Source organism: Phasianus colchicus, chromosome Z (assembly GCF_987193195.1).
Source record: "Phasianus colchicus chromosome Z, bPhaCol1.hap1.1, whole genome shotgun sequence".
NCBI classification, from domain to species: domain Eukaryota; kingdom Metazoa; phylum Chordata; class Aves; order Galliformes; family Phasianidae; genus Phasianus; species Phasianus colchicus.
In genome coordinates, this window is record NC_143476.1 from 75188136 (window position 1) to 75292360 (window position 104225).

General features: G+C 41.6%; 7 protein-coding genes and 1 long non-coding RNA gene across 10 annotated transcripts; 6 read left to right on the plus strand and 2 right to left on the minus strand.

The window, feature by feature from the left end:
* The first annotated feature begins 853 nt into the window (after positions 1-853).
* On the plus strand, positions 854-2097 carry CCNO (cyclin O). The gene is made up of 3 exons (XM_090131273.1): positions 854-1144; positions 1222-1407; positions 1485-2097. The coding sequence occupies exons 1-3, from the start codon at positions 905-907 to the stop codon at positions 1968-1970; spliced, it is 912 nt and encodes a 303-aa protein (XP_089987399.1). The 5' UTR covers positions 854-904; the 3' UTR covers positions 1971-2097.
* A 442-nt stretch (positions 2098-2539) lies between these two features.
* On the plus strand, positions 2540-5142 carry MCIDAS (multiciliate differentiation and DNA synthesis associated cell cycle protein). The gene is made up of 5 exons (XM_090131894.1): positions 2540-3301; positions 3388-3460; positions 3733-3917; positions 4024-4134; positions 4253-5142. The coding sequence occupies exons 1-5, from the start codon at positions 2540-2542 to the stop codon at positions 4637-4639; spliced, it is 1518 nt and encodes a 505-aa protein (XP_089988020.1). The 3' UTR covers positions 4640-5142.
* A 19930-nt stretch (positions 5143-25072) lies between these two features.
* LOC149913093 (uncharacterized) lies at positions 25073-26226 on the plus strand. 2 transcript variants are annotated; one of them, XR_016462281.1, is made up of 4 exons: positions 25073-25180; positions 25457-25527; positions 25689-25775; positions 25973-26226. It is a non-coding gene; the product is annotated as an uncharacterized LOC149913093 (long non-coding RNA). The 2 variants fall into 2 exon arrangements; XR_016462280.1 differs by having other exon boundaries at positions 25689-26226.
* Positions 26227-31242: 5016 nt separating this feature from the next.
* GPX8 (glutathione peroxidase 8 (putative)) lies at positions 31243-35653 on the minus strand. Of its 2 annotated transcripts, XM_031609447.2 has the most exons (3): positions 35395-35652; positions 34543-34804; positions 31243-31995 (listed from the first exon to the last, which is right to left on the minus strand). In XM_031609447.2, exons 1-3 carry the CDS (start codon positions 35599-35601, stop codon positions 31832-31834), a joined length of 633 nt encoding a protein of 210 aa, XP_031465307.2. In that variant the 5' UTR covers positions 35602-35652; the 3' UTR covers positions 31243-31831. The 2 variants fall into 2 exon arrangements, with proteins under 2 accessions (XP_031465307.2, XP_031465308.2); XM_031609448.2 differs by lacking the exon at positions 34543-34804 and having other exon boundaries at positions 31843-31995; positions 35395-35653.
* A 2490-nt stretch (positions 35654-38143) lies between these two features.
* CDC20B (cell division cycle 20B) lies at positions 38144-60243 on the plus strand (the record flags this gene model as incomplete). The annotated part of the gene is made up of 10 exons (XM_090132003.1): positions 38144-38384; positions 39945-40066; positions 42832-42928; positions 46402-46512; positions 48184-48380; positions 49115-49209; positions 54640-54868; positions 55948-56073; positions 56785-56902; positions 59490-60243. Coding segments are annotated over 10 exons (1464 nt in total), but the record flags the coding sequence as incomplete, so codon positions are not given.
* A 4218-nt stretch (positions 60244-64461) lies between these two features.
* Positions 64462-68643, minus strand: GZMA (granzyme A). The gene is made up of 5 exons (XM_090131046.1): positions 68536-68643; positions 67681-67819; positions 66304-66442; positions 65317-65589; positions 64462-64918 (listed from the first exon to the last, which is right to left on the minus strand). Exons 1-5 carry the CDS (start codon positions 68594-68596, stop codon positions 64745-64747), a joined length of 786 nt encoding a protein of 261 aa, XP_089987172.1. The 5' UTR covers positions 68597-68643; the 3' UTR covers positions 64462-64744.
* A 6819-nt stretch (positions 68644-75462) lies between these two features.
* On the plus strand, positions 75463-81662 carry LOC116239167 (granzyme K-like). The gene is made up of 5 exons (XM_031609206.2): positions 75463-75549; positions 75641-75782; positions 78269-78422; positions 80265-80540; positions 80850-81662. The coding sequence occupies exons 1-5, from the start codon at positions 75492-75494 to the stop codon at positions 81009-81011; spliced, it is 792 nt and encodes a 263-aa protein (XP_031465066.2). The 5' UTR covers positions 75463-75491; the 3' UTR covers positions 81012-81662.
* Positions 81663-94938: 13276 nt separating this feature from the next.
* ESM1 (endothelial cell specific molecule 1) lies at positions 94939-103568 on the plus strand. The gene is made up of 3 exons (XM_031609207.2): positions 94939-95596; positions 99199-99354; positions 101518-103568. The coding sequence occupies exons 1-3, from the start codon at positions 95296-95298 to the stop codon at positions 101616-101618; spliced, it is 558 nt and encodes a 185-aa protein (XP_031465067.1). The 5' UTR covers positions 94939-95295; the 3' UTR covers positions 101619-103568.
* The last annotated feature ends 657 nt before the right edge of the window (positions 103569-104225 follow it).

The window sequence follows — 104225 nt, forward strand, 5'->3', positions numbered from 1 at the left end:
TTATTTTAAAGACAGCTGTGATTTATTTTAAAGATACATCTTCCCCTTTGAGGGTATTTCCCTCCAACTCAGGCTGCAGAGTTCCTATCTCCTCTGCTGCTGTTGGACTGGGGGCTGCTTGAATCTCCATTGCATTTACACATTTCCATTTCCTGTAGCCATCTTTCCCACCCTTTGACCCAGGTGAGCATCTTTTCCTAACCAACCCATCATAAAAGTAAATGATATCTGATTAAAATTGCCATGTTTGGCCTCAGTTCTGCTTCTTTAAGCCAAGAGTTGTAGTATAAGAACATCCTAATGTCCCTCCGTTTGTGTGAAACAGTGTTCTGCCATAGAAACAGCCAGCCGATGGAAGGATGGAGACTTCGCAGGAGCCCTGCAGCATTCCGAATACCTCCCGATACCTCCCTTTTCCAGTTCGTGCTGCGCTTCCTGGCAACATCAAATGAAAAATATTTCCGTCGTGATCTGTAGCTGTCAAAGCGCTCTGGGTTCTCAGTGAAAACTCTGGGACTCAGAAAGTCGTTTATTTCAGTAGCGGCAAAAAGGAGAACGCAGCAGTTTCAGGGGGCAAGGAGCGGGCTACGGCGTGAGTGGGTGTCCGGTACCCGCGTCCGGTGTTCTCTGTCCTTCTAGCGTTCGTCGGAGCGCCGAGCCCTCGCAGCAGTGCGACCGCGGTCCCCTCGCCCAACCCCTCTCAGCCGCATCCCGGTCGCTTGGAAGTGGTGCGAAGATGTGAGGAGCTGCGGCGGCCCGGCTCCTCCTCACCTGCGTTCTGGATTTTGTTTTGGAGACTGATTTCCTGCCGCTGCCCGCCCCCCGCCTCCCGGCGCTCAAATACCGGCGGCGCAGCGCTGCCGCTCCGACACCGTCGGTGCGGGCGGCTAGCGGCGTGCAGCACATGGTGGCGGCGGCGGACGGACGGCGGCGGGTCACCCCGCAGCGGCTGGAGAGCGGCCCCGGGCCAGCGTACTGCCCGGCGCTCCCGAAGCGGCGGCGGCGGCTGGAGGAGGCGGCGACGAGCGCGGAGAGCCGCCTGGAGCTGCAAACCTTCCGCGAGTATGGGGAGAGCTGGTACCGCTCCCGCAAGGCGCTGGAGAGCCGCTTCCAGCCGCGGGAGCCGCTCGCCCGGCAGCCGCAGGTGGGGACTTCGGGGAGAGCGGGGCCCGGCCCGGCACGGCCCGGCCCGGCCCGCTCATCCCGCTTCTACCGGCGCAGGTGACGGCGGAGGCGCGCTGCCGGCTGATCAGCTGGCTCATCCCCGTGCGCCGCGAGCTGGGGTACTCCTTCGAGGCGCTCTGCCTGACCGTCAACATCCTCGACCGTTTCCTCGACACCACTCCGGTGGCCGCCGACTGCTTCCAGCTGCTCGGGGCCACGGCGCTGTTCCTCGCCTGCAAACAGGTACGACCGAGCGGGTGAGAGCCGGCCGCCCTCGCGCCCCAGCAGCCCCTCTCCTCGTTTCGTCCCTCCCCCCGCAGGTGGAGGTGCACCCCCCCAGAGTCAAGCAGGTCCTCGCCCTCTGCTGCGACGCCTTCAGCGGACAGCAGCTCTGCAACCTGGAGTGCATCGTCCTGCACAAGCTGGGCTTCAGCCTGGGCGCGCCCACCGTCTGCTTCTTCCTGGAGCATTTCAGCCGGGTGCGGCTGGAGGCGCCGGGCGCCGACTCCGGCGAAGCGGCGGACGCGGGGAGCCTGGCGCGGGGCATAGCGGAGATCAGCCTGGCCGACTACGCTTTCACCAAGTACCCGCCGTCGCTGCTGGCCGCGGCCAGCCTGGGGCTGGCGGACCAGCTGCTGCGGCACCGCAGCCCGCTCGACCTGCAGATCAGCGGATACCGGCAGCGGCAGCTGCGGGACTGCATGGACGAGCTGAGGCTGCTCGTGTCGCTCAACGCCGCGGTGCTGCCGCTCGTGCTGCCCGCGGAGGTGGTACGGAAGTGCCCGTGGCTGCGGGAGGGCGACTGACGGCGGGGCTGCGGGAGCCCCGCGGGTCGGGCGGTGACCGCGTGTGGGACCGCGGGGGATATGCGCGTGGTCGCGAACTTGTCTTGTGTTTCTGCATTCAGCGTGTAAATAATACACGCATCCCCGGGCGCCGGTTATTTATTCGGGTGGCTATCCGTAACGGCACCCGAGCGGGAGGAGAGCCCGAGGGAAGCGAAATAAATTCTTTTCCTGCACATGGCCTGGGCGTGTTCATTACTTGGGGCGGACGGGGCATGGAGGAAGGTGCGCGGGCACAGCAGGGATTACATCGACAATCGAGTCCCAGCAGTTAATTAACAATTAAGCCGTCAGTGTGATCTCCCATTTCACACCAACGGAACGGTACAAAAAAAAGCACGGGACTGTTAACCTTCCTGGCCAGTCCGCGACCCCGGGCGAACTCTCAGCCAAGTGGCCATGTGCCACCGGGAAAAAATAAACTAAATTAAAAAAAAAAAAAAAAAAGTAGAGTAAGTTTAAAAAATCAATGGGAGAGACGTAACACAACAGCGACCTTTATTTATTTCGTTGCCCGTCCGCACACAAAGATGCATAGCAGAGGACCGCACCCACACCGCGTGCAAGGTGCCACGGGTCGGGTTGTCTTCCCCCGTCGTACGCCGTTCTGCGGAAAGCCCCGACACGGCGCGGAGCCTCGGCGCGCAGCCCTACGCCCGCCCGCCTCCCTCCGCCGTGACCTGCGGAGGCGGTCCGGGCCGTGGGCCGGCACGCGGCTATGCGGGGCTCGGGGCGGGGGCTCTGAGCGGCTGTTTCGCCCCGCCCCTACAGCCTCTGGCAGCGGCACCGCGGGCGCGGGCTCCGCGGGCGCGGGCGCGGGGTTGGCGGGACGGTTCCACGCTCCGGCGGAGGGGGGGAAGCGGGCGGGCATCCCGCGAGCTGGCTTTCGGCCCTGGCCCCGGCTCCGTGCGCCCCCGCTGCGCGCCGAGCGGGGAGCGGAGCAGAGGTGCCGGCCGGGCCGGGGGCGACACGACGACATGGAACAGGGCGGCCGCCGGGCTTTCGGCAGCATCTGCCCCAACCGGACGCTGGGCCCGCCCGCCCGCGGAGCCAAGAAGCCGGCGCGGTCCAGCGGGGCGGCGGCGGGGACACCTCCGACGGGGCTGAACCCCCGCGGCCCCGCGCCCCGGCCCCGCCGCGGCCCCGCCGGCCCGGCCCCAGCCCTCTCTCATGGCCGTCTCTCGCCGCCCGCGGCGCACACTGTCCGCGACTGGCAGGAGCTGGCAGCCCGCGGCCCCGTCCTCCCATCCGCCCCGGTCGGCCTCGCCGCCCCGCCGCAGGTAACCCCGCAGGTAACTCTGCACGTCTCCTGCGGTGCGAGAGCTTCGCGGTTGTCGGGGCCAACTCCGCCTCTTCACCGGGCTTCGTTCCTCCCCAGGGCCCGTGCCTGCAGGATGAGCCGGAGTTCGATTTCCAGGATCTCAGAGATGCTGTCGATGATTTTATATCTGGCAAGTAGATGCCCGTCTTCTCCTGGCCAGATGTGGAGTAACGCAGTGTCTGCGTGCTGCGTTCGGTCTCCCTCTGTTTTTACTTTCTCGGGTGTTTGGATGCTTGTGACAGCCGACACGGCAGCGCGTCCCCTTGGGGGTAGAACTGAAACCCAGGTGGGGTCAGCGCGCACAGCAGGGACACGGCCCCCGGGGGGTGCTCAGAACAGGGACGATGAGTCAGGGTCTTCATCCCCAGCCCTGTGCCATCACCCTCGGGGTTTTCTCTCCAGATGCCTCCACGTGGGTGCCTCCGCCGCCGGACTGCGCTGACTTCGACTTCTCCCTCGGCGAGGACGTGGCCTTTGGCACCTGTGAGGTGTGCCCGCAGCCACCGGACTCACTGCAGCTGTGCTGGCGGGACGCGGCCGAGAGACGAGGGCAGGCACTCGGAGATGCTCTGGAGGAAAACAGCCAGGTAGGGCCCGGGGCGGGCTGTCATCCCGCTGGGGACGCTGGCACGTCCCCGTGTTCCTCGGGCGCCAGAGCAGTCCCTAGCGCCCAGTGTCCGCTCGTGCCCGCAGCTGCAGGTGGCTCTGGCGCAGAAGCAGGAGGAGCTGGCGACGCTACGGGAGAGCAACGTGCAGCTGAAGGAGCTGGCGAACCAGGCCCGGCAGCTGGCCGCGGTGCTCGACGTGAGTGCTGCCCCCCGGCAGTGCGGGGCGCGGGGCGGCCGGGCCGCACAGAGGGTGCCGGAGCGAGGCGCTGCGGGACTACGGGGCGGCGCGCTGAAGTCTCTCTCCCCTCCGGCAGAAGCTGATGCTCCCGCAGCGTCCCGACGGCGCGGCTCTTCCTCCTCCCGCTCCTCCTCCTTCCTCCGGGAGCTGCGGGCGCGCGGAGGCGGCGGGCGTGGGCGGCATGCTGCGGGCGGTGTCGGCGCAGTGCCGCGCGGCTCTGCGCAGCCTGGCGGGCAGTCCCGCCGCCAAGCGCCCGCGCCTCCACGGCGCCTTCCGCGGGCTGCGCACCGCGCGCGCGGACGTCCCGCCGAGCCCCGGCGACGCGGAGCTGCAAGGCGGCGGCAGCCTGCGGGTGGCCTTCGGTGAGCAGGGCGGCATCCGCACGTTGGCCTTCCCGCAAGGCAACGCATTCACCCTGCGCACCGCCGACGGAGGGTACCGCTTCCGATGGGTGCCGCGCTGAGAGCCCGCGGGGTGCCCGCCCGGCAGCGCTGCTCTCTAGGGCGAGAACGGGCAACTTTTCGGATGCCCGAGGACTTTACGCTGCGGGGGGGCGGGAAGAGAGAGCGCTGTGCACGCGCTTAGCCGAGCAGCCTGGCGGCTTCCTGTCCTCGGGAGGTGCTGCGGAGCGGGGATTTGGGGAGAGCTGCATTGGCCCGGCTGATAACGCCGTCAGTATGCGGGCCAATGGATGCAGAGCCATCATATGGCGAAAATCTGCTCGGCTTACGCAATGGAACACAGAACCATCTCTGGAAAACGGCAGCTGAAAACTACAGCTGCAACAAGAGCAGCGGCTGCAGACGGCCTGTGCCACAGCGAGCGTGCCCTCCAGTGTATTTAGATGTGGCTGTCCTCCACATCGCGATGTTTTAAATCCACAGTGTTTACAAACTGCAGTTTGTCATTCATGTCTGCTACTGTCCATGTGTGTTTGCTCTCAGTGTGATGATTAAACAATGCCTAAAATTGCCTTTGGTTTGCACTTATTTAATACTGCAGCATTTTGCATTACATGTGCATATTTGCTTTCATCAGAGCAAGTCCAACAGCAAGCTGTGCTTCCACATGGAGCTCCTTTGCTCCCTGTGCCCAAGCAGAAAACTTCAGGGTGGAACACACTGCTGCTATTGCTCAGCACTGTTGCCTGAAGCAAGGAGAGGTGCCACTGAGTGGATGTGTGTCACTTGTCCCATGGCTGGAGAGCTGAAACACCAACACTGGACAAAATGACCCCCCACACCTTTCCTGGGACACATGAGTGAGTGAAGGCACCGTTCTTTGCCCAGGATGGAGATTTGATACCTGTGAAATGATTGTTTTTTCCACTTCTCTATGCTTGGATGTCCCAGTATGCCATGCAAGCTAGCAGCAAACCAGCAGCACCGTGCTGTACCACTGTGGTGGCAGCAGTGTTCTGTGATCTCAGTGGAACATTTCTTAGGGCAGTTGTAGCTCTGCCCTCAGTGTTGTGCATGTGGTTCCTTGGAGACAGTAGAGGTCAGAGGGTCTGAGGCCCCTCAGTGTCTGTGGTCCTCCAGTATCTGTGCACCTTCAGCATCCATGTCCCCCAGTACTGCAGTCATTCAGCAGCTATGAACCTGCTCTCTGGCAGTGACATTGCAGCAAGACTGGCATTGAAACACTGGTTGGGATGCTGAGGGCTTGTCCCTGGGACAAGTACAAAGTCATTCAGTTCTTAGAGAAAGACCTTTGTTACTGTGGCAGAAATACTGTGTGAGAGGGCAGGAGAGAAAACCTGTGCTGTGCTGCACTCAGGGAGTAAACTGGTAACACAAAAGAAGCTTGAACAGATATTTCCTCTGTATACAGATATAGATATATGCAGTGTATATATATATATATGTATATATATGTATATATATATATATATGGATGTAGTTCATAATTCTCATAGACATTCCTAGTGACATGTAAGAAATGCAGAATTCTGGAGGTTGCAACAACAAAGTGATCACTCTATGACTGTTGCTAGCACTGTTTTTACTGCTGCTTTGTCTTTTCAGAGCCAAAGGTACATGCTCATTCACTTAATCTTGCAGTTTACTACACTACACTTGATCTTAGTCAAAAGGCTGAGAAGCAATAAAAAGGTAAAGGGTGATTAAGGTAAGGGGTTCAGGAGCACCTTGGGTTCTGGAGCTCCACCTTGGGAGCTGGAGGCCACTGTGTGGTCAGAAAACTATGATATAGTGGCCATCACAGAAATGTGATGGAATGACTTGCACAGCTGGAGTGCTGTGATGGATGGCTACCGACTTGTTTGTCGAAGAGACAGGCTAGGCAGGAAGGGTGGTGGTGTAGCCCTCTGTATTAACAAAGAATGTGAATGTGTGGAAATTAATGATGGTGATGATAGGGTTCAGATCTTATGGGTCAGAATAAAAGCAAAGGCCAATAAGACTAATATTACAGTGGGATGCTACAGGCCACCCAACCGAGATGAAGAGGTGGACAAGATGCTTTATAAACAGTTGGGTGAGGTCTCAAGTCACTCCCCCTTGTTCTTGTGGGGGACTTCAACTTCCCAGACATCTGCTGTATTTATAATACAGCTGATAGGGAACAGTACTGGATGTTCCTGGAGTGTGTGGGAGATAACTTCCTGACATAGCTAGTGCAATGTCAGGAGACAATGAGGGGAAACAAAATCCTGGGCCCGCTGTTTGTTAACAGAGAAGGTCTTGTGGGGAATGTAAAGGTTGCAGGCCTTGCTAGATTTCTTTGTTGAACCACAGAGGGGAGTCAGCAGAACTGCCACGTTGGACTTCTGGAGGGCAGACTTTAACCTCACTAGGACCATGGATGAGAAGGTCCCTTGGGAGGTAGTTTTGGAGAGCGTGGGAGACCAGGAAGGCTGGGAATTCTTTAGGGAAGTTATTTTAAAGATGCTGACCATCCCCAAGTCACGGAAGACGAGCCGACAGGCAAGGAGGCCAGACTGGCTGAACAGAAACCTTTGGCTGGAACTCAAGAGCAAAAGAAAATTTTATGGTCTCTGGAAGAGTGGGTGAGCTACTTATGATGATTACAGGTACGTAGTGAAGCTGTGCAGGGAGAAAATTAGAAAAGCCAAATCCCATCTAGAACTGAAATTGTCCACTAAGGTAAAGGAAAACAATAAATATTTTTATAAATGCATCAACAGCAAGAAGAGGGCTAAGGAGAATCTCCATCCCTTGTTGGATGCCGAGGGCAACTTGGTGACTGAGGATCAGGATAAGGCTGAAGTACTTACTGCCTTCTTTGCCTCAGTCTTTAATAGTAAGACTTGTTACTCCCTGGGAACACAGCCCTCTGCGCTGGTAGAAGGGGATAGGGAACAGAATAAGCCCTACATGACCCATGACAAGATGGTTTTGGACCTGCTCCAAAAGCTGGATGCTTTGGAGCATGGGGCTGGACGGATTGCACCCTAGAGTGCCGAGGGAGTTGGCAGACTCTCCATCATCCTTTGGCAGTCCTGGCTAACCGAGGATGTCCCGGCAGACTGGAGACTGGCAAATGTGACTCCCATCTTCAAAAAGGTGGAAAGGTGATCCTGGTAGCTACAGACCTATCAGTCTCACCTCGGTGCCCAGGAAGGTTATGGAACGGATAATCTCAGGAGCCATCATGGACCAGTTAAAGGTCAACAGGGGATCAGGCCCAGTCAGCATGGATTTATGAATGGTAGATCCTATTTGACAAACCTGATTTTGTTCTATGACAAGGTGACCTGCTTAGTGGATGAGGATAAGGCTGTCGATGTGGTCTGCCTGGACTTCAGTAAAGCCTTCAACACAGTCCCCCAAAACGTTCTCGTGGAGAAGCTGGCTGCCCATGGTTTGGATGGGCGTATGCTCTGTTGGGTGAAACACGGGCTGGATGGCCAGGCCCAAAGAGCTGTGGTCAGTGGAGTTGGCAGCCGGTTATAAGCAGTGTCCCCCAGGGCTCGGTACTGGGGCTGCTTCTATTTAACATCTTTATTAATGATCTTGATGAGGGGATTGAGTGCACCCTCAGTAAGTTTGCAGACGACACCCAGTTGGGAAGCAGTGTTGATCTGCCTGAGGGGAGAAAGGCACTACAGGGCACTACAGACTTGGGTAGACTGGATCGATGGGCCAAGGTTAACTGTATGTATTTCAGTAGGGCCAAGTGTCAAGTCCTGCATTTTGGTTACAACAACCCAGGCAATCCTACAGATGTGGGGAAGAGTGGCTGGAAAGCTGCCTGATGGAAAGGGACCTTGGTGTACTGATGGACAGTCAGCTGAATATGAACCAGCAGTGTGCCCAGGTGGCCAAGAAGGCCAATGGCATCCTGGCTTGAATCAGGAATGGTGCGGTGAGTAGGACTAGGGAAGTCATCCTGCCCCTGTACTCGGCACTGGTGAGGCCTCACCTCGAGTACTGTGTTCAGTTTTGGGCACCTCAGTACAGAAAGAACATTGAGGTGCTGGAACAGGTCCAAAGAAGGGCAACAAGGCTTGTGAAAGGCTTGGAGCACATGCCCTGCAAGGAGAGGCTGAAGGAACTGGGGCTGTTTAGTCTGGGGAAAAGGAGGCTGAGGGGAGACCTTATTGCTCTTTTTCAGTACCTGAAAGGTGATTGCAGTGAGAGCAGGGCTCATCTCTTCTCACAGGTGACAGGTAACAGGATGAGGGGAAATGGCCTCAGGTTGTGCCAGGGGAGGTTTAGTTTGGATATCAGGAAAACTTCTTTACAGGAAGGGTTGTTAAGGACTGGAATAGGCTCCCCAGGGAGGTGGTTGAGTCACCATCCCTGCATGTGTTTAAAAAACATTTGGATGTGGTGCTCAGGCACTTGATTGTGGAGGGTTTCTAGAGTTAGGGTAGTATGGTTAGGTCATGGTTGGACTTGATGATTGTGAAGGTCTTTTCCAACCTTAGCGATTTTATGATTCTGTGATTCTATGATTAACCTGCTCAAAAGTCTCTTGTGATTGCTTTCACTCATAGCACCCTGTGTTAGAGGTGTCCCAGTGTGACGATCTAAAAGTAACATAGAATGGCCACAGATGCTGTTTGATTGTTGTTTTTGTTTTCATTCCCATTAGCTGCACTGTTAATTGGCTAATGAGACTGAATCACCTTCCCACTGCCACTCTGAGGAGCATCATCAGACACAGACACCTCTGGCATGTAACACTACAGGGTTATAATGATAAACCATAAACATAGTTACATCGTTACAGAGTTACCCTTTAAACTTACCCTTAAAATGTAAAGGTGTTATTTTAAAGTATCAATTCACTGCCAGGCATGAATTCCATTAAAAGATGCCAAACATCCGGCACAGTAAAATGCAGCTGCAGGACTGCTTTCCTCAGCTCTGCCATGGAAGGACTGCTGTGCTTTGTCTTTCACAGGCAGCAGTGCATGAGATAAAAGGGGATGGAGCTCGGACCCATCTGCACGCTCCCATTGTGCAGCCATTCCATCAGGTCCTGAGAAAGGTGTGTCTCCACCACCAGCAGCATAGTTTTGCACATGCCTGGAAACCCCACAACCCAGCAGATCTGACTCTGTGCTTTGTGTGGGGCAGGGTGTGTGCCCCAAAGCACGGGGCAAAGCTATTTAAGGTCTTCTATTGAATGTAAGTCCAGAATTCCATACAAGCCTTGTGCTGGGCACCTGGGTTTTTCATTGGATGAATCTAGAGGTGTGCATAAAAGAAATAAGAGTGGAACTTGGACACAACTTGATTGAAAAGAAATAACAGAGAGGGAAACTTTCCTTTAGTAAATAGGTGCATAATAAGTCAGAAATGTTTGGTGTTTTTAGGACAGCAAAAGAAAGAGAGATCTTCAGGCATAATCTTTACTTGTGAAAGCTCTTTTTATTGGCAGTGTTGCCTATTTCCTGGTCTAGAGGTGATACCAGAGGCTGGGTTTCATCATGGCATTGTCCTTGGGAGTTGCTAAGGCTGTTCAGTATGTCATGTCCATGAGGCTTAGCTACTCTCCACAGGAATAAAAATGCACTTTGTTTGGTGTGAACTTGTACATAAGCACAAGCTTTACTCAGAGGATAGTGAGGTTGACCAGAGAAGCTGTGAGTGTCCGAACCCTGATCTGATGGATGGTAACCTGCCAATATACTTGGTCTTCAAGACCCCTTCCAAACCAAACCACTTGGTATTTGTTTGACCAGACTGGCTGGCTGCCACTGTCAAAGCACATGGTTTCCTACAGTTGTCACTCACATGGAGGTAGCTCCCACAGAATCATCCCCACTGCCCCCACGGGTTTCCCTGGACTGTGGCAGGGCCATGGGTGCTTTGTTGCTGTAATGCAGTCTCAGTGCTATGGGAGAAGGAGCAAACCTCTGCTGAAGGTCTCAGCTCTTCTATGTGGTGATTGCAGAGAAGTGGAATTTTGCTGACTTTTCTAACCTTGTTTCCTGGATATTTTTTTTATGAATAAAATTGCACTTACATCTAACTTGAGGGAGAAGACAAACACTTTGCAGCGAGGCTCACGTGACAGCATCAGCGCCCTTTATTTTTCCCAGACAGTGACTTACTCCTGGCAAAATGTTCACATTTTGCTCTGTGCAGTCCTAACAATTAGAGCTGTGAGGTCAGAAGAGGCTGCAGTTTGCTCTGGCACAATGGCTTTGTAGGTGTATTAGAAACAGCCTCAAAGTCTGCCTTGCATCTAACACCTGTTCAAACTTCGACTATTTATTTTCAATATTTAATTTATACTCTTCAATGAAATACTATTAAAAAAAAATCAAAAATAACTAATGTCTTCAAGTTTATTGATGTGTGGCAGTCACCACTGGTAAAGTTTCAAATCTCTTGTGTAGACTGTGCAGCTATAATTAGAACTCTCTTGTTAAAATAGAGCAGCTGGAAATTCAGAGTCTCATTTCAGGCATTTAATTGTAACTGAATGCTGGTAGGAAGCAGCAGCACAGTGATGTAGCATGATTAGGAATTGGCCACTGTATCCATCTGGGGCAAGGTAGGAGACACAATCCCAACCTCCCTGCTCAGGTCTTCATAACCAGAAATTGCCTCTTCTGCTCATGGAAGGTTCCAGCTAGCCTATAGAGAGCTGGAGATAAGGATGGGAGCATGAGGAAAAGGAGGAGGAGGGGAAGAATGTGGCAATACAAATTGGAGGTTTTGTAGCAAGTAGTTTTGGTGAAAAAAAAATTGGAAGTTGATCAGAATCTGCATGCTAAAATGTTTTTTAAATCACTGAATTCTCCCAGATAAAGACATTTATGTTCACAGGTGTGTTCATTTATCTCATTAAAAATAAAGGTATTTATAAAAAGTATCTAATAGTTTTATAGTTTTATATTCTAAATATTATGCTTTTGGGTTCACAGCACTTTTAAAGAGAAAATGAGGGACTTTCAGTGCCCATGTTTTGTAAAGGGGATATTTTCTTATGTTTTATGTTGTGCAGTAGGATCTCCGGCCCACTCTAAATATTATTGATAGAATGTCTGGACTATCTAATTTTGTTTCTTCAGCAGTAATACTGAATAAATGCTAGGAAGATGGTTAATTATCCAACTTGAAGTAGTTTTGGATGGCTTTATGGAAAATGTGACTTCCTGGAGAAGTCCATCCAAATTTGGTTTACAAGTGAAGAAGTACCCTTGATTGTCACTGTGTCAGGAGAAGAGAGGATGCAGAAGAGGCCACAAGGGCAGAAGAGCTGGGAATCTCCTGTTGGGCTCCACAGGCTTTTCAGTTTTGCTTTGCCAGAGGTTCATGAATCAAATCATGGATCAAAAAGCAGGAGGAGCACGAGAAGACTTTATGAAGAAGTTATTTCAAAGTACAGGTTGTGTCAGCCCCCATATTCCATCCTTTCACATCTTCCCCTTTGCCTTTTTTTTTTTTCCCCTTTTTTGATTTTTTTTTTTTTTTTTTTTTTCTTCCTTGAGAAGCATAAGATGATGTGGGAGAGAAGCAGTATCCATGAGTAAGGGCAGAGGAACAAGCTAGCAGGCACTTGAACCTGAATAGAATCTGCTCTTTCAAGGATACATGTTTTTAAGGAAGTTTGCATTTTATGTAGAAATAAACAACCTGCAGAAGAATGGCAAAGCTGACTGAAAAGCTGTCATCACATCTTTTGGACTATATCATGAGTTGCCCCAGAGCAGTTGTGTGCAGGTAGGAGGAAATGTATGGGAAGAAGGCCAAACCCTAAAAGCAACAAGTTAATGCCCCAAATCATTTCTGAATTATAGGGCTTTGAGGAGGAATGTGCTGAGTTAGACCATGGCCTTGCACTCTCCCTACTCTGCTTTCAGCAGGGGTTGTTGAGGTCACATGCCCACCTTGCATCCCAAGGCACACTGCCAGCAGAGACTGAACCCAACCACATTTTCAAACATGGACCCCACTGTCAACCTTCACACAAGCTGGTGTTTTTCCTTCCCACTTCTCTATGAAATACCCTCATAGTGAAAATGTGGGCACTGCGGAGTGGATTAGCCACAGTCAAAGCAGAAAACATTAAAACTGGGGTGGGAATGCACTTGCACTGAGCTGGGGAACAGACATGGCTGATATAGGAACAGAGGCCTCCACCAAAGACTGGTAATACTGAGTAGGCTGCAATACAAGTGCACAGGGTCAGAGCCAAACCATGGAAATCATTTTCTGAATGAAGGATACCAGGCAAGTAATATGGTCTAATAGAGGCAGGACGAGGGGGAATGCCTTTAAACTAAAAAAGGGGAGATTTAGATTAAATGTTAGGAGGAAATTATTTACTCAGAAGGTGGTGAGGCACTGATATGCCTAGAGAGGCCGTGTGTGCCCCAACCCAGCAAGGGTTCAAGGCCAGGTTGCTGGTGGGCAGCAGTCTGGTCCATGGAAGCCCGTCCCATCCTCGGCCATTCTCTGACACTATGACTTTATTTCTAGGCTTTGTCCCACTGAGTGAACAGCTGATCTCAGACAGCTCTGCCTTTTTGGCTGTTCCACCTTGCAATATTCTTCCAGAATACTGTGTGTCAGCATTGTAACTCTGTGCTCATCACCTGCCTTTCCTACCACATCCTGCAGTCCTAGTGTGGTGGAGGGGTCAGCTGCTGGAAGTAATGAAGTGAAAGAGGGGAACAAAACATGGGTGCAATAGCTGCAACCTGTAAAGCTTTCTGGCATTTTTGGTGTGTACATCATTAAAACAGAGGCAGTGGACAATTAAAATGTGACTTTTAGCCCCTAAAATGTAGTGCTAAACCTCTTGTAAAGATTAAATAGAACAGTGCATCCATTTCTTCACGTCACAGAAAAATCCTTTTTAAATTTGAAGAAATCTCAGAGCAGATAGAATCAAGGTCTGCTATTATGTATTTGCATACATTATTTATAAGTAGATTCAACATCTTCAAAATTATATAAATACATTTGTCTCACTTTGGGATTTTGGGTTAATGCCAAACACCTGCCAGAGGAGCTATGAATCTGCAGAAAGCACTTATAAACGGTGTATTTTTACTTTTCTATGAACTTTTACACAACCTTGACTTAAAAAAAAAGGTTGAGCTTATGACTGTGTCATCAGAAGACTGCTAGCCTAAATAGTTTGTTTATCTTTTTAAGTGCCCAGAAGTGGAAGGGTTATTACAATTTATACTTCTTTGTGTAGCAGGTGCAAGGAAATAATGTAGCCACTGTATGTCTGATTCCTTACCATTGGATGTTTCCCAACAATTCACCTCTGAATCTTGGCTACTTTAGGATCCCTTCCTTCCTTCCTTCCTTCCTTCCTTCCTTCCTTCCTTCCTTCCTTCCTTCCTTCCTTCCTTCCTTCCTTCCTTCCACCCACCCACCCACCCACCCACCCACCCTGGAAGGATATGGCAAAACCATCAGTGCAAGGAGCACTGACCCTGACCAACCTCTCACAGAAGAAGAATTAGAGACGTGGATATTTAAAAAGGCTTTTCCTGGTTTCCCAAAAAGCAGATGAATATTTTAAAAAAAGCATGAATATTAAAAACAAACAAACAAACAAAAAAAAACCCCACCCAATGTCTCTTCTTTTGTTTTGTTATTAGGTACTAGAATATCAATTTGGAAACTCCCATGTTCCTGCTCAATGTCTTTGAAAGTTCTCCACTATTTTTCCTGGGCTGTTCATATTTCCACAGCCCTCTTGAAGAAATAAATGAGATTGTTGGCCTGCTCTGTGGTCTCTGAGCCAGGCTTATGCAGGGTAGGAAGGCATGAAATTCATAGATACATTTCCAGTTATGCTGATGAAACAACTTTTTTTGAGCTGGAAGCAATCATAATGGGCTTTTTTCACTTGTCATTTTGCATACATCCAATTGCTAGTACAGAAGTGGAGATTTGGCTGTAAAAATGATAAACTCTGTTGGTGCCTGTGGAACTGTGTTCTTTTAGATCACTGAGCAAGGTTTTCTGTGTAGGATTCTTCTTCCAAGTCTTAAGCAGCACATAGAAAGGGTTAGTGAACAAAATGAATATTAGGGGCATCAGATGCTTTTGAAAACTGTCCCACAAGATAACCAGGTCACTTTGCTTTAATAAAACACTTCCAAGCACATTCTATTGCAAAGCAAACATACTTGTTTAATCAAAGAGGCACTTTATTAGCATTAGGTACAATGCAAATTAGAAAGTGGGTTATAAATTCAAGAGAATTAATGTTTGTTCCTTATGTTTACATTACAAGAAGTACATATGGTCTGGGTTTAGAAGTGATTGTGACTACAAGCAGAAGTTCCTCAGTAAAAATCAAGTCAGAAACTAAACAACTTGTGAATAACAGTACTGACAAATTTGCACTACTTTTTAATGCTTATATTCAACATTTTCACATTTTCAATAAGAAAAAACTGGAATCACAGAACAAAGAATAAGTAGCAAAGAGAGATGACACACAATAAACAAGAAACATAGTGGTACTTATAGTCAAGGCAAAAAAAGGTGAAGACAAACATCAGGGTCAAGTAAGAAGACATCAAGCACTTAAGTACTGTATTTTCATTATTATAAATAGAGGCAGTAACTGCATTTGCTGTTTTAGAAGACTACTACACACCACATACTCTTATAGGACTTCCTAAGAGCTTGTAATTAGACGTGATACTCTCTGCTCATCATAGGTAGACAATACAAGTGATAAAGACGTGACCTCAGCACTATGTTGACTTCTTTTCTTTGGGGAACTGACTGTATGTTTTTCTTTAACCTCCCCCGATTCTGTGCAGCTGTTTGCTAGGCCAGGTGCTTCAAAGTTGTGTAACACAAACTAAATCAAGCCCAGTATGGAAGAGTTGCCATAGAATTGATCACCATCTGTGCACACATGTGCAGCTGGCAGATACTTCTGCTGTTGTTACTGCTGCTGAAACTTCAGTGGAATAAATATGAGAAGTCCTTCACAAGGATTTGTGAAGCAGCATAGTGAGTTAGGGATCACCCTCAGGGAAACAGCCCTGAGCTGTTGGAGGTTCCTCATGGAGTAATTCACAACTTTGAATCAGGTTGAAGAGGATTAGCAGCTGAGGATGATCACTGTACAGCAATGGTGATATATGGGATATCTCTTTATTTGTACAAACACAAAGGAGAAACATAGCTGCAGTGACAACTTGCAAAGCAGCAGCACTGGTATTTCTGGCATGAAAAGGGTGCATGCACGGCCACCAGACTGTTTATTTCTGTTTATTATAATCTGTTCCAGCAGCTTTTGATACCAACAGAAATATCTAAGGATCTAATTTGTTAGTATCTCATTATCTAAGAGCTGTATTTCAATGCTATTGTTGCTATCTTAGCCAGAAGGCCTCATTCAAGATAACCATAAAACATCCTGGATTTGTGTAGTGTTACTGCAGAAAGCAAGATTCACAGCAGTAAATAGATCTTGTTTCAATTCACAACAAATATTGTGATTATGCTGGCATATTACAAATAAACAGTCTATATTGCATTTACCAAATGTCTTAATTGTCTTAAACAATTTACATATTGGACTGTGTAATTTCACTCATGTGAATTTGTAGACAGCTGTTACAGGGCTGCAGATAGGTTCTGTGGTGCTGGGGCAGCTCCTCAGTGCCTAAAACTTCCTCAGGCAGCTCAGAATGGGGGTTTCCTTGTTTTGTGTCTGCCTCCCGCCTCCCCTGGCTCTGTGTAGGGGTCCAAATGTTTAGCATTTGGTGTACCCAGCAGGGAGCAGAAGGCTAACTGATCACCTGTGCTCTGGTCTACCAGGGTTCTGGTGTGTTAGCAGGGGGTTGTTTGGTGCTAGCCCACCTTCCTGCAGCACCTTAGGTCACATGAGGGAAAGGGTGCTGCTCCAGGCTTGGGCAGGAGAGTGGATGACTGCTGGTCAGGGGACAGTGCAGAGAGACACCTCTTCATATGTCTCCATTTATATGTATTTACCTATACACATTCATATAAATATATTCATATATATTCACACGTATATAAGCAGGGAAGCTTAGGATTTTTTTTAATGTTGTTTTTAAAAAGTTTCTAGACATCATAGTTCTATCATTTTTAATTTTATTACTTTATTGTTGTCTGTCATGAATGATGTAGCAAAAAAAATTACACCATTTACAGAAAAATATCCCTCTGGTTTGAGATCAGTTCTCTGCTTGATGAATGCATCATGCTTCTAACTTTAAACGAATCCTCAGAAGAGTTTGTAGAACTATCTAGAAATAAAGAGCAATGCTGAATGTCTGAAAACATTACTTAACTTGACATATGAGGCAGGTCTGTATTATTGTGCTTTAAGGGACATTCACTGTACCACAACAAAGAAGTAGTTTTTATTATTGTCTAACTCAGATCTCATGTGGAAATAAACAGATGAAGAAGGTTTCCTAGCACATTTCGATTTCAAATATGTCCTTGGGCATTTTGCATTCTTTTAAAATAGATCAACCTCTTGCAGTGGGTTGCTTGTATGAAAGGTGTAACTGATGCAATTTCAGATATATTTATTGATAAATGTTTTCTATCATTTTATTCTTGTTTTATCTGATAGCCAGCCCCCAACACAGCTCAATTTATATGTACATTAGTACTGTGCTCCTCTCTTTTCTCATGTTATGCAATTATTTTCCTGGTGAAATTCACACAGCAATTCCCTTACCTCACTGGTCTTTGAGTGGATTGAGGAATACAGCATTGCAGAACTGAAGAAAAAACATTCCTCTGAGACAAGCTGGAATGCATTCATATCTGCAGTGAGGGGAGAGCATTTCAGACATTGTGGGTAGACACACGTGACTGTATTTGTACAGTGACCATCAAGAAAAGGTTTCAGGAGCTCAGAAGGATGAGAGAGCTGAAATATATGAACATCTACAATGAAGTCAGCATCTTGATAGTGGGTTACATTATCTGTGATTGTAGCTACTGACATGATCGAAAAACTATAGTACTCAAATGAAAAGACAAATAGCTTAAAATACAGTCCAACTCAATACCCCTAATACTGTTTTCTTGAACTGAAATTGGAGATGGTCTCCATGGTATGCAGATGCCATAGAATTTCAGGAACAATTTTGTAAACAAATTCAAATTGATTTTGGATGGAGAACTGCTGCAATTAAATCGTCTGACCTTTGTGGAATTGTTTTCTTCACAGTCCAGTTGTACTTCACAGGCAATTTTTAGTCCATGTTCCAATCTGATGAATTTTCAGACAGTTCTTCAGAGAGTACAGCTGCCCAGCACTGCTCTCCACTCCTTTTCACAGTGGTGGTAGTATAGCCCTCAATGAAGCTGAAGTTGTACCCTAAACTGTAAGTACCTTTTCAAAACAAAGCTCCCATGTGGTAATTCTTTTTTTGTCGGTGTATCATGATGATGAGAATAATGTGCATTTTTTTCTCAATGCTTTCCTCAAGTATTCTGCACTAGAAAATGCAGAGAAGTAATGATATGAACTGTTATGCACTTTACACAGTTACGCTTCCCGAGTGCTATAATGGAGTTTCCATATCTTACTGGAAGTTACGTGAGTACATGTGAATAAACTAGTGGTAATCACTGAATCACATAACAGCAGGGACTGGAATGGACCTCAAAAGATCATTCAATCCAATCCCCCTGCTGGAGCAGGGTCACCCAGGATAATGTGCAGGTGGGTTTTTTTGTTTTTTTGTTTTTTACCATTTTTACCAGTACCAAGTACTGTGCTACCAATAGAAGTGGCTAGAAATGCTTTGGAAAGAAATGGATATTGGTGGCATTTTGGCAGTTGGTTAATCCAGAATCTTTGGATTCCTGGTTGAAATATTATTTAGTCACACATCTGGCAACAAACCTAGGTGTTCTGTTGTTGGGATGGAATTCAGCCAAGCTAAACAAACTGTAGTATGCTGTGTGCAGCCCTCAAAGCAAGCACAGGATTCTGTTCTGGGAGCTTTAACTAAGACAGTCTTTGCAGCAGCGTCTCATCCTGTTGGTTTCTTAATGTTACAGAAAAAAAAAAAAAACCCAGCAGTATACACTGAAGGGAGAAACTCAGCAGAAAGGCCTGGAAAAGTATGACCTAGAAGGATAGCTCTTCATCTGCCAGATGAACAGAGACAAGTGGTGATTACTATAATGTAATGCTGAAGAAATTGATTGTGAATTGTATTGTTTTAGGAAAGCTGAAAGCACTGTTAAAACCAGCAATCCTGAAAGTCAAGAGTATTTTGCATTAAAGGCCAAACACTTTACTAAAATGCACCCCTCCAAGCATTATCACTTGATAAATGGTGAACCATGAAAACAGCTTTTTCTATATTGTGACAACAACCTCATGCATAACTTGAACAGATATAAGCTGAAGGACGGAGGCTTGCATAAATGTAAGCTCAAGAAGAGAGCGCAAAGGAGGCTGCAGAGCTTGTTGTCAAATGAAGATAAGAAAGTAGAATAGATGTCCCGCTGTTGAAGATAAAGTGGCAAAACAGATGCCTCGGCTCAATGTAACATCAGTGGGAACTGTTTGTAGATAGTTTGGTCTACCCTTCTTAAAAGGTTGGAAATTTACAGCAAGCATGACCTTGTCCTTCATCCCATGACCACCAGAAATGTTATTGCTGCCCACATCCTTGGAATGAAATGAATATATATTCATTCACTATACCTTTAAATATGTAGTCACTGCTTCTCTCGGTGTGGATGTTTGGTGGGAGCAATCCCCCATGCACCCAGTGCCGTACTAAAGGGAATACCTGCTTGACAAAACTCGTTGGTGTGTCCAATTACTTTGTCAGCTTTCTCAGCTTCACTGTTTTTGTTTTTTTTTTTCCTTTTTTCTTATTTTATCTCCTGTTTTCAGAACAATTAAAAACCTTGTACAAGCCACAGACTGACAGCTGACACAAATTCCTACTTGAACTAAAGAGATCTTCATCTGCAGTGTCTGCTGCACGGACTCAGATGTGAATGATCCAAATTGTTTATTACAAGTTCTCACATCATTTATATACATTCACAAGATTCCTTTTTTAGCTTTCCCATTTGCTCTTACGACTTTCCCATCCACCTTTACATGTCAGCAGAGTATTCTAGAATCACTCCTTAACTGTGCATGTGGGAACTTACCCAATCAGAGCCATGAGCTGTTCCTTTTGCTTTCTCTCTTCTTATAGAGGTGTCATTGGTTCTCATGCTGTTCATCTTGCTTCACAGCTGCTGCTCTGAATAGTTCTTGTATTCCCACATTCATCTACTTACACAGCTTGTGAACTAAGATAGTATTCACTGTTAAATATAACATTGAAAATAACAGAAGTTTAAGTCACTGTGTGGCACAAGTGCACAAAGAACAGAAGAATGTAAAGGTGGTACACCATCGTTCACAGGTATGTTTTTCTAGAAAATGCAGCATACTTGCAGTGACAGAATGCAGCACACAAGGGATAGCTTCAGAATCAGTTTTTTTGTTTTCTTTCTTGCCTGTGTAGGGGATGAACTTTTCCTTAATTCCTGAACTGTTGTGGTTCAATTGAGGAGAAAGAACAGAAAATCATTTCTAGACCTCACTCTCCATTTGTTCACAAACAGTTTCACTGTGTTGGCAAAGATCAGTGAGAGAAAAGCTGTCTAATGAGCAGACTGTGTAACTGAGATGTGAAATACATGGCTAATGGAAAACCCCAGCAAAGAAACCAGAACTATGGTTCACATCATATTTTGAAGGAAATAATAATTGCCCAGGCTTTGTTCAGCTAAACGAAAGCTGTGGCTTCACTGCCAGAATATTCCAGTTTATGGTCAATAATATTTCATCCTGGAATCGAAACAATGACTGCTTATGACAGTGTGAAGAGAACAGCCATATGAATTGCAGCAAGTCCTTTCCCTTTCCTGATTCCTTCCTTACCCAACCTTTCTCTGCCTACCATGACTCAGAAACATTTGAGAATCAAACCTGCCCTTTGCAAAAGCAGATATCTAAGTCTATTGTCAGACTTCAGAGTTTGCTCTGTACCACGCTAAGAACTATTCCTCTAATTTACTCACGGCACTGACGTGTCTGAGCAGACAAGATTGGGATTTTTCTGGAATAGTGGCTGAAAACTAGGGATAACCAGAAATGAATACAGGCAGAAAAATCTTTCAATTCAAGACCACTGTGAGATTCTAACAAAACAGATACTTCCATCTCAAGCTGTTAGGAAGCCACACTTTCCAGAAACTTCTCATCACTTTGCAACTGCTGATGGGAATAAAATTTTCATTGAAATGGGTTAAACAATTTTTCCCTACATATTTCAAAGAGCAACAGAAAATTTTTATGAATCATATTCAGATATATCTCTTCAATTTCCAAAAAAATCACTTCCTTTCTTTCTAGCACAATTGGCTACATCTCTTTTAGTTTCTCCAGTTGGGTATCACAGACAGTGACTGCATTCTCTCTGGAAAACCATTTGTATTGCTTTAGACCAGGGCACACTTTATGTTCACTGTTCTCCTTAGTCAGGCAGGTTTCTCTAGCCTTTGGAAATCCTGTTTTTATTTCTCTTTCGCTGAAATGGAGACAATCTCTGACCTATTACTTTAAGACAGTTTTCAGTGATGAGATCTTGTGCCCTTTTTACTTGTTAGAAGTAAGTATAGGCTCTGTCAGTAAGAGTCAGTAAGTTATTATTACATTCTGAGACACCAGGGCTCCTGTTTCTTCTTGTTCAGTGGTTTGCATGTGATAAACTCAGCTTTTTCTGGAGGTGGTGCCTTTGCCATGGCTTAATTGTCTGGTGACTTTGTGAAGCTTGCTGTTCATGTTCACATCTTACTTTCAAACAAAAAAAATGATATTTTATCTCAGAGTCTGCTGAAGCTGGTAGCATCATAGAACCATTTGAGTTGAAAGGGATTCTTAATCCAGTGCAACTCCCCTGCCATGAGAATAGACACCTACAGCAAGGTCAGGTTGTTCAAAGCATTATCCAGCCTGGCCTTGAAAGTCTCCAGGGACAGGGCACCCACTAGCTTTCTGGGCAACAATCTTTATTGCCCCACCACCCTTATCGTAACAAACTTTTTTTCTTATATTTGATCTAAATCTCTCCTCTTTTAGTCTGAAATCATTTCCTCTTATCCTATCACTGCAGACAATGCTAATGAGCCTGTTGTGCTATTGCATCTTTAGGTATTGAAACTTAGATACTGAAAGATCACTCTCAGGTCTTCTTGGAGCCTTTTCTTCTCCAGGCTGAATAGTTCCAGCTCTCTTAGCTATCCTCATAGGAGAGATGTTTTATCACTTGGATCATTTTTGTTGCACTCCTCTGGACGTGCTCCAACAGATACACGTCTTTCCTGTACTGAGGACTCCACATTTGGATGCAGTACTCAAGCGAAGTTTCAGCAGCACAGAGTAGAGGGGCAGGATGACCTGCATCACCCTGATGGCCCTGCTTCTTTTGATGCAGCCCAGAAAATGGTTGGATTTCTGGGCTGGCACTTTACTGACTCATGTCCAGCTTCCCATCCACTGGCACCACCAGGTCCTTTTTAGCAAGGCTGTGCTCCATCCGCTCCATCCCTTTATCCCCAACTTGTACTGATAGTGGGGGGTTGTCACAATCCGGGTGCAAGACTTTGAACTTGGCTTTGGTGAACCAAAACATATTAGCACCATCTGCTGCCAAAAAGACAAATTGCATGGTTTTTACATTCCGATTTTAAGGGAATGTGCTTAACAGTGAGCTAGAAACTGAACACTGCAAACCCACAATTCCTGTATATAAGTGAAATAATGGAGCAATTGGCTGCATGTGTTCCATAATGTGGAGCTTAAAAGGAGAAAAAATGAGAGAAAAATCAAGACATTTAATCATTTAATTTCATTTTGAAGAAATTTTAGTGAGGTGCTGGTAGCATTTCAGAAGTTACATGCTCAGCTGTGGGCAGCTTTTCTAAAACCAAGTTGCACTGTTTATAGTTCATTCCCAGTTTGTAAGTGGCAACAGAGCACTCACTTATCACATAATTCCCAAAATATTAGGCACTTCAGGTGAAGAAGTCAGCTTTAATGAATGTGGAATTGCTTACACTCTGTAAATGTATCTTGTAAGTGTCAGAAAATGAGAATAACTATCATATTCCACAGGAGACTTCTGGCAGTGTTTGTAATTGGTTTCTTAAAAAGATTTACACAGTTACAGATCAATTATAGCTCTCTTTCTCCCTCTCTCCCCCCCCCCCCCCCCCCTTTTTTTTTATAAAATTGGGAACGTCTGACTTGACTCTGACAACTGAACAACAGTTTCATAATAATTATTCTAGAGCAAGGGTGTTTCAAGTTTTTTTTAAACATTTTCTGCACTGAAGTTTGATTAATTCTAACTCTGGTTTACTCAAAAAAATGCTCACTGACTCTAAAGACTTCAGGTTTTTATTGCATTTTGCAGCCATGAATCTCTCAGATGGTAAACCCTTTAGAGCATTGCACTGTGAGGCAAATTATTTTCACTTAAAATTGCACTGTTACTGATTTGTTCATCTGAGAGATACTTTTCAGTAAGTTCTAGGAAGCTAAAACTTTGTTAGAGGCCGGGGAAGTGGTCTGGTAAGTAACTGTTGGATACACTTTGCTTGAGTTTTGCTGATGGATGACCTGTTACCATGAGCTGGTTCTGCAGCACTTGCCAGTGCTGCCTCCAGGCAGTGACTGTGCAGAGAAGCACCGGCTGGCAATGCTTGTTTGAGTATTACTCCGGTAAGAAGAGTTCATCTTCAGTTAAACGAACGCCTTGCAAACAAGTCTTTGTGGCAGAACTCCTGCGGTGCTCTCCTTATTGTTTGTTTTACACCGAGTGTTACAGTGATTTTGAGCGACTCAGCCACTTGGTAACTTGCGTGTACTTTGCTGTCTCCTTACCAATAGCAGTGAGATGACAAAACAGCACCTCTGACACAGTTTTACACTGATTTAGCATAACAGCTCTACAACCTGCTATTTAAGTTTTGTTGAGAACGGAAGTATTAATAAATATATTCTCCTCTCTTGCCTTGCTTGTATGATCTTCTCATCCAGACATCGCATAGGCTGCTATAGAATTGACAAGGAAAGCAGGACATGACATGAGGAGATTTTTCAGGGAAAATTTTCCTCTTGTCACCTATCACTTTTCCAATTGGAAAGTTTCTTCTTCTGGGGGAAAGAAAAGTGAAAACATAAATAAGGAAAATTTGAGTCCATTTCATATGTGGCACTATATTCTTAGTACCAGAGAATAACATTTTAATGGAGATATGGAGACTTGGACCTGTTGAAGTGTGTCCAGAGAAGGGTCATAAAAATGATCCAAGGGATGGAACCCTTCCATATGAGGACAGGTGGAGAGAACTGGGGGTCTTCAGCCTGGAGAAGAGACTCTGGGGACACCTGAGACTGGCCTTTCAGTGTCTAAAGGGGAGCTACAGGAAAGAAGGGGACAGACTTGCAGGGTCTGAGGTGATGGGACAAGGGGAAATGGTTTCATACAAAAAGAGGGGAGATGAAGATTGGGTATAAGAGAGTTTTTTATAATCATGATGTTGAGGCACTGGAACAGGTTGTGTGCAGAGGTGGTGGATGTCCCATCCCTGAAGACATTCGAGGCCAGGCTGGGCCAGGCTCTGAACAACCTGGTGTAGCTGTGTGTCCTCCTTCATTGCATGGCAGTTGGACTGGATGACCTTTAAAGGTCCCTTCCAATTCAAACGGTTCAATGATTCTATGATTCTAATGTTAATTCCGAAACTTAGAAGTTAGAATGAGGAAAAATGGGTTCTCTGACATGCTGTGTGTCCCTCAGCTCTTGTTGGTTGAAAACTCAAGTGGTGTAACTGCACCACCCTGAGCCTGCGACAAAAGGTAACAAAGTGCCGCTCAGAACTTATTTTGAACAAAATGCAGAAGAAAGCGCGCTGGTAACTGCTCTTCTCTCCTGCAATCTCTTGGCCCAAGCTGCCAGCCCTGAGAAGCAGCCCTGCGCGCTGCCTTTCACGCACCGAGCCCCCCGTCCCGCCGGCACCGCCAGAACGGGACAGGTGCGGGCCTCGCGTCGCCCCCGCCCGGCGTCGGAGTCCTACATCGCCTGCCTGCCCCGGGCGCGGAACAGATCCCGCCCGCCTCGCTACCCGCGGCCGCGGGGGTTCCGCCACGCCGCGCCGCGCTCCTTTGCCGCCGCCGCCGCTCCTTGGCGCCGCCGCGCAGCCCGGGCGCGCCGCGTCCCGCCGGCGGGCAGCGCCGGGCCGGGCCGGGCCGGGCCAGCAGTGGGTTCCCGCCTCGCCGGCCGCGCCCGCGGACACTTAAAGAACGCCGGCGGCCGGCGGAGAGTGCGAGGAGGCCGCCTGCCTACAAGAGCCGTGCCTGGAGGCGGCTTCTCTCACACCTGCCCGCCGTCCGGGCTGTGCCGCTGCGGGAGCCCCGGGGTCAGGTCGCTCAAACGGAGGGCTCGGCCAGGTCCGCAGGGGTGGACTGGGAAGGAGGAAAGTCTGCCGGGGGGCAGGTGAGAGCGGAGGAGTACCGGCTATGAATAACGGCGCCTGGGGTCCCAGAGCCCTGTGAGGATGCGGGGTTGCCGGCCCGAGGACTGCACCTGTCCGGGGATGGAGGCATGGAGGGATGGAAGGATGGAGGCATGGAGGGATGGAGGGATGGAGGCATGGAGGGATGGAAGGATGGAGGCATGGAGGGATGGAGGGATGGAAGGATGGAGGGGGAGGAGCTGCCGCCCCTTTGGGAACCCGGCATCCACTGAGTGCTGTGCCTCTTTTCTTTCAAGGAAGAGTTATGAGTGTGCTTGGAAAAGACCTTGAGTGGATCAGGGAGCAAAACCTACAGAAAGCGGCTGAGGTAAGGGCAGAACAGATGTTTGCTCTTGGCTCTTGTGCTGAAGTGCTCCCTTTCTGTATTTCTGGGGGAGAGAAAGAAGGAGGCTCGAGAATGTGATTCTGAGAAACAGGGATTACAGGCTTTTTACTTTCTTGTTAATACTTACACCTTCTTAATCGCAGGATCTGAAATGCTAAAAAACACACTGTGGTAAAGCTGTTGAGGTGAGGATTCAGAACCATCACCAAAGTGCAGGATGCAAAGCACAGGTATCTTGTGTGTGAAGGCACCAGTAACAAAACCTGGTGAGACTACGTGGTGGAGTGGCTGGCACTGTAACAAACAATGACCACACTGAAAGTGCTGAAGTGAGAGATGAGCAGTGTGCGCATAGGTATGGGCATGGTACAGAAGCATTGCCATCAGCATGCTGAGGATATCACTCCAAAATAAATCCTGTACTTAGGTGACACCACGGGAAAAGCTGAGTTGTGGAAGCAAGCAGAGATGGGGCTCCAGGAGAAGAGGCTGGAGGCAGCTGGTGGCTGAGATGGAGAGGAACGCTGCAGCCTGGCAGTGCGTGTTAGCTGGCTGTTGTCCCAAGGTCCCAACAGCTGCTCACGGCGCTCCAGACTGCCTCGCTCAAGAGCATCGTGGAAAGGCAGAGATGCCTCTGGAACCAGGACAAGTCTGTTAAACCAGCGCTGTTCTTCAGCTGCTGACAGCAGCATTCAGGCAAGTGAATGTTCTGGTGTATTGTACTGAGAATTCAGAGCTGGTGCTATTTAATTTGAGTGATCTAGGAGCTGTTTTTAAAGAAGCAAGGGAAAAGTTTCACATTTGTTATTCACTCAATTTGATATAAAACATCTAACTCAGTGGTTGTCTTCAGCATTGTTCCAAAGGACTTTCTGTCAACATAAGTGCTGGGGGTAAAGTGTTACCTCCACCCATCCTGTATCCCTAAACTTGACTCTTGGGGTCTTCAGGCTTTCCTCATAGCTGTAAATGGAGGCACAGTGTACCTCAACACCTGAAGTTAATTTGTACTATGAAGTAATCTGTGATAATTGTTATTTCAGAATAAGAAAATATACTCTAGTGAATTAGACTTCAGGCTCATTTAGTGTCAAGCCTGGGATCCTGCAATGACTGATGTGGTTGCCCATGAACAAAAAGGACAGAAACAAGTGTGTGTAATACAAAGTGAAGATAACATACTGGCACATGTGAGAATCTGTTCACAACAATTTTCTGTTCCTTTTTCTGACAGTCTGGGATCTGATTCTTGTCACGCTCTACATGGGGTTTGTGTTACTACTGTAATTCAAGTCTTATCGAATCAGAAACTTATCTGTGCCATGAAGGCATTTATTGCTTTAATATATATATGTATGTATACATACTTTAGAGCACGAATCTCAAAAGAGGAAACAGTGCTGAATTTAGGTAAGCAATAAGATATGTCTTCTAGGCACATGCATCTCATGAGAAATCTCGCTCTGCATGGACTCTGTGGCGGGAAGGCAGTGTGCTGTTAGCGGCTGCTGTGCTGAATGGAGCAGTCACTAACGCACTGCCACCTGCTGCCGGGACATACTACCGGCACTTTGGTCGGAAGTAGGGATCTGATTTCCAGCAGTGCAGGTGGGATGCCTCTGTGTGCGGTAGGGTGGCAGTGTATGTTAGCTGGTTGAAACTCTTAACATCAGCTAACATGCAGTTGCTACCCTGCTCCACATACCTTTAGCATCAAACTGGAGAGCTGCTATTTTTATGTGTGGAATCTTTTGCATCATCTTGATTGATTCTTACTGGCTTTTTTTTTTTTTTTTTAATTTTGTGTATATTGCTTGGCTCACTTCTGGAATAATACTTGTATTTTGTATTCCCGTTATCCAGAGAACTGAAAGAATTTTTGACTGATTCAGTCTCTGATTTTCATCTCCACATATATACCAACGCAGTAGGAAGTTTAGAAACACTTGAAACAGATAGGGAATTAGTTCAGTAGCTATTTATTAGTTCAGTTATTTATAAGTTCAGTAGTAATTTCGAACAACTTTAAACTCTCTGGAAGTTTCTTAAAGCTGAAGAATCATAACTAAAAACTACATGATTTTTAAAAAAATGGTTAAATTCTGTTTAATGATATTTGGCAAATGCAATCTGTTGTTTTAGTTTTATTTTTAATGAATAATTTGAAATTTTCACTACCTGAAGGCTGTACCTGAAAAAGTAGTTACCTTTCCATTCTATAGAAAAAAAGAGAAGTCCATTTTAGAGTTTTTCTTCTCCACTTGCTTCACAAAATAACTTAATTTGTGACCATGGATGTCCTAAAAATCTGCATGTAGTCTCACCAGGAAGCACAATTTGAATAGGGCATAGTATTATTCCTCAGCAGGATGTGTGCTGAGAGCAAGTTGGTCCTTTTGATTCATGTTACACTGCAGACTTCTATCACACATACTGCCACAGGCAACAAAATATTAAGTTTATCCTCATCTTGGCATTTCACAGAATGCAAAAGAATCTGTTTATTATAGGAGCACACAAACGAAGCAAGTAATATGCCTTGCAAATCTTCTAGATGAAGATCTGTGAAAAGAAATAGGAGCAATGTTTGTGAAGCTCTGCAGAGTTAGTGACCACCTAGCGCTGTGTGTGGTGATTAGGCAGTGTATTGTTAGTTAGCTGCACTTCATACATCAGCAACTAACTACACTGCCACATTAGCACATCACTGCATCACTATTGAGACAGGAATGTAAAGACTGTTATTACAAATACCTCATCAGATCCTTAGCTGGTGTGGAGCCCTGTGCCAGATGAAAGTAGGTGTGTTAGGTTATGCAAACTGATGGAATTATAAAAATATGTTTAACTGTGTTTTACACAATTATGTGGCTAAGTAAACTGATTTCTAGCAATTCTGCTAATTTAAGTCAGTAACTTTAGTACTTCAGGTTTGGGTCCCAGGTGGATGTTTTCTTATGCCTGTTAGTCTTTGGAACATTCATCAAAATGAGGACAGTAGAACCACAGATGTGGTTTGGGCACTCTGCTTTTTCTTCACTGCTGTAGGTCCTACTTCAGGGGAAGAGGTGTGTGGTTCCAGCTCACTTAAGTGAAACTCACTTAAATGGGAACTGGCAGAAACACAGTGGTTCTAGTTCATTGAAATTTACTTCCTTTGATGAAAAAAAAGATTGAAAATGAGCAAAAGTGTGTGGGGAAAGAAATATCTGATGAACTGTAGGCTCTTAGATGTTAGTGAATTCCATGCTAACTTTCAGGTTACACTTAGGTGTAAATAAAATAATCTTAAAATCATCTAGTGCACTGAAGTAGGTGACATACTGTAGTATGGCCTCAATTCCTAGAGTCTGTGGCTCTGAAAGCAGTCCTGCTTGTTCTGAGGGAACATTGTTTGGTCTGAGGACTAGGACAAAAAGAGACAAAGAATAAGCAGAGAAGAATCATAGAATCAGAGTGGTTTGGGTTGGAAGGGACCTTTAAGATCATTTAATTCCAACCCCTTGCTATAGGCAGGGACATCGGGGGTTGGAGATTCATGATCCTTGAGGTCCCTTCCAACCCTGGCAATTCTGTGATTCTGTGACACCTTCCTCTAGACTAGGTTGCTCACAACCCCATCCAGCCTGGACTTGAACGCTTCTGGGGAGTCCCCTACTTCTCCTCCTTCACTATGTAAAGAAACTTAAGCTCACATTCAAAGGATATTCATTGTAGGGGTAAATTTAAAAGTTTTCAACTACAAGTGGCAGTTTATTCTATATGTGTATTTTATTAATAAATGGAAGGGAGGAGCTTAATTTCTAAGGTTTTTTTTTTCTTTCTTTCCCCATTAATCCAAGCATCACAAAAACAGCACTAACATGTTCAGGACTAAAATGTCCAGGCCATCTGTTAATCATGGTCAAGAGGCAAAATGTAGGAACCAGGTAAAAAACAAGAGCAAAAATCACATAACTAGAGAATTGAGATGATTAAAGGCCAAAACCAGGACATAAATCCAGTTGGCAGTAGAAACAGGAGACAGCCAAAGCAGGGAAATAAAATAGTTCTGGTTTGATGAGGAACCTGACTGAAGTAAGAAAAACTGTATATTGCTTTGTAAATTGGAAGGTCATGTTGATAGGAATGCTGATGATGCACGGAGGCTGTTCAGACTGGCAGAACAATATCCAGCTAAATAAGCTGTCCAGGGCCAGAGTTCAAAATTTGTCTGCACAATTCTTTGCACGCTTGTCATTTTTTTGGTTTTACCATGACAGAGACAGGTAAGGTGATATCATGGGCCATAGTCTGTTCCCTGCAGGAAGTGCAAGTAATGCCTTTGTCTTTGGTTGGAGGAGCGAGCATGAGAAAAGGAGTTCTGGTCTTACTGACTAAAAAAACTTTCATTTGGGAAGTCATGCTACAATTTCCTATATTATGTGAATTAATAGGCAATTGTTGGGGTGGATTTAGAATATATATACCCCAAGGTAAACTTTATTGGAAATATGAGCTGTCAGCTAAATGATGAACAATGGAAGTAAAGAGTATATGTCAGATCTAAGGAGTGAGGGAGGCATAGAATAGGATATTGTAGATGGAATTTAATAAACCTTAACACTCATGGACTAGGCTCTGTTAATCTTCTAAGGGCAGTTTTAGCTGAAGTTGGTGGGATTATTTGAAAATCCAACAGACAGTTTTTAATCTGTTTATAGTGCTTGTAATGTAGTATACAGTTTTATAAGCAATATCCTATATAAACTAAGTGGATATTTATGCAAACATGCTTTCAGGTAATTGTGCTGAATTTTGAACATTATCTATAAATTTGTGCTTGTCTAACAGTGTTATAACTTGCTTCCTATTTATTTGCCTTTTCAAATCTGTGTAAATCTTACAGATAAGGATGCTTTATTTTTACCAAGGAGTAGCTTGGTTTTAAGAATGAATCATAGTATTGTTTGAATTGGAAGGGACCTTTAAAGGTTGTTTATTCCCACTCCCCTGCAGTGAACAGGGACTTCTGCAGCTAGGTCAGGCTGACCAGAGCCTGGACCTTGAATGTCTCCAAAGATGGGGTTTCCATCACCTCTCTGGGCATCCTGTTCTAGTACCTCACCAACATTGTTGTAAAAAAATTCTTAGTATGAGATGCTGGTTTCTCTCATTTCTATTCTCTCAACTCTCCTTAAAGACTTAGACAGCTGGAATAGGGTTCTTTTCCTATTTACGGTGTCCCTCAATTAATTTACTTCAATTTACTCTTTCAGTCAAAACATTTGGCAATTTGAACTAGAACATTGGAACAGAACAGGAAATGGTTTTGTAGTTACATGCTGGAGTGGGGAAATTGCAAGAAGATAAGGCATAAATCTTTGTCTCCCTTTTCAGCTTCTGTTTGGAGGCTTATTCTAGTAGGTGGCTGGGGAGCATTGTATTGGACAGCTTCAGAAAGCTGTGCTAGCTGATGTCTTTTAGGATGCTGCGCTGTTGATTTTTGCTGCCCCTTTGAATCCTACTGTAAGCACTGATATGTATATATGCACAAAGGCCCTACTTACATCCTGGTCAGAAAACTGGAAATCCAGCAAATGAGCTGGTAGCCAAGACCCTATACTACAGTGCAAACGTATGGAGAAGGCTAAAGAAGATAAAGGTATTGCTGAAAAGGTGAAATGAATTAAAATACACAGAAAGCAGGCAAAGGAATATTTTTGCATCTTTTCTTTTACTTCTAATAATCTTATTTTCTATGTACAGTTTATTACAACTAAGTTGACAGCTTCACAATTCAGACATTTTCATTTGTCAATATTATAAAGCTGGTATGATCAGCTGCATTTGTGTGTATAAATCCTGATATGATGGCTCTCAGTCCCACATCTTTCAGTCGAAACGGTTATGTATAAATGGAATATCAAAACTTATTTTCACTGGCAGATGGAAAATGATTTTTTTTTGGTACAAATACTGAGTAATTCATCACCAACCCTCTTCCTTTTAGCTATTTGCCTACTGATAACAAATATAATTAGCTCTTGTTAGCAATTTAAAGAACTGTATGAAGGCTGAAGGTCTGTTCCTGCAATGTTCTGCCTTGCCATTTTCAGTAATCTCAGTGGTTCTCAAGGCTGTTGCAGAAGTCATCCCAATATTAATTCACATAGCGTAGCTGAAAATACTGACATCAAAAAGAAAAAAATATCCCCTGATTGTTTATCTTCTAGCAGCATTTCCCAGGAATGTAGTAAGGCTGTTCATCTGTGCCACTGAATGGATTCACAGAGTGAACGGTTTTTCAGAGGTCTTCTCTTTTTTTCATTATGATCTGTCTAATTAACGATGCTATTTCTGGCTTGATACTTTCTATTGGTTCCTCAGGTCTCCAGAATTTTACAACTTTACCCTCAGGGCTGACAAGGTATTTCCAGAAATTCCAGCGAGGTTCTTTCTTTGAAGAATCTGTAAGAACGGCATGAGATAATTTTAGTGACTCCCTTTCTCTTGTAATTGTTTCATTATCCTGCAGTGATTCTTCATATATTCATTTTGAAGTAATCCCACCTTGTTCTTTGCTAGAACTTTCAACATGTTTTTATTCATTAATTTTAATGAAGTGAAAAGTAGGAAGTGAATTATACTCTCCCCTTCAGGTGAAACTGTTCAGAAGAGTCTACTTTTACTATGCTTTTTTTTACAGGGAAAAGGATTTTGGATTGCACAATCATTGGGGAATCTCCAGTTTTATGTGGGTGTAGGAAAAGTGAAATGGGAGCAGGAAGCCATAATGCTGATGGTGAATTAATTCACTCCTTCCATCCCATGAAATTAAACCTTACTGGTAATGATGCTGCCATGAATATCTAATAAAGATCATTTCTGAATGATCAGAAATCAGAACTGTATGACTCCTAGACGACTCAGAAGTAGTATGCTGAATCCGGCTTTGTCTTTGAGAGTCTCAAAGTTTTAAGGTAAGTCTGCTTTTGAGAGAATAGGAGAAAACTAGGAGATTTTGAAGAGGGAACAGGGAATAGTGATGAATTTGGCCCTTGGACAATATTAGTAATGTTATGACTGTAAGAGGACTCAATGATAATCAGTAGGTATGGTGGAGATTCTGACCCAGCTAGTAACCGTATCTTTGAAGACTTGTTTTATCAAGAATCAGTCTTTAGGTGACAGAATCTCAATTCTAAATACTCTTTCAGTGATTATTAATGTATATGAATATCTTGAGTAAAAATGCACAGGGGATGGATTGATGATGCTACAGATGTTTCACTGGTCCAGCAAAAGGTCTTGCTGCTGCTATGAAAGTAACAAGAAGTAGTTGTGTGAAGGCTCTGACACTATGTTCTACTGCCAGTGAATTCTTTTTTGCGTTGAGCTGTCAGTGCTCGAAAAATGCGAGCTAGAAATCACAATCAGGAGATGTAGCATGAAGATGTTCAGCCTTCTGAATGTCAAAACAAGCAAATGAAGGACAGTTTCCTCTTTAACTGAAGATGCACAGTAATTTAATATGAACCACTATAATTCAGAAAGGAGAAAGATGTTATTTCAAAATGTGTGAGCATCAAAGTATCTTTCTCCCTGTACATTAGAGTACTGAACGTGTGAATATAGCAGACTTAGTTCTGTGTTAATATCTGACACTGGGAGTTAATATCTGGGTCCAGTGCCTGGTTTCATCTCTCCTAACTCTAGTACGTACTTGCCCTTGTCTTCTCTGTAATCAGAAGAGAGACACCTCCAGAGTGCATTCAGTAATTTCCACTAGATGATGGGGCAATTCGTAACAATGAGGGTTTGCCTGATATGTTTAGTGACATGCCTAAGAGGAGATAGGAAGAAATGCAATTCAGATGACAACAGCAACTACTTATGAGTCTCCTAAATGAGGAGGAGCATGATAGTAATTTTCAGGAATGTATACAGAGAGTATGGGAAAAAGAAATGGGCTTAAGTGGTTTAAGTCCTTTCATTTAAATGTTGATACAAGAGGACAAGAGGAGCTGCGAAGAACTGGAATAGAGAGAGAGGTACCTGCATCTCTCATAGGACTAATGTGATTATCTGGAGAAACACCTGTAGCTTGGTAGCTACAGATATTGGCTTGGTATTAGCTTAGGTAGCTGTGATCCCATTTGTGAGCAGGAAGATGCAATACATGTTTGGGTCTCCTCCTTCCTCATTTTCTAGATAAAAAGATGTTTTAGAGAACAGTTATGTTCTAAATATCCTTCTTTCCATAGTATCTGTTTTTAGTATTGGTCAAAGATTTGTCCAAAACTCAGGAGAATTCAGAGAGACTTTTAAACTGGCTTTGTTTGTTTTTTTGGACAACTGAGCAAAATTTCATTTTGCTTGTGAGAGTGTGAGAACCTAAGTCAGCAAGTGCTTTCTGCAATAAATAGTACTGCATAGTGTTTGTGCAAGTGGGATTTACAGGTTCGGTCCTGAAGCTCACAAGATAAATCAATGCATTAGTGGTTTATATCCTACAGTATGTACCTGAGCTACAATACTTACAAGCAAGACATATGAGTCTATGCTAAAGGAGGATTTTCTCATCTGCATGTTTTAATGTTAAATTTTCCAATTTTTTTTTTAAGGCATCCTTAGTTTATATTTTTCCCTGTGAAAAAATAAAATGCTTTCTAACAAAAGTCATGTAATCTGAAATAGGATTTTGTAGATGGTTCAGAGCTTTGAACCATCTACATCCATCACTGTATGTTTCTATCCGGGCTGGTCACAGTAAGATGTTTTTATTGTCAGTGAGGAGGAACAGATGCTTTCAGGGTACAGCTCTTTTTACTCTTTTTTTTTTTTTTCTAATATCCACATTAAAATGAGATAAGCTGTGTGTGCAAAGGATGCCTTTTTTTCTCCATAGGCTATGAAGACAAATAATGTATGCTCAGACTAGGCCTGCTAAACTCTGACTGGAGTTGAAGAATACCATGCTTATAGGTAGCTCAGTGTAGGAAATAAAATAGTTACCTATTAAAAATTTAAAGGCAGGCTCTGCTTCTGATCCCAGGATCTTGATTTTGTGGAAAACTGGGAAGGTTACTCCGTAGTTCCCTTTGGCAAAAGCCTCTATTTCCTGGCTTGAGCCAGGCTCTGATTCTCCGAACTGATTGCAGGGGAAGGCCAGCACAGTGAAGTGGGAGGGACCAAACTCCCTGTGTAGATCCTGCAGAGCGATGTAATTTTTGTCTGTGTGTTGGCAGTAACTCGCCACGTTTACAATCAAAGTTGCCTTTGGAGAAATAAAGTGAGAACACTGAGAAAGAAGCCAGAGATGGCATAGAGATTTCATTAAGTCTTAACACGAGATATCCCCTTACCAGTGTTGTTCCTGCCTGAGAGCTAGACATAATTTCTCTGATTATTTCATTAAGCTGATAAGAATGATAGCAGCTGAAGCATTTACTGTGAGATATCCTGCTTTAAACATTCAGTAAATGCACAAACTTAAAGCGTACAGTTTTAAGCATGTAAAAATACTGTGTATTTAGAACAGACATTAAAGCCATATTCTCAGATACACCTTTAATATTCGACAGAACACGCTACCATTCTTAACTAAGATCAAATGTACAAATTCAATTGCAAGACTATATTAATTTATAATGAATAAAACATTTTTTTTTTCTTTTATTCTAACAGTTAATTCTGGAAGCAGGCCTAGAAAAAATAAATTTCTCTCTAGCTTACTGCTTACGTAACAGGAATTTAGCACAAAACTCTGCTGTAAGTTCCCACAACAAACTGTTTTGTTCACCTAGAAATGGATATCTGCTTTCCAATGAAGAATCAAAGAAAATATATAAAAAAGTTGTAACTTACTTTCCCTCTGTACTTCTCCAAGGAAACGATTCTTCCCCGTGAATCCTTGATTTCAAAAGAATAAAAATCTTTAGTTTTAGGTTTAAAAAATCTGAGTTGCAGTAGGCAGAGGACTGCCGTGCAAAAAACCATTGACAGAAAAACAACAAAGACTCTAGCTTTGGGCACTGAATATTTCAGAGGATAGGCAGTTGTTAGAGGCTCCATTTTCGAAAAGATCGGAGCCAGGGCAGGCCTGGAATGTGAAGGAGGAGCTGAAACATGAAACTCACAACTCAGACTAAAAAGGACAAGCTGCTCATTTTGTCACAGTTTCAGAAGCAGCCGTTTCACTTCACGATGCTTCTGCTGGCCTTCAGAGTGCTTGGTAAAGTATGGAAATGCCCCTTGCTAGGAAAAAAAAAATAAATAAAAAGCATGTTGCCATCACCTAAAGATGCTGATTGCTCTGTTTGGCCAACATTTTGTGGAGCACTGTATCAGCCTGCACACTGTCCTGAGGAATTGTCCTGGAGCCTTGTTTGTGTGTCTGTAATGCAGCTCTGGCACCCCTTGAGCCCCTCAGATGTTCCTGACACAGCTGCTCAGTGAGACAGGACTGAGTTTCAGCAGTCTGGGGCCAGCTATGTACATAAAGCTGGTAGAACTACAGACAAAACTTTGAGTGTGTCTGTTGCTTTTCAGTGGCTTTGATACCGTCTCAACTTCACTTCCTTTGTACAATATTATAGTTGTATGTTGAACAATTTCTATCGTGTTCTCTAAAGAGATAAGCTGCATGTTTCTTGAACAGGAGTCTACAGAGAGTTTCATACTGTTCTGTATGACAGAGAGATGTTTGGGAGATAATATTACTATAATTCAGTACTATATGGATGTTTCCTGTGACTTAGGGATATGTGAGGCTTGAAGTCAGCCTGGCTGCGAGCCTTAAGTGCATGGTGTTTTAACAGAGGTGACAATGCCAACTTTAAAAGCAAATTTGAATGCGCTTGATTTCAGAAATGGAGAATGCAACAGGCAGGATGCTGGTGTTTGTCTTGAAAGCTTGAATTTTCACTGAACATTATATAAAAAATATGTGCTGAAATATCTAACAATGATTGAGAATCCTATTATACTTGCTGTTCTTCCTTATTGTTCTTGATACTTTCTCTGTCTGCTCTAAAATGTTGCTTTAAAACTGTCTGAAAAGCAAAATCTTGTGTTCAGTGTTATTCATGCTCTCACAATTTGAATTTTGGTACATTTTTTTAAATTTGAGTTTCTCTGGTGCACTTGTTTAGGAGTTGGCTTTTTGAATGGATTTAGAAGAAAGAAATGTTATTTGATCTTGTTGTAGTATTCATAAATATGTTAAGTGCGGTGTTGAAAGTAATAATTTGAGCAAGGCATCCTGGTGAGAAACTGGTGAGAAAATTCTGAAGTCATAAATGAAATAAATCTTTCTTTGGGCAAAGATAGAAAGCCAGCCCAGTTCCAAACAGCCAACATGTAGTTTTGTCTGAGTGTTTTTATCACAGGAGAGACCAGGCCAACACCCCAGACGAAATGTCTGCAAGGTCTGGTCTGTCATAGGCTGCTGTTGTATCCTAGAATGTGAGTGACGCAAATTTTGCTTCCTTCTCTTATATGTGATCATGGCAAAAAGTGCACGTTCATTTTTGATCTATACAGCAATAGCAGCTAGTTATACCATATCCTCATGCTCTTGTCTTACTGCTCTTCAGGCTTCCCAACTTTTACCTGAAATTTTGCCTTCCTTAATTTAGGTTTTTGTCACTTGTCTTGACCTGATATTGTCAATTCATTCAGGGATGTTTACCTGACTAGCAGAATTTTTCATTTCATATCTATATATGTATTTCCTTTTTTCTTCCCCCTCCCCTTACTTTTCATGTGCTGCTTCCTTTGTCTCTGACACTTAAATCCCTTAAATTGTTAATTTCTCTTCTTCTTTGAATATTTCTTTATGGAACGGTAAATATCCTGTTGATCAAAATACGTGGTAGTAGTAGTACTCCTAGCTTTGAGCAACCCCTGTGCAGTGAGGGTAGCTGCTTCTTCTGTGTGAGCTGGGAACAGTAAACCCCATTGATCACTGTGTCAGGAGTCATCTTCCCTAATTCTTCATGAGCTGAACCTGTTTACATGCAAGTAATTGAGTTTATGGGCTATCCAGGCAGGTGGTGGAGTCATCGTCCCTGGAGATGTTCAAGAATCACATAGATGTGGCACTGAGAGATGTGGTCTGTGGGCATGATGGGGATGGGTTGATGATCTTAGGGGTATTTTCCAGCCTTAATGATTCTGTGATTCTATGACTCTTATGTTGTGAAAAGTTGCTCTCCTGAAGTCTGAGAACTTTGTACTTGATATTTCCATCTTAACCTACGGGTCAGTAGCACATTTTAATTAATTTAGTGACTGTGGATCTCTATCAGCTCCAATTTTGCTGGGGGCTCCTGTGGCCAGCTGTGGGCAGTGAACGCCCCGCTGTCACAGTGCGCTCCAGCCCAGCAGCCACGGGAGCTGTGTGGAGCAGCATACCAGCTGCCCTGGTCCATGTGTGGAGCCCTGGAGGCTGTCCTTGCCCTGCAGAGGCTGAGCCAGACAGGAGTCTACGCTCAAGTGTTGTTCAGGCCGTTGTCTGGCCAAGGTCCATTTCCATGGCCTCCTTGTTCAGGGAGAGACTGAACTCATGAAGACTTGAAATAGTGTGAAAGGACAGAACAACCTTATGTGATGACTGGTTTTGGTGTTTTGCCTTCCTTCGCTCGTGCAGGCCCTGGATTCAGAAAGGACCACGTACTCCGGGTTTAAGAGCTCCATCAGGAGGAAGCTGGCGGCCAGGGTTCGGGTGGCGAGCAGCCCTGCTGTCACAAGGTGGCAGCAGCGACATGCGGGACGCCTCGCAGCAGAGCCGCGCCGGGCCCGCAGCGCAGAGCTTTGTGCCCGCCGGGGCGCGCAGCTCGTCAGGAGGCCTCCAGGTGGGGCAGCGGGGGAGAAACGAAGGTTTTCATCGTGAGGGCGGCATCATGAAGGGACTTCTGAAATCATCAGGAGCAGGCAGTTAGCGCAGGGTGTGCTACTGTGCTCCCCATGTCGTAGTGGACAAGGGCTCCGGCTACAGCAGAGGCAGTCTGTGCAGGCAGTGAGCTCAGAGGCAGCTTTCCTTCAGTGAAATTACACTGCTGACATGATAAGAGCCAGGCCCGAGCTTCCAGCTACTACTGCACAGACAGATAGGATAGCAGGCCTTACATATGGCTGACATCAAACGTGGGAGTTAAAGAAAAGACAAGCCAAAACCTCTTTTTTAACCAAGTAACTCCTGTTGCAGACCAACTTTTTTGCATCTGCAATAGAATCTCTTTTGTTGTTGTACTTTTGCTTATGGAGTAGCTAACAATAACTGACAGGACAGAAAGGAGGTCTTGCAGAAGACCTCCTCCTTCTGTGTCTCCTTTCCATTGCACATGGATACCACTGACCTGGCCATAACTGCAGAACTTTGACCAGTCTGGGTGCCTGGACATGGTGTAGTGCACACTTACAGACAACACACTGATGGAGAAACTTGCCCTATGTTATTCTCCCCTCCGATGCCTCAGACTTTAGGTATTGATAAAAGTCCTGTCTGCCAAGGAACACTTGCCCACAGTTCATCTTAGGGAGAGGCTTGTCTGAAAGCCGTTCAGAACACAGGTCAAACTTTCAGGACTTTGACATGCTCTGAAGAATTGACTCTGGAGGAGGTTATTTTCCTCCATCCACAACAAAGGGGGCTGAGGAAACAGTAAGACTTTAACCTTTAAACAAACTCACTCCTACTTCAGTAGTGGTAAGGAAAGCTGGAGGAGGATTTACACACTGCATATACAAGAAGAGCTTCCTGGAATAATGAGAGAAATAAACAAGGCACATTCTTTGATTAATAATGGAAATAGTTAGACAGCAAATAAAAGGTATTCTTTAGCATCCCTGATGTGTTTCCATGAGGCTATGACTATAACTGTTGGAGACAAACCGAAATTCTGTTTTCTGCAGAGCAGAATACTCTTCAGCGATGTGGACATAATGCATGCCCAGCTGTTGGAAAAACAGGCTCTTAAGCAAACTGAGTTATTCATTATCTCAGTTTCTAGAACAGAAAGACCTGGATGTTGTTCCCACCAGCACTGGTGAAAACCAATATGGTCCTGGGCAATTAGACTTTGATTTTGTGTGAGGTAGGATCCTCCATAGCCAATGAATTGATATGAGCTACAGAAGTAAATATAGACTGTTTATAAAGTGAGCGAGCAGTATGACTTTTTTCAGACATCTACTTCAAGATGAGATGAATAGCAGAAGAGTCTGTTTCATTTCGCTAACAATAATGGGAAAACAGACTAGTTCAAATGTCAGTGTTTGTATTGTCCCATTTAGTATGTGAGATATGCTTTTAATAAGTAATGTGTTGAAAAGTACTTGACTTGAAATAATTCTGTGTACAATTAAAGAAAAACAAAAACTTGTTTCTGTTAAAATCGTTTGTTTGTTTTCAGTGACAATTAAGATGCTTAAGAAACCCTCCATCATGAAAAGTGCTGTGAATCTATCTAGCAGGCACACTGCAGCAGGCTTGGAAGGGAGAAATAACAGGAAAACCGAACTACAAAAAAAGCAGGTGAGTAAATGCTCTGGTAGAATATTTGCTGATGCGTTTTATTACCTCATCTTTGGTCTAGAATCCATTGTGCTAATGCTACCATATTTACATTGAAAACAATAACAAGAAGAGATCAGTTTAGGAAATGTCCACTAGAAAAATGTCAGAAGCAGTTGCTATATCATTAACTTTATTTAGCTTATTTCTCTTTCTGAGTAAAACTAAATTGAAAGGCAATGAATGACTCATTTTTTTTCATGTGATTCAGAACCACGGTGAAGAAGATCATTTTTTCAGTCGCACAGGATGTAGTAGTTCGTTTTGTCATGTAGATAGAATGGGCTACTATAAAAATTTTGCCAAAAAGTAGCTGTGAATAAAGTTTTTCACTAGATTTCACTAGACTAGAAGCTAAAGTTAGGTAGTTATGTTTAACAGTTATTGGCAAAGGACGGAAGAACACATGGAATCTACTGTGTGAAATAAAGGCTTCTGATCTCCTCCCACTCTAGTGCTGTTTTTTATTGCTGAACACTTTACCCTTCATTTCTGCTAGTGGCCACTGGCACAAAATTTCTTTTCTCTTTAGGCTTTATTTATTGCCTTTTAGTCATCTTAAATAAACCTATGCACCCACTCATTTTTGTTAACTTACTGAAAACTGACTTCTCATATGAATCATGGTGATACTTATCTGTGTTAATAAAAGTTATTACCATTACATATACTGAAAGCAAGGTCAATATTTTCATGTTACCTGATTGTGACAGTTGTATATATTAAGTTATAAACTTGTAGTCACTGACCTACACTCCCCTTTCCTGGATTACACCAGTTTTAAGGTCAGCGCTAAGACAGTGATAGCTATTTTCAAGTGGTGACTTTTTTGAAAGTAACTCTTGAGTGAGGAAACTTGATAGCTGCACACCTAATGTTGTTGCTTGTACTGGCTTACAATTCTTAATATTGTTGAGAAATGCCCATGAAGGTGTCAAAATAAACTTCAAAAAAAAAAAAAAGAGGTAATGTTGAGATAGCTGAACTAGAAGTCTGGTTGGTTGTTTCTTTTAATACTTGTACTTTTGAAAATCACTGAATGTTGCAAAACAACCCATGCATTTACAGCATCTTGGGAAACCCAGTTTTTGTGACAATCACTTTCCTTTCTAAGTAAGCAAATTATTCTGGAAAAATCTCATGTCAAGAAAAGTCCTTTCCTGCCTTTTTACCCACCATGATCTTACTGGAGAGTGTGCATTTTAAGATTGTTGAAATGGGGTCAAGTAATCTTAGTTGTATATACCCCACAGAGAACACAACCTTTTTGTGCAGTAAGTATGAAGTAGTATTGGTAAAACATACTTTTTTTGCTTCAGTTTTTGTGTGATTTTAAAGATAATTGCAATGATTTTACTATTCTCAGTGTTAGTCCTTCATATCTCATTCTCTTAATCAGAGTTCTACACCAACTTCCTATAAATTTATTGTGTGGGTCTTTGAAATAACATTGTGGGATAAAATGTTTTTGCATTCCAGTGAATGTGTGTGGTTCTCCTTGTGAGACAAAAGATTGCTTCCCTGTCCACACAGTAGGTTTTCCATAGAAATATCTGCTCTTATTTTAAATGCACACAGATCCAAGCAATCAGATTAGCTTTCTGCCAAATTGACTATATAAATCATTCAGAAAATTCCTCTCAAAGCTGACAGCTTGCTGAACAGCTCTGATATTTGAAGGTTATGTTTTTGTAAGACATTTCTTATCAAGATTACAATGGGGTTTTGAAGAAGAGTAACAGTGAATGTGTTCGGAAAGATAGATTTCAGAAAAAATTGCAAAAAGAACATATTAAGTGGCTGATTGAAACATCAGTGACATTTCCACCTGACTGTAAATAAAGAAAGTACCAAACAGACAACAAGCTTGAGAGCATTCATCTCAAAAAACAAAAACAAAAACAAAAACCAGCAACATTATGAAGAAGCTTGTATTATTAAGGATTAGTGTAGAGATACATATAGCCTTACCTGATGATCTCAGCCTTACCTGAATTTGTCTGAAGACTTAACATAATTTTTTTTGAAGAAGGAAAAAATTCCAATAACAATTCAGGTCTCCCTTTGCTTTTCTTCTGCATCGTCTGTTTCTTTGACTCCTGGGGAAAGGTTAATACAAAAAAAAATTCTTAGTTCTTTGAGGCACTTTGCTTACATTTTTAGCACATGTGGCTTCAAAATGTGGTACTGTTTTAACAAATGGGATCATGGAGCCCAGACACTTGGACTCTAGCCAGAGTGAGGACTACAGTAGGTTTCATGCTGGAATCAATTACTCTGCAGTATATGCACCACAGAACTGATCAGACAAGGCATTAGATATATTGCCTGCATGCAAAGAAACTTGGTGTTATGTGCTAGTAAAATTAGCCCAAATGCCAATTTAGAGGAGGACAAGAAGACACTAAAACTCAGTGAGTGACACATAGAGGCCTAAAATATCTTCCAGTAGTAAGATGGTCTTGTTTAAACAGCTTTGTTAAAGTTTTTATGATCATTAGCAATGAACTGGTATTTTATGGAAGGAAAGAGGATTACTATAGATGGAGCATATGATTTGGACTTTGATATTCTGTATCTTTTGCTGAATTCCCACCCAAGAGTTCAGGTGTTTTAAAACTTCTATGTAAAGAAGATTCAATACTTCAAAGGTATGCTAACCATGGTACTTAAATATGTTCTTGACAGATTTCTTCATTCATATTTTCACTTCTATGCATAGACAGAAATGTACTACTCGACTTCTAATGGTCCAAGAAACTGGATATAGCATGGCAGAAAGTGACATGAAGGTTTGTGAAAAAACCAGTTGCATCTGGAAAGGTATGTTCCACTGTACCAAGTACCCCATGCACAATGAATGATAAGATAGAGCAGGCTGTATCTACTCTGAGAAAATCACCAGTTCCAGTAAATGTTACAGAATAGTACAAGGTGGCTGAGATCCACTTGGATCCACTCCAGGTGCGTGGATCCACTTCCCTTACAGTTCCCTTACAGTTCCCGTACCCTCTGATGAGATGTATCTCCACCTCTTCCACTGTGGTTAGGCGCTTTATCTATCACCTGGCTTGCCTTTGGGCCGCATCAGACACATCGTTGGCCCTGAAAACATAATTTTCCTTTGGCTTTCCAATTTCAGATGTGTGAAATAATGTAGGTTTTTGCTGCAGACTGGGCCCAGGGTATCTATTAGATGGAGTGTTGGGTATATGAGAATGCAAGACATGCAGAGCTGGTGGGATCTTGCCACACCTACCTGTAAGGAAAGGTAGGTGGAACAATCCCTTGCTCTAGTCACGGTTTCATTTAACTGGGAACTGATTGATTTCCTTCAAAAATATGAGAATGAGTGAGCATATGGAGACTGTGAATGAGTGAACTGTAAGCCAACTGGGACGTGAGGAGCTGATCTGTAGAATAATACAGATATTACAATTTTTTTTTAATATGAGGTCGTTCATTAGGCATCAGGCCAATATTTTGTTATGTTCTGTCTTAGGTCTTTTTTTTTTTTGTGATCTGGCTATTTCTGTATGTGCTGAATTTTTACCAGTCAGGATCTGATTCATGCTCATGTGATGATAGTGAGAAACAACCTCTATATGAGCCTGAAGTTCGGCTCCTGTGGAAGAAGTTGTGGACTATGTGGCAGACTGGTATATATTTGTTTGTTACTGTACAAATAAAGCTTAATTCAGAGCCTTCAGAAGCATCAGTATGAGGATTAGTCATAGTATTTTTTTCCTGATGGCAAATGAATACATGTGTCAGGAATACTGGGTTTTATTCCACCCACCTACTTGTTGACTGAGTGACCTTGTGTTACAATACTGCCTACTTACCATTTCTCGAGTCTTATTTTGAGAACTGACACAGGCATGTGAAAACCAAAATCCTTTCAAAAACCAGTGATAATCTTCCAGTACTCAGGTAAAGTAACACAAAATTGGATAATGAAACTTAATTTCCACTGATAAAAAAATTCTATAAAGCACACTCAATTGTCCACAAAGTATGTGAGTGGAGCTGAAAGCGTGATCTCTATGAATTTGAAGAGGATTACTCATGAGAAGAGAAAAATGAAATAAGTTATGCAGATCATTTCATCCTTTCTCAGTGCTTAATCCTGGCTACCAGTATTAGAGATCATTTTCAGAGTATCTCAAAACTGTTGTCATTCTCCAGCTGTTGTAACTAAGTGCTTCAGTTTTCTTAAACTGTTGTACTTGGCTGGGTTTGGAAGTGGTTGATAAGATATAAAAAAAAAACAACCAAAAATGTAGATGTTAGAATTACAGAATCACAGAATTGCCAGGGTTGGAAGGGACCTCAAGGATCATGAATCTCCAACCCCCTTGCCACACGCAGGGCCACCAACCATTCCACCTAATGCTAGACCAGACTGCCCAGGGCCCCATCCAATCTGGCCTTGAACACCTCCAGGGACGGGGCATCCACAACCTCCCTGGGCAGCCTGTTCCAGCACCTCACCACTCTCTCCGTAAAGAATTTCCCCCTGACGTCCAACCTAAATCTCCCTTCCCTCAGCTTAAAACCATTTCCCCTTGTCCTGCTGTCACTCACCCTTTCAAAGAGTTGATTCCCCTCCTGTTTGTAGGCTCCCTTTAGGTACTGAAAGGCTGCAATGAGGTCACCCCGCAGCCTTCATTACATATTTTTCTGTACACACTAATCACATTTCAGTGATATTAAACCTTTTTTAGGGTTAGAATGGACTGTTACATGTTGCTTTGGGCAGGTAAGGTCTTATAGCCAATCATTCCTGCAAGTCTTGATTTTTTTAATTCCACAAACTTTTAGAGAAAAGTCACTGTGGCCCATTTCTTTCTTGTCTTCTGCTTTTATTTGTGTGGAGGATTTGATGATTTGCTTTATATTATATGCACACCACTGATACTTCTGGTGCACTTGACCCCAAAGCACCTGGGGCAACACAGGGACAATGAGGCAGTGTGGTAAATCCCTCAGGCAGCACTTTTGGCTCATTCATGGAAGCTCCTTCACACACCCATGGGCCCTATATCCCTTATGGATGCGCTCTAGGTCTGAGCTGCATCCCAATGAGATGCACCACATCGCTGTTGGTCCCAGGTACTCAGTGGGCAAAAGGCAGCATCTCAGAAGCTAAGCGGGGTTATACTTAGTACAATGATGGAAGACTGAAGGCCTTGGCCTTGCTTTTATTGGTTGGACTTGATGGTCTAAGAGGTCTTTTCCAGTCTTAATGATTTTATGATTCTATGATTCTATGATTCTACAACAGGTATCACAGCTGAAAGGAGAAACAGTTGTTTTTTGACAGCAATTCATTTTTGGCTAGGGGATAAAACTAAGGGTGAAATAAGTGTGAGATAAAGTTCTCCACAATTTGCCATTGATAAGACTTCTGTATAGGATTATAATATGTGTATTTGCATTACAGAGTGCAAAAATTTTGTCAGTGTTCATTTTTATTAACAGAAGGATTGGTTGTTGAATTGGATAATGTCTTCTGCCTGTGAAGTTTTGGCATACATTCTAAGTGCTCTTCTCTGGGGAATATTTCAAAAACAAAGTCAAAACATGAAGAGAAGTATAGAAATATTAGTTTCCAGATCTCTATGCTGCTTATTACAGCTAGATAAATTCTTACACGTAAAAATGTAGCTTTAAATGATTAATGGTGATAATTTACTATAATGCTTAGCAGTTGTTGCAGAATCACGTAGACAGTGACCACAAAGGCTGACTCTTCTGCTTGCTCATACTTGAAATTTACTGTTACTGCTTTGGTTTCTGAATTTCGTGTGGTTACAAACTTAGAATGCTGTCATCAAAGTGGGTTTAAAAACCTTTTCCTGTGCTAGATGTTGATAGAGGAGACTGTTGAAGAGAAATTAACGTCAGAAAGCAAAAAGGTTAATTGCTGCACGATGGGTTTTGAGGTAGGAGAGCCAATGTGAACTGCTACTAGCAACTTCTCACAGAAGCTCACCAGACAAAGACATAAAATGTATTCTACACTGAACTGTGATGTAATTTAAGCAAAATATAGCAAACTCTATTCTCCACTATAGCTGAGTGCATCCATGGAGATTTGATAGAGCTGATAAAAGGAAGATTTCATTACTTTTGTGTGCAATGTTTTGGCCTAACCAGGATAAATTAGACCCATCTAGACATCTGTGGATCATAGACAGAGACTAATATAGTGAATATGAAAGGCTTTGTTATGAGGAAAACTGGTGCTATTTTGCATGATTGAACTGTGTGTGATGAATCTTCAAATGCAGGATGCCAAGAAGAGATGCAGAATGAGTTCAGAACTCTTACCATCATGAAGCCATCAGTGACATTGGAGCCAGAACTGAGGCTTCATATTACTGGTTTGCGTGATGATTACTGTAAGTTATTTTCTTATGACTGAGGCTTCTGCAGAGATTGAGAAAACTTATATATACTTCAAGAAAGATGGCAAGGGTGTTTTCCCTTCAGACCGAATTGGAATTCTACAATACTTATGCATGATGTCATTTTTTCTTAGAAATTTGCAGCTTTGAAAACTGTCCCAGGATGTAGAGATTACTGATCAAATCCTAGAATCATTAACACCTAGCTCTTGTGCAGCTTTTTTCAGCAAGTCTTAATTCAAATTTAAAATCAGACCAGTGAACACACCTCCATGCTAAGGACATTTCAGCTGTTAGCAGCCTGTCCACACAGCAACTTTATTTAACAAACTTTGAAATCTCTAGTTATGGGAGGAACCAGTGATTTGCTTATGGTTTAGATGAGAGATGTCTTCTGAACTAAATTCTCACCTACATCTTTGGTGGTAAAATTAAACATGCACAGAAAAATGGATGGTTTTCTGTTCTACATTGGCAAATATGTTAAAATACTTCTGAAGCCCTAGCAACTCCATAGTTGAAAGTGTTAGAAATTGTTCCTGTGCTTCAATTGATGTTTGTGTTTTGTTTCCTTTTTTCTTTTTTTTTTTTTCTTAACCTGTTCTTGCAAGCATTCTTTAGATGTAAACCTATGATCAAGACAAAAGTTTGTTTGTATCCAGATTGAGTCTGGATTTCTATCTGGATGATTTTTCACCTATTATGCACAAGATGTATCCACAAAATAATAGCATTAGTAGAATTCTTTAGAAGTTATTTTTTAGTGCGTATTTCTGACTGTTAGAATCAGGACTCTAATCAAACAGCTGACTGAAAGATGAAACTGTTCTTCAGAGTGATTATAGTTACTGAAGCATAGCATCAGACCTTGGCCTATGCTAACTATTTTCTTCAGGGATCATTTAAAAGGACTTTTAAGCTGTCACAGCTGACGATTTGCGTTGACATCAGAGAGTGTACTGTTGTTCTGTGTCAGTATTAGATATTGCATACCAACTCTTTCTGGCCTGCCTGACACAGCAGGCTGTTCTGAGGCTAACTGGTGCAATGGCTTCCTTTGCCAGGGTCTATAGTGCACCTTGCATAAGTGGAAACAGTATTTCTTGCATTTGCTTACTGATCAAACTCTGCGGGAGAGGTGCAGAATTTCTCTGATTCCTTTCTGCATTTTTCTTCTGTCACACGGAGAGTAAATGTTAGTATTAGCTCAAGGAAGAACTGTAGCACATAGACTTTCTCCTATGTCTTTACCAAAAAAATGAATTATTTTGGAACAAGAATGTTTTTGCAATTCTAGCTGGTACTGGAGAACACTTATTTCTGGTGGCAGAAATTTGAGTGATATGGCTGTCCAAAATGATGGATGATAGATGTAAAAACATTTAGTGAGGAATCTGTAAGTCACATTCTTCTGTATAAACATACAGATTTGTGGTAGTTAACCTAATGAAGATCTTTTCTTGTTAGAAATACTCACCTTCATTTAGTTCTCATTTATGTCCTAGTTGAATATGAGCTAGTAATGGCTTCATTGAAGCAATGCCATGAGTTTTTCCTGTAGATATTAAAAGAAAGCCTCTGCCCCAGCCATACACCTTCCCCCTCCACCCCCCTAGCTTATTACCTCTAACCTTCTTGCAGTAATTTTTAGAAGCTTTTTTCTAGATCTAAACATATTGGACTGGAACCTTGAAAATTTCATTGCTGTTGCTCTAGGATCTGCTGCGTATATTTGGAATGGAAGAACTCTTCAAGGCATTGAAAGCATTGATTTAAATTCCAGTTCCAAATACATTTCATCTCTAGCTTGGATTAAAGAAGGAACTTGCCTTGCTGTTGGCACTAGTGATGGAGAAGTGCAAGTACTTAATATTTTATTTTTTTGTCTTTCTCAGTTTTTGGCTGAAGTGTCCATGAGACAATCTTCTTTGTTTAATGAAACAAAACAAGAAGGTTGGCTAAAATACAGAAAAACTCTGCTCTGGATGGTGCATAACAATTACATCATCCCTCATGTTACAGAATAACTGCACAGAGGGAGTCAGATTTTCTTTTCATCAGTAATTGGAACTCTTTAGTTATTTTTCTCAGCATAGGCCAGTCTTTCTTGTATCTCTCTTGCTAAGGTCACTCTAGTAGAGACAGATACTGTTAGAACTTGAGCAAAAATTGTACTCATAGATTCACACCCCTGAATTTCACTTCAGATTATACACATAAAACTCTGTCTGCTGTTGTAGAACAGTCCTGTTTTGAAAGGTCTTTGTTGGATGTTGGCTGTGATACTGGATAATATGGGGATCTATCTGGTAGAGTTCTGATTCAGCACGCCAGTTCTTTCAAACACAGACTTCCAAATACTGGCATATAAGCAGCTTTAAATTCAGAGATGCACATTCTCTTATATAAAATAAAGTGAAATATTATGTGAAAAAAATAGTGTCAAATGAATGAGCTTGAAGTTGTCTGTATGTCTTATCAGAACTGAATAGTTGTTTACCTGCAAACAAATGAAGATTTTCTCTCTCCCTCTCTCTCTCTCTCTCTTTTTCTGTTAAATTTGCATTTGTTCTATGTGTTTGTTTTGTATTGGCAGCTGTGGGACATTGAAAGGAAAAGGAGGTTGAGAAATATGTTTGGCCACCTGTCTGTAGTTGGAGCTCTGAGCTGGAATCATTATATACTGAGCAGGTGAGTGCTATAGTCTGTTCACAGAAAGAATCCTAATACTTTCATCTAGACAGGCATCCCAATCATTTGATTTGTTTTTGTTGGTTTTGGTTAAAAATGTTTTATTCTTTACCAGCCACTACAGAAGCAATATGTAGGTATTCTTTATGTCAGGAAAGCAACCAAATGGAATTTAGCCTGCCACTTTAGTCTCTGTTTTTACTGTTCTTAAGAAATCTGCAACCACTTCTAAAATTTCTCTAGGATGTGGAGCACATGGTTGTGTTTTTTTGGAAAATTTGAGCTTTAAATGGTATTATCTCCAGTGGGTCCAGATTCCAAAAATGATAGCTTACTCAGTGCCAGGGAGAGGACATGTAGCTTAGGCTGCCCTTCTATTGACTTTTCAGATGCATGGCAAAACACAGTTGTTAGAGTTACACTCTTCTCTAGCTGTGTATCTGTGAGGAAAGGCCAATTCAGTGCTAGCCACAACCTGAACCCTATTTTGAGGAAGGATGAAAATGGTTGCCTTTTGCCCTGCCAAGGGTGAATATTTTATATTTGGGCATCATTTCAATATGCAGACTCAGGAGAGAAGGATAAAGAATCCAATTTCGTGTTTTGTTCCTTTTTTCTCTCTCTGTTTCCAGTTCAGATCTTTGTTTTAGGCTTGAAGAATGCAAGGGAAAACTTGTTTATAAAGGATGTTTCTTCTATTTTAAAATAATGTGATACTCTTCTGTTTTACTTAAACAGGGATTACACCCAACATTGACTGATTATATTTTTAATCTCAAAACGAAAGTTGTTATCTCTTGATGAGATCACCAGAGGTAGTTTTGTTTCACAGGATGTTGAGGTTTTTGATTCTGTTGGAGCTGCTAGGCAGAGTAAGATTCAACGTTACCCACTGATCAGCAGTTAATAAAATGCTGTGGCTCTTGCAGAATGTTTATGAATTACATTACAAATACACATCTTCAGCATCTGCTTGGCATAACTTAATCACAGTCAGTATTAGTTTCGGTTTGCATTTCAGCTTAGCCAAAGAAGTGAAAGCAGTAGAAACTTATATTACAAATCTTTCTGAATAGAAATTGATTATAAAATTCAACATGAAACTGTGAACTGCATTTTTTGTTGATAGATTAAGTTCAGATGACATTTATTTCTCTTGCTAGATTTGATACTAGCCAATTAATTACTACACAGTTAAACTATCTGTATAATCAGAAAAAATAGAGTTAATATTCATTGCTACTAAAATAAAATCAGCATTCTTACAGGAAACTTCACTATAAGTTGATACTTTGATACTTTGGAATAACATAGTAATTCCTATAGTTAAAAATAGACATAACAAAACCTCATGGATATCTGAATACATTTCAGTACAGCAGATTAATTTGTTTGAGTTTTTAAATTGGTTCTATTTGTATTTAGCAAAATAGATGCAATATTTTGTGTCAAAAGAAAATAATATTGACTTCACAGAATCACAGAATAGTAGGGGTTGGAAGGGACCTTCAGAGATCATTGAGTCCAAACCCCCTGCCAAAGCAGGTTCCCTACACCAGGTTGCACAAATAGGTGTCGAGGTGGGTCTTGAATATCTCCAGAGAAGGAGACTCCACAACCTCCCTGGGCAGCCTGTTCCAGTGCTCCGTCACCCTCACTGTAAAGAAGTTCTTGTGCACATTGGTGCGGAACTTCCTATGCTGCAGTTTTTGGCCGTTCCTTGTCCTGTCTCCACACACTGCTGAAAACAATCTGGCCTCGCCACTCTGCCCCCCACACCTTAGATATTTATAGACCTGGATCAGGTCCCCTCTCAGTCTTCTTTTCTCAAAGCTAAACAGACCCAGGTCGCTCAGCCTTTCTTCATAGGGAAGATGCTCCAGGCCTTTCACCATCTTTGTGGCCTTTCGCTGGACTCTTTCCTGTCTTTTTTGTACTGGGGAGCCCAGGACTGGACACAGTACTCCAGATGAGGCCTTACTGGAGCAGAGTAGAGGGGGAGGATCACCTCTCTCGACCTGCTGGCCACGTTCTTCTTAATTTAGCAAACAAAAACATTTCAAAGAGTATTCTCTGGAGCCAAGGTCCTTCACACTTAATCAGTCACTGAAAATCTCTTCGTGTGTCACACTGGCAATTCAGTCCATTTCTGTTCATTAGATTTTCTGCTTATTATTTTGGAGAAGTCTGCATCATTTTTCAGAAGGCAGATGTTAATGCCTCTGCATGTAATGCACATAATGACATGTATCTTCCTTGTTATTTTTCATAAAGATGTGCTTAATATTCAGTGGTGAACTGCTTGGTTGGAATCTTACTAATTTTTGTGGCCTTCAAGAGTTTGAGAAGTCCATAATTTAAGCACATTGAATGACGTTTCTTGCAGTTGGTCACTTAAATGTGTATGTTTTTAGAGCTTCTAAATTAATCAACTTGTATCTGAAGATTCTTTAAGAGACTGTGTGGGAAAGTCTCCAATCAACATAGTCTTAAATAAATCTATTGCAGTAATGTAAGATACTTGTTTCTCAGTTACTCAGATACCCTAATACAAGCTGGGGGATGTGAAGATGAAGCACAGCCCTGCCAAGAAGGGCTTGTGAGTACTAGTGGATGGCAGGCTGGAGATGAGTCAGCAGTGTGTCCTCGCTGCTCAGAAAGCCAACCTTATCCTGGGCTGTATTGATAGAAGGGTGGCCAGCAGGGCAAGGGAGGCAAACCTGCCCATCTGCTCTGCAGTGGGGAGACCACATGTGGAGTACTGCATCCAGATGTGGAGTCCTCAGTACAGGAGAGACATAGTGACTCCATAGTTGGAGTGTGTCCAGAGGAGGTCCACAAAAAAAAATGATCCATGGGATGACACATCTTCCCTATGAGTACAAGCTGAGATATCTGGGGCTGTTTAACTTGGAGAAGAGAAAACCTGGGGGAAACCTGGTTGATAGTGGCCTTTCAGTATCTAAATGGAGTTGTAAGAAAGACTTTAACATTGTCTGTTGTTATGGGACAAGGGAAAATGTTATCAAACTGAAAGAGGGAAGATTTAGATTGGACATAAGAGAGATTATTAAATTTTTTACAGTTAGGATGGTGAGGCACTGGAACAGGCTGTCCAAAGAGGTGGTGGATGCCTCATCTTTGTAGACATTCAAGGTCAGCCTGGGCCAGGCTCTGAGCAACCTCATCTAGCTGTAGCTATCCCTGTTCATTGCAGGGGAGTAGGACTGGATGACCTTTAAGGATCTCTTCCAACTCTAAGGATTCTATTATTTTGTGATTATGTGAAAATATGTTAGGGCTTGTTGATTATCTCATTGCCATAAGAATAGGTGGAACAGTCAATTTCCAGCGCGTGGTGTGATGTCCAGGGGATCAGGCCCAGCCAGCACAGGTTCATGAAAGGCAGGCTGTGCTTGACCAACCTCATCTCCTTCTATGACTGTGTGACCAGATTGGTAGACGAGGGAAAGACTGTTGCTGTAGTCTACCTAGACTTCACCAAAGCCTTTGACACAGTCTCTCACAGTATTCTCCTGGGGAAACTGACTGCCTGTCCTGTGACCTGGACAGGTATACCCTTCTTTGGGTAAGGAACTGGCTAGAGGGTCATGCCCAGAGGGTAGTGGTTAATGGAGTGAAGTCCAGGTGGCGACCTGTTTCAAGTGGCGCCCCTCAGGGGTCAGTACTGGGGCCCATCTTGTTTAATATCTTTATTGATGACCTAGATGAAGGGATTGAGTGCACCCTCAGTAAGTTTGCAGATGACACCAAGTTGGGAGGTAGTGTTGATCTGCGTGAGGGTAGGGAGGCCCTTCAGAGGGATCTAGATAAGCTGGATCGCTGGGCTGAGGTGAATGGGATGAGCTTCAACAAGGCCAAGTGCCAGATCCTGCACTTTGGCCACAACAACCCCATGCAGCATTATAGGCTTGAGCTGAGTGGCTGGATGACTACGAAGAGGAAAGGGACCTGGGGGTGTTGGTTGATGCTCAGACGAACATGAGCCAACAGTGTGCCCAGGTGGCCAAGAGGGCCAATGGAATCCTGGCCTGCATTAGAAATAGTGTGGCCAGCAGGAGTGGGGAGGTAATCATCCGCCTCTACTCAGCACTGGTGAGGCTGCATCTCAAGTACTGTGTTCAGTTTGGGGCCCCTCACTGCAAGGAAGATATTGGGGCCCTGGAGTGTGTCCAGAGAAGGGCAACGAAACTGGTGAGAGGTCTGGAGCACAAATCTTATGAGGAGCGGGTAAGGGAGCTGAGATTGTTTAGTCTGTAGAAGAAGAGGCTCAGAGGAGACCTCATTGCACTCTACGACTTCCTGAAGGAAGGTTGTGATGGGGAGGGTTTTGGCCTTTTCTCCCATGCAACAAACAAGACCCAAGGAAATGGCCGCAAGTTGTACCAGAGGAGATTTAGATTAGACATAAGGAAGAACTTAACTTTTTTTCTCAGAGAATGGTCAGGCACTGGAATGGCCTGCCAAGGGAGGTTGTGGAGTCGCTGTGCCTGGCAGTGTTCAAGAGGCGTCTGGATCAGGAGCTGTGAGATACGGTTTAGTGGCTTGTGGTGGCAATGGTGATGGGAGTATGGTTGGACTAGATGATCTTGCAGGTCCTTCCCAACCTTGTGATTCTGTGTTTCTATGATTCTATGAAAATCAGGGAAAAGAAAATGTGCGGTAAGGTATTTTCAATATTTTCAACTCAATTATACTATTGGTCAGTAAAGCCTATATCAGAACAGTAACAGAGGCCATGCTTGCAAAAATGGGCATTTCCTAGTAAACTGACATAAACTGGCCAAGGTAACTATGGGAGATCAGAGTCTGAGGGAGTGGTCCCTCCGGACAGGTAGAACTATGCATCCATTTCCTAACAGTTAGTAGTGCAACAGTGTCAAGATGAAAGGGTAAATAAGCTGTGACAAGTAGAAGTGATTAATGCAGATTTTCTTTCAATCTGGAAGTGGGAGGGAGAAAGGGAAGAAGGTGAGGGACACAACCAAAGAGCACAGTACTAATGACTACTACTGGTAAGCTCTTTCCCAGGCCAATACAGTTTTACGCTTCCTCTTTGCTGGAGTAATATCTGGCCTTGGTAAAATTCATTTTGCAAAACTTCTTTTCTTGAAGTACAGTTTAGAGTCTACATTAACTGGTTAACTGTTAAACAGTAAGGTACAGATTGGTAGTGTACCATGTAGTATGTCTTCAGGGAAATGAAAACTGTGATGAAGAGCAGGTAATTTGCCTGGCTTGCACTGAGCAGCTGCTTTGCTACTTTCTGTTGTCAGTCACCTCTTTATTATTGCTCTGCAGGCTTCACTCTGATGTGGTTTGCTGCTGAAACCACTGAAGCAACTTCAGTATGACAATGGAACATCTTGTCTTTAATATTAAACACATGCTGTCTTTTCTCAATCACAGTGGTTCAAGACTAGGATCTATTCATCACCATGATGTTCGAGTGGCTCAGCATCACGTTGGTACTCTTTGCCAAAACAAACAAAGCATTTGTAGCCTCAAATGGTCATTATCCAATCAGTTGCTCGCAAGTGGGTCTAGTGATGGTGCACTGAATATCTGGCACAGTGATCCTGGTGTGAGAGGGCAGTCACAGCCATTGAAAACCATACCTCATTCTTCAGCAGTTAAGGTATATGGAGAAGGAAAAAAAATTCTATATTTATTCTCATTAAGTTATGTTGTTGATGCAAACTGTTGTGGAGTTTTTCAGATTGTCTCAGTTTATTTAGATTTCTATTAGCTTCTTCTCTCTTGAATGTTATGCAGATAATTTTAATACCAGTTCTCCTGATGCAGATAAATATGGTAATGCTTTAATTGATCATGAAATTCTACTGGATTAGGAGGCCTTTGCAAATATAATACCAATCAAAAAATCTACAACCTCCTCCTCCTCTCTCTCTCCATCCTGAAAAGTTCTGTGACACAATGCTTAAAAATCATAAGACAATCTTTCTGTTGTTGGAATTCTGGAAAATTGTCTCTGGAATTCCCTCTGCTGAAATTATTTTAAATGTGAAGTTTCTTTTGCTTTCCTGCCCATTTCAGATTATGATTGCTGAAAGCAAAGGATCTAAAGAGAGAAACCAGAAATGAAACAACTTTGATTCTTTATTAAGTCCTAGTCTGGGAAGGAGAGGTTAGATATCAGAAAGAATGAAGAATCCAGCATTTATAAGCTGCTTATCCTCCTGGAAAAGTCTGAGACTAGTCTGAAGCATTGATGATAAAGGATCAGAGAAGATTTATTGAAATGGGTGGAAATGAGTTCTTTGTAACTTTTCTTTAGATAGAGTCAGGACATATTGAAGAAATACCTCAAAGAACCTATCTTTATTTCAAGCTTCTACAATGGCTTGAGTTAGACATAAGTCAAACTGCATTCTGTTGGATTCTTGTGGTACTGAGGTGTGAATCTGTGACCTATGAAGAGTGAGCAGAGAAGCTGTAATTTTATGAGCTTAAGTAAGGCAGTGTAGGCTAACGTAAAGAAATGATGAAGGGAGCAGTAATTGGAGTTTTGGGATCCTATGTTCTGCATGTGTATGGCAGGAAGAGCATGATGTAGTATGGAATAAAAAGAAAGAGATACATTCTGGGTGCTTGTTGCTGATCATTTTTCCAACTGGGCTTTTAAGTAAATTCTGTTCTGTTTTCCAGTTAACCTCCTAGTCTGTTCTGGTGTCTGATTTCTTTTTCTTTTTTAAGGCTATGAACTGGTGTCCTTGGCAGTCCAATGTCATTGCTACAGGGGGTGGAATGAAAGATGGGATTTTGCGTGTCTGGGATATAAACAGTGAAAAACTCCTCCAGAGTGCAGCTACAGATTCTCAGGTGAAGATGAAATATCTGCATGCTCTGGCTCTGCTCTTCCTGTATAGCTATGCTCTTTTGGCAAACTCCCACTGACTTTGGGGGTTGTTCTGCGGGCTGGAGAGCAGCAGGATTTTCTCTGTATCTGCAGTTGTGCTACATTCAGCCCTGAAGTGTGGGGCTGGAGTCAGAAGTAGTTTGTTTTTCATTTACAATTTCTCTTCACACAGAAATGCTTGAAAAGAAGGTAGTCTCACAGCCAGACACTTTTCATCATCTTTTTATTTGTGGCAATGGTGGTTTTGGCCAAAATTCTCATGAAGAGAGAGCGCTGATGGGGAGGACAGCTATCCAGAGTGCTGGGGTGGGGAGAGGTCTAAGAGTCAGAGGTCAAGCATCAGTCTCTTGGGTTAGAATACTAGGAGACAGAGAAATAAATTCTCAGCTGTAATAAAATAGTATAGCTGATGATTTTCCTGGAGCTGTGACAACTTGGAGATATGCTTAGAGGACCTTGGTTTCATACTGATAGGCTATTAATGCATTTAGTCTATAGAGCAGCTGTTCCTTGAAATGTTGCAAGAAATGAAATCATCCTTCTAAATAAATAAATATTCTGCTGGGGCAGTTTCTCAGTAACTTCTTCAAATGCTCTAGGTAACATTTCAGATCTCCTGAATGATCTGTGTTGACTCATTCTGAAAACTAAAATAGAATTTTAAACTACAATAGATTTGTTCATTGCTCTGGTTACCCAAAACCAGTGAACTGATGACTGGACAAGGCCTTCCTGGAAATCAGATGAAAGTATGGCAGCATGCAGGACTAATCAATTCATCAGAACTCTATGGCAAGTATTTCAGTTCATTGTTTTAGATATTTCAATTACCCATTTTTCTCTCTGACCAGTTTTTTTTTTCTTTCTTTTTTTTTTAAATACGTATGTTATACATTTAAGTAAAATAAAGCTTAAAGAGCACTCACCTACACATCTTTACTTACATGCAGGTATTCATTCATTAAGTCTTGATGCATGAGATCATAAAGGTTGGCTTAGTAAGATAGTGATGTAAATTTCTTCTGTAAAATTCTGTAAAGTTCTAATGATGAACTCCTATAATTTCTGAAGCTGTCCTAGGTGCAAACTGTGGATTTAGACTTCTCCCTAAGGATTACTAGGCCTGGACTGAGTGTGCTGGTGTCAGCTTGCTTCAAATACTTTGTAGGCTGGTGGCCTTTTAAATGACACAAAATAGATATGATTCTTCAGTTTTGCAGCTCAGTGAGCCAGGATATTGTACCAGTTTCCAAATTTTGAATGTGATAAATCTCCATGTGTTATCAAGAGCTGTCTGAGTGTTAATGAATGCTTTTGACTGTGAACAGTGCCTTGTGTTGTCTCCTTGTACCATGCTGATAGCTAGGGGAAGTGTAGTCTCCTTACTGTTCTGTTTCAGTCCATAAAGCTGTAGTGTCCCAGCTGTTGTTTGTTATTAAGCCTTCTTGTTGCTGGTGCTTGCTGCCATTCTGATGCATTGAGTTTTACTTGTTTCAGTGTTAAATGAATGAGTAAACAAATAAATGTAACTGAATTTTGTTGAATCCTGTAAAATGCTGAGTATCTGAAAGCACTCAGTAGGAATGAAGTTCATCAGGCATTGTTAAGTACTTTAGCATTTGAGATTGCCAATTACTGAGCATAATTACAACAGAATTCTGACTGATACTAATCTTTTTATAGCAGAGTCCATTTTTGGTTCACTTCTAATAGAAATATTAGAACAATTTACTAGAAGATTCATTTTGGATGTAAATGTAATCCCCTTAGAACTTAGAAAAGTTGTTTATGTCAAAGAAAATACATAATAAAACAAAATATGCAATTTCTTTGAAAAATAACCTGGTGTGATCTTCAAACAATGATGTAAAACTCCACCCTTCTCCACTCAGAAAGTATGGAAATTTATAATTTTGACTTTTCTGATTTCTTCTGACCCCCCAACTCTTCTACTGAAGCTAGTAATAAGTTTTTCAATCAGTGTTGTGGTCCAAAGACCACATCTACAATTCCTTCTTTAGAACTGTTAGAGACACTGAATGGAACAAGAGTGTAAGAAATTTTCTGTCTTTTTAAATTCATGGCTTTTGATATCGACAAAGATCATGTAATCTTTAATAGCTTGAGAAGGGTCAAAGCTTCAAAATAATACCTGCTGAAATAATTTAATAATGGTATCAGAATTCTAGTCACAAAATTTAGGTAGGGGATGTTTTTTAGCACCAGTACAGCAGAATCTTGCTTTTGGTCTGCAGTCTTATGCATCTTCATGGAGTACTACTGTATAAATCCTACAGTTTCAGAAAGCCTTACAGTTCTCCATGTGCTTATCTTCATCATACTGTTTTGAGCTAGAGAGAGAAATGCCACCTCCATTGAGTTCATGGATAATTCAGGTGCAGAGGCTGAGAAGATCACCTATATTCATTCAAAATGATCACCTAAGACTTTCTTCATAACTTTTCACTTCTTTTCAGGATATGACTTGTCTGTTTTAGATGAGGAACACTACAACTCAAAATCCTCATTTTTTTCTCTTAGGTGTCTGTGTCACCTTTATGATTGTCCATGACTCATCCCCCAGATAAGCTAATGGCTAGTAAATTTCAGTAAAAATGCAACCTATGCCCCCATGTGCCTAAAATCCCTATGGATTTTCTTAGGAGTGACATTGTGCAAGATCACACAGGAGGTCTGTGTAAGAGCTGTGAAGCAAATCTCAATTGTCTCAGTTTAGTATCAAACAATTTCTTTAGTTCAGTCAGTTGATTCTACTGTGAGAGACACTTGTATAACTGAGTTAATGAGTTGTGTACATTATTTATGCTGTTAGACTAGGGTAGCTTCTGGCCTTTAGCTACAGCTGCCAAAATTTTCTCCAACTGCAGACAAAACCAAATATAAAATTCCAATAAATTGTTCATTGGGATTACTGTTAAAAGATCTTCCTAATAGTAATAATGCAGCAGCTGGAACCACTATCTTGTAATTGTTGGATCAGCTACTAACTGTCGCAAGGCATAAGCAGCCAGATGGGAAAGCTCAGCAGTCAGACTCATTACCAAACACAGACTTAGGTTATAAATGCAGTGAAGAAACAAGAGTGCAGATTTCATGTTCTCCTTTGACAGAAATGTCTTTTCAATGTGGTTCAGTCCTGGAAGTTAAAGCCTGGTCCCTAAAGGAAAATACTGCCTTCAACTCTTAATGTGAAAATACTCTGTACAAAAGGCTATCTTTGCACATCGTGCAGGGTATCAACCCACTGCAGTAAAAGCAGAACACCTGCTTTGGTTGTAGGTAGAAAAAGCGATTGACAATCTCTGTGTAAAATTGTGATTTATCTTAGCATTTTTTTTTAACTTATTTTATTTTTCAGGTCATAAAGGGAGAGTCCTGCATATAGCCTTGAGCCCAGATCAGAGGAGGCTCTTTTCGGTTGCTGCTGATGGGATAGCTTGTCTGTGGAAATGCCATGAGTATGAAGAGAGCAATGAAAAAAAATAAGTTTTTTTTCTAATGATTATTAGAGCTCATTCTTGTGATTTATTTTCCTTGAAAGCAAATGATTTTATGTATTTCACTCATTCAGTAATTCAAAATATGTGTATTCCTTCCAACTGAAACATGGCAAAAGATAGTGTCATTTTTTCAAGAGTAAAGCAATTTTATCCATTTAGTCCATTATATGAAATGTTAGTAGCTTGTCTTAATTAGCCTAGAGGAAAATAATTCTAACTCTGAAGAATAACAAATCATTTTTGTTTTCATTAAACTAACAAGCATGGATGGAATGCACCCCATGCCAACATAAGGTCTTAGGTCCTGCTTTTATCTATGATTCTTGTAATTTTACATGGTCTTAGTGTCTGTATTGGAATCCAAATGCCAGGCTGTTTAAATTGCATTGAATCAGTCAAGGGCTGGGGTCAGTAGATACCAGTCCAAGGGACTGGATTGTTCCATATATCACATAGCTCATAGTACAGAATCCACCGAAACATTCCTGGAGATCCTAGCAAGATAGATGATACTAAATAAAAATAAATGATTTCTTGACAAGTCATCATTTCTGTCATAGCAATGATAATTAACTTTATTAGCTAAATAAGCTGTATTGAATTTAGAATTTTTTCCTTATATCCACTCACTGTGTTTGTCAGATGTTTGGAAATACAAATAACTGCACAATAATTCTATTAATATCTAGAGTTTTGTAATCAACTTGTTAATAAACCAGACAGGCATAGTCAGTGAAGCGCAGAGTTAATTTTTTATCCCTTAAGGGTAGCAATTTAGTTCTGGGTGTCCATAGATTTGGCAGCTGTCACTCTTCTATGAATTTTACGTAATGCCACATCTCTTGGACTTTAATAGGAATTTTCTGCAAAATGCCTATGTACTGTCAACAGCTAAGAAAGGACGTCAGATTTGGTCTTCAGATGCTACTTAAATACAATTCTGTAGAGCTATTGCAAGCCATATTTTAGCCATAAGAGTCTCTGGAGCTTTGATTTCATTATTGGGAATGAAGAGAGGAAAGGATTCACTCTTGCATTTGTGTCTTAAAAGCCCAGTGAGTTCAGAAGCTCATTAGGGTTTTTTCCCAGTTGAAATGTATTTAGTGTCTGTCTTGTAGCTGAATTGTGAGAAAATGGGATGTAAGGGGGGTAGATCAATGTCAATGGAAAAATAAGCCGTTGGCCAAATGATTGAAAAAAGAAGCAACATTAACAGGGGCACAGACGTTTCTGAAAGTGAATGTGAAACTCTCTTGTCTTTAGTTCTCATCATTTTAAAAACCTTATCTGATATTTGTAAGTCAGATGATCACTAATTTTAGGTCTGGCAGGTTGAGACCACCCATCTTTTTTATCTGACAAGTTACTAATTTACAATAAATCTGCCACCAAGTTAACCTTTCTGTGGTCACCTTATATCATCTTCGGAAAAGGTTAGAAAATGAGAACAGTGATAATCAATTTTGAAATTACTATGAAGAAGCTGATGCCTAAGAATGGGATATAACTTACACCGAGCCTATCTCCTAATGTATCTTGTAATATTTGACCAATTATTTAACTTAAAATAATTAAAATAGACCAGCTTAAATATTCAAAATAGTGTTTTATGCAATCTTAAAGGTTGTTTTTTTTTTAGTGATAAAAAAACATTTTCTTTCTTTTGATTGGGAGAAAAGCTGTGGAATTCTATGGAGTTCTTTACTCATGTATTTCAGGAATTGCCCCAGAAATTCTTTCTGTTCTTGGATGGTACATAAATGTTGGTTTGCCAAATAAAAGAAAAGAGGGTGGAGGACTGTGGTGGAGAAGGAGCTAGTCAACACTGAAGTTAGGCGTTTTTTTTTGCGATGTTTATCTGTTGAAATAAAACAAAAACAAAAACAAAAAAAAACCCACTTGTTTTCAAACTGAGAATTGCTTAGTACTTAATTATCCAAGTTCATTATTGAGTTGTGAAGCTATATTGGCCCCAGAAGTATTTCAACACAATATCTGACAGAGGGAGAAGTTGCTTATTTCTGCAGGACTACCCAATAGCCCATGAAATTCTGTATGTGTGCACTGTAGCCCTATTTTATGACCACATCTTAGAAAACATTTAAACATATATTTAAATTCCAGTCTATGTTTAATCTGTAGTCAAATTAAGCATATAATTACATGCCTTTTCTAGTCAATTTCTTCTGTATCACCAGCATCTATCTTTCCTAATAGGAATCTGAGGACTTGAGTGGCATGCTTCTGCTTCACTGAGCTTTATAGGTACCGTTGCTGAATACTTGCAGACATAGAAAGTACAAATACTGAAAATCAATCAATGTTCATGTGTAGTTGTCTCATTGTGCCTGTGCTAAAGTCTTAATATATGAGGGCCTGGGCAAAATGTGAGGTCTTGACATCCTCCTTGTATAACATGGTGTATTTTTAGCTCATTGTGTGCTACGTGCCTAGTCTATGGTTCACAGAATCACAGAATTGCTGAAGTAGGCAAAGGCCCCTGGGTGTATGTCCAATTCTACATAAGCAGGGCTGCCAGAGCAGGGTCCATAGAACAATGTCCAATCAGGTTTTGAAGATGTCCAAGGAGGGGGCCTCTCACTGGGTAGCCTGGACCAGTTCTCCATGACTTGCATTATTTATCTGCAGTAAGCAAATAAATACTTACTGATTTTCAGAAGGAACTTCTGGTGTTTCAGTTTGTGCCCATTGCCTCTTGTACTGGCACTGGCATGCTAAAAGGAGCCCAACCTCATCCTCTTCATACCCTCCCTTTAGGTATTTACAGACATTGGTGAAATCCCCTGAGCCTTCTATTTTCTGGAAAGAGCAGTCCCAGCTCTCTCTCTTCATAGGAAAATTGCTGCACACCCTTCATCATCTTGGTGGCCCTCCATTGGACTACTGTAGTGTAGGACATCACTGGACACAGCATTCTAGAGATGATCTTATCAATGTTGAGTTAATGGGAAGGATCCCCTCTCTTTTTCTGCTGGTGATACTTTGCCTGATGCTGACTCCTGTTCAGACCCAGGCTAGTTTCAGACAAAGATCAGAATCAGAACAAAAATTATTTTTAGAAGAGGAAAAACTTCACTGACATATAATGAAGTGGTTATCTGAATGTGATGCAATGAAATAGACTATAGAAACTTCTATTAGGAAATGCCTTTGTTCTGCACATAAATGCACTCCTGAGGCTACACAATCTGACTTGATGCTATTCAGATAAATATTACACTGCTTTACTTAATGCTGTATAAACATAAGCCTGTTCACTTCCTGGTTCACAGTGAGTAGACATTGTTGCATGCTAGATGTCAAAATGTAATTGACTGATGTCCACACTTAATCTAGCTGATACATGTGATCTTAATTTCTACTGAGATTCTCTGTTACCTAAACTTGCATGGGCTCCCTCCAGTAGTGCTGGAGCTGTATTCAGCTTTGCTGGTTATGACTTCCAGACTTGGGCAGAGGAAGCAATAAGATGAACATGCAATAGCAGAATGGAAGATGGAGAGTGAAAAATTGGACAAAGAGTAAACTAATAAAGTGAGACTAGTCAGTGGGGAGAGTGAAATAGCCCTGGATGATTGATTGTTTTGAAGATCAGCTGCAGATTTTTCACAAGACTTGTAAAGACTTATTGTTTTCTGAAGGATTTTAGAACCAATTCTTTCCAAACTAAGAATTTGGTAGTTTGCATGACAAGGGAATAGAAAAATTCTCAGTTGTTTTACTCATTTGCTAGGTGTTTAAAACAGAAATAAAGTCACCACTTTGGGTGTTAGTAAGTCAGTGAGCCAGCTGTCCTGTTAGTTTTTCTGATGCAGTCTTCACTGGCCAAGAATCCTCCTCTCTGCTTTGCTTTGCTTATGTGCTTGTTCTCCTTTGCTTGTGCTTGTGCACCTGTTTATGTGTTCAGTCCATAAATTAAACATATGTAATTACTCTTTAGAAATAACAATCAGGAATGTTAAAAGTTCTGACTGTGTAACATCATAGTGGACAGAAAATATTAAAAAAGGTGTTCAGCATCAAAACTTTCAAGGATCCTATAGACTAGGCCCTCTCCTTGCTCAGTAACTGGATATCAGGTGAAAGCAGTTGTATTTTAATCCATATTTTCCCATATGTTTATAAATTATGTTCAATTATTCATTATGAAGAGATACTTTTTAATTGAAATCATGCTATATTTATGCACCTTGTGAATGCTGACCACTTTCTTTTACTTGATACCTATTTCCAATTTAGAAATGCCAAAGAAACAAAATAAAACTACCTCCTTTTTGAGGCATTCACGACATTGAAAATACCCAATACTGTTAATACAGAGGTGGGGGAGACATTTTTCACAATAGATCTGTTTGCTGTTTGACAAGTGGTTGTTGAAGCACTTAAAAATTCCACTGCCCAGTGGCAGAAGTGGAACCATGAAGGTGTCTCAGCTGGAGTATTAATATGAAAAAAATGCTGTTTGTAATGCAAAAACAAAAAACCTATGGAATAATAGGACTGACCTTAATGATTCTATGAGTCTACAAATGTATTTCTTTTTCCTTTTTTTTTTTTTTTCCCCTTGTAATGCAAAGAGCACTCAATTCAAGTTGATACTCCAGCTGAGACACTTTCTGTCACTTCTCAGCTTTTCACTGTTTTTCTATCCCTTCTCTTTTTCTCATTCTCATTCTTTTTTTCTTTAATATAATGTTGCTGATCTTGGTGCATTCTTTAAGTGTCTTGCATATTCAAACATTATTGGCATGGAATATTTATATTGCAACAGACAGTGTACCACATAAACTGACAACTTTGAGCAATAGATTTTATTGCTATTTCTTTTATTTAATGCAGATTACATGAAGAGTTGACATGCAGAGGCTTCAGATAAATGAAAGGTAGAAATTACACTTTGATTTGATTTGACACTTGGTAAGAAATGCTCATCTATGTAAAGCTCAGTTTGAATGTGCAGCATAAGGAAGCTGAAAGCTTGAGTCACAAATGGACTCCATAGCTCTGTGAACTACAAAAGCTGTTCTAGCAGAGTGCATAATGTTTCAAAGCTAGATTTTGTTGCACAATCACCAAGTAGGAAATAGTTTGGTCAAAACCCAGTCTGTAAGTCTCCGCCTATGGTTTTCCTTATCCACTGAAGGTACTGGTTTGTGATTAGAGTGTAGACACCAGGACCATCAGGAACGCCACATCTCTTTTTTTTCCCAAAAGAAGTGATGCCTTTCATCACATTATTGCATATTAAAGGTCCACCTGAATCCCCCTGAAAAAAAGGACAAAAATTGTCATTCGGATTGACAAAAACTACAAAATTTGTCCCTTACGTGAAACTTACTCCAGTAACATGGTAGAAATAAATACGTAAACAATGCCTTTTTTTTCCCTCTTCCTTCCCACCACCCCCTCCTCCAGAAAAAAAAAGTTTATCATTAACAAAAAATAATAATGAAAAAAAGACTTTAGTGTGACCTTCTGCTTGTGAGTTACGCAAAATGAATCTATATCAGTGCTAATATACATCTGGTATTTTTGAAAGTGAAAATCCAGGTTTATTTTATTTTAAGGATTAGAAGAAGAAACCCTAGTAAATTCACTCTGTTCTGGTATTATTCCTTCTTGAACTCTAGATAGGAAGATACCATGTTTGTAAAAACTACTTACTTGACACGAGTCCTTTTGTCCTCTCTTAGATCCTGCGCATATCATATTATTTGTTATACGAGGATTGTTTTTGTAATGTTTCTTGTCATTGCAGGTTTTTCTACTGATGACAGTGACGTTAACTTCTCTCAGGGTATCAGACAATTTTTTCATGTAATTCATAGTTTTTCCCCATCCTGCTACTCTACAAGTTGTTCCTGGTTTGAGATCATCACCAGAGGTAGGCAGGGGAATGACTTTCACAGCGTTATTAATTTTTGCTCTTTTCTTAAGCTGTAGAAGATAACGAAAATAATTTTTATGACAGAGAATCTGACAGAGATCTCTGCATGTTAATCATTGGATCTTTTCCACTGTGTAAATGAGGGATTACTGCAAACCTTTTTTGATATTTGTGTTTGTGATGGAATTTATGTAATGAGTGTGATAAGGTAGGAATAACCTTATGAATATCCACTTTGCAATGAAAATCCATTCAACTGCTGAAATATTTGCACCCAAAAGAGCAAGATTCTTTTCTGTGGCTCCCACAAGCATTGCGAGATATCTATACATAGGGAATCTAAGCCTTTTTTCCTAGGACAAAAAAGCAGCAATAATTGACGCTGGCAACTATGAGAATCAGAGAAGTTATAAATTCTTAGTGGAGCTATCTTTCAGTTAAAATATTATGTTTTTTAACCAAATTATTTTTACATCTGAAATATGCTTCTTTCTGTGAATATTTAGTATTTCATTGAAAATCCAGATAAGTTCAGCCAACCTGCAGAGTTTTTCTACTGCTAGTACTAGTATATATTACAGGAATTGTTGAGTGCCTTGGTCTGCAGTGCATCCCCAATTTCTCAGTCAGCTAGATTTGCAGACCAGTCTACATCATTCAAGAAACAGTGTTCTCAGAAACTCCCATCTCTTTTCCTCACAAGAATGAAAAATCTAGTGCATCACAAGAGATGTGTATTCCTTCAGTGGTGTGTAAATATCTACCTTCAGCAGCATAATGTCATGTTCCTTTTTTCTGTGACAGTAGGCTGGGTAGCGAATTTCTTTTGCAATCTTAATAACCTGTTTTTCTTTTTCCCTTTTTGTCCGTGAATGGGCTCCAAGAGTAACGTTGCCTCCTTCCCTGAGAAGAAAGATAACATTGTTAGTGAGATTCACCTGCTGTAAATCCATAATTCCTTGCTGTGGTGGTGCTTTAAGTCTCTTTTTTCAGGCCTGTAAAGCAACAATAATTTAGGAGAATGTAGAAAAATATCCAGTTTTCACAAGTAGTTTAGAAAAATTGTGTAAGTGAATCACAATTGATGCTATTCTACTTGCACCCTCCCAGCGACTGCCAGGGTTTGGATCCTTGATTCAGAAGCTGCCCCTGCTGTTTCTCTTGGGAGCTCGATGTTTGCCACAGCTGGATGGTGAAGCTTGTCTGAGTAGCTGTGCAGGCTGGTCCTCAGTTGCCTCTTTCTACAGCAGCCAGAACCCTGAGGAAGCAATTGCTGCTGTTCATTCAGCTATGAAGAGTTGTATGAATGCTGCCTGAGCAATATTAAATTAATTTTGTAATGTACCTTTTTCTTAAATGAGATCTCATTCAGGATCACTGTTCACTATTTGCTGATTCCACAGGTTTTGGAACTTGTGTTTTCTTTGTAGTAGCTTCCAGTGATCTCTCTGTTTGCATGGTGGCAGAATAACTGATTACAAGTCTCTGATATACACAATCAGTGATTCTCTGGCCCTGAGCAGGCTGTTGACAGAGCCTGTGTGAGGTCTGGCTCAGCAGCAGCTCCAGTCCTCCTTACAAAGGCAGTGGGTGGGTCGTGAGATTTAAACCTCACATCTTGCCTGGCAGGGGGAGCGTGCAAGGCCATAGAGCCATCCATGTCTTGAGTCAGACAGGAAGAAGCTAACATAATTTGTAAAGTAGGGGTCCTAAATGTCTCCCATCATCTGCAGGATTTTTTGCTCCTTTATAATTATGTATTGTCTCTTTCTGTAATGAACTCTGTGTCTTTTATAGAATAAAATTCTGTTTTATAAACAGCTATCTAGACTGGCCAATCCTCTGGCCAAGTGTAATGTTTGAGAGAACAGGCATAGGTCTTTCCCCCAAATGCACAATTTCAGCATTGTTATTCTGTGCTTTTCTGTGACTAGTGACTTGTAAAATATCTCGTCAGAAACACTGAACACCAGTGTACCTTCTTATATTATTTTTTACTCACCAAAACATGGTTGTCACTGTAAGTTTTAAAACTTGATCGTGATAATGCTAAATGCACTAGACTACCAGGGGCACAGAGTTTTCTTCTTGAAGAGGGAAACTGGGTGCTCACTAATCTCCAAATTAGAGAACCAACTTACAGATTGCAATGAGCGGCTGTTAACACCCAGTTTGGTTTGATCAAAGCTCCTCCACAAAAATGTTCTCCTGTGAGCATGGCCATAAATGGTCTCGAGTGTGGTGTTACTTCATGTCCTCCAATGATATCCACGCACAAATCTACAAATAAAAATAGGCCACAATACACACAGCTAGGCTGCAAAGCACTGTGAACTCTTAGAAAAGTACATTTAACATAATTATGAAATATACAGACACACAGGAATGTACATGTTGCTATGCAAGTCTTCAGGATAGGCTTTAAAAAGTGCTCAGCAGTACTTTTTACACTTATGTGTCTTTCAGTGGCATTAAAATAAGGTGAGTGGCATGAATGTTGAGGAAAAAAAGAACCTAAGTGTTATTGATCTTGCACAGGTTTATTTTCCTGAAGTTCTCTGATGTGGTTAATTTCTCAGCTTTCATTGTAAGAAAGCCAGACTTGCCACTAGATACATGTTGTGCAGTGTCTGTCTTGTGTGAACCCTTAGCAACTGGGCTAATAAAGGGTAAGTTACATTACATGAACATGCTTTTCAAGAAAACAGAAAATCAAGAGAATCATCTGTGTATATGCCTGCAGAGTGAATGATCAAAAATGGCTATATTAATTTCTCTGAACGCTTCCAAACAGTTTGTCCTCCATGCAGTTTTAATTATTATCTATTCAGAAATGATTTTGTTTGTATGAAAGATCAAAGACAAAAAGAGAGAGAAAAAGACATCGTAATTTTAACTTTAATAGTAATTGCAGCTACTTTATGCTAATACATTCTGCTTAAATGGAACTCCGTATGTCAGTGTTTACCTTCAAAAGAATCAAACTGTGCACTTACCTCCAGGAATTATCAGGAGAATGATGGCAGCAGAGGTGGACAGAGCGAAAAAAACACCCATGGTGTCTGCCTGGTGTCCTCTCCTATTCACTCTGTCATATATATCTAAACAAAAAGGATGTGGGTTTTATTTTTCCTCTTAAGGACATTTGACATCTGTAACTGTGAAAAAACAGTAAGACCTTCCTGAATATATAGCTCACAGCAGAAGTGTGAATGAGAAATCATGTCATCTGTTGTGGTGTGAAGACAATATCTCCCTCTTCATGTTCTCTCTGTAGCATTAGCAGAGTGCTAGTATGAGTGCTGAAGTGAAACCTTGCAAGTCACTGCCTGTCTGCTTACACGGTGGAACTCATCTTACATAAATGTAAGTTTGATTCTTTGGCTCACTTGAAGATCTTTAGTTCCTTCTAGACACCTCAGGGCAATCCGCTTGAGGACCCAGAGGATAAAGACCTCACAGGTGTCTGATAACCAAAGGGAGACCATACCATCCTGTTCCCAGCTCACATGCCTTAGTGTCTGCAGTTTAATCTTAAACGCTGATTGCTGAAGTCTACCTGCTGAAGTCAGTATGTTGAAGGGATCTTACAGAGATATTCAGCAGATCAGTTGCTAGAGATCTGTTTACTTTAACTGAATTACTCTGGAAGCTCTGCTGATTTCATTAGTTGGATCTCCAGTGGCTGAAATAGGAGAAAATATGCCTTTCTCACAAGTAGGCATCTGAGTGAGACATCTGCACATGCCTTTTTTGTGGATCTGGTTCTAACCTCTGAAATGAGGAGAGAGGAATCCCAGCTCATTTCCCATTAGAAAGTTATCTATACTATTCAGGAATGCCTCATGGACAAAGAATCTGATATTTGCTCCTTTCAGCATCTGATCTTTTCTTATTACCTTTATACTGGGTGAGCTTCTGTGCAGGGTGGTTTAGTGGTCTACAGCGAAGTGTTTAATGCCATTTAAAGTGTTTTAAGCAGTCTGATGTCTGATGTCTAACCGTTTCTCCAAGCCCTGTGCAGGTGACAAGAAAACACATGATATCTGAAATTATAGAATCACAGAATCATAGAATCACAAGGTTGGGAAGGACCTGCAAGATCATCTAGTCCATCCATACTCCCATCACCATTGCCACCACAAGCCACTAAACCGTATCTCACAGCTCCTGATCCAGACGCCTCTTGAACGCTGCCAGACACAGCGACTCCACAAACCTCCCTTGGCAGGCCATTCCAGTGCCTGACCATTCTCTGAGAAAAAAAGTTAAGTTCTTCCTTATGTCTAATCTAAATCTCCTCTGGTACAACTTGCGGCCATTTCCTTGGGTCTTGTTTGTTGCATGGGAGAAAAGGCCAAAACCCTCCCCATCACAACCTTCCTTCAGGAAGTCGTAGAGTGCAATGAGGTCTCCTCTGAGCCTCTTCTTCTACAGACTAAACAATCTCAGCTCCCTTACCCGCTCCTCATAAGATTTGTGCTCCAGACCTCTCACCAGTTTCGTTGCCCTTCTCTGGACACACTCCAGGGCCCCAATATCTTCCTTGCAGTGAGGGGCCCCAAACTGAACACAATACTTGAGATGCAGCCTCACCAGTGCTGAGTAGAGGCGGATGATTACCTCCCCACTCCTGCTGGCCACACTAGTTCTAATGCAGGCCAGGATTCCATTGGCCCTCTTGGCCACCTGGGCACACTGTTGGCTCATGTTCGTCTGAGCATCAACCAACACCCCCAGGTCCCTTTCCTCTTCGTAGTCATCCAGCCACTCAGCTCAAGCCTATAATGCTGCACGGGGTTGTTGTGGCCAAAGTGCAGGATCTGGCACTTGGCCTTGTTGAAGCTCATCCCATTCACCTCAGCCCAGCGATCCAGCTTATCTAGATCCCTCTGAAGGGCCTCCCTACCCTCACGCAGATCAACACTACCTCCCAACTTGGTGTCATCTGCAAACTTACTGAGGGTGCACTCAATCCCTTCATCTAGGTCATCAATAAAGATATTAAACAAGATGGGCCCCAGTACTGACCCCTGAGGGGCGCCACTTGAAACAGGTCGCCACCTGGACTTCACTCCATTAACCACTACCCTCTGGGCATGACCCTCTAGCCAGTTCCTTACCCAAAGAAGGGTATACCTGTCCAGGTCACAGGACAGGCAGTCAGTTTCCCCAGGAGAATACTGTGAGAGACTGTGTCAAAGGCTTTGGTGAAGTCTAGGTAGACTACAGCAACAGTCTTTCCCTCGTCTACCAATCTGGTCACACAGTCATAGAAGGAGATGAGGTTGGTCAAGCACAGCCTGCCTTTCATGAACCCATGCTGGCTGATGTCATGGAATGCTTAGTTTCAGGCACCTGAACTGAGTTCTGAAAACTAAATAAACGTTATTGGAGACTTGTAAAGGCACAGGTCCTCAAATCCTTCCTTTCCAAATATTTACCCACTTATAGCAATATCTTCCTTCCATCAATATTAAACTGGAATTTCAGATATTCTGTTAACTGACTGTATTCATCAAAGATCCATTGTCACACAGCCTGATAAGTTTCTGGATGACTTTAGCCTCATAGCAGTCGGTCTGCAGGAAGCTTTTGTGTGCTGGCTGTGTCACATCTTTGAGCTCAGTTGGCTCAGCTTGATGTGTTTTTTACCCATATATGACCAAACAGCTGACAAATATTTACCACTGTCCTCCCATCTGTGCAGAGGGTAGTTGTTGGTGATTTCTCTGAAGAAGGTAGAAGTGGAGCTTTTTTTAGAGATTGCAGAGCTCTTTGAGATTGCTGTAGGACACTGGAGACATGATTACTTATGTGACATAGCAGTAGATCCATGCACTGAAAACCATACAAAGCTTTGAGTTTCCTCTCAGTTTTCTCCCAACTAAGTGCACATATATCCCCAATAACTATCAGCACTCTTAACCTCCTTTTTTCAGTGTTGTCCTGCACACAATACTGTCAAGTGACAGATACCCTTGTTTCACTTATCATTTGTAAATAGATGCCAAGGGCTGACAGCATTTTAATAGGAAGTCTTACCATGCGTTCTACAAGTCAGATCTGCTTAAACTCATACCACTACAGTGATTCAACCTTAGATATTCCTATATGAGGTGTGTTGTCTAGAAAAGAAGAGGCTTGAAAAGTATCATGTTTATCTGATCTATTTTCAAGAAAAACTATTTGGGAATCAGAATACCAAATGTTCCCAGACATTTCCAGGCTACTCTATGCCTACTATCTGAAAACAAATCTTCTGTAATCTGTTCGTATTTCTTTCAATCTATAAAACTCTTAGGTATTTCTAAAGTTATTTTCCTGTAACTTCTTAGCTATTTGCACTGCAGTGCCTTAAAGAAAATACACTGTATCTAATCCTGAGAGACTCCATTTATATTGATGGTTAGAGCTAAGACTATGCTATCTAGACTTCTGTTTGGTAATAACTGACTGCTTTCTTTACAAGCTCTTACTCCTAGGTTTGACTGCATAGTTATTAAAGATCAGATTGACACGCAGATAATCACTTTAGTATTTTCATACTCAAATACTACTCTTCAGGTTTTAATTCATTAAATGAGGCTGAAAAATTGAAATTTTTTCTAAGGCAAACAAGTTGGCTGGGCTTCTTTGGCTGTGGCAGTAAGTTAATTTATGGTCAAGTTTAGATTATATTGGTATTCTTTGTATAGAGGGAAGAAAACTCAGAACAAAAATGCCTTCTCCGTAGAGTGCATTATCAATTTTTTTATTAGGTCCTCTGCTGCATAAGCAATTGGGTATCAAGAGGTCTGACAAATGTAAGAAAAAAATGTTCTGCTCTTTCCCCCACCTTGCCCACAAGATATAGTCACTCCCTCAGCAGAAACCACAGTACAAGATAAAGAACAGATCAGTCCAGATGCTCTTTCTAGCCTTTGACTCTGAGGAAGTTTCCCATGGGCATTAAGCATGGGTCAATGGGTTGCTCTATTCTGACCGTGTCAAACATTTATCTCTGATCTCATACTGAGTTTCCTCAGTAACTATGCTCAGTTTTCATTCATGCTGCTTTTTGTGCTGCTTTGGATGAACATAAGTACAATTTTAGGGGACCATTTCAGGATGCCAATTTAGGCCTCAGCTCTACACCTTACAGAACCTCCAGTTGCCTGAGCTGAGGAGGCATGGAAGGGAAGGGAGGGCAGGAGAGTGGTGCAGAGCTGGCAGCCAGCAGGAGCGCAGTGCTGCTTCAGACTCAGCCAACCCCAGTGTGTCTTACTGGCCACATCTTTGGCCAAATTCTGACAAATTTTTGGAGACTTGCTGGGATAGGCAAAGAACATAGGCTGGGACAGTCCTGGGACTGTGGTAGGGACAGCAGTATCGCAGTGCAAAGAAGATGAAGATGGCAGGGCAGCTCTGCAGCATTCCCACCTAGTCCTGTCTCACCTGTCCATCCTGCCTGCAGCTCTTTCAGGCTTAGTTTGGTGGGATGTTCCTCAGGAGTTCCTCAACCCCCCTCAACCATGCTCGAAAAATTGCTCAGGGGAAATTCTGGAGTGGGAACTGGCATGTAGAAAGTCTCATTGAGCCATGATGTGGTACAAGATCATTTCTCTTGTCCTTAGTACAGGTTGGCAAATGCTTAGAGGTGACAGATGTGGATATGAATCAGATATACCCAGAAGAATATCTAATTTCAACTCACATGGACCACACTTAAGCTCTTGAAGCACAGGTAACAGCACTTTTTAATATAATGGCTCATTGATTGAAGCACTTCCCTAGAAATTGGGAGGCATCCTCTTTGCTTCAAAACCAGCCAGCCTCAGAAACAGAGCTTCCTTTTTTTTTCTGGGATTTCTCCTGTGTGGAAAGAAAATCAGGGAACCTAAATTTTCTCCTGCCTCTCTTTGTATTTCTGGAGGATGTCAGCATAAGCGTCACTCTAAACAGCTCCATCCTTTCAGTGGGCATATATTCAGAGTTTTTTTTCTTAGTCTTCACTCATACCTGAAGAGGGCAACACCCAAACTCTTTGTTCTGTGCCCAAACTCTAGCTGATCAGTCCTCCACAACACAAAGCACTGCACAAAGTAGCCACCATGTACTGCTGGCTCCCCCTGCAATCTTGTTAATTATGCAGTAAATTCTGAGAGAAGGTACTATGGGCTACTGTTATTCTTAGCCAATTGGTGTGGTCACTCCTGCTCTGGCATTGGGTCTTGGCAAGATGGGGTCCTGTGTATGGCAATAAGAGTTGAAGAGTGAGATATGATTAAGCTAACTGGAAGAAGTTGGGATTTTTTATCTTTCCTTGAATGGAATGATCTTCTGATCTTCTGAACTGCCTAGTATTCTCTGTGGCAGCTGGAATCTCAGATCATGGAAATGGAAGTTAGCATGGTCTAGGAAATCTAAGATTTGCTTTGCAGTGTTTAGCCATGCATTATTTACTGATCTTAATACTTATTGTGCTACCCATTTTCAATTTTATTCAGCCTGATGTTATTTCTTGCCCTTAACACCCTTTTCTGCTCTGAATGCCTATTTCACTTTCCCCTCTGCTTCCATTGTCATCTTTTCTGCCTCAACTGTGTGCAAAAATAAAGGCTTATTTTTGTCTATCTGCTGTGCAAGATCACAGAATAATTTAGTAGCATGGTAGAACTAGTTAATTTAGGGAGTCCTCAACCAATGTGACTTTTATAAAATTGTATGTACATGGCAAAATACATCAGGTATTATGCTGCAGAAATATATGAGTCTTCATATATCACAGTATGATCACAGTATGAAGCTGTCCTGGCACTAAGTATCAGTCACTTAGTGCCAGGACAAAGCCATAAAAACTTGTAAGTCATCATGTCTTAAGGATCCTGCAGGCAAAAAAAAATTACTTGCAGAGGTAACCTCCAGTGTGTGAATAATCTCAAGATTATCTTGAGAATGGGGAGTGAATTTGGGGTACCTAGAGCTGACCCTTTTGTAAGATAAAGTAATATGTTTGCACTTAAATGAGTGTGGGAAGAGTTTTCTGAAAAAAAAAACCCAAATGTTTTACATAGTGTTGCATTGTGTAATGCTTTCAAATTTTATAGTAAGATTCTGTGCTACAAGTGTCTCAATTCTATAATCTCATTCAACGATCTGCAGAGCTGCTATTTTCTCTCAAGTAAGATCTAGATAAGTTGGGTTGGTTACATTTCTGGTTCTTTCTAATGGTGCTTAAGATGATAGCAGATTTTTTTATGTGGTGATGTGCTGTTTCTTGTAGTGGTTTACCAACAAGATCTGCAAAATGTGGGTACAGACACAGGGGTGAGCAGTAGAAAAGTCTATCTCACCACTGAGTCTTTTAATCTTTTATTTGGTAACTACTGATAAAGAATTTTATTTGCATTTGAGTCCTGCTCACTGTAGGAGTTTGTAATCTGAACTCTGCTCCCACAAAAGTAACTGCTAAGAAAAAACTGCAGTGCCCTTAGTATGTATAGTTGGTATTATGTATTAGATGTTCCTATGCTACCAGCTCCAGATTTCTGCCAGTCTTAGTGAAGGCTTTTCAAGTGACTCTTCTACTTGTTTTCTTATTCATTCATTTGCACTTCTTTAAAGAGTTGTTGAATTCTCTGATGTCATTAGGTTTTATTATTCATTTATCACATATAGCTTTCTTAGCACTTGTTTTTTAGTGTAAGACCTGTGCAGGTCTGCTGAAGTTCTTGTGACATGTGAACTGATGAATGCTCTGGACTCAGGGACAGGCAGGTTTTAATGAAATCTGAAGAAAGAACCTAAAGATGCAGAGCAGAGCTGCAGTTAATATAATGCTATTGAGGATGTAAAGAGAACTTCAAGGGGAGGAGTTTCTCATCAAGACTCTTAACCACTATATCCTGTAGGAAACATTTAAATAGAAAGTTGTTATCTTAATTTGCAACAGTAATAAGTAACAACAGCCATGACCAGCCACCTGTTAGCTCTTCTCTCTGTAATTGCTGTTATCCTACCCCTGAGATGTAAGAAGTCCTCCAAGAATAAAAATATCCTAATTCATGCTTCCTCTGGATAACAGGTGGGGAACATAACTTTTGTTCTATTGACTTTCAGGTGGCTGCAGTGACATTACTGGAGGACGCTGTGTGCGTGCCCATTCTCGACCCTTCATGGCTGCCATCCAGATAAATAATGAAACTGTGTGTGGAGGGGTTCTTGTGAGAAAGAAGTGGGTTTTGACAGCAGCACATTGTGAGTAAGTACCTTATACTGTGGTGTTCATAGCTCTTCACTGAGGTGGGCCATGATATTCAAGCCTATAAGTAAAGAAAGGTAGATACTGATTTTTTTAAGGGTTGGTAAAAGCTGGAGTTCTTTCACCAAGCATACTTGGGAACTTTTACTCTGCTTTGAGTTGTTTTGTTGCTTTGATCTGCTTAGTGTTCTATTATCTGCATTGGTCAGATACTAACAGTGTTGGAAGATACTGACTGTGCTGTTAAAAGAGCAAACTCATTTCTGTGCATTTGAAACAGCAGTGTCTTAGAGAAGTGGACATACTGCACAGTGCTTAAACAAAGCTGTGTGCATAGAACTAGGTTTCAGAACACCTTGAGCTGAAGCTGAATTAGATGGAAACACCATTCCCTTTCAGTTTAAGTGTCCTTTCTGGGCCCGTAAAAATTCAGATGCTTGCAAAAAATGTCAAAACAGCAACTATGACAAGGAGCTGCATCCTTTTGATGATCCAAATGTGGTTTCGAACACCTCTCCCCCGGTTGGATACACTGAGGCTGGCACAGATGTTGGAGTGTTGGCTCAGAGTGAGGGACATCTAGTGTTCATGTTAGGAAGTAACAGTCTCCTGTTTTGGCTAAATCATGTTATCTAAATCATATTTTGCTCCCCAGATATTTTTTTTTCCTGTATTTTAAGTAATGGAAAGCAAGACAATCATAAGAAACCTGTGGACATCTGACCTTCTCAAACACAGCATGGGGCAGCTTGGCCAGCCTTCCATCATTACTCTGAAATAGGGGACAGAGGTTCCTTCTTAAAAAGTAAACTTCCACAGTTTTTCACTCGAGTCATGTTTGGTTGCTTTAAAAAAAAAAAAAAAAAAAAAAGGTAGAAATATTCAAACATAGCATGTGTTGTTTTACACACTTACAAAACAAAATCCTGACCTTCCTCTTTGGAATTAAGTTATATTCTTGTGGGAGTCTTTGACTCTTCAGGGTTCAAGATGTCCAGTCAGTTGTAAAAATTTATATTTGGATCTAATCATAGGGAAAGGCACTGGCTGTGTCCGGTCTTGCTGATTGGATGGGGTCTAATCACTGATTTGGTTTTGTAACAAAGACATTATTTTGAGCCAACTTTGAGTCTGTGTAATTGGGGGAATTGAAACAACCTCTGTTTGGTCTCTTCCTGAGGTGTACAATGGTGCCAGGCTGAATGGGACCCTGGACAACCTGAGCTGATGTTTGGTTTACAGGTTGGCAAACCTGCCCATGACAAGGGATTGGAACTAGATGTTCTTTGAGGTTTCTTCCAACCCAAGCCATGCTGTGATTAGTCTGTGATTTATCTATATATGCAGCAGCAGATTGTTGGCCTCTCTGCACTGTTGCAGTACTTCCACCACTGGAGCAAGTTACATTTAGTGGAATGTACTTGAAGGAGTCCCAGGAAAGAAGTTTTGGGATTCTAATGTAATTTCCACTGTGTAAGCAGTGGAAAAAAAAATAATTTTTTCTTTCAGGCTCCAGTATGGTCTTTACAGCTCTTTCCACAAGCAACAATTCATATGCAAATCAATGAATTGTATATTTCAATGAGGCATGAAATGAAAAGAAGAAAATAACACTTCTTGGATTGATAAAGTCTCAATTCTATCTCACATTAGTTTTCCTGTGCGTGAGTTTCTGAAGATGAAGAACAGAAAACCAGCAATGTGTCTTCTGACTGCATTCTCTTAGTGGGTTGCACTAGCTAGACATATTCAAGTAAATGTTTCTGATGATATTCAGAGAGCCTGGGGGAGAGGGAGATCTGAGTTGCTTAAACTTTCGCTATTGGCAAAAACTGGACATGAAGCTCTCTCTGGGTTTTGGCAGTCTTCCTTTATAATATCCGGTACAGTGATGTCTTGAGCTAGGCAACATTCACCCTTCTTCCTTGATGGACTGAACACTGAATTTAATGAAGGACAACTTTATTATTAACAAAGTTCACTTTATGAGGACACTCATTTCTGTGTATAGTGTTCATCATGGTTACTGAGTCTTGATGTGTATTCTGACTTCTCACTGATGTCATTAAGACAGCCTTTATCCTATAACCAGGCATGTTTCTGTTCTTTGCAGGATTAGATCATGTGACCATAGGTATCCATGAAAATGTATTTGAAAGGCATCAGTACCACTAACCCTTTGCAGGTGGTCCTCCCTAGGCTTTTTTGTGACAATTCTAAACTGTGCAGTTCCCTTAAAGTCAGTTATTTTACAGTTATTTTAGCAAATAACATTTGCAGTTAAGAAATGTTAGTATAAGGAATGAAGAAATATTTGTAGAGGAAAACACAAGCTCATGTTAAAATGTCATAATGTACTATATTCTTCCTATTTTTAATCAAGTTGTTGTAAAATTAAATTGTTAATTTTGTGTTACACAAGTTCTGTTTATCTTGAGAAATGTTGCTCTTGTTCTTGTAATGACCTATTCCTGCACTTTCTTAAGTTATAGAAAGCAAAGATCGGATATTAGGGTTGTTCTTGGAGCCCATCAGGCATTCAAAGCTGAAAAAGGACAACAGAGATTTAAGATCACGCGCTTCTTTTCTCATCCCCAGTTTAACAAATCTTCAAAGGAAAATGATATAATGCTCCTCAAGGTACTGTTAATCACAACTGTATTATTACAAAAGAAATATTGTTAATGGTTGTTTTGGCTGTTCTGTGATATTGAAATGTACGTTGTTTTGGTTCCTTAACAACATCACTGAAAGCTCTGCTTTGGTTGAACAGATCTAGATGAAGTTACAAGATCTCTGGCAGGGATGACATTTTAAGCCCATTCTGTTGTAAAGATGCATTTAACCACTTACTGCTACAACCCTTCTGAAAGCTCAAAATAGATTACAAAATGTCCTTAATTATTAAGGGTGACCACATGAGGCAGGATTATGAATAAAGACCTAGAATAGTTCAGCTCTAGGAAACAGAGCTCAAAATGAAGAATCTCATAATGAAGAAGGCTCAGGATGCTGTGGAATGGAAAGATATCCCAGACTGTATAACCATCATCCTGTATGCCCTTATAAGGCAGAGATGTACAGATTTCCTGCATACCAGCTCCTGGCTCAGCCTGGTCACATGGGGTGGGCATGGGTGTTTTGAATAGAGGGAGGCTCGTGTCTGTGCAGAAAATCTGCAGATGGTCTGGAGAACTGGCTCTGGAGGACTGCCTCCCTGTACAGCAGTTTCAGTGCCAATCTACAGCCTTCAAGAAAGATGAGAGTTGTACATCGTTTTGTCTGTATCTTTAGAAACTTCATGGCTTTTGTACAGTGCCTAAGAAATCATGGATGGATTTTTATTCATTTAGTCAAAATGTGTTTTAATGTTATGTTTCTGTTTATAAGCAGTATCGGGTTATTTGATGAGAATGGACACTATACTAAAATGGATCACTAGGAAGTGTTATTTCTAGAGCTAATGGTTACAGCTCTGTTCCAGAATGACAAAGATACCTTAAAATCCTTTGTGTGACTGTGACTCAGCAACAGGAACAATGTTAGAAGCAGGGCTCACCTGTCGCTATAGTTCTGTTCTGATGGAGTGCTTAGTGACTTGGGGTAAACCTTCTTTGCTCAGAAGTTCTCAACAGCAACAGTGTTAATAATCCATATTTTTAATTAAACACATAATTCATTACAGTATCTTTTAAAAAAAGTATATAGCTAGAATCTTGTAACTGACAGCCATTCAGCAAAACATGTAAGCATCTGTGAAGTTAATTTGCAGTGCAGTGCAGTGACCATGTGTAAAATAGAAAGAATGCTCAGTTCAGTAACTGCAAGTCCTTACCAAATGCATTGAGTATATGTGTTACTGTTTGCTATATTTTCATTTACATGCCAAAAATTACCTCTGCTGAAGGATGAATCTGTCAGATAAAGGCCGACAAAATACACATAGTTTGGATCATTTAAGCCCTTACTCTCTCAAATTTAAACCTGCCAGTCTGAAGAGTTCAAAACCTATTTTTTTCCTCAGCTAAGACCTCTGCTGTCATGTCTAGTTGTTTACAATTTTTCTTTACATCTGTGTTGTGAGCATATTGAGTCCCATGTGCTTTGGGACTTTTCTGTTTGTCAGTTAAGTTGATTTCAACACAGTAGTTTAGTGCAAATTGGGTTATTGAATGGATGTAGATCCAGCAACTTGACTTCTGCACAGGTTTTTAATTTTCTACAGTAATTGGTGGAAAATCTGGACTTCAATTCATTAGTGCTGTCATAGATGTAGAAACATCAGGAAAGTACTTCTGGATTTACAGAAATGTGATTAAGTTCAGAATCAGTTCCTAAATCCTGAAAAGGGTTTTATTAGAAAGGAAAGTAGTGGTAAAAAGAGACCAAGTAGGCAACTGAATTGAAGATTATACTTCCTATCCTTTCTGCATGAGAAAGATGGTTTTTGTTTTTTTGTTTGTTTTTTTTTTTTTTTTTCAGCTGGATCGTATGGCAGATCTGAATAAGTATGTGGAATGTTTGTCCCTTCCTGACACTGGTGAAGATATCAAACCTGGCACAAAGTGCACAGTGGCTGGCTGGGGAGAAACATCTCCAGGAAAGCTGCCAAAATGTCTTCGGGAAGCAACTGTTAAAATTGTTGATAGAAAAGTCTGTGAGAGAAAATATAATAAAAACCAAAAAGTCTTGAATGTAACCAGGAACATGTTGTGTGCTGGAGAGAAAACGAGGTTTTCAAAGAGAGATGCTTGCAAGGTAAGAAGCAGTTAAAAAGAGAAAGGTATGTACTTTTAACTACCATACTCCTTTCACTAGGAACAACAGTGTTGGAGAACTACCTCAGTTCACTGCAGATACGTTTCTTCAGATATGTTGCTCTTCTCAGGTTTTGTTTATAACTAACGGACAGAAAGAAGAACTTCAGAGTCTGAATTATCTGATCCTTTCCAGATGCCCATATCTGAACAGTACAAAATTAAACATGCTTACACAAGCTGCACATGGCACTGTATGTTTTTCTGGAGAGGGACAACCACACTGATCTTTCTTTCTGTTTTGTTTTAGGGAGACTCAGGTGGGCCACTCATCTGTGGCAGAAAATACAGTGGGATTGTTTCCTTTGGAGAAAAATGTGGAATAGGAGACAAGCCTGGAGTTTACACGCGACTGACTGAAAAATATATTGACTGGATTAAAAAAACCATTTCTCTTAATGGTGAGGCATGAGACAGGCAAGACAGCCCCAATAAATAGAGAGCTGTGCTTCAGAACTGGCTGTTGCCTTGGCGTGCCAACTTTACAATTGCCTCCTGGCATTACGCTTTTACAAACCACAGCTTTTTGAGTTAAAAAGGTAGCAATATTCCCTTTCGTACAGATAATATTTGCTCATCTTCAGTAGGAAATTGCCTCTTAGATAACTTTGTTTGTGATTTCACCCTGATTTTTAGTGTGACTGGAAAGCGATAAGTCACCTTTTTCCTTGTGGCTGTGACAGGACAACATTTTTGAACGTGTTTCACAGAAGAATTCAGTTTTTTGACTGATAGTGAATGAGGCATTTGCTGAATGAGAAAAACTAGTAAAAAAAAGCTTTAAATGTTCAAGTATTTCATTTTTACATTTTTTAAAACCAAATACTTTATTACTAAAAATTTCTTTAACTAGATTAGTTTTCGGAACAAAAATATTAAGCTAACAAACATTTTTCCAATTTATCTTCCATAGATACCATGAAAATAGTGTAACTGTTCATTATAATGGGTGTAATTATACTTCTCTAATACCATGTCTGTCTAACTTCTAAACAAACAGAGATTTTGTGGTGGATTTCAGCAGGCTTCTAATAAAAGACTTACCTTTTGTGTTTCTGAATAAGCCTGTGGTTGGTTTGCTGTATTCCCATTCTCTTCTGAGCATTCTTGAGTTTCTTTCTTTCCAATTAATTGGAAGTGACAATCTGTGTTTCTCCAGTTCTTTTGTTATCATATTAATCTGCATATATACTACGGATTTTGGGGTCATTCAGACATATGAATAAATAATGCCAGCACATCAGCATATTGGCTGTGGTTGTTGATCGGCAGCTGCATCACTGAACTGAGCAAAGGAAAGATATCTTGTGAATAGTATGTAGGTAAAGGATCAAACAGACCTTGCAAATGTGTGCAGGTGATCTGTCCTGGTGTAGTGAAACTTGACTGTATGATTTGTGGAAGCTTCATCCTATTCTCACTGAAGGCCGTGACAAGATGTTAAAAGATGCTGGTGGGAACTGGCTCAGGCCAGGAACACAGAAGTTGGGAAAAATTGTAACAAATGGGCGACTGATATAAGAGAGCTAAGAATAACATGCTGCTGTTCATAGTTTTCATTTGGGAGGTCTCAAAGGATGCTACAGATAGTAATTAGTATCTTTTATGTTTTTAAGTTAAATGACAGCAAGGATATCTTGCTTCCTATCATTAGAAGGGACTCTTCACAGCCCCGCACTGCAGTAGTATTGGTATTTTATCTCCCAGAGACAAAGATTTTCCACACACTAACTGTATCTTAGTTTCTGGTGGGCAGTAATCCCAGAATGGTTGAGGTTGAAAGGCATCTCTGCAGGCCATCTGATGCAAACAGGCTGCCTAGGGTCACATCATATATTCACAGAATTGATGCAGTGTGGAAGCCACAATCCAGCAGTTAATTCTGATTGGGCTATTGTGTATGCAATCTTCTGTAGCACCTGCACTTCATTTAGAGCATCTCTTCCTCCTTTATGGTCCTTATGTAGAAGGTGGAAGGGAATTATTGCCAGGCCTTCAGGGTGCTGCTAGATCTAACTGCCCCAGGAGCCTGCCCCATCATGGGGCCCACAGCCACAGCCATGGGAGCCATGTAGCCAGGCTCATGCACGTGCCTATGTCCTGGCCTGGAATCAGCCCATCCCAGGAGATATCTGTGGTATATATAGCATGACCAATAAGCTCCCTGCTGTCTTCAGCCAGCACCAACATGGTGCTCACTGCAAGCCACAGCCAGCTCAACCACACCATCCTACAGAAACTAGAACTCTGATAAGCTAGAAACTGGGCAAACTCAGTCATTTCTGACTAAGATTTTGGTTACCCCCATACTTGCTTATTAGGTCATTAATCATATGTGGCAAAGCTGTACTGAGCTTCAGTGGAGAGAAATGATACCTCTTAAGTCGCTGTGAATGTTGTGCACAGTGAGTCAATATAACAAGTCAGATGGATTTCTACCCTATAAGATATCTTGTACTGAAGTCTTCAGTACATTTTGATGGCTACAATTTGTTCTCAGAACAAAACTCCCTAGTTCAGACACATCCAACCCATGGCACACATATTGCAAGCAGCCCTGTCCAGCTGTCCTGCAGCCGCCCCTTTCCATCACAGTGGCAGCCCTTCCATGCTGAGTGGCCGGGCACACATTGCTCACAACGACCAAATGTCAGGGTGTAATTTGCACTGTCTGAGCTGAAACTGGGGCATGGGGAGGACAAGTGCAATGCCAACTCATGTTATGGCAAATAGTATTAAGCATTTAGATGTACTGACTATATATGGTATTGTGAACAAAGAACAGGCAGCCTTGCTTTCTATTTTGATAAAGGAATTTGCTGAAAATATCTATATTTGGTGTATTTCCAATTTCATTTTCACTGGACATAAGTAAATTTTTAAGTGGAATGTACGGAGTTACAATCAGACATCCAACTAAAAAATCACGATCTTTGATTGTTGTATTTCCTTACCAGATATTCATAAAACTTGTCTTACCAGAGAAAAATATCCCTCACTTCACAATCACACCTTATTCATGTCATCACTTTTTGGCAGTACATACATTTGTGAACTACTGTTCACATTAACTATCTTACATATTTTATATTTGGCCCAAGACAATTCCTTTTCACTCAGTGTGACCTAGGCAAATCAAAAGGTTGGACACCCACACCCGCCTGGTACTTACATGAATTCTCTGTATGTTGCTATGTGAGGATTACAATCTAGGAGTACATGTACACATGGGCTTTATATGTACACACACTCACATGTGGCCTCACATGTAATATCAGACCTTGTCCTGCTTTCAAAAAAGTAGTTGCTTTTGTAAGACTGATAAATGGCCTGCATGCTTTTGGTTCTATGCATTTGGATGGATCAGTGCCTTGTATTTCTATGCAACAGCCACAAAGACAAATGTTCACCTCTAGTAGTACTAGCATCCCATTTCACAGAACAGTTTGTTCACGAACATCCAACATGGGGGTTCTCAAAACTGAATGCAACCATGCAAAAGTTTTGTGGGCAGTCAACCCACCCCAGAGAAAAACAAGGTGATAAACATCTGGCACTCAGATTCTCATGTCTGAGTGCTTGCCCACCAGCCCCTCTGGGTCACATGCTGTGTGTGCCAGGTAGCATGGAGGGAGTTTTAAGTGGGGATGCAAAATGCTCTGCAATTCTGCATTTTATTAGCAATGCTGAAAGCACACAGTGGAAGCGCACACAGTTCTGCAACAAAGAATAGGTACACATCTAGGAAACATGGAGCAATTTTAACTATACAGGTTGACCACAAGTGTCACTTCTGAAACCACTGCTGGCTAGTTCTCAGAAATGTTCTGAAAACAGGAAACCACAGAAAGTAACTCCAAATTCATCACAGTTCTGTAATAACAGATATGCATGAAGCCTGACATAAGTAATCTCACATTCTTAAGAAACTGGGAGGAGCTCATCTTCAGCAGATAGTGGTGCAGTTTACTGTACATTTATTGTTTCCAGCACAATATTTGCAGTTTCATTTTTCTTCAGAAGGAGAACGCTCTTCTTGTCTCTTTTACCCTGTCACACCCCAATACTAACCTCTAGGTTTCTGTGGGGTGTTCCCTTTCACATTACTCTCCAGTTTCCAAATACTGGTTCCTTGTACAAGATGAGTTCTGTCATAGTAAGTTTTCATTTTTTTTAATCTTTATTGGAAATTCTGAGTAGATTAATGGAGTCTTGTGCCAGAAATCCTTCTGCCCTAGGTTGGGGCTAGACTCCATCTACATTTGCACTTTGCAGCTTGTCTAAGTTTACTTAGTTTTTGCCAAGGTTGCTTTTCTTTTTATATTTGCAACTCCTTCTGTTTTTACTGAGGTCTTTTAGTTAAGGGTGTTTCATAAGGAGCACATGCAGCGATGCATTGCTCATAGCCTGTTACACAGGCATAAGGAGCATCTGTGAAGGCTGACCAGGCCATACTCTGACATGACTTATGCACTGACATATGATGTCTGGCAATGCAGTGGAGCAAATGATGCTGGCATATGGCTAACAGCTCTCTATCCAATAGAGGGGGCTGGCAACTCATGTTCACGTATTGCATAGGGATGTAGATGCTGGTTATATTCAGTCCTTAGCCAATTCTGCTGCCTCACCTTTGTACAGAGCAGCAACAATTGATGTTTCGTACTTGTTTTGTCTGTACATACAGTGCACTTTATGTCTAATGTTGGAATTTTTTTTTTTCCCCAAACAAACTTCTAATTGTCAGTACAGAAGGTGGCAGTATCTATTGACAACAAATGTTGCTTCCTGAAAACATATGTTTTTGGAGCATGGTTTGCCTTCTCAGCTCCTTTTCAACGTCTTTGTTTTATCTTCTGGCTACAGAAACACCTGCCTGTCAGCAAGCTGTGTAAGTAACTTTCCTTCTGGGCAACTCACTCTGGCATCAGGAAGAAACATTCAGAGAACAAGATTGAAATAAACAAAGCCATCAGATTTTCAAGATAACTTTCTTGGATAGTTACCAAAAAGAATAAAAGAGGGCTCTTTCAAAGTCCAAATATGACAGTTTACATAGGCTGGCAGATTATAGCAAGGGATGCTAATACGCCTGTGGTATCTTTTAACTGTATGTCGTAGGTTCCAAAATTCATTCTCATGTCATTAAGAATTTGGTAGCTGATTCAGATACTTCCTATGGTCATTTCTTTTTGGATTTACTACTAATATGTGTATAGGTTGCTCTGAAAGTAATGCCTTCCTTTTTCTTCCATGGAAACTACAGTGGATTAAAGGAACACAACAACACTACTTCATAGAGTAATTTCTCAGTACAAAACACTATTTTTCAGCATCGTTACAAGCATTAGCTATGCATTTTCAGTAGTGATGAACTGGTGCCTGTAGGCCACACACATGGAACATGGCTCATTTTTCACACTGCTTTAACCACAGCTGAAACACACCACCCACTGCCTCACTATGCTCACGTCCACTGTTTGGTCTGAATAAATGTTCAGCAAGTGTTGATGAAGGTCAGTGGCTGCCATTTTTTAAGCATAGAGGAATTCAGTGATACACCTTTGCTTCATAAGCACTCCTGTGTCAGACGTCGTTGTGTCAGACGTCGTTGTGTCAGACTGCCCCTCAGCTGCCATCTGTCACGCAGCAACGTGTAATTGGATATTTGTAGAAAAGTTCAGCCTCTACTGCGAAACCACCATCTGCCTCTGATGTCATGGGCCAACATAATAAAATTGGAGGCATTACTTCAGAGCAGCCCTTGTAACGATCACTGTATAGAAAAAATGCAAGAAAGTTAAATTTATCTGGAATTCAATTCAATATGGGCCAGGTTATTCCAAACTGTTGAAATCAGCTGTGAAACATGAATTGCAAGTCTGCCGCCAGCTTAAAAAATGTACTTGAATTTAAAATCTCTAGTGAGATCCAAATCCTTGCCATGAAGAAGAGAAAACTACATGAGAAATATGAGCAATAATGCCCTCATTTTAATAAAAATTAGAATAGGAACTAATAGGTCTTAGCAACTTCCAAATGAACAAATTAGGCTCAATGCGTAAATTGTTGAGTTTCACAAGTCTCATTTGTATCTACATTTGGTTGTAAAAAGTAAGAAACATTGCCCTATTAACACATTCTTACAAAGCTTTACCTCAATAAAATATCAAGCCTCTTCACAGCCACATAAAAAAAATGAGATAAACAATAATTAAAACTGAGAAGAAAGCAAATGAAAAAAATAAATGTTGCTTTAATCACTTCTGTCATTAAAAAAAAAAACACATCACGAGTAGTTAGTTAACTATTTTCATTTAAATGAATAAATGACAAATGATTGTTTCACTGGTTATCCTGAAATCATTTTTAGGTTTCTTGGACCACCCACATCTCAAAATGTCACTGCCAGCATTTCATCTTCGTACCAGATAAAAGCGGATGATTAAAAGGAAGGATGACTAGCCTGCGTACAAAACACATAACGCCTTCAAATGACAATGACATTGCCATCATGCTGACGGTGATGTGGCTTTCAACAGTTAAACTCTGGGGAATGTGCACCTGGTATGAAAAATCATAGCCTTGTTCCTGTCCTCGTCCTGTTCTAGTCTTAGCAGAATTCCAGGTAACAAATGGCCACACAGCACATCATTATTTGTCTGCCTAGCCCAGCACTACTTACTGGTGGCAGTGGCTGGGTTTCAATGAGCAGTTATGTTTGAGTCCTTGATTCAGGCAATAAACAACAACAAAAATCCTTTTCCTCAATATTAGTTGTATAGAACAGATATAATTCTTTTCTACTGTTGTTTTATTACATGAAAAAGCATTTTTCATTTTGTAAACCATACTAGGCCACTAAGTCAGAACTGAAGGTCCTGCTATCAAATTTTGGTCAACCTACTCTCATGGGATCCACATCAAGGAATATCTTCTGGGCCACAGCTTTGGGCTGCTTCCTGTGGTAAATAGCCATCTGTAGCTGGCCTTCCCCTCAGCCCCCTTCACAGCCCCTGGACAGGCAGGATGAGGTAATGCACATTCACTCAACAGCCAGACAACTTCTATGGACTGACGCATGATAAGCCAACCCTCAGTACATGATACAGTATGTAGAATTTAAGATTTGGGGCTGAGCAGTATTGCTGATTGAAGTATTTCTGATTGTAAACTATGTCAGAAAACATACAGGCTTAAATAGCCTATTCCATTGGGGCAGGAGGCATCTAATACAACTGATAGTCATTTTTCAATAGTTTGGAAGATAAAATAAAAGTTACAGTGGTATGGAGAAGTAACACATTCGGCCTGTTTGGTTCATAATTTGGGAAATTAGTTGCAGTTTTGAATATTTTAATCATTTTTTCCTAGGCATTTGTCTTAAGGTATTAGGCTTCTGGGTTTTTGACTGTATGACTGGAATTTAAAATTAAGTTTCTGATCAAATTATTAAAACTGCTCTATGAATAAAATGAGAAAAACAATAAACTCTCCATGTTTTATTTCATCCTCTCAAGTATGTCGGCTAAGTGTACATTTACAAATGCAAGTCTGTCTGAAGTGAATCAGGAAGAGTTTGCCTGAAAAAGAACACCTGGCTGTGTTCTGTACTTGTAAAGCTGCATGATGATAAGAGCATTTTTTCTTGTAGCAATATATTAGCAAAGATCTGAGCTGAAATAGACTTGGAAGTGATGAAGGTATTCTTTGGTTTGCAGTTTGTAGTTCTAAGCTTTCTGTCAGTTTTGTTGTTTAATGGAACACAAACTTATCACAGGCAAAGTGCAGATGTTACTCCTCATTGCTTTCTAATTAGAGCTTGTACGCAATCCTTTTTTTCCTTACTTTGCATTCAAAACACACCAAAAAGCCCTTTATCCTGGATTTGGTTTGGTAGTTGCATTCAGTAGTGCCATTGTTTTCTGACTTCAGGACCCTTACTGCAGAAACTTTCAACAAGTACTCTGGCATCCGCCTCAGGGTGAGCACAGCGTAATGTGTGTACCCCAGGAAAAATAAGCAAAAATGCATTCAAATACGTGATAGCTCTGCTATGTGATCTGTAGGGCAGAGGATGTAGGAAACATATGTGCACTTGAAAATCCTGTTAACTTCTCGGGGAAATACATGGATCTATTGACCTGCTTGGTGCTAGACCACACTGTTCTGCCAGACCTCCTTTTCACGGAGGCCAAGATAATGACAGAAACGGTGCCCAAAATTATTAGCTGAAGTAGATATCAGTTGTACACAACATGAAAGTGTCTGAAGACTGTCAAAATTCTCCTTCTGGAGGAAGGCTCTGGATTGGTTAGTATAATGCCTCAGAGGCTTCAGGATGTCTAAACCAGATGGAGAGAGTGTGAAGACTGCAAGCAAAAGAAAGGTGGGATGAAGAGTTACATTCTTGTTCCACTTTTTCTTTTAGGAGATGATTTTTGTGTGTGCCAAAAGTAGATGAGTGAAAAATAAAAGTGCTCAGAAGACATTTAAATAAAGAGAAGAAAATGCCCACAATGAAGAAAAGACTATTAATGAGGGCTAAGAGTGAGATGAAAAGATTGCAAGACAGAGAAGTTTTTATCCCTGCTTTCTCTGTCTTGGAATCTTTTCATCTCACTCTTAACTTAGGATAAAAACTGGCACTCATCCTAACAAAAGAAAATGTATGCAGTGCTGTATAAGATTCTGTAATATCTCCTGCTGCTGTTAGACCTTGGTTGGCCTTTCCCTAAAGTTTTATCAGCAAGGAGATGCTGAAGCCCTCTTATGACCTTCCTGGAATCACCTTATTATTCTGGAAAATATTTATGCTTCAAAGGTAGTTACGAAAAAGAAGAGTGATTTTTTTGCTAAAGAAAAATAACAGTTGAAACAAATTTGATCATTTTGTGTATCTAACTGAATTAGTTCAGGTTGTTTTTTTCTCTGCCAGTGGAAAGGCTATTATCCTGTCAGCAGGGAAAAGAATACATATAAATATTATCTCTTAAGGACATCTATCTCAAACTCAAACAAATAATAACATCTTACACATGTGACTACAGACCTTCTTGTTATCATCCCAAGGAGTACAACATGAGCTGAGCTTTTAGTAGCTTTCTCATTCATTACAGGAAACAGCTACTTAGCCAAGTCTCAACTATATATAAAGCATAGCTAAGTCTTTTGCATGTTGTAAGATAACTGTGCTTCTTTAATAGCAACAACATTTTCAAAAATACATTTTAGTACTGAAAAGGAGAAATCACACTAATGTATAAGGAGTGATTTTATTGCCACAGTCATCCATAGAGATTTTGCATTTTGCTTTTTTTTTTTTTTAATTAATGATCAGAATCAGCCAGGGCTACAAGTAAACAGATATACCCCATCAATCCTAAATTTTTTGCTTCTAAAATTAATACCTAGGATTTGAAACCCAAGTAGTGCAGTGAGATTCTGCACATGTGCCAGGAGCAAACATTTGTTACCCAGGAATTTGGCTTCTTTGTCAGAAACTGATAAATTCAGAATACATTTACCATTCAGAGGGAGTAGAGAAAGAATAACAAACACGATATTTGTCATTTTATTGACCACTGTCAATATCTCACAACAAAATTAATGAAAAAGCTTGTTCCAGACTGACAAGTTTTATTTTCACTTTGTAGTAAACACCTGTGTGGCAGTCGATCAATCAGTGTATATTCCTAGATCAATTACTTATGTCAAATAGAAGGGGACAAAATCTCTATCACATTATCTCAGGTTTAAAAGTACAGACAATATTGGCAGAATATTACACCTGGGCACACATGTAAAACATGGAAAGAATCATCATTTACATACTCTTTTCTTTAATCTATGAAGATGCTGAATGTCTGAAGATCATTCCGAAGACTTTTTCCTCAGATTCTTGGAACTCAAGAACTGAAAAATAGTGGAGATGTTTCTCTGTGTGGAAAACCTCTTACCTAGATGGACACATGGCTTGATCAGAGTGATTTAAATTACTAGTAGAAATCTCACAAGAGAAACATCTGCTGATGAAACTGTTGATAGGGTGGTGGGGCGGTAAAGGTGGAGCATTGGTAGATTGGTCAAATTTAGTATTACATTCAGAAAGGTAGATTTTCTGAAGTAGAGAGAAGGTATGTGACTTCCTCATACTTTCAAGAAACTCTAATGGAGATCTTGGAGCTGAGAAGCCTTTCTTTCTCTGGAAACACAGATGATTTTAGAGTTGTAAATAAAGATTTCAGCATAAGAGAATCCTACTCTATTTTCATTAAGTTTTCCCATTTCTAAACTGCCTTTCTACTGCACGTGACTAATCTAGTCTTGTTTGCTCTGTAGAGTGCTGACCACTGTTACCATGTAGTAGACCTTTTCCATCACTCTGTGACAATTCTTGTCCCTTAAACACACTCTCCAAGCAGAGTGAAATTATTTGACTTGATTCATGAACTAATTGAGAGGAAGCCAAAAGGTGCAATTACGTTGCTTCCACATCTACCTTGGCTTTCGGCTTCAGAGTAGGCATGGCACTTACTTCTGTGTGTAGTTATATGCAGATATATTTCCAATATTCTTTGTGGCTGCTGTAGCTGAGGATCTTTGCAGGTAAGTCCATGGCTATTCAGGCCTGCACATAGGTACCTAATCTGCCCTGTTCTCTGCATAGCACCTGGTCTGCCTGGAGAAAGGATGTAAAGTAGGAGCAGCAAGTAGGAAATGTCCCAAAGCATCTATTTTTACCAAAGTGAAGCCGGGTTGCCATGCTACAGTCGAAACAAAGAGTAATTAGTAATACATTGAAAAGATACAAGAAAAGAAATCATACAAAGGGGAGTCCTTGCTGCTATCTCACTTTCCTGATTCTTATCTTTTACTTCCTATTTCTGGCTTTTTATTTTGGACTTTGCAGCTCTGCTTCCTTTTGGTGTTTCCCTTTGAATCTTAGTTTGTTGTACTGCATTGTGCTTATTGCTTTTAGTAAAGGAAGCCTAGGAAAAGGTTGGATCATTCAGGAATGCACAGGAACATATTTTTAGTTTAGGGACTGCCTTTTGGAAAACAGCAACAAGGATCACGTGTTAAACCTTTTCCAATGTTTAAGGACATATAATGCTTCCTGTTTAACCCGACTTACGTGTTCAAAAGGCTAGATGACTATAGTATTCAAAATGCTTAAGTTAGAGTTGAAGAGACTGACATTCTGCTTACAGAATAAAATGAGCTAAGCCTTGGAGTATTGCCTTTATGGTTAGATTGCTCCTGTGCATCAGCCACATCCATCTGCCACCAAGTGTGTCGTTTCTTCAACAAATGGGTCAAACTTTTCAAAGGGCATAAATACAAACTCTAGACTCTCAAGCAAATTCAGAAATGGATTATTTGCAAGCAAAGTAGAAGAACTGTACTCTGAAGTACTCATTTGGAACCGCAGTACAGAGCTCACTGATGCTGAAGCAGTAGTTACTTAGTTCTCTGCAAACACCATATTATATGTGGTGATGTAATTATGATGTAAAATGGCACTAATTTATACTGTAAATTTGAAAAAAATTTAGCACGGATGTGATCAGACACAGAATATCTTCCACTTCTAAAGTATATTTATTCTGCAAGTTAAATAATGGTGTCAAATTTTCTGCTGTTGATAGCTAGGGAAGCTTCATTAATTCCCATTGCAGCAATTTTCAAGGAAAGGCTCTACAGTCTCATGCTGTTCATTGGAAAGAAATGCTTAATGGATTCAACAGGTAAAACAACAAAGGAACATTGAAACCAAAGGGAGCAAGCACTGGATTTATTTCACCACTTGGTCAGTGGACAGTATGGAAGATCATTATTTTCTCCATGACACTTATGTATATGCCAGACCTCTATCTGCTTGTATTGTTTTCTTCCATTACATGTATATTTTAATCCATTGTAATGATTTACTTTGGCTTCTACCTCCAAGCACAGATTACAGTTTCCATTTTATTCCAAATAATATTGGCTTGTTGCTAGGGAAGCGTGCTGACTTCTTTTACAATTTCTTTTCCTCACCACATCTGTGCGTAATTTTTTCTTTATCATCTCCCTAGGACATTTTCCCTGTGAGAAACCCAAATGCTGCCCTTTCAGATCTTGTTTGGTGTTTCACATGAGGACCGCCTCCTAAATTTATTTACGCAAAAGGGTTTTGCCATCTTGCATTTACCATCAGGCATAAATGCCTATGTTCAAGTGCAGATGGGTCTGCACACTCCTCTATTAATGAACATGCAGAACTGAATTTAAGGGCAGGTGCAAATCAACTCAGGAGGGTGAACGGAGGGAGAGTCTTCCTCTGTTCGCTGCTCCAGACCTGTAGGGTTTAGTGCACTGAGGATGTGACCTGCTACAGAGTGTGACTCTGTTACAGATGTGACTCTGCAAGCAGAGTGAGCTAGGGAACTGATACAGCAACTGCTCTGCTTTGGCTGAGCTGTGGCTCTGATGGGATCAGAACAGCAGAGCCATTTCTCATCTATCTGCCCCTTACACTTTTGCTTCTCCTCAGACTCAGCTACAACCTTCCTTCAGTGCTTGTAGTATTCCCAGAGGAATAGATGCATAGGATTTTAAAGATAAGGTCACCTGCTACTATTCATTGCAGTCACTTCATGGCTACCAGTAAAACATAGTCAGTTTATGTAGAAAGCCATCTTTAATGTTTCAATTTTTATACTTTAAACTCACTGCTTGTGGTCCTGCCTTAACATGTGAAAATAGTTATGAGCTATTGCATGCGTGCCTCAACCTGCCGGCTGCAGTGTTTAGCAGTAATTTATTTTGTGTGATTATATACTTTTAAGATGGATACAATTATTGCAAATATTTACCTATGTGTAGACCCTTTCTGATGCATTAAATTTCCTACTCCCCTCTCTTCCTTTCCCCCCTTCCCACCTCACTTCCTATCCTATCCTATCCTATCCTATCCTATCCTATCCTATCCTATCCTATCCTATCCTATCCTATCCTATCCTATCCTATCCTATCCTATCCTATCCTATCCTATCCTATCCTATCCTATCCTATCCTATCCTATCCTATCCTATCCTATCCCATCCCATCCCATCCCATCCCATCCCATCCCATCCCATCCCATCCCATCCCATCCCATCCCATCCCATCCCATCCCATCCCATCCCATCCTACCTTATCCTACTCTGTCCCATCCCATTCTGGCTTTTATAACCATGTACAACAGAAGAAAATCCTCTCAAATGCAACACAAAATGTGCTGTTTTTTTCTTCCTCTCCATAGGAAAGCAGAGCTAAGCATTTTGTTTTGGACCTATCAGTGAACATTTGCATTCGTAAAGAGAAGACTTTCCTGATCGCCTGTATTTCCAGCATATTTCCAGACCTCTCTTCTATTTGGCAAACTCCTGGCAGTATCCCCAGCCCACGCAAGATGCAGGATTCCCAAATGGTGTGCTGGTCACATACAAGTTTATGTTGACTCCCTTCCCACTAACTTCAGTGGCAGCAACTTTTGCTGTTCTCGGATTTATTTATGATTAGGCTTATTCCGTTTTTCCTTTCCTGCAGATCTTTATTTCTCTGGAGCAGAAATTTCCATTTCTCTGGTGGCTCATCTGTCTCACTGAACTCCTTGCTTGTTTGCTGTTTCTTGTCAAGGCTTTGGCACTGTGAATGGAGTCTTAGAGGGATGGGGGGAAAACTCAGGCTTATTTTCTGTTTATTCACACTGGTTTCACTCAGGATCATCACCAGGGTGTCCCGCAGATCTGGGTCACTGGAAGTGCCATAGGGAGAGACGGATCCGTCCCTCTGATCTATGCTGGGGCTGTGGACCAGTGCTGGCAGAGGATGGAGGTTCCCTCTTGATCTGTGAGGTTAGGGGCATCTCATTTTCCGCAATTTCCTGTAGAACAGCCCAAAAAATGATGTTTTAATTCTGGTCTTATTCTAGCAATACCTTCTGAGTAAGATGTTTAGTTCAACTCCATTTAAATACCAATTAGAAAGTACTATTTCAAGCAGGCAGGAAAAACATCATTGAAATATCTGAGCTCAGACTCTAACTGCCATGATCTCATTTTGCACTTTGCAGCAACTTCCACCTCCCCTCAAAGGCAGAGTGCAGATTTTTCTGTCCAAAATCACCGTGGCTGTGAGACAGCCACTGCACTCTCCCTGGCTCCCTGCATGCTCAGGGCAGAACGGTGCTGCCAGAAGCTGCCGGCCCGAAGGAAGGTATGCATCCTTCTTGTTTCTTTTTTTTTCTTTCTTTTTTTTTTTTTCAGTTGTGTGGTTTTGTTGTTTTTTTTTTTCCTTTTGGCAGTCGTCCTTGAGCATTTGAGACGGATGTGAGAGTTTTCAGTCCTCATGCAAAACAACCAACTAAACATAACAGATTACATCAGCTCAGGCTTTTCAATTCCTGGATGGCAGTAGAGTGCTAATCCAACCTTCATCCTGGATTTCATAAACTGAAACAAGGGAGGCTGGCAGGAGCAGCGCTGCCGGATTGAGGAAGCTGACGACGGTGCAGCATGTGGGCAACACGCTGTATAAAGCTCATAAACTTGTAGGCTGATGTGTGCAGCTACTGCTTTGGATTCTGTACCGCTGCTTCCCTCTGCACCAGGCGCCGGGCTGAACACCGCAACCTGCTCCCTGGGACCGAGCGTTGACCCCTGCGAGACATGAAGGGCTTCCTGTTGCTCACACTCCTCCTAATGCCTGCACACGCTGGAGCTGCTTGGAGTGCGAAATACGCGGTCGATTGCCCCGAGCCCTGTGACAGTAATGCGTGCAAAAGCACCTTGCGCTGTAAGCGGACGGTGCTGGACGACTGCGGCTGCTGCCGTGTGTGCGCGGCAGTGCTGGGCGAGACGTGCTATCGCACGGTCTCGGGTATGGACGGTGTCAAGTGCGGCCCGGGGCTGAAGTGCCAGTTTTACACTGAGGAGGATGATTTTGGTGATGAATTTGGTATCTGCAAAGGTAATGACCGTCACATTGCATGCACCCACGGCGGTGATTTGACAGCAGCCTACGTGTAGCCTCCTGCTTGCAAGGTCTGAAAAGAGGTTTTTCCAGCTCAGCTCTTATCCAAGAGGAAAGTGGGAAATACCTGCCTTTATCAAAAGGTGTTACATGTAGGAGGGGCCAGGCTTACTGATGGGAGAGTGCTGTTTAGGATCAGGGACATCTGTGGGAAAGCACAGATGGGTTGTGTGCACAGATAATAAGATTTGTGGTTGAGACTTCGGAGACTCAGGAGCTGTCCTGACCCCTCTGCTGAGCTGCATGGTGGCTTTGTGTAACACGCAAAGACCTTAATCCTGCGTGTCCAGCCTTGCCGAAGGACACTGTGTGGTATTCACTCCTGCCTGTGAGGTGCTCAGCTGCTTTGGGGATGTGGTCAGGGCAGGCAGAGCCCTGTGGCAGGAGATGGGGAGCAGGAAGGTGCGGGCTGCCTCTGCTTGCAGCTACTGCCAGGTGGGCTGCATCTCCCCTCAGCTCAGCACATTCCATTAAGACTATCATTGTTCCATGCAAAAAGGAGAATCTTCTAAAGGAGAAAAGGAATTAGGTTGCTGAGATAGTGGGGAAAGCTTTTAAAATAAACCATTAACAATAATGCTTTACAAAGCATGAAAGCAGTGAGTTTTCCTGCATTTGTATGCCACTTCAGTGAGTAGATACAGATATGCCTCTGAATAACTTCCTTAAACACAGAGGCGTCTTGGCACTTAAATGTTAGGGGTATTAATAGTCATAGTGAAAGGCATGAGTGAGGACCAGGCACTGCAAAAATCATTCAGGCTGACTTACACAAAGCATGCATTTATTTACATTGGGATGTGAAAGTGAATTCATGTGCATGCTTTTGAGGGTGAAATTCAAAACCCTCATTTTGTTCCTAAGGGATAGAATTTACACGTAAGGATCATGTCTTTGGTGCGGTGCACTCACCAAAATTACTTTCATGAGATAGCTGACTGATCTTCATTTTACTAAAATTATTGTAGTGCATGGTATCATCTCTAATCATTTTAACAGTTATTTGAACTATTGTTTATTTTTCACTATCCTCAAATGAATGTCTTTCGATGGCACAGTTAAAAGTGGAAAAAGAAAGGCTGAGGGAGATGAGATCTCAATTTCTGAAGCTGATTTTGGAAGTACTGTTGAAAATACAAAGTAAAAACTTTTTTTTCCCTAACAAACCAAAGAAAATACTTTTAATAAATGCATAACGAGCTGAAGTTGTAAATCAGTATTTAAGACTTGTATTGCCCATAGGTAGATTTGCACATAATATTATAGGGCTCATTTCTAATTTATTTTTTTCATCTCTGCTTAGAGTCAGCACAATCTCTTTCTGTACTTATGCAAATGCCATCAGGCTAAGTATAGGGACAAGTATTCTTAACTTAGGTGTCCATTTATAGCTATTTTAGCAGATTACCTACTAATTTCAATAACTTTTGTGTTTGCAGTAATTCTTGGAGTCAGGGAGGCTGGATTCTCTCTAATATCATGCAACCAACTTATTTTTAGGTAGTGGGCAAAAAACCTGAACTCCCTGTTCTTCAATGTCTGAATTCTGGGATGGCTAGAACATGCACAGTTTATTTCAGAGCAGCTTTCTGAGTATTAATTCCTGTTCTTTGTGGTTCTTATCTAAAAAAATGTTGTAAGGATTTCCATGTTTTTATCAGCAGCAATCTCATTATTGTTCAAAACAGTCTATAAAGACTGGTGCTCTGCACTTTTATTAGTAAGATACATTTCTGTCACAGAGAGAATTTACTCTTGCTTCCCTTAAATCATTACAAGTTATCTGGTAATTTATGTAGGAGCAGGTCCCTGTTGAATTTTGCTAACAAACTGCAAAACTGACTAAATTTTCCCATTTTTGTCAGACCTTAAGAGCATCATCAATGCCAGGGTTATTGCATAGTTCTTTGGATTTGGGCTTATTTCCATTGCCTTGTGTCCCAGCTTTCCGAGCTGAGTAACTGAGCACTCACAACATACAGATTAAGGTTTCATGGGATGTGTGCTTTCAGCCCTGCTTGTTCTTCAGAGAGGACTGTGCATACACAAACTGTTCACTTGTGACAAGGTTTGGGTTTTGTTTTATGTGGACATACAGAAAATCAAAGACTGTGAGTGAAAGGAGGTATATGAACACTTGGTGAGGTTCTCCAAGCTGTGATGATTCACTGTGTGATGCACAGCAGGGAATGCCCAGCAGGGAACAGGTTGGATTTTCAGTGCTTTTCCTTAATGGAAAAGTGCCTAATGGGCACACAGAGAATTGTAAAATGTTGGCTTCATTTTGGGGCATTATCCTGATTTTCAGATACACCAGGCTGTATAGAAAAATTAAATATTTGCATTGATTCAAGAGAAAACTGGACAGAGAAGGGTAAACCTGTTGCGGGATGCTAAATGTGCAGAAACCATCTCTGGTTTGGAAGGTCCTTGTGCTCAAAATACGGAGAAGAACATGACAGGGAGGCATTATAAGTGTGTGAAGTGGCCACTGCCCTTCTGGAGGGTTTTGTGGGAGCCTGGGCTACCTGTGTCCTCGGTCCAATGAGAGATTAGCATGCTCCAAGGGCTAGAATGGGAAATACTCTGGGACTCATCATTTAGGGTGGCCCCTGGGTTGAAAGGATAGTCTGAACATACAGATCTTTCTTCTGGCACACTCCATGTGTTCCTTGGGTTGATCTCTTGTTGGGGTGTTTGGAGAGGGCATATTCATGCTGGAGTTTCTCTGCTGTTATTCTGGTCTTCTGGTCCTGCAAAGATACAAACAGCAACACAGAGGATGACAAGGGCTGTGACACCGGGTTGCACAACTCTGGGAAAGAATGCTTTGTAGCAAAGTCACGTCAATTGCAATCCCCTGTCGTGCAATCTGTGTCCATCCAGGGGTGGGGCAAATCCTCTGCACCTGACTGCTATTTGCCATATGCAGGCAGCACTTCGCTCTCTGAGAACTCTTTGCATATGTGCTGGGACGTTCCCAGGAGCGCTGCCCATGTCTGGGGATGCGAGGATGCAGTGCCACCCTGGAGAGCTCCCCAGGGTCGCGCAGGGCACCTGTGGGGCCGCGGCCTTCGGCACCCCAGCGTGGGCAGCACCGAGTCTGCGAATCCTCCAGACCAGGTGATCTTGTGCCCAAACAGTGAGCTCAGAAGCTTTCTGAAGAGTTCTTCTTTTCTAAACGCAGTGTTTAACCTCTAACGACAGCCTCGATGACTGCATATTCATGTGTTCGCATTGCCTTCTATTTGCATTTTAAAACTACAAGAGTTTTGGTGAAGAGCACACTGCAAACAAGTTACAGGAAACTGAAGGATGTATATAATGTGTATAATGTGTGAAAAGGAAAATCTGCAATTATTAGAACTTGAAAATACTTGTATCAAATGGTCAGCATCCCAAAATGCTTTCATTAAGGTTTAGCTGGCTGCCACTAAAAGGTTTTCCACTTCTTAGGGCATAGCCAGGCTAGCTATTGAGGGCAGTGGTTGGCTGACCTCGATCACTGAGGAATACTTTGCTATATTGCTTTTTTTCAGAGTGTCCCTATGGTACCTATGGCATGGAGTGCAGGAAAACTTGCAACTGTCCATCTGGCATCTGTGACAGAGTCACTGGGAAGTGTTTGAAGTTCCCATTTTTTCAACTGTCTGCTTCAAAGCCTCCAAATCGACGAAAAATAATTTCTCACACAGGTAAGACCTGCTGGGGCAGCTGGTTTTAGCAGAAATCTCCTTGTACATGATCTACTGGCATGCTGTGTGAGCTGTGTGAGCAGTTGCACTTCGGTGGTGCTGTGCAAAAAGAGCTAACAGCACAAGGCTTCCCCTGATCTGCAGCTCCCTTAGCAGAAGGCAAGGAATTAGGTGAGCAGTAACACATGGTAAACACATTCAGAAATTCTAACGTTTGAGAAATTCTTTGCAGCTGTTGAGTGCACTGAGAGTGCAGTGTCACCTGTGCAATGGGAGGATGTGTGAGGACTTGCATCACCCAGATCATACGAAGTCAAAACAGGATTTTGTTATATTAACATTGCCACTGTCAGTGAATATATGGTAAAAACATATTTTTTCCCTTGAAAACAGAGCATTCTATATTTTCAGATGTCAGTGATCTCTTTAATGAAATGCTCTAGTTTAGTTATTAATCGCAGTACTTCTGGAATAAGTTCTAATGTTTAGGATTGTGTCTGAAACCTGTAGCAGATCCTTTCAGATTGATTTAAACAAACAAACAAACAAAATGGAACATAAGGAAAATTGAAATGTTTGAGGAGGGAGGAAGTGAACACTGAATTTTTTAAAGCTGGGATTAACTTTTCTTGCCATTTGGTTTGTTTTCTTGAGGTATACCTAACCAAACAATACTTACTTTAAATACAAGTACCATCAAAATGAATACAAATGCAAAGATTTTGAATAAATATCAGAGATCTAATTCTAGACTTACTGAAGGCTTCTCTGGGATTTTACTCCAAAAGCTTTGAATTTTATTTCTCCTTAAACAACAGTGTTCTTGCCTACTTTTGATTTTTCTCTTGCTATTTTTAGCTATCCAGAGCTTTTAGCATTGATACCTGCTATGTTTCTTCCACTCTCTGTTTAGAAAATCTTACACAGAAAAAAACTGCCTTACACTTGTACTTTATTTAAAGTGATGGTTCAAAACACTTTGCAAGATGGATCAGTCCTGATCCTTTCTGATTTTCCTTTATGATTTTGTTCCTTTCCTTTATGATTTTTCACCTTTTCAGGTGTTTTTTGTTTTGTTTTGTGTTTAAATGACTAAATTTAAATGATTAAAGGGGGCTAAAATATCAAGAAAATATTCCTCACTTTTTACTTTACTTAGTTTATTTTTCAGATGTATTCCAGATACTATACTTATGTTATATTCCAGACCTTCTTTTTTCATTGATGCCTCGAGACCTTTCCCTTCACTTTGTCCCAAAACTTCCGCACCCTCAGTGCATATTGTTTTATCCTAGCAAGGATGAAATTCTTACCCCGTGGAAGCAAGTGGGATTTTTTTACCCATGCAAATGTTACACCAACTTATACCCCTCAAATGTGGGATGGATGTAGACCAGGTGCTCTGTGCATAGTGCCTCGGGATGATCACACAAGGTTTCATTTAACGCTGGTATTCAGAGGTGGCTATATAATTCAGAGCAGATCCTTGGTTAATTAAAACAGCTGTGGATACTTCTGTATTTTAATTGGGTATTTCTGGCTCACGTATTCCATGAAGGCATTATGCCTACATTTACCCTGAGGACTTTAAGTCTTCCAGAGCGTGTTTCTGTGTATTATTACAGTGTGGTCGCCTTCCCCATCAAACAGTAGGGCAGTGGCTGTCACACATTGCCCTGGGCCAGCAATCCCTGCCAAGCAACCTCAGCTGCAGCTCAGGAATCAGCATGAGCCAGGAACCACTTCCAGTAGACAAATTGGATATATTTTACCTTTTTTTTTTTTTTTTTTTCTTTCTGTAAGAGAGCCTAATGGCATGCATTCGTCTGTTGCATGCCAGCTGGCCTCTGAGCATAGTTGCAGCTTCAGCCCTTTGAGGACATGTAGCTGGTTCCATGTCATTTGTGAGCATTATAGTGAGAACTGAAAACCAAACTCACATCACCTGCTTTTTGCTTAGAATATTAGGAGATACATCTGTTTTATTCCACAGTTTGGCAGAAGTTCTGCAACCAGATAACTGGCAGCATTCAGGTGAATTCCTGCAAAAACTATTGTCACCTGAGACTTTTCTGAAATGTTCCTAAAACCAGAGACGTTGCTGTAGGAAATTATTCTAATCATCTAATTCCCATGAAATCTACTTTATTATTATGTTTTCAGATAACGACATGGCATCAGGGGATGGCAATTCTGTAAAAGAGGAATTTGTTAAGGAGAAAGCAATTCGCACCCCGGTGATGAAGTGGCTAAATCCTCGCTGATGTTTACTTGTGCTAATAAGACTTTCAAAAGAACACATTTCTCACAGATTATCGAATATGCAACAACACACTTTAAGAACGAAGTAAATCTATAGCATATGAAAATGTAACCTCTACAGGCCAATTGTGATTCTGTTTGTCATGAGAAAAATGTTTACTTAAAAATAGACTGTACAGTGTATATGATTTTTGATATTTGTTTTGATAAGTATTTGAAGAAAGAAACATTGGGGATCTCTGAATGTATAGTAATATTGAAAAAAGAGCACAATTCATTTAAATAATATCATAAGCCCATTTTTGCAGCCTCAGTCCAGGAAAGCTCTCACTGAATTCTGTTGACAGTTTGGGTGAATGAAAGCATGGGTATGGAGCCAAGGCAATAAAAAGGGTTGTCAGCAAATCCCAGGATAGAAAGCAATGCCCCTGAGTCACACCAACATAATAACAACTACGCAGGTGCTCAGTTGTGTGAATTAAATAAACCAGTGTTAGTCACTGGTCATTTTCTGCTTTTTTGGAAGTTTGGTGACAATTGCTTGTAGGCAAATACACCTTTCTTTAGGGAGAAAACACGTTTGAATTTATATTGGAGAACTTAGCTGAAATACTGCAGGCATATCCCATATTAAGGAGGACTTCTGAAATTAAATTCTGTGGAAAGAAAAGCATACTCAGTAAATTATACTGATATACAGAGAAGGATCAGAAAAGAAAGAAGTTGCTTGGCATCATTTAAATGTATATGCTTCTATAAAGCAGCTGTTTTGTTGCCATTAGAGCAATGCCTCCATTTATTGGGTCAGAGGCCAGCAAATGGACCTTCATCCTCTCCATGCTCATCATGGGCTTTGCTCAGCTGTCACTGTACTGGAGCTCATCTAATCAAATGAATGGAAAACTCGGACTCTCAGTTAAGTGACAGGGCAGCCACGGCTCAAAGATTTTCAGGTGACCCTACTGGAGCAGGGGTTGGTCCAGGTGACCTCCAGAGGTCTCTTCCAACCTCAGCCATTCTGGGATTCTGTGATGCTTCGGTGTCAAGCCCTTCATTTCTTATGTGCATGAGCAAGCACCCCCATTTTAGTCAGTATAATTTATATATTTCAGAGTGTTTTGGGAACTAGCAGCATCCATCATTCAATCCAAACTGGATTATATTTGTAACACAAAATGCCATACAGAGACAGGTTTTCTGGTATGTTTGGAAATGACTGGATCTTCAGATAAAGGAAGTGAATGTAGCATAACAGAACGAACCTGTGCTGTATAAGTTCAGAACTGCCTCATAAGACAGAAAATTCTCATTGGAAATGCACTTTGAATTGAATTGCATATTCACTTTGAAAGCAATGTGAGCTTTGACAGTGACTTCAGTAAAAGAAGGAGCACAGAGTACCACTGCCAAGGTTTTGTTCAGGACCTGAAAATTTGCCTTGTAATTACAACCAAGAGAAACTCTGGAGCCTTTAAGAAGTCCAGACCTTGATCCAAAGCCAGCTTCAGTGAAAGCAGGTTGCTTACCTGAGAGGGAAACACTGAGTCACACCGTGTCAGAAGGACAATGCCTGCTATGGACTTCAAATATCAACATGGCAGCATGGGTCCATGATAATCCAGAAAGCATAAATCTCAAACTAGCAGATACCACATTTTAACCTGTAATGAATGTCTAGGACTGAGAGGGAGAAATCCTGTCTCGGGGTATTTATAGGAAAACATATTGATACTCATCTATTGATACCAAAAGCAATCTTCTGACACTTTCAGTGAGAGCAGAATCCAATCCACGCTCTTTCAGCAGACTGAATTGCATTATTTAAAGAATGTAGTAAATATTTGCATACATTATTGTTTTACAAGTGTCATAAATGATGTTCTTGAATGTAAATCTAATAAGCTGGTTGATTCTTAAAAGTATGTGTTACTATTGTTCAATAAAAAACATCTGAAAGCATCACTGTTGTGTTTATCCATTAATGATAGTACTGCTGGTGATTGCACAGCCTTTAGGCATGCAGACTAGGCACAGTTTTCTTCCCAAATGGTTCCACAATGTCTACATTTACTTAGTGAATTTGCTAGGGACTTTTCTTTGCTGAAGCCAAGAATTAAGGGAATGGCCTGTTTCCAAAGTGACTTTGTGCCCAAATGACTTACTTGTGTCTTTGCCTTCCCACCATTTTCACCTTCACAACTGGGTGGCTGGGCCCCAGTTCCCAGTTCCTCCCTGGCTTACCCCTGAGCACAGAATAGAACACGTTTGGCAACATCTCAATGGCCAGGAATTTGATTTGCCAAATGGTTATAGCCTGTGGATCCATATGTAGCAAATAAAAGATGATGGAGAAGGAGTGGGACATATGCAAACTGTTTTTATATGCTTTCTTCTGTTTTCCATCCAATTGACAAAATGCTTTTGCATTTCCTCAGCTACCCTGGTGGTAGATTGCTCCACACAGAGTAGGTTCCAATATGAAATTATGATGGAAGAAAAGTCATTCATCATCCTTTCAAACTTCTATCTATTGCTACTAGTGGCAATGGGATTACACTGGTAAAGGAAATAATGCAAATGATGAAAGGGTTATTAAGGGAACAAAGGCT

Coding starts and splice junctions, on each gene's coding strand:
- CCNO (XM_090131273.1), top strand. CDS start 905: ATGGTGGCGGCGGCGGACGGACGGCGGCGGGTCACCCCGCAGCGGCTG. Junction 1,145..1,221: donor CGCTCGCCCGGCAGCCGCAG/GTGGGGACTTCG, acceptor CTACCGGCGCAG/GTGACGGCGGAGGCGCGCTG. Junction 1,408..1,484: donor TGTTCCTCGCCTGCAAACAG/GTACGACCGAGC, acceptor CTCCCCCCGCAG/GTGGAGGTGCACCCCCCCAG.
- MCIDAS (XM_090131894.1), top strand. CDS start 2,540: ATGCATAGCAGAGGACCGCACCCACACCGCGTGCAAGGTGCCACGGGT. Junction 3,302..3,387: donor CGCCGCAGGTAACCCCGCAG/GTAACTCTGCAC, acceptor GTTCCTCCCCAG/GGCCCGTGCCTGCAGGATGA. Junction 4,135..4,252: donor AGCTGGCCGCGGTGCTCGAC/GTGAGTGCTGCC, acceptor CCCCTCCGGCAG/AAGCTGATGCTCCCGCAGCG.
- GPX8 (XM_031609447.2), bottom strand. CDS start 35,601: ATGGAGCCTCTAACAACTGCCTATCCTCTGAAATATTCAGTGCCCAAA. Junction 34,805..35,394: donor TGGAGAAGTACAGAGGGAAA/GTAAGTTACAAC, acceptor ATTTCTCCAAAG/GCAACTTTGATTGTAAACGT. Junction 31,996..34,542: donor TGCCTTTAAATTTTTAATAG/GTAACTATTTTA, acceptor CCGTTCTTACAG/ATTCTTCAAAGAAAGAACCT.
- GZMA (XM_090131046.1), bottom strand. CDS start 68,596: ATGGGTGTTTTTTTCGCTCTGTCCACCTCTGCTGCCATCATTCTCCTG. Junction 67,820..68,535: donor TCTCCTGATAATTCCTGGAG/GTAAGTGCACAG, acceptor TTTTATTTGTAG/ATTTGTGCGTGGATATCATT. Junction 64,919..65,316: donor GACAAAAGGACTCGTGTCAA/GTAAGTAGTTTT, acceptor CCTTTTTTTCAG/GGGGATTCAGGTGGACCTTT.
- LOC116239167 (XM_031609206.2), top strand. CDS start 75,492: ATGACCAGCCACCTGTTAGCTCTTCTCTCTGTAATTGCTGTTATCCTA. Junction 78,423..80,264: donor ATGATATAATGCTCCTCAAG/GTACTGTTAATC, acceptor TTTTTTTTTCAG/CTGGATCGTATGGCAGATCT. Junction 80,541..80,849: donor CAAAGAGAGATGCTTGCAAG/GTAAGAAGCAGT, acceptor GTTTTGTTTTAG/GGAGACTCAGGTGGGCCACT.
- ESM1 (XM_031609207.2), top strand. CDS start 95,296: ATGAAGGGCTTCCTGTTGCTCACACTCCTCCTAATGCCTGCACACGCT. Junction 95,597..99,198: donor TGAATTTGGTATCTGCAAAG/GTAATGACCGTC, acceptor GCTTTTTTTCAG/AGTGTCCCTATGGTACCTAT. Junction 99,355..101,517: donor AAAAATAATTTCTCACACAG/GTAAGACCTGCT, acceptor TTATGTTTTCAG/ATAACGACATGGCATCAGGG.